The 121,896-nt window shown below is 38.9% G+C and overlaps 3 protein-coding genes and 1 non-coding gene across 9 annotated transcripts in view; 1 reads left to right on the top strand and 3 right to left on the bottom strand.

Moving 5' to 3' along the window:
* The window catches only part of LOC114104752 (zinc finger protein 383-like), a 15,150-nt gene extending 11,816 nt beyond the window's left edge, over positions 1-3,334 (top strand). For all 3 annotated transcript variants that reach the window (XM_071602543.1, XM_071602541.1, XM_071602542.1), the window contains one exon: positions 1,354-3,334. In XM_071602543.1, coding sequence (XP_071458644.1) covers positions 1,354-2,459 — 1,106 coding nt within the window. In that variant the 3' untranslated portion in view covers positions 2,460-3,334. The remainder of the gene's footprint in view (positions 1-1,353) is intronic.
* A 16,736-nt stretch (positions 3,335-20,070) lies between these two features.
* Znf484 (zinc finger protein 484) lies at positions 20,071-41,677 on the bottom strand. 3 transcript variants are annotated; one of them, XM_027950975.2, is made up of 5 exons: positions 41,593-41,677; positions 34,730-34,774; positions 27,600-27,726; positions 27,220-27,312; positions 20,071-23,514 (listed from the first exon to the last, which is right to left on the bottom strand). In XM_027950975.2, exons 2-5 carry the CDS (start codon positions 34,742-34,744, stop codon positions 21,197-21,199), a joined length of 2,553 nt encoding a protein of 850 aa, XP_027806776.2. In that variant the 5' UTR covers positions 34,745-34,774; positions 41,593-41,677; the 3' UTR covers positions 20,071-21,196. The 3 variants fall into 3 exon arrangements, with proteins under 3 accessions (XP_027806776.2, XP_071458638.1, XP_071458637.1); XM_071602537.1 differs by having other exon boundaries at positions 41,604-41,647; XM_071602536.1 differs by lacking the exon at positions 41,593-41,677 and having other exon boundaries at positions 34,730-34,841.
* A 19,631-nt stretch (positions 41,678-61,308) lies between these two features.
* Iars1 (isoleucyl-tRNA synthetase 1) lies at positions 61,309-120,991 on the bottom strand. 2 transcript variants are annotated; one of them, XM_027950971.2, is made up of 35 exons: positions 120,893-120,991; positions 118,770-118,813; positions 115,281-115,406; positions 114,433-114,589; positions 114,061-114,180; positions 111,301-111,383; positions 108,622-108,739; positions 105,707-105,854; positions 103,397-103,484; positions 103,092-103,152; positions 101,956-102,051; positions 98,949-99,071; positions 98,007-98,098; positions 96,536-96,634; positions 94,462-94,588; positions 93,147-93,220; positions 91,703-91,897; positions 90,007-90,093; positions 88,585-88,668; positions 87,500-87,644; positions 86,210-86,330; positions 84,265-84,356; positions 83,499-83,576; positions 82,487-82,608; positions 81,957-82,059; positions 81,551-81,634; positions 81,097-81,271; positions 78,798-78,910; positions 76,557-76,652; positions 75,470-75,646; positions 74,896-75,001; positions 68,113-68,238; positions 67,537-67,680; positions 66,101-66,253; positions 61,309-61,816 (listed from the first exon to the last, which is right to left on the bottom strand). In XM_027950971.2, the coding sequence occupies exons 3-35, from the start codon at positions 115,397-115,399 to the stop codon at positions 61,734-61,736; spliced, it is 3,789 nt and encodes a 1,262-aa protein (XP_027806772.2). In that variant the 5' UTR covers positions 115,400-115,406; positions 118,770-118,813; positions 120,893-120,991; the 3' UTR covers positions 61,309-61,733. The 2 variants fall into 2 exon arrangements, 1 of the variants encoding a protein (XP_027806772.2); XR_003584883.2 differs by lacking the exons at positions 61,309-61,816; positions 66,101-66,253; positions 67,537-67,680 and adding an exon at positions 74,592-74,738.
* LOC114104774 (small nucleolar RNA SNORA84) lies at positions 118,128-118,260 on the bottom strand. The gene has a single exon (XR_003584893.1). It is a non-coding gene; the product is annotated as a small nucleolar RNA SNORA84 (small nucleolar RNA).
* Positions 120,992-121,896: the final 905 nt, after the last annotated feature.

Below are 121,896 nucleotides of genomic sequence, written 5' to 3' on the forward strand. Positions count from 1 at the left end.
GGGAGTTCAGTAGAGGAAAGGGACTAGGGGGTTAGAGGGAGGGCAGGAACGGGAAAATGCCAGAAGTGATACTGGCCAAATCATATTGTTATATTGTGTGCATGTACAAATATGTAACAACAAATCCCAACATTATGTACATCTGCAATGTACCAATAAAAAATGTGGAAAACAAGACATACCACCTCCACCTATTAAACTAAGAAAAAATAATAAAAGCAAAACCTATAAATCTAAAAAAAAAAGAAATTAAGATTGGAACAAATGAAATTGTGATTGCCCAGTTTATGACTATCAGGTGATCCACAATTTTCAGTGAACTGCCACTGATGAAAGTGGTGTACCTGAGAATTTATTATTCTTCAGTAAAATCTGAAAATGTGGAAAGAAACAAACGTGTTTGGTCTATATTAATGACGTAGCATGCTCATGACACTAGGTAAATATAATATTGTCAGGGAGGACATATTCAAGCCTTAAGAGTTTCTCTACCAAGTGGCTGGCAAGGGTCAAACCTTTATTCAGGCTAGGTTAATCCTTTACTGCAGAGGATCTCAGAGTGACTCAGTGATTTGTCTCCAAATTTAAGCTTGTATTTTAGTGCTGGGATATAAAACAACCCAATTTTAATATTCTTACTATACCACATCACCCATTTTATTTTGTCCCACTTATCTGAACTTACAGATTTCTCCCACCATCTGTCACCAATGTAGCCATTGCTCCACAAATAATGTTTCATGGAATTCTTAAAGAAAAAAAAGCATTTTCAAGAAATTCACATATTTTGAAGTCCAACCATGGCAGTCTTCCCTAAGTCCATCCATTCCTGCATGACTCATTTGATGGTTTCCCTTAGGTTATAATCAGTCTGGATTTCTACCTTTTATCAGCCTAACTTCAGATCATTTCCAATATATTATTTATTAGCAAGCTTTCTGTCCTTTCACCTCAGAAATATCCTCTGGTTTTACTTATTTAATTCATGTCATAGGTATGATATTCCTCTCCTTTTTACAATACACCTGTATGGTAATATATTATAAAAATGTATAACCAAGCAAGCCTTCCTTCAATTTGGATGATCATGTAGGACAATAAATATTTGTCAATCCTCCCAAATAATTCAGTCATACAAATGTTTGAGAATCATTGACAATCTCTTATTCATTTCTTTCATCTTCCTATATGGATTTATTCATTCTTTGAAAGGCACAGCTCTAGTCAATAGTGCCTTACTATTCACTATTAGTTTATTTGAAAAGATTTTTTGTTTCTATCTTTCCAACCATAGAAGTTTTATTTCTCCCAAATTAAGAGAGGAGCAAATGTTTTATTTTTATTTCATTTCAGATCAACCATTGAAGTCTGCATCCAAGAATCAACCTTTAAAGGGAAAAATTAGTAATGTAAAATCATTCCCATTAGAGTTCATGGAAGGAATTATAAGGCCATGCTCAAGTGTCCAAGATATTTGGGAATGTAAAGACCAGTTTGAGGGACCATATTCTTATCAAGAAGCACATTTCAGCAAAGTAATAATCACCCGTGAAGATGTACCTGCTTTTGATCAGCGGGTATCTCTTACTCTATACCACAGATCTGGAAATGAGGAGAAACCATATTACTGTAAGGAATGTGGGAAGGCTTTTAGTCGTGGATCACAACTTACTCAACACCAGAGAACTCACAGTGGTGAGAAACCCTATGACTGTAGGGACTGTGGGAAGGCCTTCAGTTGTAGTTCAGCACTTTCAAGACATCAGAAAACTCACACTAGTGAGAAACCCTATGAATGTAAGGAATGTGGTCAGTCCTTTAGTTGTGGCCCATATCTTCTGCGACATCAGAGGATTCACACTGGTGAGAAACCTTATGAATGTAGACAATGTGGGAAGGCTTTTAGTTGGATGTCATATTTTTCTCAACATCAAAGAATCCATACTGGTGAAAAACCCTATGAATGTAAGCAGTGTGGAAAAGCATTTTGTTGGAAGTCCTATCTTACAAAACATCAGAGAATCCATACTGCTGAGAAATTCTATGAATGTAAGGAATGTGGGAAGGCCTTTAATAAGACCTCAAAACTTGTTCAACATCAGAGAATTCACATTGGAGAGAAGCCCTATGAATGCAAAGAATGTGGAAAAGCCTTTATTAGGAGCTCAAGCCTCATTCAGCATCAGAGAATTCACACTGGTGAAAAACCCTATGAATGCAAGGAATGTGGAAAGACCTTTAGTTGTAACTCATACCTTTCTCAACACCAGAGATTTCACACTGGTAGGAGACCCTATGAATGTAAAGAATGTGGAATGACCTTTAGTTACCACTCAAACTTCACCATACATAAGAAAATGCATACAGGTGAGAAACCCTATGAATGCAAGAACTGTGGCAAGGCCTTTACTAGGAGTTGGAACTTTATTCGACACCAGAGAATTCATAATGGTGATTAACTCTATGACTGGAAAAAAATACATACAGGATTTTTTGATGGTTCAGATTTTTTAAAACCTGAGAGTTAAAAAATAGTAGACCATCTTATAATGTAATTGTTAGGAAAAGCTACCAATGGCCTACAAAATTTACTAAGCCTCCCAAATTCCACACTTACAACCTTATTGTAAATATCAGAAAAGTTCTTATTTGAAAGTAACCATGTGAATTTATCTCCTTAAATCGACCATAGTTTATTCAGAATCAACTTTGCAACCATTTCAGATTTTACTATAAAAGTATGGATATGTCTAAATCAATAATTTAACCACAAATTCTTATTAATTTCTTTATTCCACATGTTTGCACTGCCTCCTGTTATTGACACATTATATTAATATTGACCTGTGTTTCAGGACCTTATTTGCCCTTACAGATACTCAAAGTATTTAAATATATAAATTTGATATTTTATATAACAGATTTATATCTGTTTGTTTTAAAAAGATGGACTTACTTTCCCTTTTATGAAAATATCATAAAATTTTATGTTATATAAAGAAGCACAAGGGAAAAATCTTTTATTTCTATCAAAAAATCCACTGTCAGTGGGATCCAATGATATGTGTTTATGAAATATTTACATGCCATAATAACATTTTTTACCTACCATTTCTGTGCCAAAGAAATTTTCCTGTCAGTATATAGATCTCCTATAACTGTTAATGGCTTCACTGGGTTCCCTATGATGCTGTATTTATCAAATACCTTTGATTGTTTGCCTCCAAGTTGGGAAGGTCATGAACAATGTCCTTTAAAAAATAAAAATTTTTCTAGACATATCTTTGTACATTTATCTGTTTTTTTTTCTTTTTTAGGAAAGTTTTTATTGCAAATAATACATAAACACAATTCTTGTGAAAAAAGATTTAAACATCAGAAATTCCTAAGTTCTTGTTTCATGCCTATCCTGACCCCTGTACACTTTCCAAATGTAAGCACTGTTATTAATCTTTAGGAATCAAAATCTTTTATCTATGTTTTAAAAACTGTTAATGTTTTATGATAGTATATTTATGCATTGTGAAATACAGGTGGAAATTCTACCTCATTGTGTGAGAATCAGTAAGTTTGTAAACCTAAAGTGCTTATTTGTTTTATAATAAATATTAGGCAAACGTTGGCCATCGGGATAATTATTTGTGGAATAGAATTTGTTGTATACCAGTTTACAGATTTCTTATGATGATTGTTGTACTATCGGTGTTATAAAAATTGGGGAGACTTTCACCAGCAACTTTTCTTTATTGAATAAAGTTTACCCTGAAGAATCAAAAGCACAAACTGACCCTAATATATATGAAGCATTTTACTCAGACCATAAGCTGCATAGATATTATGCAAGCCTGAAACGCTACATGGTGTAGCTGAGCACGACTTTCCAAAGAGCAGAAATAAGATGTAGAAATGTGTCTCTATAATCAGTTCTGGAAAAAAAGAATGGATGTCTAACCATGCTTTTTGACAAAATTATAACAAAAATCTTGATAATAGTATAGCATGAAACATCCAGAGATCCATTTATGGCCCATCTAAATAACCACTGGTTTGAAACAAATCAAGACTGAAATTACATAATCTTTGGAAGAAAATGAATGACAAAAGGCCTACTGTGTAGAAAATCCTGGAAGTACAGTAAATGCTACATGTCCTATTAAATATCTAAGCCTAAGTGCCACGCCCACCATCACCATCCAATCCCAGCGCTGCGCGCCAGCCCACGAGATCCACGACCACCGGCCGGCCCCGCCCATAGGACCGAGAGCCTCTGCGCAGAACGGCGCGGTAGCAGCCAATCCACAGCCGGAAGGCCCTGTCGGCGCAGAAGCGGCCTGGGCGCTAGGGCCGCCGGGAAGTGTAGTCCTGGGGTCGCAGCGCGGTCAGAGCCCGCACCCGCGGGACGGGTAAGGTAGGTGGATCCAGCTAAGTTGACTGCAGCTTGCGGGGCAGTTACGCTTCGCAGAGGTGGACGGTGTGAGTCTGGGGCCGGCGCCAGAGGCTCCGGAGGCTCTTCGGAAACCGAGCCTGGAGCGAGAAAGCGGTAGACGCGCCCCTGGCGGCGGCGGCAGCACTGGGCCGCCTGGAGGCGTCGGGTTTCCCCCAACAGAGCACGGCCTCCGCAGGGGAAGCCGTCCTCGGTCCAGCACGAGGCCCTCGCGGCGGCCTTACCCATCGAGTTGGGAAACTTCAGTCAACGAACTTTTGTTTGAGTTTCTAGAGAAATATATGCTCATTGAGAAAGTGCATTTAAAGGAAAAAAATAACAGCATCTCACTGACTTGTAGTGTTTAACTGTTAAAGGAGGCTTAACTTTGGAAATGTGTTTTATATCTTTTTTTTTTTTTTTTTTGGCTGTTGATGGACCATTTATTTTATTTATTTATATGTGAGAATCCAGCCCAGTGCCTCACACGTGCTAGACAAGCGCTCTAACATTGAGCTAGGGTCCCAGCCCCATATCATATATTTTTTAGTTTCATGCATTCGTACCCAGATATCTTAGTGTTTCCATTCCTCTCTATTATTTGCAGTGCACTGATCCTGTCACTATTTCATAGCTCTTACCTACTGTGCTCCCTTCCTTCTTCTCTCTCTCTCTCTGTCACATACACACACACACACACACACACACACACACACACACACGTTTACACTCACTTGTCTGAACCCTTGCTTGCAGTTCTCTGGCTCTGATTAAATACGGTTCTGATTAAAGTAAAATCCCTGACTACTTGCATCTGTACCCATTCAGTTTAACTGAATTTAGCTGGGAGGGGAAAAAAAAAAAAAAAACAACACTAAACACACCCACAGTTCTGACTTTAAAGTTTTAGTCTTCTTCCTGATAATATCTTTGTGTGTCACAATAACATTGGCATTTTGGATTTGACCAATAATGTTTCCTTGTGGTTAAATTTACATTATTTTTAGCAGGAATACAAAAATGATGCTGAATTCTTTTTAGTGTATCCTATCAGGAGTTAGTTACTGTGGGTTATTCCCATCTGGCTGTAGTCAGCGTTAGCCACTTGGTTAAGGTAGTACCTCTTGAGTATTCACTGTGAAATTGTTGTCCTGTCCTTTGCATTTACAAAACTGTCTTTTGGGGAGATACTTTGAGATGATATAAATACCCTGTTACTTTTCAAATTTCTATGCACAGATTTTAAATATTGGTGCTTCGAATCTGTTATGGTGCTTGTCAAATGTTGATTTTTCTAATTCCATCATTCTGGAATAATTCCATCATTCCTTTATTTGTTAATCAGAATTCTACAGAAATGAAGAGTTTTTCCTCTGCTACACCATGCTTATTAGTTAACTTCCTTATGTCTCTGTGAACTCTTGGACACTTTATTAAATATATTATAATCCTGTAATGATTTGAGAGGGGTAATATACTTATTCCAGGGGAGCCCTTCAAGTTCTTCTGTCCTTTAGCCCATTTCCCTATCATTTTTTGAGAACTTCCTCACTTTTTGACATCAAGAAGTTCTAGGCTTATTTGATATTTTCTTCATTTCAACCATATAATAAGCTGCTTCCCTGAGGAGTCTTGTGTCCATTATTGGCCTATTGTGTTCAAAAGCCATGATTTAAAGTAACTTAATGATCTTGGGAATATCATTGGTTGTTGATTGTCTTCTGGATGGAGTTAGGAAGTAGATGTACGCGTGTTCATCCATGTACATACATGTGCACATTCAGCATCTGTACCCATTCTTATATCTAGTTATCTGTGTATTAAAGCCCACATGTGTATTAAAGTTTCCATTGACACTTCCAATTTCAACCCAATATCATATGTCTTATTCTACCATTTGCTTTCCCTTTCCCATATTTACAACTTTTTCTCTGACAGATTCCTGGCTTCTATAATATATACTGTGTTATTTCATCAATCTTAGAATGCACAAAAAATAGTTTCAAAATTGCCATTCTATGCAAAGGAAGAAAGTACTGATATTGTTTAACATCATATTTATTTATTTGTTTATTTATTTATACATATTGTGGATTGAACCCAGAGACACTTTACCACTGAGCTACATCCCCAGCCCTTTTTATTTTATTCAACTCCATCCCCAGTCCTATTTATTTATTTATTGAAACAGGGTCTCACCACATTGCTCAGGGCCTTGCTAAGTTGCTGAGGCTGGTCTTGACTTGCAATCCTCCAGCCTTAGCCTCCTGAGTCATTGGGATTACAGATGTGCACCACTGTGCTCAGCTTTACATGCTTTTAATCACATTAATAAAAGTGTTTCCATGTTGACAGTTACAAGTAGAAGTACATTGATTGTAATTTTGTGCTATCATATGTCATTTAGACACACATCTCATTTTGACCCTACCGGCAAATTATGGTGGGAAAACCTGAAGCCTGTGCCCACACATCCGATTTAAAACCATTACTGAGCATTGGGATAGAACCAGACACAGTGGAATGACATTAACAAGTTGGCAGACTAGGACTCTCTGGGCCCTTGGCTCCATAGAGACATAAAAAATAAAGCAAAACATAATGGGGGACTGGCTAAAATAACTATATAGGAGCTCTGAGATACAGTTAAAAGGTTCATAGCAATCAAGTGAATGCTTTCAATCAAGAAAAAGCCACATTCAATGAATGTAATTCATCACATCAGTAGAATCCCATGATTCTCTCAATAGATGCAGAAAAAGCATTTGATAAAATACAGCATCCATTTTTGCTCAAAACACTAGAAAAACTAGGGAAAGTAGGAACATACCTCAACATTGTAAAAGCTATCTATGTCAAACCCATGGCCAACATTATATACAAGGAGAAAAACTGAAAGCATTCCCTCTAAAAAAACTGGAACAAGACAGGGATGCCCTCTTTCACCACTTCTGTTCAACATAGTCCTTGAAACTGTAGCTAGAGCAATTTTTAAAAAGGATACAAATAGGAAAAAAAGAACCCAAACTCTCCCTGTTTACCAATGACATGATTCTATATTTAGAAGTAAGAAAAAAAAAAAACCAAAAACTCCTCTAGAAAACTTTTAGAACTCATAAGTCAATTCAGAAAGTAGCAGGATATAAAATTAACACCTAAATTAATTGCATTCATATACATCAGGGATGAAACAATGGAAAGAGAAATTAGGAAAACTGTCCCATTCACACTAGCCTCAAAAAATAAAAATAAAATATTTGGGAATTGATCTAACAAGAGGTGAAAGACCTCAACAATGAAAACTACAGAACTCTAAAGAAAGAAATTGAAGAAGACCTGAGAGGACGGAACAAGCTCCCATGTTCTTGGATGGGCAGAATTAATATTGTCAAAATGGCCATACTACCAAAAGTGCTACACAGATTTAATGCAATTCCTATTAAGCTTCCAATGACATTCTTCATAGAAATAGAAAAATCAGTCATGAAATTCATTTGGAAAAATAAGAAGCTAAAGCAATCCCGAGCAAGAAAAGTGAAGCATGAGGCATCACAATACCAAACCTTAAATTACACTACAGGGTTATACTAACAAAAACAGCATGGTATTGGCATCAAAACAGAAATGTAGGCCAATGGTACAGAATAGAAGTAACAGAGAAAACCCCATATAAATATAGTTACCTCATACTAGACAAAGTTGCCATAAACGTACATTGGAGAAAAGGGGCTCTTCCACAAATGGTGGTGGGAGAACTGGAAGTCCATATGTAGCAAAGTGAAATTAGATCCCTTTCACTCTGGACAAAACAACTCAGTTGGGCTGAGGTTGTGGCTCAGTGGTAACATACTCATCTGGCATGTGTGAAGGAGTGGGTTCAATCCTCAGCACCACATAAAAATAAAAAAATAAAGGTATTGTGTTCACCTACAATTAAAAAAATATTTAAAAAAAAACTCAAAAGTGGATCAAGGACCTAAGCATTAGACCAGAGACCCTCATCCAACCAGAAGAAAAAGTAGGTCCAACTCTATCATGTTAGCTTAGGAACCAATTTCCTCAACAAGCACAAGAAGTAAAATCGAGAATCAATAAACGGGATGGTTTCAAACTAAAAAGCTTCTTCATAGCAAAGGAAACAATAAATAATTTGAAGAGAGAGCCTACAGAATAGGAGAAAATCTTTGCCTGTATCTCAGAGCATTAATTTCCAGGATATATAAAGAACTCAAAATATGTAATACCAAAAAAACCAATAACCCAATCAATAAATGGGCAAAGGAACTGAACACTTCCCAGAATATGATCAGTCAACAAATACACGAAAAAATGTTCAATATCACTAGCAAGAGAAATGCAAATTAAAACTACACTGAGATTTCATCTCACTCCAGTTAGATGCAATTATTAAGAATAAAAGTAACAATGTTGGCAAGGATGTTGGGGGAAAGGCACACTCACACATTGCTGGTGGGACTGCAAATTGGTGCAAACAATCTGGAAAGCAGTATGGAGATTCCTTAGTAAACTTGGAATGGACTCACCATTTGACCCAGCTATCCCACTCCTTGGTTTATACCCAAAGGAGTTAAAAACTTAAAATCAGCATACTACAGTGGTGGCAGCCACATCAATGTTTATAGCAGCTCAGTTCACAATAGCTAAGCTAGGTGCCCTTCAACAGATGAATGGATTAAAAAAATGTGTTACATATACACCACAGAATATTACTCGGCATAAAGAAGAATGAGATTGTAGCATTTGCGGGTAAATGGATGTAACTGGAGACAATCATGCTAAGTGAAATAAGTCAAACCCAAAAAACCAAAGGCCATATTTTCTCTTCTGAGATGCAGATACTGACTCACAATTGGCAGGGGAAGGGGATTAGGGGAGGTTCACTGGATTGAACAGGGCAGGTGGGGGGAAGGGGGAGATAGGAATAAGAAAGACAGTAGAATGAACATAACTTTGGACATCACTTTCCTATGTTCATATAGGAATACATGACTAATATAACTCCACATCATGTACAATCACAAGAATGGGAAAGCATATTCTATGTATGTATGATATGTCAAAATACATTCTACAGTCATGTATAACTAAAAAGAACAAATAATAATTCTTTTAAAAAAGACTTGAACCAATTTAAAAAAAAGAAAAAGCCACATTCAAAATGGCAGGAAGCCTTGAGGTGATTTTACTCTCCCTTAGCCCAACACCTCCCTGGTACGACGAGGTTCACGGTCTGAAGGAAGCAACAGCCTAGTGCACAATTTCCTTGATTGAAATGTAAGGAGGAGAAATTACCATATTTTGCAACGTTTGGACCTGTCTGGTCACCATTTGACCCAGCTATCCCACTCCTCGGTTTATACCCAAAGGAGTTAAAAACTTAAAATCAGCATACTACAGTGATGGCAGCCACATCAATGTTTATAGCAAAGGACTGGTTTAGGGACTGGTTTCTGTTTTGACTTGAAATTTAGATGGGGAAACGCAGTATAGCTTGCATCTCATCCTGGAGAAAACTTGGAAGCAGCAGACACCTTGTGAAAGCTGCAGGGGAACTATACACCTGCAGATGCTTTGGGTAAGAGACACAGGTGAGAGCATATACTAGAGTATCTGCAGCCTTGGAGAGGAGTTAGAACAATGCTCTTTAGGAAATTAAGATATTTCAAAGTAGACATAAATACTCAGGAATAAAGATATAGCATACAAAGGGCTAGGTAAGATGCATGCTCAGAAAAAGATCTGAAAAGATCTTAACCCTTTACCTAAAATTTCCCTAAGTTTGCAAAATGACAGATCTATAAGTCCAAGAAGCTCAAAGAACAAATTCCAAGTGGGATAAAATCAGAGAAATCTACACAGATACATTATAATCAAACTGTCAAAAGGAAAAAAGACAGTCTTAAAAGCAGGAAGAAAATGTGGCTTGTCATGGAAGGGATTTCTAGTAAGATTATCAATAGATTTCTTGGAAAAACCTTACAGGCCAGAAGGCAGTAAGATGATATAGTTAAAATGCTGAAAGGAAAAATAAGATGTCTCTGTTGAGAATCACATATGGAAAAGTTGTCATTCACAAACAAGGGAGAAATTCAGACATTCACAAGTTAAAAAAAAAAGTTGCTGGGCATGGTGGCACACGCCTGCAATCCCAGTAGCTCAGGAGGCTGAGACAGGAGGATCATGAGTTCAAAGCCAGCCCCAGCAAATGTGAGGCACTAAGCAACTCAGTGAGACTCTGTCTCAAAACAAAAAGGACTGGGGATGTGGCTCATGGTTAAACTCCCCTGGTTTCAACCCCCGTACCAAAAAATAAAATAGATTGTTATCAATTTAGGATGTTGTGCTGGGGCTGTAGCTCAGTGGTAGAGCACTTGCCCAGCATATGTGAGGCACTCAGCACCACATTAAATAAATAAAAGTCCATCAACAACTAAAAAATACATTAAAAATAAATAAATAGGGGCTGGGTTTTTGGCTCAGCAGTAGAGCACTTGCCTAGTGCATGCAAGGCCCTGGGTTTGATCCTCAGCGCCACATAAAAGTAAATAAATAGAATGAAGGTATTGTGTCCAACTACAACTAAAAAATAAATATAAAAAATAATAAATTAAAAATAAATAAATGAATGTAGGATGTTTATAATATATTTTCCATGGTGACAACAAAGAAAATATCTAGAATATTCACAAAAGGCAAAGAAAAGGGAAAGGAAGTCAACTAGATACAAAGGAAGGCAATGATGGAGGAATGTCAGACCAAAAAGCTACGACACAGAAAATGAATAAATGGCAAAAGTAAGTCTTTCCTCTTAGTAACTACTTAGATGTAAGTGAAATAAACTATCCAATCCAAAGGCACAGATTGCCAGATGGATGAAAAAACCAGGATTGTCTATTGTGTTAGTTACCTTTCATCACTGTGACCAAAATACCTAACAAGAATATTTAGAAAAGGAAAGATTTATTTTGGCTCATGGTTTCAGAAGATTTTGTCCACGATTGACTGATTGACCCACTTCATTGCTGTGGGCCTGAGTTATGCCGGAGAAAAGATTTTTTAAAAAAATTCTTTAGAACATGCTTCCTGTGAACTATTTCCCCCAACTAGGCCCCACCACCCAACGGTCCATTTAAGCATCAACAGATCAATCCATTAATCAGTGGCTAGAGGCCCCATCTCCGTACACATTAACTGTGGAGGACATTCCAGATCAAAACCATAATAGTTGTCTACAAGGAAATAACTACAGGGTGTAGCTCAGTGGTAGAGCCCTTGCCTCACACATGTCCGGCACTGGGTTCAATCCTCAGCACCACATAAAACTAAATAAATAAAATTAAGATCTTGGGTCCATCTAAAACTTAAAATATTTTTAAAAAGAAAATAACTACACACATAAATTGAAAGTAAAAAGATGAAGAAATGAAAAAAGATTCCATGCAAATAATAAAGGAGAGCAGAGGTGGCGGTACTAAAAATAGGAGAATTAGATTTTACACTGGAACTATTTTAAGAGACAAAGAGTCATTGCATATTGATAAGAAGAGTCAATACGTCAGAATATGTAACAACTATGAACATATATACCCCCAAATCAGAGCTCCAAACATATGAAGAAAACACTGACAGAACTGAAGTGTATAAACAGATCTACAGCAATAGTAGGAGGCTTCAATCATGCTTTCAATAATGGATAAAACAACCAGACAAATGATCAATAAGGAAATAATAGAATTGAACAACACTGCAGACCAATTACATGGAATATTCTGCCCAATAATAAGAGAATGTAATTTTTTTTCTTACCTATACAAATATCCTGGATAAATGTTGATACAAAGATCAACAAAATACTAGCAAAACAAATTCAAAGTGTATTTAAAGGATTATACACTATGGCCAATGAAAATTATTCTCAGAAGGTAAGGATGATACAATGTATGAAAATCAATCAGTGTAATACTCATCATTAACAGAATAAAGGGGAAAGAACATATGTTCATTTCAATTGATGTAGAAAAAGCCTTTTACAAAATCCAAAACCCTTTAATGACAAAGACACTAAATAAACTAGACACAAATGAAACTACTTCAATATAATAAAAACCACATATCAAAACAGACAAGAGCACACTCATTGGTGGAAGTGTTTCCTCTGTGATTAGAAATGAGACTTGGAAGACGTGGTGGACACACCTGTAATCCCAGCAGCCCAGGAGGCTGAGGCCAGAGGATTTCAAGTCCAAAGGCAGCTTCAGTAACCTAGCGAGGCCCTAAGCAATGTAGCAAGACCTTGTCTCCAAAAAATAAAAATGGCTGGGGATGTGGCTCAGTGGTTCAGCACCCCTGGGTTCACTCCCCAATACCAGAGGGGGGGGGGAGGAGAGAGAGAGAGAGAGAGAGAGAGAGAGAGAGAGAGAGAGAGAGAGAGAGAGAGAGAAGAAACAAGATATGGATGCAAACTTTTACCTTTCTTCTATTCAACATAGTACTGGAAGTTCAAGCCAGAGAAATCAGACATGAAGAAGAAATAAAAGCACCCAAATTGGAAAGAAGTGGGATTATCTCTGTTCATAGATTTCACAGTCTTGATTGTAGAAAACCCTAAACATCACACAAACATACATGCATGTGCATGCACACACACACACACACACACACACACACACACACTAATACATGGATTCAATAAAATTGTAGGGTACAAAACCAATCCACAAAATTCTGATGTTTCCATATATTATAAATGAACTATACCAAAATGAAATTAAGATATAAATTACATTTTGAATGTTACATTTTGAAACATACTAAAAAATGTTTAGAATTCAACCAAGAGGTAAAAGTCTTATACAATGAAAACTACATAACAGAACTGAAAGAATTTTAAAATGACACAAATAAATGGAAAAACTCCATGTTCTTGCATTGGAAAACTTAATATTGTTAAGATGACAATTCTACCTGAAGTGAACTACAGACTCATTGCAATTCCTATAAAAATCTCAATGACTTTCCCAATAGAAAAATTCATCCTGAATTTCATACAGAATCTCAAGGGTCTCCAAACAGTCAAAAAATATCTAAAAGGAGAACAAATTTGGAATCTTGTGTACCAATTTCACAATTTACTACGAGGCTGTGGTAGTCAAACAGGGCAGTATTGTCAAGAAGACAGACATACAGACTAATGGATTAGAAAGGAGACCTTGGAAATAAACTCTCATATGTACGGTCAAATGATTTTCAACAAGGACATCAAGACCATTCAGATGAGAAAGGATAGTCTTTTCAAAAATAGTGTCTGGAAAACTGGATGTCCACATGAAAAGAATGAAGTTGGACCTTCATTTTATACTAAAATGAATGCAAAATATGTTAAAAACTAAAGGTAAAGGCAAAAATTCAGAAGGAAACCTGTGGGGAAAAGTTTCCAACACTGATTTTGATAATGATTTATTGGATATGACATCAAAGAGCAGTTGCCAAAAGAAAGAAATTGAACTTCATCAACATGAAAAACATTTGTGCATCAAGGACACTATCAAAATAGTGGGATGTTAACTGACAGAATGGGAGAAAGAAAATAGAAACATGGTTGCCAAGCAGGAATGAGCACATTGTTTGACTCAAACTTTTCACCAGTGTATGCCCAGAAAAATGCCTTAAGCATTGATTTTGGGATTACAAATTTTAGTGAATTTATGAGTGTTCAAATGAGGAACTATTCTATCATTTTTAAATTTAAAAATAAAATCACGACTAATTTTTATTTTTTAAAAATATTTTTTTAGTTGTGGATGGACACAATACTTTATTTTTATGTGATGCTAAGGATCAAACCCAGTGCCTCACATGTGCTAGGCAAGTGCTCTCCCACTGAGCTACAGCCCCAGCCCTATTTTTTATTTATATACTGAAAAATTCTACTTGCTAAAATTTTATTTAGGATTTCTGCATCTGTGATCACAAGCAATGAGTCAGTAATTCCTTATTTTTGCACAGTGGTTCCTGTGACATCTTAAGAACAACGGCACGTTGTAAAGCTGCAATGAAGCAATCAGGGGAGACAACGAAACACACTCGAGAAAAAAAAAAGTCTCTCTCCTTAAATTGGAATGATGTGAAGTCAACAGTTACCTTTAAACATGATCAGTTCAGATGTGGGTCCATCTTTTCATGTTCAGTTTTTAGAATCAACTTTATTGGGATATAATTTACATTCAGTCCACTTAATGTTCAACTCATTGCATTCTGACATTTGTGTACTCACAACCACCAAAAAACACTCCACATTTGTATCATCCCAAGAAGAGTCCCTCCTTTCCTGAGTCCCAGGCAACTACCAATCTTTTTTATTATTTTGCATTTCTAAAATTTCATGTAAATGCAATCATACAATACTCTTGTGTCTGTTTTTCCTTAATCAAAATAACTGTGTAATCCATCCACATTGTTACATTTATCAGTAATCTGTTCCTTTTTATTGCCTTGTAGTATAGTTTTATATTTATGAATATACCACACTATTCCCTTGATGGACACGTAAATCATTTCCACTTTTAGTCTATCATGAATAGTTATCAACATTCATGTTCAAGTATTGGATGGACGTAAGTTTTTATTTCTATTGTGTTACATTCCAAAGTAGAATCTCTGGGTTTTGTGGTAGCTTCATATATGAAAATTTTAAGAATATGACAAACCATTTTCAAGTATTTCTGCCATTTACGACTGCCATGTTCTCAACACTTTCCAGTGTTTGGCAGTGCCAATCATTTTAATGGGTGTGGGTGTCTCACCGTTTTAATAATTTGTGTTTCTTCTATGGCTGATGTTGAAATTCCTTCTTGGCCATTTTATAACTTATTTTGTGAATTATTTCTGTTCAGGTATATTGCTATTTTTATTGGGCTGTTGTATAATGGGTTTAAGTTTTTATTATTTTCAGGAGACAAATCTCTTGTCAGATACCTATTGTAAATATTTCTTCCCATTCTATGCCTCTCCTTTTCATTTTCCTAATGGTGTTTAAAAGGGCAAGAGCTTTTATATTTGAAAAGTTCAACTTATTCTTTTATAATTCATTCCTTTTGTGTCCTAAGAAATTTCTTCCTATATACCTGGTACAGTTTAAATGGTAGTTCTGAAATATTCTGAAGTTATTTTATTGATTTTTTTTTCAGTTTTTCATTTCTTCAACTTTAATAAATTATGTCTTGCTAGAAAACTTCATTTATTCTAGGTAGTATTCTCTTCTGATCCTGTTTTTTCAAGATCTGATTCCTTTTACTCATTAAGGGTCATCAATAATTTTACAGTTTATCTTATTCAAGATTGTGTGGAGAATCTAGTTTAAATAAACAATTTTAAAAAATATTTTATAATATATAGGAGAAAATGAACTGTTTTATACATTTGATGTCTGAAAAAATTTAGGTATACTTTGAGTATAAGATAAACCTAAAATACAATGATTTATGCAAAATATATTTATTTATTTTTTAAAGAGAGAGAGGGGGAGGGAGGGAGGGGGAGAGAGAGAGAGAGAGAGAATATTTTTTAATATTTATTTTTCAGTTTTCGGTGGACACAACATCTTTTATTTTATGTGGTGCTGAGGATCGAACCCAGCACCCGGTGCATGCCAGGTGAGTGCGTTACCGCTTAAGCCACATCCCCAGCCCAAAATATATTTTTATAACATAATTAAAGTCTGGACTGGCAGTCAGTTGCTGCTAGTGTTGAACAGATAATACATGACCTAGTGTCTCTGTGATTCTTTTGGTCTTTACCAGTGGTTGAAAGAAGGTAGTCCATACAGCAGGAACCATGTAACTAACCATCAGGAAGAACAGTAGAACTGATGGCAGCAGTTATATTTGTCCCTTTTCTTGGGAAAGCAAAGGTTTTCCCAGGACACACCCACTAGTGTTTTGCTTCTCTTGGCTTGAGGCAAGTCACTCAGCTACTCCCAGCCTCAAAAGATGATAAAGAAGTCAGTAGAGATAGGAGCACTAAAATTGCATGTTGGTTTAGCAGACTGTGTCTGACACTGTGAAAGTGTCCATTCATGTCCAAGAAAACAATCATTTTTTTCAAAAGACATAAAAGGTACACAAATTATACAGACCACTTTATAATCTGACTTAAATTAGTAAACATGAATTCTATTTCTCGTGTTTTTTGCTTCTACAGGAAGACGTTGCTTCTGCAGGAACTCGTTGACTTTCCCCTGGAGGATTTCCCACTGTTGTCTATTCCCCAAGCTGCTCTCCAGCATGACTACTCTGATATGTAAGGAAGGGGGACTTGTGAATGCAACCCTATTCACAGTCAGTACAGACAGCCAGCCACTCTCCCCTATGAACTATCCGATTTATAATTAAGTGTTGGTTGGAGTGCACATCTCCTATACTTACTGAATTCACAGCATGAGGTTCCTCTCTGAAACATTAAAATGCACGTTTATTAAAAACTTTATAAATTGTAAAACTTTTAAAAATAGTTTTGCTGTCACCACAGAGGAGCTCCAATGCATGCTGGTGTGAAGAGGCCTGGTCACCACAGGACCCCCAGGGGAGGCCAGCCCTGTGTGCTTGCAGTCTGCACTCACCTCAGTTCTACTTCAGAGCCAGCTGTCCTGTCCACTCACAGGTTTCCATCATTCCCTCCACAGGGATGCAAGGAGCCCCGCAAAAGGAAGCCTTCCTTTCTCCTGGAGACTAATACTGTGTTGACAAAAGGCAAAGTAGCTTTTTTTTTTTTTGTCCTGCCCACTCCCCAAGTTGGGGGTGTAGAATTTTATGTTTTAAACTATGCCTGAGCATAAAAAAGGTTGAGAATCACAATCTCAGTAATCCTATTAAATTAATTCTTGAAATTCTTATTTTAAAATCCCAGGGCTCTAGGGCCAGTCTCCATTAACATCATTTTCAAATAATGATGCAAAGGAAAATCATAGTATTAAAGAAGACATCTGAGGGCTGAAGCAGTGGCTCAGCGGTAGAGCGCTCCCCTAGCACTTGAGAGGTGCTGGGTTCCATCCTCAGCACCACAGAAAAATAGAAACAAATAAAAATAAAGGTATTGTGTCCAACTACAACTAAAAATATTTTAAAAAGAAAACATCTGAGAAGTTTCAGTTAATCTTCTCCTACTGTTGAAGTTTGGAAGCTATCATAATAAAACTGATACCAACACAGGTAACATTCTCTTCTATGTCACAACTTTAAAAAGTCCTTAACAAGAAAAAAGGAATATTGTAAACTAGAACATTTTCATTTTTAAGCAAGTAATTTTGGTAATTTAAAAATATATTTAGCTAGGCATGATAGCTAAGAGACCCTGTCTCAAGAAATTAAAAAAAGGGTCCAGATGTAACTCAGTGGAAAGGTGCCCCTGGTTTCAATCCCTTTTAGAAAAAGGATTGATTATTTATTTATTTATTGACTCCAAACTCCTTACATAGAAGCAGCCAACTGAAATTTTCTGCCAATGGCAGAGTAAGTGGTACATATCACTGTTCCCCCCCCCCTTTTTTTTTTTGGTACCAGGGATTTAACTCAGGGGCACTTGACCACTGAGCCACATCCCCAGCACTATTTTGTATTTTATTTAGAGACAGGTCTCACTGAGTTTCTTAGTGCTCCACCATTGCTGAGGCTGGCTTTGAACTCATGATCCTCCTGCTTAACTCCTATGGGTGTGTGCCGTAGAGCCCAGCTCACTACTCCCTTTTGAGAACTAAAAATACATGGAAGAAAATACTAAACATACTTAATTTCTGAAAATTAGTAGAGCTACAAAACAGTGAGAAATTGCAAAAATAAAATTAGAGATAAGACATACTATCTGGAATTTGGGATTGTTTATTATGGAAAGGTTTTAGCCAATTCTTTTAGTAAATACTGGGCAAGAGAGGCTGGAGAGACTTTTGACAAATTCATGAAAACAAACACAAATACTTGAATTCAGATCCTTCCAAGGAAGAAGGTCCTAATAAACTTCCCACAGTTTTAAGTCCTAAAAGTATATCCTAGAAATAAGGGAGAAAAAAACCCACAAACTGTTAGAGAGACTAAGGCCAGTTTTAAATTATCTCAACACATGATTGGATGAAGGCAGGTAGTAATTGCTAATATCCCTAGCTCAGTCACCCTGCTAGAAGCAAAAGACAGATTCCTTCTGGAAGAAGATATCACCCAGACCATCTTATCTCTATAATTTTAGTATACAGAATCTGACAACTGATTTAAAAAATCCCCAGATAGCCAGGCTTGATGGCACACACATGTAATCCCAGTGACTCAGGAGGCTGAGGCAGGAGGATCACAAGTTTGAGGTCAAGGTCAGCAACTTAGTGAGGCCCTAATTAACTTAATGAGACCCTGTCTCAAAATAAAAAGGGCTGGGGATGTGGCTTAGTGGTTAAGTGCCCCTGGGAGTTCAATTCCCAGAACCTAAAAAATAAAAAAATAAAAATAAACTCACCAGATATATGAGAAGACAAGACATCACCAAAACCCAAGAAAAACAACTAACAAAAATAGGTCAATAGGGAATTTAGAAAATGGGGCTACCCCTAGAAGAAGCAAGGAAATGAAGCAGATGCATAATGTGAACAGATAACAGCTAGGAATTCCCAAAATGCACATACATATGCACGCACATACATATGCACGCACATACTCGCACGCACACATGAGCACGTGCACACACAAACCCCATTTACCCACATATTTTAAAAATCACTGCAAAAACCAAGCAGGATAAATATATAGGAGATCATATCTAGAGATAATGTACAACTGTTAAAAATAAAAGATAAAATTTAAAGGAAACAGAGAAAAAAGGACCAGGTACTTCAAAAGTAATTAAATTGACCACTTACTTTTCAATGGAAGACAGAACATAATTAAGTATTCCAAAATATGAATAGACAGCAAGTGCCAACTTAGAAGTCCATTCCCTCTAAAAGTCCTTCAGAAATAAAGGCAAGGGCGGGGCATACGGCCCAGTGCTTAGCATCCACAAGGCCCTAGGTTCAATCCTCAGCACCAAAGCAATTTTTTTAAAAAGCCAAAATAACGATATTTGCAACAAATAAAAACAGAATTTGTTATCTGCAAATTCACACTAAAAGAAACACTAAAGAGTGTTCAGAAACAAGAAAAAAACTGACTCCGGGGGAGAATAAAAGAATAAAAAGAAAAAAGTAACGAAAAGGGTAAACATTTGGGTTAACTTAAATGCATATGGTTCTGAAACAAGAATGATTGACTACGGCAACTACACGCAGACTTCAGATGCACCACATGGGGATATGTAGGTGAAGAAGGGAACACCTGGAGGTCATGTTCTAACTCCTCCCCTTGAGGAGTGGTAGCGGCACTCATTTACTCTGGCCTTTAATACAGGAGTTACTACATTGTATTAATATCTGGCATAGGACATTTTAAATCAAAAAGCATCATCAGAGATAAAAAGGGACACTACTTAATGTTAAAGTTTCAATTAACTAAGAAAACCATAACAATTCTAAATTTCAATGCATGTAAAACACTTCAAAATATAAAGTAAAAATCAGTATCTCTAAAAGAGACAAATTCATAATTATTCTGGAAGATCATGATGCACTTCTTTTATTGTCTGATAAAATAAGATTAATTTGTAGAGAATGGGAAAGAATAGGAGTACTTTTCCAAATGTTTAACTATATTTTATCTCCTAAAATAACAAACTACAATTATGTCTCATGGTAACCTAGTACATAATTAATATGTAGAGAATACACTATCAAAATCGGAGAGAAAGTATTCTAGGTTTTGAAACAGATTTTTTCCTTAATTTGTCTCTTTTTCAAACAGGAATCAGTAAGAAAGTGCAGTTTTCTATGAACAAAGTTGAGGCTCCAAAGTGCTGTTATCTAAGTCTGGGTCCCTGTGCTGCTCCAGGACCCTGGCCCCAGCTGTGAAACAGTCATAGGACTGCTGCTTGCATCACTGACTGCTTCAGAGATACAGACTGGGAGCCCGTTTTAGGCCTCCTGGAAGCTACTAACAAGGCACACGCAATAACTGCTATGAACAACAACTAGTAGTGATTTCCAAAAGGGGGGTGAGAGTTGAGTCCTTTCTTTGTATCTTTAGTATCAATTTTCACAAAAGCTTCTAATTTCTTTTCATTGCAAACCTGAATTGGTTGATTTCCATCCTGATTTTGGTGTCCTTTGGGGACTAAGACAATGAAAAATTTTCTCGCCACTCTACTCCTTATGAAATATTTTTTTGGACAATATTAAAGTTTTGCTACCCAGGGCATGAGAAATTCAACAGCTCTGAGTTTAGACAGCTGCTTATCAAAAAAAGTGAAATGAGAAAGATTGTAAGCCACCTTTTCTTTTTTTTTTTTTTTCCCCTTTGTTTTTGTGGACACAGGGTCTTGCTATGTTGCCCAGGCTGGACCCAAACTCCTGGGCTCAAGCGATCCTCCCACCTGATCCTTCTTCTTCAGCCTCCCAAGTAGCTGGGATTAGAGGCATGCACCATGCCTCTGGCTTCATCTTCACTGTGATTTGCAGGGGCCTGACAATCTGTCCAGTAACCAAGCCTGGCCACAGTACATTGTGTAAACACTTCCTCCAAAGTATCTTCCTGGACGTGTCGTGGACATCCACTATGTGAAGCAGATATCCATAATTCTGACTAGACAGAGGCGGTGGGTGGGTCTTGGTCACCTCCTGCTTCTTGGTCAAGCTGTGGCCTCTTGTTTATTCGTACCCCCACACCATGATTGCGGCACTGGGCACTCCACCTCCCCAGCGTCAGACTTCTGAGGTACACTGTGTTGACTTGTGAGCTGCACCTTCCAGTGAAAGGCCTTCCCAAAGTCACTGCGTTTGTAGGGCTTCTGTTTACTATGAATTTTCTGGTGTTTAAGAAGATTTGATCTGATGGTGAAGGCCTTTCCACATTCAGCACATACATACGGTTTTTCTCCTGTATGGGTTCGATGATGCTCATGGAGTTGTGACTTCTTAATGAAAGACTTCCCACAGTCGCTGCACCCATAGGGCTTCTCTCCTGTGTGAATTCTCCTGTGTCTATTTAAGTGTGACTTCTGGATGAAGGACTTCCCACATTCAGTACAAACATAGGGTTTCTCTCCAGTGTGAATTCTCTGGTGCATAATTAGTGTTGACTTTCTGGCAAAGGCTTTCCCACATTCACTGCACTCGTAATGTCTTTCTCCAGTGTGGGACTGCTGATGTATGTGGAGGCCTGACTTTCGAGTGAAGGCTTTTCCACAGTCACTACATTTATAGGGTTTCTCTCCGGTGTGAATTTTCTGGTGTGTGAAGAGATTGGACCTGTCAGTGAAGGCCTTTCCACATTCAGCACACCTGTAGGGCTTCTCTCCTGTGTGAATCTGCTGATGCACGTGGAGCTGTGATTTCTTGGTGAAGGATTTCCCACAATCACTGCATTCATAGGGTTTCTCTCCAGTGTGGATTCTTTCATGTGTGATAAAATGGGATTTGTGGAAGAAGGCCTTCCCACACTCGTTGCACACATAGGGCTTTTCTCCTCTGTGAATCCTCTGGTGCATACTTAGTGTGGACTTCTGAATGAAGGCTTTCCCGCACTCACGACACTGGTAATGTCTCTCGCCAGTATGGCATTTCTGATGGATTCTGAGCCGTGACTTCCAGGTGAATGATTTTCCACAGTCATTGCATTTATAAGGTTTTTCTCCAGTGTGAATTTTTTGGTGTTTAATGAGATTGGACCTGTCAGTAAAGGCTTTCCCACATTCAGTACATATGTAGGGTCTCTCCCCAGTATGAATTTTCTGGTGTATAATGAGATTTGTCTTGTGAGTGAAGACCTTGCCACATTGTGAACATATAAAAGGATTTTCTCCTGTGTGAATTCGCTGATGCACATGGAGCTGTGATTTTTTTATAAAGGATTTCCCACAGTCGCTGCATTCATAGGGCTTCTCTCCAGTATGAATTCTTTCATGTGTGATAAAATGGGATTTCCGGATAAAGGCTTTCCCACACTCAGCACATACATAGGGTTTTTCTCCTGTGTGAATTTTCTGATGCATACTTAGTGTGGATTTCCTTGTGAAGGCTTTTCCACAGTCAGTACATTCAAAGTGTTTCCCTCCAGTATGATTTTTTTTAATTATGCTGAGGTTTGAATTCTGTGAGAAGCTTTTCACACATTCACTGAATTCATAGGGTTTTTCTCCAGGATGGTCTCTCTGGCGTCTGAACTGATCAGACTTCTGGATAAAGGCTCTTCTGTATTCACTGAATTTATAGTAATTTTCCTCATTATGAGTTTTCTGGTGACTTGACTTCCCAAATTCCATACACTTATAGGGCTCCTCTCCTGCAGAAACTCTGCAAGGAGTAGCAAGTGGGGGCTTCTGGGTGAAGACTGTCTCACATTTACTACACTCATGCTGTTTTTCTCCAGCATAAATCCTCTGATGTGCAAAGAGGTGGGAATTCTCAGTGAAAACTTTTACATAGTCAGAAAACAAAGGGAGATTTTCCACAGCATGACTTTTCAGATGTGGAGTGAGAGCTTGCTTATGACCCCCACGTTCCCGACAATGCTTGCCTCCACAATCACTCCCTTCCGTATGAGAACCGGTATGAGTAACAGCATCCTCACGGCTGATAACCTCATCATGATTTTCTGTTGCATTGTTTCTATTATGATTATATAAGCTTGCAACGAGCTTCAGATTCTTTCCAAAGGCATCACCACGATGGAATCCTTTTCGTGAAGGAATCAGATGTGTGTTTATGTGCCCAATTTTCCCAGCGTCCTGGTATCCACAGCTCCTTGAATCAGCTAGTGCTGCCCTGCCCCTGAAGACAATGTGACGTAAAGGCGTGGCCTGGTTTTCTTCACATCTCCCCCTTTGCTTCCACAATTCTTCTAAAAGGGAATAGGGGTTATCTCCTGTGAAGAGATCAACTCTCTCACACTGGAAAGAAAATTCCTCAGACAGTCTCTGTTGTGAAGTCTCAAAACCAATATCCCCATCTGAAAAGAAAGAAAAGATTAAACTGACACAGAGAACAACTGATACCTTGAGTTAATTCAGGATGAACACAGAGAAATGGGACACGCGCTCTATAAACATAATAAATACACATAATATGTAAAGATATATAAATATATAGGTACAATACTCTCTATGTAATATAAATACAATAACATACAGTAATAAAATTAAGACATTACATTTACCTTAGGATAAGCAAGAGCATTTGGAGGTGCTGTTCTAAGTTCTATATAAACTTTATTTCAACCCTTTGGTTTTATTACAATACCTTTGGTATTGTTATCCCCATTTTATAGACAAGGAAAGTGAGCCACAGAAAAGCTTAATAACTGCCCAAATCAAATGATTAGTAATTGGGAAGGAAGAGATTCAAATCAAGCAAAGGGAGAACGAGGAAGGCGCCAGAAGAACAAAATGTAAACCCTGTGGCTTAAAAGAACTTTTTTGGTTTTGTTTTCTTTTTGATGCTGTGGATAAAACTAGGTCCATGTGCATGCTAAGACCATGAAGGGTACTCTGCTCTAAGAGCTAATCTCTAATCTCCCCACAACTCTGGGGAGGCTCTGTTTTCATTTAACTTAAAAATGAACAAATGAATATTCTCAGTCACTCATATTTATACTTAAATTTACTTAGATGTATACATTAACATATGCATACTGCACCAAAGCTGAAACTTTATAAGGATTCCACCCATTATCTTCTCTTTCTAATTACTATCTCTGGCCCTATGAATTGATTCTAGAAGAAAAAAATTAAAATTCTTTTGAAATAGAGCAAAACAACCTTTTCTGCCTAGAGATTAAATTCAATTTTACTAAGTATTTTCTATATAAACAAGTTTTTTAGAAGTATAGTGGTAAAAGGCTTGGTTATCATATCATTTAATGTAGCTTTTCTCTGAATTTCTATGGACTGGAGAATTAGAGGAGGGAGAAAGCAGGTAGGTATGTTGTATGAGATCTGATTCAAGGAGCAAGAGAAATCTACACAAAAAATATGAGTGTGTGCATAATTTGAAAAGGCAGAGAAATGAGAAAACAATGCAGGGGAACATTAAAGAAAATGTTAAAATGGAACAGACATGGTTTTAGAAATTACACAGAGACAAATGTGCATTACAAATTGAGGCCATGTTATTTCTTTCACTTACAAACCCATTAAGAAAAGAATGTGTCATAATTTAGATAATAATGAGTGACTTCAGTTTTGCTCCATATAACTAGGACAAGATAAACAAAATGTATAGTGATTTAAGTAATAAATCTGTCAGTCACATCTAAAGTGAAGTAGGGGGCTGGGGATGTGGCTCAAGCGGTAGCGCGCTCGCCTGGCATGCGTGCCGCCCGGGTTCGATCCTCAGCACCACTTACAAAGATGTTGTGTCCGCCGAAAACTAAAAATAAATATTAAAAATTCTCTCTCTCTCTCTCTTAAAAAAATATTTAAAAAAAAATAAAGTGAAGTAGGAAAAAAAATGAAATCAACATATTCAAATAAGATTAGAATAATCCACGCATGAGAAAACATAAGTATGGCTTTAGGTGATACCAGGAGGAAGTAAGAAGAGGGCATCTAAATGATCTTTTCTAAGGGAAAAATTAGCAGAAAAGCAGAAGGAATTGTTTGAGAAGGTAGATCAGAGGGAAAAGCAAAAACCCACGTAGAACAGGGGAAGATTTTGAGGTCAGCCACTTGCTTGTAGTCTGCTGCACCGGGACTTGTCTGCCTTTCTTCAGGCAGCCACGGAGGGACCCACCCTCTACACAAAAGGCATCTGTATTCCTGGGCCCTGCATAAATGGGGCCAAGGCCTGGCTAAGACACACAGTGGTCACAGAGTGACAGTCATTCCTGTGAGCCGAGCATCAGTCCCAGATGGAACCCGGACACACGATTCAATGTAAAACACACAAATAGTTCAAGCCAAGACACATGACCAAGGGCAAATTTAAGGAAGGGCCTAACTCTTTACACCTGTTCCTAAATAACAACTGCAACCTCCACCTCAGGTTGGTTATGTACACGGCAGAGGCAAAGTGCAGACAGTGGAGCTGTTGGGAAGAGGAGAAAGGCCCTTGGTGGTGGTCCCTGTCTGAACTGCCTGCTTACTGCCTCAGTGTTAAGGCACCTGCAGGGGAGAACTGGCCCAGCCCAGGTCTGGTTCAGATGTCAAGAGTGATGGTGGAATACAAAAGCTAAGTGGGTAGGAAAAGGCTTGTTCATGCAAAGAGGCTCTGGGGAGAGCTCCAAGCAGGTCCAAAGTGGCCTGGGGTTTTCTGCTGGTTGGAGGTAGGGCTGGCTGCCTGGCCTTGTATGTTCCCAAAGGAAGGAAAACCTGAACTTGCTTATCAGTTTGTCCAGATGTGGGGGCAGATGGGGAAGAGACAGAGGGAAGGCTTGGAAGATGTCAGTAGTCAAGCATCAAAAACAGAGTCTACGACAAGATCCAGCTGAATGTTCCACACATTCTGTTATTAAAGAAACACAAAACAATAATTAGAAGTTGAAATCCAAATTACTGGAGATGCATGTAATACTAAATATAGGCAGAGATATGGGGAAACTAATACCCTTGTGTAATGTTCAGGGGATTGTAGGAGTCAATCCAGAAAACAGTGCAATTATACTAAGTCATATTAAGTATTAGTATAGTCCATGTCAAAGCAATCCTACCACTCCTGAGAAATTCTCATTTCCAATATGAAGAGTGCTTGAAGAAATTTATTACAATACTGTTTGTAGTAGTAAAATGTGGTATATTTATCTGTACTAAGCGTGCTATGCAGCAGTTGGAAGCAATTAACCTAGAAAACATCGAAACATGCCAATTTAAAGAAAGAGAGACAGAAGGAAAGGGGGCAGAGAAAGAAACTGACCATTTCTACAAACTAAAAATACCAACAATTTAGATTTTACAAAACCCCCACAAATTCTAGGACAGATAGCACACATATTAAAGCAGTTGCCCCTGGGAAGGAACAATGAGTATGGAGAATGGGGATTAAAAGGAATAAGTAAGAGGGGCCTTGAAACACATTGATGAGGACACTGCCCACAAACTAAGGTTATAATTAACTCAATCTCCTGAACATGAGGTACAAAAGCCTCTGGTAAAATATCCAAATTAGAAAGATCGAGTCAGTGTTGTGTTGCACCAGCCAGGCAGGAAGAAAGTGACCAGGATGCCCTCGAAGTCAGCAGTGAAGAAGAGCACAGGTTATCAAATAAGCCATCCAGGTGACAATGCTGAGACACAAAGGAAAAGACACCAGGGAACAGGATTGTGACCCATGGTGACTTTTTAAAAGAAGGCAGATCTATGGGAGTTTAAATGCCTAAGAAAAGGAACTAAGCCCTGGCTGGAGGTAGAAGGAGCAGAAGTTCTCTATGGAGAGAGAACAAAGGGCAAGAGGGCATGATCCTAGATGATGCCGGGTGAGATCCCACCCAAGGCACTGCCAACCAGCACAGGCCCTCCTCAGAGGTCGTGGCACTGGTATGGGAAGAGGCCGTGAGGGGGACAGCATTTCCATTTCCAAGGGGATGACGTCAGCTCCATCAAGCAGTTCTGAAAACTCAAAAGGTAAGCAGAAAAGTCACACTAATGGCACAAAACAGAAGCTCTCCCAGCACGACTGCAGGTGGGCTGAACCATGGTCCATGCTCCTGGCTCCCACTCACCCGCACAGTGCTGACCGGAGGCCTCCTCATCCCACACGCGTGGCTCTGCTTGCTCCAGGTTGAAGATGACTTCTGGTTTGGGAACTGGACAGCCTGTCAACAGGAAATGATAGAGAATATGTTTCAGAGGCCACATGATAAAGTACGCCATGTGATTTTCAAAAATGTCTACTGGGAACAGAGGTATATTCACAGTACCCAAAAGAGATTCTTAAGAACACGGGACAAAACAAAGACAGAACCATTACATATTTCAGATGCCCTGCAGTCTTTGGGAGTTACAGAGACTTCAGAAAACCCACAGATTTCAGAAATTCCTCTAGGAAAGAAAAAGAGTACCCTGGGTGCAGCCTGCTCTGCACACGCAGGGCTGTGCTCACCCACTGAGATCAGGTTGAAATAGTTCTCCAGCATCACATCCCTGTACAGGCTTCTCTGGGCAAGGTCCAGGTGCTGCCACTCCTCCCCACTGAACTCCACGGTTACATCCTTGAAAGACACTGGTCCCTGTAAGAACCAATTCCTATTCAATGTGAAGGGTCAAGACTGCACCATGGGAACAAGATATTTAGGACCTTATTTTTAATTTGATTTATTAGGTTATAATATATAAGTTCCCACTAAACACCTATATTTTATTTTGTTGTTTTGACTAAAAAAAGAAATCTTTTTTAAAGCATCCTGCTGGTTCTTTTTCAGTAATGATAATAATAATAATCTTTTTTTTTTAGTTGTAGATAGACACAATACCTTTACCTTATTTATTTATTTTTATGTGGTGTTGAGGATTGAACCAGTGCATGCTATGCAAGCACTCTATTATTGAGCCACAACCCCAGCCCAATAATCTTTTTCAAAAACCTGTATGCTGGTTACATAGAAATAAGCTGTGAAAATTCATCAATCTTCAAACTTCTCTATGTATGCCATATTCCAATAATAGTTCACTTATTGCCACACACTTTGCATTCAACGATCCACTAAGCCAGTTTTTTCTTTAAAAAAGAAAATTAAAATAAGGCTCTTCTTTCAAAATAGCGTGGTGCTAGCATCGGGATAAACATACAGACCACTAGAATACAACTCAAAGTCCATAAGTAAACCTTTCAAATTGTTGTTAATTACTATTTGCTAAGAGTGTCAAAACAAATTGCTTTTGAGACACGGTCTTGTTTGTTGCCCAGGCTGGTCTGAAACCTATAGGCTCAAGCAAGCCTCGTGCCTCAGCCTCCCACATAGCTGGGACTAAGAAGCACACACCACCGTGCCTGGCCAAGGGTCAATTTATAAAGGAAAGAACAGACTCTTCAACAAATGGTGCTGGGACAAGTGGAGATCCATGTTATAAAGTTGAACCCTCCTTCACACCACAGTAAAATGTTACCTCAAAATGGATCGGAAGTCTAAATGTTTTTACATTTAGAAAAAAAAATTTACATTTTAGCTAAAAGGGGTAAATCTTTATGACATTGAATGTGGCAATGGTTTCTTAATATGAGACCCCCAAAGCACAAGCACCCAAAGGAAAAAACAGATAAAATTAAAACTTGTGTGTCAAGTGACACAGTCATGTGAGCAAAAGACTCATAGACCGGGGGAATTTTTTTTCAAATCATATATTTGATAGGGATTTGTATCTAAAATATACAAAGAACATTTACAACCTAATAAAAGACAACCCAATTAAAAATGGGCAAATGATCCAGTGATACATTTCTCCAATGAAGACATACAAACAGCCAATGAGCACATGAAAAAGGTCCTCGGCATCATGAGTCATCAAGGAAACAGAATCAAAATTACAAAGAGACATCCCTGTGAATTCACTAAGAAAACTGTAATGAAAATAGTTCAATATCACTAGTTATTAGAGAAGTGCAGTCACTAGGGTGTGTATAATAAAAAAGATAATGACAAGTGTTGGTAAGGAAGAGAAGCTGGATCCCTCCTACAGTGCAGGTAGGAGTAAAAACTGGTGTGGTCACTTTGTAATGCAGTCTGACAATTCTTCAAAATATTAAACACAGAGTTACAATACAACCCAGAAATTCTATTTGTAGGTACACACTCAAGAGAAATGAGAACATTTATCTATACAAAGCTTGCATATGAATGCTCATAATAGCCAAAAGTGGAAACAACACGAATGTCTTCCAAACAATAAAGAGATAACAAACACGTGGTCTATCCATATAATATAAAAACATTCAGTCATGGGCTGGGGTTGTGGCTCAGTGGCAGAGCTCTTGCCTAACGTGTGAGGCAGTGGGTTCAATTCTCAGCACCACAGATAAATAAATGAATAAAATAAAGGTTCAATCTAAAAAAAATTAAAAAAAAACATTCAGTCATAAAACATACTGAAGTATTGATACATAATGTGGATGAATCGTGAAAATATTGTGTTAAATAAAAAAAGCCAGTCACAAAAAATGATATGTTATATGATTTCATTAATATGAAATTCCAGAATAAGCAAATCTATTGAGATAGTGAATAGACTAGTGGTTGACTTCAGCTAGGGGAAATGGAGGAATATGAGGGTCTTAGCTAAAACTATGAGATTTTTAGGGTGAGTAAAGAAAATGTTCTAAAGTTGATTCTAAAGATGGTTGCACAACTCAGTATGTGCAGCCCATGTATGAAACAAATTAGAATAATCACTGAAGAAGTCATGAGCTAAACGCTCATTTCATCAGAGTCCTAGAAGGAAGGAAAAGGAATGGGAAATGCAAAAATATTTGAAGAAATAATAGTTGAAAACTTTCCAGGTTTTTTTTTAAAAAAGGTCTAAATCTACAGATTCCAGAAGCTGAGCAAGTTTCAAACAGGAAGGGATCAAATAAATCCAAGCCCAGACAGGGTGTGAGATACTGCCCAGATCTCAAGTTGGCCTCTGAACAGCACTAAAGACAGACAGACCTGATAAGAGCAAGGACTTTGAAAACTAAATTGGCATCAGAACTATAGCCCTTGGAAACAGACCAGGACATACCCTCTGAACCTAAACAGGCTGACTACCTGCTAAAACAGAAAATTTAAAGACAAAACCATGTCTCATAAATAATAATCAAAATGTCCTGAATAAATTCAAAATTATTTATATATCAAAACCAAAAAAAATCTCAGATCAAATGAGAAATGACTATCAACAGATGCTAACACTGAGATGAATGAGCTGTTGGGATTACTTGGCAAGGATTTAAAGAAGCTAACACAAAAATACTCCAACAAGCAGTTGCAAATACTCTTGAAACAAATGGAAATATAGAAACTCTCAGCAAAGAAATAGAAGATACTAAAAAGAACCATAGGCTGAGAAGTGTAGCTCAGTGCTTAGATAGCACATGTGAGGCGTGAAGCCCTGGGTTGACTGATCCTTAGCAACACACACACACACACACACACACACACACACACACACACACAGAAAGAAAAGAAAAATTTAAAACTGAAATTTAAGACTTCAATGATTTCAACAGCAGAATGAACATACAAAGGAAAGAATCAACTGTCCTGAAGACAGATCAAGAGACGTTAACTAATCTGAACAAAAGAAATAAAATATATGGAAAAATCAAACATAGCCTAAGGGACCCATACAATAATGTAGCAGATCTAACGCTCATTTCATCAGAGTCCTAGAAGGAAGGAAAAGGAATGGGATGGGGAAGTGCAAAAAATATTTGAAGAAATAATAGTTGAAAACTTTCCAGATTTAAAAAAAAAAAAAAAGGTATAAATCTACAGATTCCAGAAGCTGAGCAAGTCTCAAACAGGAAGGGATCAAATAAATCCATGCCCAGACACATTACAATGAAATGTTTGAAAATCACATTCAAGAAAAGAATCTGAAAGCAGCCAGAGGGTAATTATATGTTATCTGTAGGGAAATAGCAGTTTGAATGAAAGATGGTTTCTCATAGACTACAGAATCAAAAGGAAGTGGCACAATAGTTTCCAGTTGCTAAAGGGAAAGAATTGTTGATGTAGAACTCAATATCCAGTGAAAATAAAATAGGAACTGTTTATGTTCTGTAGAGGGAAGAACGCCACACAGAGAGAGGAAAGATGACTATGTGACAATAGAAACAGTAGGAGAATACCAAGAACACAAGGATTTCCAGCAACCACTGGAAGAAGAAGAGACAGCATACCCTACCAATACCTTGATTTTGGACTTCCAGCCTTCAGAAATGTAAAAGAATAAATCCCTATTGTTTTAAGCCACCTTGTTTATGAAGTTTGTTATGATGGCCCTAGGGCACTAATACAAATATATAACATACAAATATTAAATGAAAGCAGAAATGGCTATATCCATATTAAATAAAATAGACTTTGGAGGAAAGAAAATTATCAGGGATGTTACATAATATCTTAATTAGCTCAGGCTGCTATAACAAAATACTACAGACTGGAAGGATTAAATAATAAATATTTATCTCTCATAGTTCTGGAAGCTAGAAGTCCAAGATTAAAGCGCTCAAAGATTCTGTGACTGCGGAGAGCCCACTTCCTGGTTTGCAGATGGCCTCCTTCTTGTTGTATATTCTTATAGCAAAGGGAAAATGAGCTCTGGTCTCTTTCTCTTATTACAAGGGTACTGATTCCACATGGGGTTCTACCCTCATAACCTTATCTAAATCTAATTACCTCCCAAAGGCTGTATATATCCTGAGACTATTATATTGGGGGTTAGGGTTCCAACCTATGAGTGCTTGCAAGACACAAACATTCAGACCATAATATAGTTATAAATGGGTCAATTCAGTAAGAAGACAAAACAATCTTAAATATGTATGCACCAAACAATAAAGCTGCAAAACTCAGGGAGCAACAACAATTGGTGGTACTAAAAGGAGAAAGAGGCTAATCCGTAGTTGCAGTTGAAGACTTCACCCCTCTCTCAACATTTTTCAGAATAACTAAACAAATCTTAGTTAATGCAGTCATACAGAGTATATTCTCTGTACACAGTGAATTCAAACTAGAAATCAACAGCAGAAAGAACACAGGAAAATCTCCAAACATTTGGAAACTAAACAACACATATCTAAATAATGCATGAGTCAAAAAGGAAGTCTTAGGCAAATACAAAAATTACACTGAAGTGAATAAAAATTTAAAGTATTCAAATTTTGGGGATACAACTAAAGCAGTGGTGAGAAGAAAATCCATAGCAACAAGGCTTACACGAGAAACTTCTCAAATCAATACTGAGATGCCACCTAAAGAAACTAGAGAAAAATATCAAAACCCAAAGCAAACTGGGGTTGAGGGGTGGCAGATAATACAGATAAAAGCAGGAATCAATAAGATTGAAAAGATAAAAATATAATGAAAATCAATAAATTTTTTGAAGATTCTATGAAAAGATCATTTATTGGTATTTATAAAGGAAATATTACTGCTATGAACTGAGCTGTGTCCTCCAAAATTTCATGTTGACAGCCTAAGCTAGCATGACTTGGAGACAGGGCTTTTAAGAGGTAATTAAGATTAGATGAGGTCACACAGGTGGGGTGGGATCCTGCTCTGGGAAGACAGGTGGTATTAGGCAGAGAGCCCTGAACTCATCTACCACAGATGTCACCAGGAGAGCCCAGCAAGACTCTGCCAGGATGAAGGGCTTCCTCTTCCTCCCACTCAACTTCAGCCTCCTAGTTTTAACTCAGATATAAACTGGAGTCTTGGGACACATGACTACCATCAGACCACCCCCCAAACCCAACAAAAGTGGGGCCCCAGCTCTCAGCAACATGGATGGTGGCAGTTTCCTTTTCTTCTTGGCCAACACCCTTATCTATCTCTTCTACCCCAGCTGAGGTGACAGTGCCACTTCTAGCTCTATGCCCCCTGAAACAACTGTCACCATCACAGGATGGGCTGATGCCAGAGATCCAAGTGGTGAAAATTCTGGCAGTGGCAAAGATGAGGAGGTACTGATGTGAAGGGCAAGCTGGGCTCAGTAAGGTTATTCTTGTCTATGGAAAAAAAAAGTAGAATCCAACAACCAAACAAAAAAAGTAAAAATCAACCTGATGGCTTTAAAGAAGAGTTCTCTTTCTCCCTACAGGTGAGCATGCACTGAGGAAGGCCACGTGTGCACTGTCAGAAACCAGCCATTTTCGAATTAAGAGCACCCTCCCCAGAACTTGACCATGCTGACACCCTGAACTCCCACTTCCAACCTCCAAAACTGTGAGAAAACAAAAGTTCTGGTTTTTGATCCACCCAATCTGTGGTTTAATGTTAAGGCAGCCAGAGTAGACTAACACAACTACAAACAACTTTACACACAGAAATGTGACAACTTAAAGGAATCAATGCCTAAAAAATACAAACCTCAATAATAAACAAATAATAATGAAATTGAGTTTGCAATTTTAAAATTTCCATAAAAGAAATCTGTAGACCTAGATGATTTCTCTGGAGAATTCTACCAAATACTTAGAGGATGAACATGAATTCCACACAATGTGTTGCAGAAAACAGAAGGGAATTATTTTCTGATTAATTCTATGATGTATTACCTAATATTAAAAACTGGACACACAGTAGAGAAAAAGTAAACACAAATTATACACAATCTCTGGCAGAGTAATCAATATAAAGGAACACATTCCAATTCATTTCAGAGGCCATTATTACTCTAATATCAAAACCAAAACTGGTAGAGGGAGTGGGGGAGAGAAAGGCAGAGAGAAGTAAGAGCAATCTCTCTCATACACATGATGCAAAGATCTTTAACAAAATACTGATTAAATACAACATATAAAAAGAAATCTATATCATGACAAAATAGGATTTATTCCAAAAATGATAGGTTGGTTCAATATTACAAAACTGATCAAAGTAGTCTACCATATCAACAGTTTAAAGAAGTGAAATCATATGATCATGTCAACTGATGCAGAAAAAGCATTTGCATAATCCAACACCTATTCATGATAAAAACTTAAGTCTGCTTCAAAGGGTGGTCCTTGGAAAGGAAGCCCTGACATTCTTTGGGACTGTGAGTAATGCAAACTGTATTCCATCCCAGAACCAGAACCTGAATTAATGTGCAAGTCAAGCATGGGAAGCACTGCTCAACCAACAGGGAAAACCTGCCAGGGCACTGTGAACAAGGTCACCACTGAGACACCGCTCAGCCACCACTCACCTGAAAAATCCATCAAAAACTTTCACAAATATCAAGAGTGAGGAAACTGATATTACTGACAAATCACCTGTCAATAATACAAACCATGCATCCATTTCCATTATCTTTACGTCAGGAAGATCAGAAACAATTTTATAGTTCAAGTTCATAACTGTGTGAGAATGCATAAAGCGATATTCCAAACTTGAATTAGAACTGGTAGTCTCCTCTTCATTTTCTCTTGGCTTGGGTTCTATCTATCCATACCTGTCCATCTTCCACACAGTGTGTTAGATGACTCCTAAAATTCACTAGGAAAATTTTTTAAAAAACAAATAAATAGATGAATAGACAAGAACTCACCAGGGACTTGCTCATCTTGGGCTCTTCTAGAGAAGGGGCAGAGATCTGAGAAAACAGATAGGCAGAGGTATAGATGAGAGTAGGAAGCATGCCATTGTCACACATGGATACATGTGTCATTTAGCACTTTTGCATCTACAATCCCAAAATTTACTTTTAGGATTACATCATTAAAAAAAAAAAAAAAAACAACACCCAATATTGCACAAAGGTGGGAATTTCACAACAACATGGCCAATAACAAAGAAAAGCTACAAACCCTGACAATAACTGTAGATTAATTAAACACTTTATAGGACATAATGTTACATAAAATTGAAATACAATAGAATAGTATGTTAAAATGCTGAGTAAATATAAAAAGATGTACCAAATAGGCTGGGCGTGGTGGCACACACCTATAATCCCAGCAGCTCAGGAGGCTGAGGCAGGAGGATTGCGAGTTCAAAGCCAGCCTTAGCAAAGGTGATGTGTGAAGCAACTCAGTGAGACCCTGTCTCGAAATAAAATACAAAACAGGGCTGGGGATGTGGCTCAGTGGTCGAGTGCCAGAGTTCAATCCCCAGTACTTCCCCCCCTAAAAAAGACATACCAAATAGTATGATTCTACTTTCATTGTACTATGTTTACTCATGTGTACGTACACATTCATACATATATGCATGCGCAAATGTATTTATGTACATAGGCTATTATATGGAAACAAATATACTAACATGTTAACATATAATATCTGGGTGATGGTAAATGTATAGGTGATTTCAACAACTTTTTTATTGTCAGTAAACAACAAAATAACTGTTTTAAAGAATAAATATTTTATAGTTCAAATTCAAAACTGTGTGAAAATACATAAAGTGATATTCCAAACTTGACTTAGAACTGGTAGTCTCCTCTTCATTTTCTCTTAGCTTGGATTCTATCTATCCATACCTGTCCATCTTTCATACAGTGTGTTAGATGACTCCTAAAATTGATAATTTTACTCTGAGCTTCTGTTAATTACCCCAAGAAGTGAGAATTAATAATGAGCCATAAGACCTGAGCCAAGTCACCAACTGACTGTGGCCATTGTTCCCCAACTGTTTTTATGAGTTTTCCAACATAAAGAAAAGTTGAATGATTAGATTACAAGGATATACCCTCCACCTTGTTTCAATAATTAGCAGTTTGCCAAATTTATTTCATCTTTCCAAACATACACATATTCATATACACATATATGTGTATTTTAAATATGCGTCTGAAGGATGGCAAAGTAAGAATTCCAAAACATGCTATTTTGATATAAAGATTGTTGTGAGCTAAGAACACCTGAAAATTTGCAGATGCAAGAAGAGCACTCAAATTCGCCACTTCTCTTCTTTAAAATAGAAGATGAACGCCCCGTGTGGAAGATGCCCACACTGAAACTGAGAGGAGAAGCGCTGTTGATGGGAAGCCGTGGCCAAGGGAATTCTGTACTGACCTTGTTACAATCACTCTCTTCCTTTAGCCTCCCCACAGCATTCAGTCCCTTTCCCCCCTGCCTCTCGGTCCACCTAACATAAAAGCATGAGGTTTTGTCCCTTCATTGGTCTTCATTTCTTTACGAGGTTCCCAGGTCACATGTGACGTATATGAAATTGGTATGCTTTTCTATTAATCTGTTTAAGGTCAATTTAACTTTCAGGCCCAACCTCTACCTTCCCCCCACCAAAAAAAAAAAAAAAAAAAAAAAAAAACCCTAAGAGAGAAGAGGTAAAATTGTGCTTTATTTCTATAGTTTGCTTTTGTTGAACAATTTGAAAGTTGCAGATGTGACATTTCAGGTCTAAACACATCACATAAATCTTAAAAATCATTATCATGCCCTCAGAAAAGTAATAGTAATTCTGTAATATCAAGCTAATATGGGCTCATATTCAAAATTTCCCGTGCTGGGTTGTGGCTCAGCGGTAGTGCACTCGCCTAGCATGTGTGAGGCACTGGGTACGATCCTCAGCACCACATAAAGTAAAATAAAGACATTGTGTCCACCTGTAACTAAAAAATAAATAAATATTTTTTAAAATTTCCCAATTATCCTAACACATGCTTTTATCGATTCCTTGGGAGCAGGCTCCAAAGAGTGGGGCTGGGGATGTGGCTCAGTGGTAGACCTCTTATAGCATGTATGGGGCCCTGGGCTCTATCCCCACTATCACCAAAAAAAAAAAAAAAAAAGCCATCCATTGGCTACTGTGTCCCCTTTACCCTAGCTCCATTCTTTCAATATTTTTCCCTGACTTTGCTAATTTTTACATAAATATTAGGTATATAGCTTGATGCATTTTCTATATTTCCCACACCTGTGCATCTACCACTCAGATCAAGATTTCTGGAACCTTTGGAAAATGTTGGGTATCAAATTATTATTTTTGAAATCTATAAATAGAGGAAGAAAAAGGCATTTCTGCTGCCTTTCCTAAACAGCTTAAATTTTGGGTAACTCAACACTGATGAAGGAATTCCTCTCTCTATATTTATGCCAGCTAAGAACTAAAAGCAATGGCAGAAATGGAATCTGTCCATTTTGCACCCCTAAAGCAATAGCGGATCTAGGAAATGATCAGCAATGGCTGCTCACATCATAAAAAGTGATGAGCAGACACGTCTCACGATGGAGACACACAATACTAACTGGAAGCCACCTTGCCAAAAAGGTAACAAAAAGGGAACCTAATCCAATCAAACTTCTAAATCTACTATTAAATAAACTTAAATATGGCCTGAAGCTGCCCCCCTGAAGCTGGTCTGAAGGAAGTTAGGTCGTAGTCTCTACACAGCAGACTACGACCTAACTTAGTGTGCAAACAAACCAAAGCCTAACTTAAGAGTGTAAGAGACAGGCAGGGGGCACACCTGTAATCCCAGCGACTGGGAAGGCAGAGGCTGGAGGATCACAGGTTCAAGGCCAGCCTGGGCAACTTAACAAAACTGTCTCAAAATAAAAAATAAAAAGGACTGGGGACAGGGGCTGGGGATACACAGCACTCAGTTGGTAGAGTGCTTACCTCGCAAGCACAAGGCCCTGGGTTCTATCTCCAGCACCACAAAAAGAAAAATGGGGACTGGGAATGTAACCCAGTGGTAGAGTGCCCTGGATTCAATCCCCAGTACTGGGAGGGGAAAAAAAAAAAAAAGAGTATAACTGCCAAGTTTTAATCACAAGCAGCCGACATATCACATCATACCAAATAAGACAGACATCTAGCTGTAACCAGTCAGGTGATGGCTCAACTTTAGTTCCGTGTCCTACCAGCCAATAAAAGCTCAGATCTCCCACTACTGGGCAGAGCTTTCTGAATTCCTTCTGGTTCTGAGTGCTGCCTGATTCATGAATCATTCCTTGCCCAAATAAGCTCTGCTAAATTTAATTTGTCTATAACTTTTCTTTAACACTACCTACCAACACACATAAAATGATACTTTAAAACACACTGTGATTTTTTTTAATGTTATAACAGTACTATTTTTTAAAGCAGTTATCTTTAGATTTACACACCAAAATATGTGTAGATGAGAGGACACAATGCTGAGATTTGATTCAAAATAATCCCGCGGAGAAAGAAAAACACGAGGGAAGGGAGGGTGCAGATGACATGGTCAGGCATGAGCTGCTGATCATGGAAGCTGGTTGAAGACTACAGATGGGTTTACTCTACAACTCACTTCACTTTTGTATCTTTGAAATTCTCACGGTAAAAAGTTTAAAAAGTCACTTTTTAGATGATAATGGGAATTTGACTATGGATGATTGTGGGAGACCAACCTTACACGTGACTGGTTACACTCCCTGGCTGGGTGCTGAGGCGCTCAGTTGCAGAAATGTGGCAGAGCTCTCCCCACCCTTCTTGGGTCCGAGGCTCGGTGTCTCGTGCATGGGTGTGTCTTGCTACAGCCCCATGGGTGAAGCTATGCTCACCTGTCCCTTTTAAGAGAGCGAAAGCAGGCGCTGACCCCTTTTATTGAGGAGAAGCTATTCAGATGAGGCAAGGGATCAGGTTTCAGGGGGCTGAGTCTATCTTCATGATGTCCACTGTCAGCAGGTTGACTGACACCTGGGTTAGGCCACACCCAAGGGCACAGTAAGAGAAGGGGACACAAAAAGGCACGTCCATGGAAGATTCTATCCTAAACAGGGCAAGGGTTTATATTACAAAGGAACAGGTGAGCATAGCTCTGCCACATTTCTGCAACTGAGGGCCTCAGCACCCAGCCAGGGAGTGTACTCAGTCACGTGTAAGGTTGGTCTCCCACAGCCGCCCAATGGTGAGCCCTGCTGACTCTCATGATCCTTACCCACCAATCAGAAAGCGCCCCCTCCCTCTATAAACGTGCAATGCTGTTCCTCAATAAACGGGTACCTCTCCTATGACGAGCCTTGTCCGGTCGTTCTTTCATAAACCCTCTGAGCCACATCCCCAGCACCGACCCCTGCTTTTTTCCCTCTATTTTTCATTTTGAAACAGAGTCTTGCTAAATTGCTTAGGGCATCACTAAGTTGCTGAGGCTGGCTTTGAACTTGCAATCCTCCTACCTCAGACTCCCAAGCCGCTGTGATTACAGGGGTGCACCACCACTCCTGGCCCATTAGTCAGTCTTTCCCACACATTTACACACACACACACACACACACACACACACAGGAACCCAATGAATGAACAAATCTGGGAAAACTCCTAAATGCTAAAGATACAGCACATATGAAAGAATGGATTATTTAAACAGAAAGAATAAAGAAAATCAAAAGACTCCTAATCTTCAGTAATGAGTGCTAAATGATTTGGGAAATAGTACATAAAAAAACCACTCTTCTGTTAAGGCCAGAGAGGTACATTTTCAGAAATGAAAACATTGGCTGAATATCTCCATCTTTATCTGGAGGAAAATACTGAAGGGAATATTACAAATAAAAGTAAAACAAATCAGGAGGGAGAAATCTCAAACAGGAAAATATAATTCAGCAACAATTTTTATACAAAATATGTAATTATAAAAAAGGACAATGTAAAGATGTGATAAGGAGGCAACTAAAGAGAAAATTAATAATATCCTACAACAAACATTCCTAATTACCTGAGGAAGAAATAGAAGTTACGTGGGGTGTAAGTGGAAACAATGAATAGAAATTTCATCAATCCAACGAGATTATTAAGATGAAAAGAAAAAGCACAAAATAAGAATAGAATTAAAATAGCCAGGTGTGGTGGTGCACATCTGTAATCCCAGCAGCTTGGGAGGCTGAGACAGGAGGATCTTGAGTTCAAAGTCAGCCTCAACAACAGCAAGGAACTTAGTAACTCAGTGAGACCCTGTCTCTAAATAAAAAACAAAACAGGGCTGGGGATGTGGCTCAATGTTCGAGTGCCCTTGAGTTCAATCCCCAGTACCAAAAAAAAAAAAAGAAGTAGTAGTTAAAATAAAGAGTAACCCTGAAAAAAGAGTAACCATAAGTTGGAAGGTATAAAATCAAGTAAATCATTACTACACTAAACTGAAGAGGTAAAATTCTCTTGCCAAGACACAGAGACTAAAGGCTAGATTTTAAAAAAATAAAATCTATTATTTACAAGCAGATCACCTAAAACTAATAGGCAAATGTAAGTATAAAACAAAGCTCCAAACAAAGATATACCATCTGAATGCAATAAAAGTGAAAGCAGTGGCTACAATGTAAATATCAAAATGGAATTCAAGGTTAAGTGCTTTTCTGTTTTGAAAAAAAGAATTCTATATTCATAGCATCCAATAAATGAAAAATGATAGTTAATGCATTAACCATTAGGTTTATGTATATATGCCCCTCCCCCAGATGCAACACAAATAAAATTAGGGAAAAAGCACACAGTACTACAAAATGATCTATCAAAGTAAGACGTTTTTATTGTATTTTTATTCCCTCCTGAATATTTTGAATCAAGTAGACCAAAATCAGGAAAGATTTGAACAATTCAACAAGACAAATTTAATAAACATAAAAGAATTTTGCCCAATACACAGAAAATCTTAATAAATTTTAAGAAGTTGAAATTTGACAGTATACAGTTCCTGAAAATACAATAAAATAAAAATAAGCAATAAAAACATCTTAACAGCTTAAGGATGAAGAAACTCTCCCAAATAGCTCAGGATAAAAGCGGAATATCAAATTGAATTTATACATTTCACAGATAGAGATGTAGTTGGAGTCGGGTGCAGAGGAGCATGCCTGTAATTCCAGCGCCTTGGGAGGCTGAGGCAGGAGGATCCCAAGTTCAAAGCCAGCCTCAGCAAAAGCGAGTACCTAAGCAAATCAGTGAGACCCTGTCTCTAAATAAAATACAAAATAGGGCTGAGATGTGGCTCAGTGGTTGAGAGCCCGAGTTCAATCCCCGATACCAAAAAATTTTAAAAAATAAAAAATATGCCCTTGTGATGCCTGATTTTTGAAAAGAGAAGATGATATATAAACGTATTCACGGGAATGACAGGAAATGAAAGGGCACAAAACAAGGTAACTGCAAACTTACACGCCACCCCGTGGCAATGCAGTTTTCGAAGCCCTAGCAAAATAAAGACGATAAGATAAGGAGACGCCCAGGTAAACACGCCGGTGTCGTCAGAGATCAGTTGGGGCCGCCGTCACCGACCCCCAGACCCGCGCGCCAGCGCCCAGCTGTCCTCCCTCGGGTCCGCCCCCACAGCCCCCGCAGCCCGCTCCCCTGGTTCACACCCACCCTCCGAGACTACCCGACCCGTTATCCAATCCGCTCCCCATCCCCATCGCAGTCCGACCCCTCATCGCGGATGCCAGAGACCCTTCTTCACCCGGAGCACGGACGCTCCATCCCTGCACTCACCTGTCACTCACCCGCACTCTCTTTTGCCTTGGGCGGCGACTACAGTCGCAGGAATTAAAACGCAACCCACTCCCTTTGATTCCCCCCCGCCCTGCCCTAGCAGGACTCCAGGGGCGTGGCCTGCGTGTGCGCATACTCAGCAGAGGCTTCACGGACCGAGGTTGCCCTTAAACAACATGGCATTCTGCTAAACTAGTTCCCATTCCGGTGTGATGAAGGAGGGGCTTAACGCCAATATGGCGGCGCCCATGCTGACACTAGGGCTTGTGGGCGGCCATGTTGGCTCGATGGGCTGACCTGCCTTCCCAAAAAAATTGAGGTACACCCTCCTCTTCAGTTAGAGCACAATCAGAGCCTATCGCAAGTCACTCAATGTATGCAAAAAGACAAGAAAGAAGTATCTGAAGAAGCAAAATTTAAAAGCATCAGAACCTGACTCAGATATGGCAGAAATGTTAGATTTCTCAGATCAACAATAAATAACAATAAACATTATGCTTAGGATTCTAGTGGAAAAACTGTATAACATGCGAGAACAAATGGATGAAGTAAGCAGAGGGATGGAAATTCTAAGAATCAAAATGAAATACTAGAAATAAACACAGTAATAGAAATAAAAAATCTCTATCAGGGCTTTATCAATAGACTGGACTCAACTGAGGAAAAAAAACAGTGACTTTAAAAATATACCACCAGAAAGTTCTGAAAACTAAAATCAAAGATTTAAAACAATCAGAATTTCCAAGAACTGTGAAACAATTACAAAACATGTAAAGGAGCATAATGGGAATACCAGAAGAAGAAGAGAGAGAGAAGGGAGCAGAAGAAATATTATCTAATGAATCACCCTCCCAAATATTTTTTTAATCTCATAAAATAGAAAAAGCATTACTGAAGGGATAAATGAAGATGAAATAAAATATTTTGCTTTTTCTTATGCTTACTTAATGTAACATAAAACTTTTCTTTTAAGATCAGGAGTCACATGGGATGCTCACTCTTAACCACTTCTATTCAGCATTGTACTGGGAAGTCCTACCAAGTCAGACAGACAAGAAAAAGAAATACAAAGCATCCAAGTGCAAAAGAAGAAGAAGTGAAATTTTCACTACTTCCTGACAATATGATCGTATTTATACAAAAACCTAAACACTGAGACTGGCGCTGTAGCTCAATGGTAAAGTGCTTGCCTCACATATGTGAGGCACTGGGTTCCATCCTCAGAACCACATAAAAATAAATAAATATACTGTGTGTTCATCTACAACTAAATAAGTATTAAAAAAAAAAAAAACACTTTCCCAAAAGTCCAAGATAAGATATTGTCAACTTTGGTTTCTTTTAAAGTCTCTTTCCTTGGCTTGCAGATAGCTGTCTTCTTGCTTTGTCCTTCTGTGGTTTTCCTTTTGTGTGTGAAAATCCCTGGTGTCTCACTTGTGTCTAAATTTCTTCTCATAAGGGCACCAGATTGGATTTTTAACTTGTTCATTTTTTGGAGGGCCCTGTCTCCAAATACAATCACATTCTGAAGCACTGGATTTGGGATTTCAACTTGTGAAATTTGGAAGAATGTAACTGAGTTCATAACACTCTGTCCTCTGGACCCCAATATTTGTGTTCTTCTTACGCACGTTCACCCACATCTCAACAAGCCAAAAATCTTAACCCATTGTAGCATCGCCTCTAAGTTTAATATCTAATTTAAATATCATCTAAATGAAATGTGAATAAAACTTGAGGTATGATTCATCCTGAGACAAAATTCTTCTCCGGCTGCTAAACCATGAAACCAGGAAAATTATCTAGTTCCCAAATACAGTGGTGGAAAAAGCACACAATAGACATTCTTATTGCAAAAAAAGAAAAAAGGTATCCCAAGAAAGACTGAAAGCTAGCAGGACAAATTTCATTAGATTTTCAGGCACTAGAATAATCCTCTTTGGTTCAACAATCTCCTGGAGACCCAAGAGACGTCAGGTGGGCATCCTGACTTTCAGGGACTAATGGGGCAGCAGTATTACCCTCACTGCCCTAGAAAGGAGTCCCACCTCCTTAGCTCTGAGTAGCAGAGTCCCCTCTGCAGCCTTGGGCAGTAGCCCTGCCCCTGTGGCACTGAATGGCAACCTGTTGTGCTGAAGCCTGGAAGATAAACCTACCCCATAAAACCATTAAGGTGAAAGCCTCATCTTTGGGATCTTTATTCTCCTTTCTCCAAGGATTACACATGTTCACAGTTTGACCATTCTATTGGCCCATCCTGTGGAAGCCTAGAGGTCCAAAAGCTTTCATTCATTTTAACCCATCTCTGTTCCATTTTCCATTCAGGTATAATCCCCTCTCTATTCCCATCTTCTCCTGAGATGGCATCATAGATGGATAAGTCACACCCATAATCTCTTTGTGGAGTCATTATCCACCCATTGGTATTTCCTCCAAAGTTATTCTTGCCAGGCATTTTGGTCACAGCGACAAAAAGCTGACTAACGCAAAGATAGACATAAATTCTCAGCACAGTATTAGTAAACCATAAACCGTATTTGGCAATATATAAATAGAATTGTATACCACCATCAAGGAATGCCATATTGATTTCACCTCCAGATCAACTAATATAATGCACTATATCAATAGAATTAAAAACAATCACATGATCATCTCTTAATGAATTAAAAGCATTTGAGAAAATCCAATACCCTTAAATGATGAAAACATCAAGTTAGGAATAGAAAGGAAAATCTTTTTTAAAAATTTTTATTTGTTTTAATTAGTTATACATGACAGTAGAATGCACGTATATACTTTGATATATCATACATAGATGGGATATAATTTCTCATTTTTCTGATTATATATATTGTAGAATCACATTAGTCATATATTCAAATTCATACATAAAGTAATAATGTCTGTTTCATTCTATTATCTTAGAAAGGAAATTCTTCAACCTGAGAAAGGGTGTCCTTGGAAGAGTTCACAGTTAATATCATACTTAAAGGTGAAAGACTGATGCTTTCAACGTAAGATAAGGAATACGATGAGAGGGTCCACACCCTCCAGCTCTAATCTGCCTCACACTGGAAGTTCTAGCTAGGAAAGTTGGTCAAGGACAAGAAGTAAGAGGCATCCAAATTAGAGAAAGAAGCAAAACTATTTCTATTTGTAGATGAATGAATGATCTATGTAAAATCAATGTTAAGAAATCTGCTAACCCTAACCCTGTACACTTGGAAAAATGAGAAATTATACCCCATTTGATTCAAATGTATGATATGTCAAGATCATTGTATTGTCATGAGCAACTAATAAAAAAAAAAAGAAAAAGAAATCTGCTAAATGGGCTGAGGTTGTAGCTCAGTGGTAAAGTGCTCGCCTAGCACATGTGAGGCCCTGGGTTCAATCCTCAGTACCACATATAAATAAATAAATAAATGTAAAAAAAAAAAAGAAATCTGCTAAAAACTTACAAAATAAAGGAGTTTAAAAAAGTCACAGTATACAAGATCAATAGTCTAAAAATCAAATATGTTGCTGTTTTCTTACATTTTACTCTATTTTGGCCAGTATGTGGGGAAATAGCTAGCATAAGTTCACAGGCCTGTCATAATATTTACACAATATAATTTAGACTATAAAACTGCAGACTTTCTGACTCAGCATCTCCAGCTCTTGGATTTTTTTCCTAAGGAAATAATTAAAATACTACGTAAATATATAGACACAAGGATAGTCATCAAACTTTTTTTTCAATGAACTATAAACATGTGTCACAGGATGCAAGAAAAACACCTTCAAAACAACCCCAGATTTCAGGCAGAAGGGGCCATGGAGAGAACCTGAGACCTGGACCTGCTGCCAGGAGGACTAGGCAAGTTATCTATAAAAGGAAAACAAGAGTCTCACTGGAGTTGGAGAGGCCTTGGCCTCTAGTACAGGTATGCCCTGATGGCAACTCCCGTGGGCCTCTGGCAGCCTCTGCCGAACCTTGGCAGCGTCTCTCTGTAAAGGTGTCCCTATTACAGGTGAGCTGGCAGGGGCTTCACAGTCAGGCCTCTAGATGGGAGACATTTGGAGGTTTGCTCTGCACTGCCTGCCAGAGGCTGTGTGTCCTGAACCGACTTTGTCTCAATTCTGAGCTGGGAAAAGGAAGAACAGATTGGTGGCCAGTGAGGCCCAGACTCAGCACTAGGGGGATCATGGATGCCCCACTGCCAAGATCAGCAGGTCCTCCTGTCTTAAATCTGAGCCCATTCTTGCTTAGGACTCTTTTATGCTTCAGAATTTATTCTATTATACATATACATATCCTCCTTTGGTCTGAATGTTTGTGTCCCCCACATTTATATGTTGATCATCAATATGATGGTGTTGGGCGGTGATTAGGTTATGAAGGCAGAGCCCTCATCAGTGGATTCTCTCCTTAGAAATGAGGCCCCAGATTTCCTCACCCCTTCTACCATGTGGGGACATAGCAAGGAGGCATCATCGATGAACAAATGATACAGACCCTCACTAGACACCCAAGTCTGTTAGCACCTTGATCTTGGACTTCAGCATCCAGAACTGTGAGAAATAAGTTTTCATTGTTTATAAGTTACCTAGTTTAAGGCATTCTTTTTATAGCATCCGAAATAGCGTGTGTGTCTCTCTCTCTCTCATGTGTGCCTGTGTGTGTGTGTGTGCGCGCACACACACACACACACACATTTTAACTAAAATTTAAACACATTTAATTCCGTAAGCAGATAGAAATGGGGTGGAAGGCAGTGCCATACCATGTTTTGGGTTCCACACTGCGTTCAAAAGAACGTGGCGTTTCCATGTCTAGGAAGATAGAGTAGATGCCTATTATTCTCTGTGTCTCCCACCAAGCACTGGACATTAATCTGTAAAACAAACACAAAGATTTAAAGGTGAAGAGAAGAAGGCAGGACATCAAAGGACCTTGCAGTCCAAGGAGTGACATGGCAGTGTTTTTCTTGGGATTTCCCCTACCCCATATAATTCTAGACTTGGAGCTAGAGAAACCAGCATCTCAGGAATGTCAACTAGCTCAGACAAAAACAAACACCTTCTTAAAGAGGCTGCTCTTGCCAAAGGCCCCCTGGGAGACGGACAGTTTAGCAAGATAGAGAGCTATTGGACAATGACTCATCTGTTCTAGCCAAATACCACAGAAGAAGAAACCAACTCCACTCCACCCCTCAGCAAGGCAGGTGAGGAGCTGAGACTTCTGACCTCACATGATGGTGCCCAAACACCCCTCCCCAACCACCAGTCTACTGTTAGAGCAGAAAGCTGGGACCTTAATCCAGCTGGCCTCCCATTGGATGACCATGTGGGAGACCATGTGGGGAGCCTGGACCCCACCTGGCACAATCTGTGGTGTAGCTCCTTCTCCTGCTGGAGCAGTGTTGGGTAAAACCAGCTAAAATAAAATTTTAAAATAAGATCCAAGTGTCATAATGTTACAGAGCCAGGGCCTTCCTGAAGCTGAGGCAGTATGAAGACCCCTACCTACTTCAAACCTGGACTCTTGAGATCAAGTCAGGAAGATTTTGGACATGTCACTCAGAGTTTATTGAAGGGATAGGAAAAGAGAGAGTGGGTCCTCTTAGTGTTGAGGGCCATGGCTTAGTGAAACATACAAGAGCATAGTTTGGGGGAAAGGATGAGAGGGTGACAGTTGATACATCTTTGATTCCTGGGTAGCTCCCAGGTTTCCTTTGGAGGGAAGCAGGGACTGTGTTACAACTAGTTAATACAGGTAAAAGTAACCAATGGAATTTAGAAACAATCAAACCAATTCCTGAAGAGATGGCTTATTAGTTACATAGTGAAATGTAAAATAACAAGAAACTTCTAAATGTACAATCTCTTGTTTATTGTCTGAAATAGCTAAAATGAAATAAAAGAGTATATCAGAGAAAATCCTGAGGTCTGTCAAGCTCAGGTTTCAGCCCATCTGATGTATAGCCATTAGCATCAGGGCCAAAGCCAAAGGGAAAAAAAACATAAGGCTGAAATAACAGAAAATTAGAATGTCTCATAAGAGCTGGGAAAAAACAAAGAATTCAGAAATTCATCCCATGGTTGATAAGAAATGATATGAATAAAGCTCATATTGATTGGAGACAAAACAAAGATCTGAATGCAGCACTGTGGAGGGTGGGAAGAGTGACAGTGGTCCAGCGAACCAATCAGGATAACGATTAATGAAAGGATGAGGTTCCTTGGCCCAACCACCACGTGGGAACCCAAGGCCACTAGCAGGTGCATGAGAAAATGGCCAGGGAACAAAGAAACTGAGCACTTCTTGACATGGGACCTTGTGGTGATGACCTAACAAGGGTTAGATTGACAGGATACAGGGATTCCATGGGTGATTGGATTAGGATAAAAGTTATTTAAGAAGTGGAAGGTTAGAACAGGCTTTGTGCAGAGTGGCTGTCTCATTTACTTCAATGTATTAATGGTGTGATACTGTGATATGATGAGAGTTTGGTTTTCAACCCTGGTTCCTGACACAGAGCTCCTAAATCTCATGGAATTTCCTGGGTGGTAGAGGAACATCTTTTGGTTCTAATGAGGTCACCCTTGATAGGTTTCTGTACAGCTTCAGGATGGGGGCTGGTCATCAGAAAGACCAAGTCATGATTAAAATCTTGGGACTTTGACCCCCACCTCTCATCCTCCAGGAAGGGGAATGGGGCAGGAAATGGAGGTAGTGATTGACATGCCTACATCTTGATGCCTCCATAAAAATCCCTGAAAGACGGGAGTTCAGCTGCCAGGACCGGGGGCACACTTCAACTTCACTAGAACAGAAACTTCTGTACTCAGGACCCTTTCAGACTTTGAACTGCATTCCTCTTTATCTGGCTGTTCATTTGTATTCTTTATATTAAATAAACCAGCAAACATAAGTGCTCCTGAGTTCTGTGAACTGCCATAGCAAATGACTGAACCTGTAGAGGGAGTTCTGTGAGGCTCCAATTAGCCAAGAACAGAAGTGTGAGTACCCAGGTGACCCAGGAGGGGGCACAGTCTGGTGGCTCTGAGCCCTTACTTTACCTAGGTAGTAATGCACTTCCACCTACAGGTAGTTAGTGTCATAAATGAACTGTAGGACACCTGGTAGGATTACAGTGACAATATTTCTAATACTAGTGATAAGGACAACCCAAATGCTGGCACCAACAAATTCTTTTGTATAACAGCACTGTGTGACCCACAAAAGACAGATGGCTCTTAGAGCACTTCCAGAGACTAGGGTATATGGAGAAAGCTCATGTGTGCCACCTAGTGGCCACTTCTGGGATTTTTGAAACAGAAAAATTCTCCAGAAGCTTTGGTAGAATACATGACCCTTGGGACATCATTAATAGCTTGCTGTTTAGTATTAATTAAGATGGCCCCTAAAACTGAAGGACATAAAATATTCTTGAAATCTGAAATAGTCATGATGTTTTGAAGAAAAACAGTTACCAGAGAAAAACTCTAGTAAGGAAAACAGTGCTCAGAAGTTCCATAGTAAAGTGGAAATGTTCATATAGGAACATTATACTGGGGGAAGGCAAGGAGTTGCCATTATTTCACCTCTTGTCCTCTCAGGCCAGCTTGGAAACAACTACTTGGTAGTCCAAAACCAGGACATCGGACTGACTCTCCACTTGTGTGAGCCCAGATGCATGAATAGTGTAGGCAAGACGAACAGACTCTATCTCTAATACATTAGAATGTGGGGCACTTCCTGAAATACAGGAGAAGTAAGTCAATACTTCACAGCCCAATAAAGGAGGAAAGATTTGGGTAATAGATTCTCTCAATACGTTATCCAGGAAATTGCATTTATTTAGGGAGTTAATTGAGCATTTGGGGGCTAACAGTAGGTCATTTTTGGGCTGGATAATCTGTCCCTCCTCTCCCTTCCTCCTCTTCCTGTTCTCTTTCTCCTTTTCTCCCTCCTTCTTCCACGGGAGCTATGATTCCAAGGTGGCTGTCTAACCCAATTTGCATCTTTTTGTTTCTGCCATGTATTGACACCCTCACCTCTTGTCTACACTACAAATTTGAGAATGATAAAATTTCTCTACTTCCAATTTCACTCCTGTCACCTTCTACTATGTGTTTTCCATAGTCCTCCAAAAACTACTTGATGCATACCCTTGGTAATGTGGAGAAGTTATTAGCAACCACATTTGGGATTTGAAGATGAGTATTTGAAATGAAACCCTGAGTTCTACCAGCAGATTGGCATTTTGCCGTCCAGATATTTCTTCCTTCAGAATTTTCTTTATGCCATGTCAGCAACTGGAAATTGCTGCTGATGCCTGCTACCTGGACTTAGGATGTTTAATGTTTATCATTTCTCTACTTGGCAGCTAATTTTAATGGCATATTCTTTTTATTCTCTTAGGTCCTGCCACTTGGCAGATTGGTAGACCTATTTAAACATAGCTCACTGGTGAAATGCTTGCATTGCATACAGGAGGTCCTGGGTTTAATCCTCAGCACCAAAAGCCAAAAACAAAAAACATTCTGTTTTTTTTTTTTTTTTGGTACCAGGGGCACTCAACTGCTGAGCCACATCCCAGCCCTATTTTTGTATTTTATTTAGAGACAGGGTCTCATTGAGTTGCTTAAAGTGCCTCACTTTTGCTGAGACTGGTTTTGAACTCCCAATCCTCCTGCCTCAGCCTCTGGAGCCACTGGGATTATAGATGAGCCTGGAACATTCTTCCTGTTTGAAAACTGGGCAGTTGGCATGTGTAAATTGCCTAACATGAGTATACTCTTCTTGGTACTCTTTCTTTTTGAGCTTACAGAATTCCATTTCCAGGTTCTTGTCATGCATTTTCTTTGAAGCAATTACAAATAGCATTCAGATTTAGTGTTGATTTCCATGTGTATGCTGTTAGTATATAGAAATGAAATTGACTTTTTCTGTGGTGATCTTGTATTCAAAGAACATGTTGTGCTTGGTTATTAGTTCTAGGATTTTTTTATTAATTTTTTTTTAGTTGTAGATGGACACAATATCTTTCTTTTATTTATTTTTATTTTTTTTTAAGGTGGTGCTTCACACATGTGAGGCAAGTGCTCAGCCACTGAACTACAACCCCAGCCCAGTTCTAGGTATTTTGGTAGATTCCTCAGAACTTAGAAATATGCAGTCATATCATCTGGAAATAGGGATAATTTTCTTTCTTTATTTTTATATTTCTTTCTTATGTATATGCTTTTTATTCCCTTTTCTTCTTATTTCACTGGCTTGAATTTCCAGTTATACATTGAATATTGATGTAAAATAGACATCATTTTGTATTTTTAGTTCTATAATTTAAATTTGGCTCCTTTTTCATAACTTTTATTTCTTTGCTTATTTTTTTGGTCTCATTTTCTCAAGATAAGCAAAGTCACATGTTTCTTAAGCAAAGTTACATGTTTCTTAAGCACTACTGATTTTTGGAGAATTCATTGTGCCCAGAAATTCTAAAAAGTTAATGTTTTCAAAACTATTCAAATTTTAAATTCATTGAACATCTGAAAACTCATACTAGTAGTGAACATTGAACAGATTTTTTCCCAAAATGTATGCCTTATATAACAACAAAATATTTACAATAAACACCTTGACAAATGTGAAAAAAAATTGAATTATTTGTTGAAGCAACTTTTCAATAGCAGCCTTAGAATTTTTACCAGATAATTCCGACACCTTAGTCAATTCGGTGTCGGTTGATTTACTTTTCTCATGTAAGTTGTGCTTTTCTTGGCTTGAACAGTGATTTTCCATCGTTAGGCGACTCTGGGTCTGTTCAGGCCTTTCAGCAGACAAGCGCCCTGTTCGCTTAGCCTGCGGGTCCTGGCCTACCTTTGTGGCCAGCAGTTCACTAACAATTCTATTTTCAGAGCCTTTGTGGTTTCATCTTGGTCTGTTTAATTGGTGTCACTGGGGCTTCCATTGGTTCCTGAAAAGACAAAATGACTCTTCCCACGGAAGGACACTGGGGAAAGGGTTTTCTTGGTCTTTGAGGACAAAGGCTTTGTGTCCCTGCTTGTGCTAGGATCCCTTCTATCTGTGGAGACAGAGATCAGCACAATTGTTTGTTATGGTGAAACCCACCCCCTGCCACCCAGCCACCCCTGGTGAGAGGAGGGGTGTCTCAGGCAATAAAGACAAAAAGGCTGCCCTAGACTGCCCTGACTGGGTGCCCCTGAGAGGATGAGCCTATCAGTGAGTGACCTTGTAATGCCAGGTCAGGAGAGGGGACTCTCAGGCCCAGTGGGAAAGGAACACTTCCCCTTGCTGCCTGCAGTTGGCTGGGCTCCCTTGCCTGGCTATGGCTGGTGTGTCAGAGGAACTCCTGATTGTTCTGTGGGGGGCATGAGCCTACATGTGTTAGATGGGGTCAGGCAATTTGGGGTCTAAGCCATCTTCTGTTGGATGGGGAGATTAAGGACACCTTACTACTATGCTGTTGTTCTAGTCTTGGCTCCTGAACCAGTTCATCTTGCTTTGACTGCCTCCCAGAGTCCTCCTCTGGTTGCCTTTGGTTATTTTCATGGTTTATAATTGTTGCTTTTATTGTCATTTCTCCTTCTAATTTGGTCCTGATGTCTCTCTCTGGAGAGTGGCTATAAGCTCTAGTCCTGCTCTGAAGTGACTCGAGGGGAGGTGCTCATGGATGTAGACGGTGCGCCCTTCAAGGGACACTTTTTATCTTTATAGTTTTGCCAGAAACTTCTATATATGGCAGACACCATTGTGGCTCTTGTTTGGCCTGTGCCCAATTTATTTCACCAAGATAGCCCCTCTCGAGGAGGAGAGTTAGGGTTGAGTGTTAGGCAGAGGAGACACAGAGAGGCAGCACAACATGACACTGGAACAACAGAAGAGTCTAATGATTCAGATCTATGAGAGAGGAGAGCAGGGGGCTTTGTAGGGTCTACAGGAAGCAGGGAGCCATCTGAAAACACACCTTCCACCAGTGGGTGGGGAGCGAGAGAGAAGGAGGCCTTTGAGCCAAAGCCTTTACTGGGGTCCAGATCGAGACCCAAGCTGGTTTCCCATGGAGAGTTCTAATTGCTGAGTTTAAGGCAAGCAGGAATGAAATCATGCTGCGATTGAGATGTGGTCACTGGGACAGATCTGGGCAGTCGATGTGCAGTGAGGGGGTCAGTGGGGCCAGTCAAGTAGGTGGAAGCTAGCTGTCCCATAGGAAGGGGTCACCAGGAGGGGATATGAGGCTGGTATCTGGATTGACCACGGTGAAGAACTGGGCAAAGATGGAGGACTGAAAGCTGCCCTATGAGTTAACTAAGCTCTGTTTCTGCTATAAGAGCTAAACTTATATATATTCAAAATGGATGCTGAACCACTTACAGCCAGAGGAGTTGGAAGTTATGCTCCATTTGTGTACAATGTGTCAAATTGCATTCTCCTGTCATATATAACTAGTTAAAACAAATAAAAAATATTGGCAAGTATAAAAAAAAATGGATGCTGAGGCAACATAATATTACTGCAAGAAAACAAGGTCTAGGCCATCTTGTCTTGACTAGAAGCCTGTATTTACCTGTTGAAGAAACTGCCAAGCTGTTTTTCAAATGAATGGGACCATTTCACATTCCCAACAGCACTGAGAGGCCCATTTGTTCTCATGTTCTTACCAAAACATGATATGGTCAGACATGAACTTTTTAACCATTTTAGTGGCTGTGTAATCTCACTGTAACCTTATTTAATTTCCGTTCCTTAGTGACTCATGATGCTGATCACTGTTCACATGCTTATTACTTGTATCTTTGGTAAAATGTTCAAATAATTAGCACAATTAAAAAATTGGGGTGTTCTTAGCACTGAGTTGTAAGAGCTCTATATATTCTTTCTCAGATTCATTATTGGTATATAAGAAAGCTATTGATTTCTGTATTTGATTTTGTAAACTGCTACTTTGCAAAATTTGATTATTAGTTCTAGCAGTCTTTTGTTAGAGCTTTTTGGATCTTCTAGGTAAAGGATCATAGCATCTGCAAAACAGTGATATAATTTGACTTCTTCTTTTCCCCTTCTCTTGCCTAACTACTCTGGCTAGAATTTTTTTTTTAATATTTTAAAAATTATACTTGGGCACAATGTCTTTATTTTATTTATTTTTATGTGGTGCTGAGGATCGAACCCAGGGTCTCACACGTGCAAGGCAGGTGCTCTACTGCTGAGCCATAACCCCAGCCCTCTGGCTAGAATTTTTAGCATTATATTAAATAGGAGTGTAAGAGTGGACATTCTTGTCTTGTCTCAGATATTAAAGGAAATGCTTTCAACTTCCCCCCATTTACCATGAGGTTGGTTTTGGGGTTTCCATATATAGTTTTTATGATGTTGAAGTAGGTTCCTTATATGCTTAGTTCCTTCAGTGTTCTTATAAAGAATGGGTACTAAATTTTGCCAAAGACCTTTTCTGCATCTATCGAGTTAACTAAGTGATTTCTGTCTGTAATTCTACTTATGTTACCTGTTTTTTCCCCATATTTGTTGTACTCCTGCATTGGGTTTTATGTATCTCTTGGGAGGGAAATTTCTTGGGCTCTTATGTGTGGGCCTTTCTGGGTACAGTCTTACATTTTCAAAAATTGAACAGAGAATGCAGAAGAGATGTAGCAGGTGCTGGTTCCAGAAAGGAAGACACAGGAGAAACAAAGTAATGGGAGAGAGGAAGACAGAGCAATCAAATTTGGCTGTTAGTATAAGAAATGAGAAAAAGAGAAACAAAATGAAAACACTACAAAACAAACCCCAAACATACAAATAAAAAAATGCAAATCCTCAAAAGACAAGGCAAGGAAAATTAACTACATTAAAAATGCTGAAAGTGGGCTGGAGATGTGGCTCAAGCAGTAGCACGCTCGTCTGGCATGTGTGCGGCCCGGGTTCGATCCTCAGCACCACATACAAACAAAGATGTTGTGTCCGCCGAAAACTAAAAAATAAAAAAAAAATGCTGAAAGGACTGGGGTTGTGGCTCAGTGGTAGAGTGCTCGCCTCCCATGTGTGAGGCCCTGGGTTCAATCCTCAGCACCACATAAAAATAAATAAAGGTATTGTGTCCATCTACAACTAAAAAAATATTTTAAAAAAGGAAAAAAATACTGAAAATGAAGGAAAAAAGAAACGAATATGCACATGCATATATGCCCTGAACCAATCAGCACAGCAAGTACAGCAGCTGCTATGACAAACAGCATAGTTGTTCCTCAAAACACTAAAAATGGAATCACCTTATGATCCAGATAGCTCAGTTTGGGTATATATCCAAAAGATGAGAAGCAGGATCTTGAAGGTATGTTTGCACATCCATGCTCACTGCAACGTTACTCACAATAGCCCCAGAGGGGTAAGCACCCAAATATCCATTATCAAGTGGATGAAGAAAATGTGGTATATACCATGGTATATAATTCAGCCTTTATTAAAAAGGAAGGAAATCCAGTCGTGTGCTACATCATGGATGAACCATGAGGACATTATGCTAATAAGCCAGTCAAGAGAAGACAAATACTGTATGATTCCACTTATATGAAATATCTATAGTATTCAACTCATGGAAACAGAAAGTAGAATGGTACCTATTAAGGACTGCAAGGAGAGGAAACAGGTAGTTGTTGTTCAGTGAAAAGAGATTCATTTTGAAATATTTCTATAGATGTGGTACCACAATGATTACCATAGCTTTGTAAGGTGTATTGCAATCAGAAAGTGTGAGTCCTCCAGCTTTATTATTATTTTTTTTCATGACTGTTATGACTAGGCAGAGATCCTTGAAATTCCATAAGAATTTTAGGATTATTTTATTCTGTAAAAAATTTTTGATAGGGATTGCATTTAATCTGTAAATCTCATGGCAAAGTATGGATATTTTAAAAATACTGTCTTTCTATCCACAAACATGAGGTGTCTTTTCATTTATTTTTCTAATTTACGAACTTTCAGCAATTCTTTGTAGTTTTTACTGTAGAAAGTCTTCTGTTTTCTTGATTGTTATTCCTAAGTACTTTATTCTTTTCAATGCTATTGCAAATAGAATTATATTCTTTTTAAAAAAAATTCTTTAAAAAATATATCTTTATTTTGTTTATTTATTTTTATGTGGTACTGAGGATCGAACCCAGGGCCTCACATGTGCTAGGCGAGCGCTCTTCCGCTGAGCTACAACCTCAGTTCCTAGATTTATGTTCTTAATTTATTTTTGGGGTTTTTCATTGTATAGAAATGCAAATAATTTTTTAATGTTGATTTTGAATCCTTCAACTTTTCTGAATTTATTAGTTTTAACAGGTTTTTTTGAGGAGGGGCATTGTTTTTTTGGGGATTTCTACGTACAAGATTACATCATACACAGCTGCAAGTGGACATGCTGGTGTACACCTGTAATTCCAGGTACTCAGGAGACTGAGGCAAGAGGATCACAAGTTCAAGGACAGTCTGGGCAACTCAGTGAGACACTGTCTCAAAATAAAAATAAAAAGGGATGGGGATGCAGTTCAGTGGCAGAAGAGTTGCCTCGCCATGTGTGAGGCCCTGGGTTCTACCCCCACTAAAAAATAAAAATACAAAGATAACTTTATTTCTTCTTTTCCTATCTGGATATCTTTTGTTTCTTCTTGTATAATTGCTCTGGCTAGAACTTCTAGAACTATGTTGAATAGAAACTGTGAAGCGGGAGGATCCTAAGTTTGAGGCTGATTCCCCTGTCTTAAAATAAAAAGGGCTGGGGATGTAGCTCAGTTGTAGAATGCCCCAGGGGCCAATATTTTCCTTTTGTGAATGGGGAAAAGTGAACAAAGTTTGCTTTTTGTTGTTCCTATTTTAGAGGAAAAAATTTCAATTTTCACTGTTGATTTCAGCTGTGGGCTTTTTATATGTGGCCTTTATCATGTCCAGGGATTTTTCTTGTATTCCCAATTTATTGTTTGCATCATGAAAGGCTGGATTTTGTGAAATGTTTTCTGCAGCTATTGAGATGGTTATGTGGTTCCCACTTCCTGTTCAGGTAGTGTGGTATATCATAGGATTGATTTTCATGTGCTGAAACATTTTTGTTTTCCAGAAATAAATCCCACTTAGTCATGGTATATACCATGGGTGCTAGTCTGTTTTCTATATTGTCTTGGGTATCAGGTTAAAGTTACTTAAGCTTTGTCCCCTTTACTACCCCTCCTTCACTCCTCTCGTTCAATAATTTCAAATGACATGTCTTCAGTTTACTGTGTCTTCTCCTTGACCAAGTGTATTGCTGAACTCTTGTTGCTTTTCAATTCTGTTACCGTATTCTTCATTTCTAAAACGTCTGGTTCCTTTTTATAGTTTCTATTTGCTGATATATTCATTTTGTTCATGCATGCACTGTTTGCAAATTTCATTTATTTGGGTACTTTAGCTCATTAAGCATCTTTAACATGGTTATTTTGAATTCCTTGTCAGATAATACACAGATCTCCATTTCTTTAGGGTTGGCTTCTGGAGATTTATTTTGCTCCTTGGTTGAGCCATGTTTTTCTATTTCATGTATGCCTTGTGCTCTTTTGCTGAGATCTGGGCTTGTGAAAAAAACTGCCACCACTTAATAAATGCTGTTATGAATCGGAAAAAAAAAACCAAAAAACAAAAAAAAAAAAAACCCAACCCTGCCACTTCTCCCAGTCTTTACAGATTAGGGTGATATCTTCACAGCTAGTCCAGCTAGATTTTTAGGGCCTCTCAAACGTTTTCTAGAACTGTATGTGTAAGAGTTCTGTGGGAATATATAGGATAGAGTTTCTCTGGTAAGCAAACTCCTGGAGAATAGACATCTTGTTTCCCACAGCTGGAACATTTTGCAGTGTTCCCCAGGAACTCTTAAGATAACCAATGCATGCTTGGCAGGAGCACATATCATAAGCAAAACATCTTACATTATGACCTAATGTAACCTAATGGTATAAATAAAGCTGACAGTTAAGATGAGCAGCCATTTTTGCCTCTGCACCTTGCTTCTGTCTCCTTTTGATTTCTTTACCGTACCCTCTAGACTTGAGTGTGTAAATTTCCAGATTTGCCATTTTAAGTCATATCTTGTCCCCCTGGTGTCTGTCTGTGGTCCTGCAGTCTCTCTGGTGCTGCAACATGACTGCAGCGGATACCCCAGGCAACCAAAATGGCACACTGTTCCTGTCAGAGCTGCCAAGCCACACTGTCCCAAGTCAGTCCTTTGGGCAGACTCACAATAAAATTTGTTCATACATGCTACTTTACCCTTTCCCTCCTGAAAGGGAAAACCTCTTGACCAGTTTCTAGAATTCTCAAAGGCAATTTGGTCCGTCTATCTTGAAGTCAGTATCTCCATGGGAGAATCAGTCTGGGGCTTCCTATTCTGCTCTCTTGCTGATGTCACTCTCTACACACATTGATTTTTGAGTATTCTTATTTCTGCACTATAAGATGCCCCAGGCTCATCTTGTATATATCCCAACTCCAGCTTCAGGATCAACCAAGCACTCTGTTTCCTTTAATTGGAGAATGGTATTAGCAATAGCTCTCTGAAAGTACATGGGAGATAATAACCTATGAGATCTAACCCATGTCTGAAAGGCATTATTCTACCTTTATACTCATTTGCTATTGTGGTGAGGTAGACATTTATCTAACAAACTTTCCCTAAGAATTTGACGGTTCTCTTCTTTCTTTCTATGTTGCTGTTAAGAATACCAAATCGTTACTGAGTATTCTTTTAAATATATCCTGTTTTTTTCCTTATGTTCCAAGATTTCAGTTGTAAGCCTTGGAATATATTTTTATGCACAGTGTGCTAGGCACTTGAAGATATCACTCGGTTGCCTTTTACATCTAGTGAAATTTACATTTACGAGTTCCTATCTTTTCTTTGTTCTTTCTGGAGTTCCTGTCATTTGGATCTTGGACCTCCTAGACTGAATAATTTGTTTCTCTTCTCTCCCACCTTCCATCTTTAATCATTCCAGCATTTAGAAAATTTTCTTAATATCACTTTCCAATGATTCCGCTAGTTTTTAAATTTCTGCTATTATGTTTTAAGTCAACAGGAGTGTTTTCTCCTCTGAGATTTCCATGTTTTGTATTGTTCTTTTTTAAAATTTTATAGATGTGAACTCTTACCTTTCATATCTAAAAGTTGGCAGGCGGTAGTTCTCATTGCTTTCCATTTGACCTTTCTTCCATGTTAGAGGCTTTCATTATAAAATCTGGTAATTTTGGAGGGAGTCTCATAAATAAATAAGAATTAGGGCTTCTATAGTTTGGACCTTAATGGCATCCAAAGAGCCATGTGATAAAGGCTTAGCTCCCAGCTTGGCACTACTGGGAGGTGGTGGAATGTTAAGAGGTGAGGCCTGGTGGGCAGTCTTCTTGTCATTGGGGGTGGGCCCTTGAAGGGGGACTGTGGGACCCCCAACCTCTTCCTTTTTTGTCTTCCAGGCATGAGGTGACAAAAAAAGGAAAATGATTTGCTCCACCATGTATTTCCTGCCGTGATGTGCTGCTTTGCCACAGGCCCAAAAGCAACTGGGCCAACCAAGAAGGGATGGAAACTGACAAAGTTGTGAGCCAAAATGAGCCTTTTCTCCTTATAAGTTGATTACTCAAGTATGTGTTATAATAACAGAAAGCTAACACAGCATCTACAACACTGAAGTAAGACAGTAACTATCAATTTTAAACTTAATTATAGGTTGGTCAGTGAGCCATTGGCTAATCCCTGGTATTAGAATTTTTACAATTTTCTTCTTTTAGTGGGCAGTATATATAAAGCCACATAAATCTTGTTTCCATTGCAGTAGTGTATAAAAAGCAAAGTGGCATTATCTTATGCTAGGAAGGCATGTCTTTGCCCAGGGATTTGGGTCATAATGGATAGTCCTGGGTTAGGGAACAGGGCAGGGGTATAATCACATCAGAAAACTATCAAGGCAGAGGCAGTATCAACTGACCTAGACACTGAGACTAATAGTAAGGATAGTCAATCATGTGTAGTTGATAAAAAAGCCCACAACAACTCTGGATTCTAAAGCTTGGGTGAACTTATTTGGTTGACATTCCCCTGTGCAGAGTCACACACTGATGCCATTCTGGCCCTGGGGATAGAACATACTTGGTTCTTTTCCTAAATTCTGCCCTGAGCATCTCTTTGGTTAATTTTAACTTGGCTCTTCTGCAAGATGTTTCTGTGTTAGAGCCAGTTGACATGGTCCCAAAAGCTCTGAAACAGTGAGCCAAAATAAATTCTCCCCCTTCAGTTATTTGTCAGGTAATTGTTACAACCACGAATATAACTGCTTTCAGTAAGGTCTGAATCCTTCTAGGGAATTATCTAATCTAGGACTGGTTTGGGGAATCTTCCAAACTTGTAAATGCCCTTGTTTTCAACTCACTAATTTCCACCACCCAGGTTCACTTTATGTTAGAGTTTGGCTCTGGAATGTCTCCTAAGGTCTCAAGTGTTGCAAACTTAGACACCAGTGCAGCAATGTTCAGAGGGGGCTTTTGAGAAGTGACTGAACCATGAGGGCTCTTCTGATCTGTCAGTGGATTAATCCATTGATAGGTGAATGGATTATATGGGGGCACTGTTGGAGGAATTAGGTCCCTGGGGGCATGTCTGGAAGGGTACTTCTTATCTCTGGCCCTTCCTCTCTTTCTCCTTTCCAGCTGCTATGAGCGGAGTAGCTTTCCTCCGCTCTGGCACACCCTTCTGTCATGTTTCTGCCACACTGAAACCTCTGAAAATGAGCCATAATAAACTTTTCCTCCTTAAGGTTATGTCAGGTATTTTGGTCAAAGTGATGAAGAGCTGACTAATATACTCTATTACCCTCTCATGCCAACTGTGGGGGTGTACAGAGTTGTCTAGCCACTCTTCCCTATTTTCATGCCTTGCCTTTATCCTTAGTCCTAGAGGAAATTGGTACTGAGGATTCTGAGCTGTAAATACATTTCTTAGTCACTCTGTGGCCTATTTAAAACTGGGTTTTGTTGGGTCTACAAGTTAGTTAATGCCCGTGTATCTGCTTTCCAGTTCCCCAAATTCTGGTAGTTGTTTACTTTCATTTCTCCAACTTTGTGGGTGTGTTTGAGTGCAATTGTTGTAGCAGTCATCAGGATGTGTCATTCAGACTGTCCTTCAAAAAAATCTGATGTGGAAGTGAACTGGCTGGCAGCTTCTGGCTGCTGTACTTTGAGATCCATCAAGGCATTTGTGCCAAGGCAATGATCCCTGTGGGCTACTCCTAGATACTAACTCAGCAAGGCATGGGGCACAAAGGCAGGCCATTTCCACCAAACTCCAAACTCTGATGACAGGAATACTTGCCTGGAGACTCTCCACTGGCCTGACTACATTGTCTCAGAGCTGCACTGCTTTTTTTGTACTCGTCCTCCCTTTTCTCTTTTTACAAGAATCAGACCTATGCTGTAGAACAAAGTACCCATGCTTGTTCTCGTTTCCTGTCATCCTTCATTTATGTTTCTTCTAATACACGTTTGTGCATCTAATTTTGTCTTGGTATCTGCTTCTTTAAGGACTCAAACTGCCAACCAAGGTTTTGGGAAGAGGTGATATTAGGTTTATAATTCACTGTCTTAATACAGAAATCAAGTCCAGTTTCATTAAATCATAGGAGAATGAATCACTTCTAACAAACATATCTGAGAGAGATTTTGATTTACTGAAACTTAAAGTAATATATAACATGTTCATTTCTTTAAGAGGTCTCAAATTAGTTTTAAAAGGCCAAAATGATGTACATATAAGTATATATACTGTGCCATTTAAATCACTTCTACTTTCTGTAACTGAAGAACTCAAGTAGAGAAATAAACTATAAACTTTGTGGTGCTGAGGTAATATCATAATCTTTCCCCAACGTGACTGCATAGGTGTTTAAGGTTAAGTGTGAATATTATGTGAGGTCTCAAGTTAATTAATTAATCCCATTTGAATTTTAGGCCCAAAGCGGCCTATCAGACATGCACCTGAAGGAAGTATCTTCAACAGGTCCATGTGTACACAGGTGTAGGTGATGGGTGTAAGTCAGGGAAAGGCTTACTGAACCACACTGATAATTCAACATTAGAAGTCTGCAGTTGTTGGCAACACAGAAACATACACAGTCTTCATATTCAAAGTCTTCATTGGGATGTCTTCTGTGATTTCTAGAATGGAAAGAAAAAATTTAAAAAACCAATATTCTATCTAGTGTGAGTAAGTAACATATTTTAAAAAATGTTAACTGGCTATGAAATCTGGCCTCATCCTAAGTAAGATCTGACCATTGTCCCTGCTTCTAAAGTGATCTTCTAAATCCTTGGAATTTACTAGTAGGAATGTCTTTGTCACTCATGGTGGCACGTGACCACACACAATAGTTGATGCTAATGAGATGACTCATGGTAGAGTTGGCACACCAGAAAGACTTACTGTAAGATTCAGGGTGGGGACTGAGCCACACAGTATTAGTTGATATAGAAACCAGTCAGCCGTGGGAGCAATGAATCAAATCATGCCTACATAATGAAACCTCAATAAAAACTTTCTGACACCAAGGCTCTTGTGAGCTACCCTGGTTGGTAATACTCTGTACTGTCACATTTGAAGGAGGTAACATTGATGCCATTCTGGCCCTGGGGATAGGACAATGGAAATACTTGGTTCTTTTCCTAAATTCTGCCCTGAGCATCTCTTTGGTTAATTTTAACTTGGCTCTTCTGCAAGATGTTTCTGTGTTAGAGCCAGTTGACATGATCCCAAAAGCTCTCCTCTGCATTAGGAGAAGAGGACCTGGAGCCTCTCATTTGAACCCATGTAAGATTCTACCCATTAATCTCTTTCTTTAGCTGGTTCTAATTTGTATCCTTCAACTATAATAGACAGTCCATGGGTGTAATACCTTTCTCTGAGTCCTTTTGGCAAATTATTGAACCTGAGGGTGATTTGGGATGCCCCCTGCCCCTGGAAGTTGTAGTTGGTGTCAGAAGTGATGGTGGTCTTATGTAGATTCTTTGAGTTCACAGTTGAACCTTATCTCCTTGCAGTTGGAATGAGAAGTTTTGGGCAGACTACTGGAAACATGTAAAGGACCATTTCCTCACTTTACAGTGTGACTTACTCTGGGTACTGCCCAAGATGCTTTTTCCCCTCATAAGCATATATTTTACCAATAGAAAAAGTCTAGAAGGAGTGTCAACCCACTAGTCCAGACATGCTTTCTAAAATAAAACTCTCTATAACTGGAAGAATATCTATTCCAGGTATGGGTGAGCAGGGGTACACGACAGGCCTAAGACATGTTGCTACTATAAAGAAAGAAGTCACCAAAGGCTGAAGCGCTCATGTCAAAGAACACACAGGATTCAGTATGGCCAATGATGAAACCTTTGCACATCTAAAAGTATAATAAAGATGCAGTGTATTAAAACATACTAACTATAGAGGGAAAAGAAAGGAAAAAGAAATTTATAAGTTATTTGCCCACTGTGGGACATTTTGTCTCTGAGACAAAATGAGATCTGAATTTAAAAAGGAAAAGAACCAGCTTTCTCAAAAATAGCTGATGGCCTAGCAGACAATTCTGGATGTGAAAAACCCCTCTAAGCTGTCTCCTTAATGGTAATGACAGGATCTGGAGATGTTTAGAGTTTAGGGTTAAACACAAGAAGATGCTGAAGAGTTTCTAAATTATAAGCATTTTGTGGTCTAATTTACTAGGTTATTAATACTTTATGAAAAAAATTTTAAAAGGCAAATTATAATGAAAATGAGACGGCAGATACTGGACTGAAAAAGGTACTGCACTGTAAGAAGTCCCAGCTTTGTGATAAGCTTGGGTAAGCCACCCTTATGCTCTTAGCTACTAAACTTTTGCCTAGCTAACCTCAGAGAAAAGGAATGGAGTAAGACAGTATAGGTAAGATTGCTGGTTGTATGAATCACAGTAGTATTATAAATATTTAATTCACAGAGACATGATTCTATCCTTAACCAATTCCAATCATTTAGATTACTTCTACTTTCTATACTTAAGAACTCAAGTACAGAAATAAACTTTGTGGGGATGAGAAGCATGTGGTGATCAATGGATTCAAGGGCTAAGGAAAAGGAGGTAAGAATGTGCTTATCATGATAGGAAGTTACATGTCCTACAGATGATTCTTACCACCACACCACAGTGAAAGAACCATGTGTGTAGGAGGGAAAGTAAAACCAGTCTCCTGATAGGGGGAAAGACTCAAAGACATAACTGGAAAGTCAGACAAGGCCCAGAACATGAAGGATCTTGTGTGCCAAGCTGAAATTCTTGAAGTATTAAGCAATGGGGACCTTGGGGACTCTGAGTGGGGAACAGCATCATGGCAGGAATGTTCATGAAGACAATTTTGACGGAAGAATAGACTGTAGACAGGTGATTTCAATGGATGATAACACCCTAAACAAGGTGAGAGGATAAAAAACAAGGGAAAGTCACTGAAAGTAAATCTAAGGTAGAGTTGGCTGCTTTTCATTAAAGGGAGGGAGAGAGGAACTCAAGAGAAAATAAGGATTTGTACTTTATTAAGATTTTTTGGTGGTTTCTAATGGCTTAATGCTTTTTGTTCTAAAGTCTGTGAAAGAGAAATCAGAAAAATCTCTTGGTCTACACAAACTAGGAAGTCTAAAACAGCCCTCCTCAAAAAACTGGGACTTCAAAAAGGAACAGATAGCAAAGGGATAAATATGAATAAGATCTTTCACCAAAGGTGGGAGGGGAGAATGCACTGTTTAATAATAGCCTCCCCAACTACTTATCCATATTCTAACTTCCCATAAACTGTGAATGTAACCTTATTTGTAAAAAGAGGAAATAGAAGGGAAGGAAGCAACGTGACCAGGGAGTGATGGGGCTGCAAGGAAAGGATTCTTTCCTCAGCCTTAGGAGAGTGTAGCTTCACTGATATCTTGATTTCAGGCTTCAGAACCGTGAAAGAATAAATTTCTGTTGTCTTAAGCCACCCAGTGAGTGGCAGTTCACTGTGATGGCCCCAGGAAACCAGAACAGAAAGCAGGAGTCATTCAGCCCTACAGGGACATATAGACTCTCTCCAGGAATTTCTGGCCTTGGGCATGATGGACTCAACTTTCTAAATACTCTCTGTGGCCCAAACAACTGAGCTGAAAGACAGTGTGGGTGAACAGTGTCTCCAAGGAACTAGAGAAGTGTTCCTTAATTTTAAGTGATCCTTAAAATTGGGCTTCAATAGAAACAGTATAGAATAAGCAAAACAAATCAGTGACATAGACAGAAAGATGGAAATTAATAAAGAATGTTTAAAAAGGAGATGCTAGAAATCAAATCAGCACTATAATAGAAACAATGACTTCTATCAAAAATCTAAACACTTAGGCATATCTTAGTAGAACTGCAGAAAATCAAAGACAATGGTAAAAATCTTGAAAGAATCCACAAGAAAAAACACCTTATTACGGAGAAGCAAGAATAAATCAGCCAAAATAAACTGGACTACGGCATACAAGGATGAAGAGAGGGAAAATACAAACACATAGGAGAGAGGCAGGGTGGTGTGTCTTGAAAATGTCTCATCAAAGTTCAAGGAAGAGATGATTACTAGAGAACGGATAAGAGATTACTTTGGAACACACAATGCCTGGCAACTTTGCACAAGTGCTAAAAGACATAAACCCTGATTGAAAAGCCCCTCAGTCCTGCCTTATGCTTTGTAAGCAAAAGGATGGAAGGGCAGGAGATTTTGAGTTGGGATTGTGAGAAGGATGGCCATGAACAGATCCCAGGAAGGGAAGTTATTTGGGAAATGACTCCAGAGGCACCAAAAGTGAAGTGCTGGGTGAATAAGCAGGATTACACGACAAAACTCCAGGGAAGGCTATGATATCAACAGAGAAGTTGACAAAAGTGCCACCAAAACTGAAATCACAAAAGAGGTGATATGAAGGGGGAAAACGAGGGGAGAAAACATGTTGCTGCTAGACATCAGCTTGTGGAAGTCGCTGTCCTGATTTTGTTTTCTGAATTAATGGATGTCACCAACTGACCTAGCTCTTCATGTTATATGGCCCAGTAACAAAATGGGAGTAAGCTTCATAAGTTGAAAAGGGAGGTAACCGATGGTAATGTCAGTTATAAGTTTCCTTTAGGCTAGTATCTTACAATGTGATAATTTTGATTCTTGAGGAAAAGAATAAATTTTAGGTCAGCAAATATGCTCATTTACCTAGAAGCCCTATATTTGTAAATTATTTTCAAAGCAAAAAGTAATTACCCTTTCAATTATTATTTCTAAAAAATTATACTATAGTTAGTTTCTAAAGAAATAGTGCAAAAAAAAAAAAAGTACCATCTCTTATACCCATAATCTATAAATGGTTCATGGCATTAATAGCAACTTTCAATGAAGAAAAAAATTCATGGTCCATAATCCCCTTACCTTGTGTTTGAGTCTCATTCAGAAACAATTTTAGCTTCCTGCTTCGCAAGCCAAACACCTTGGCTGCCTCATACAGGAGACCTTGGTGGGTGAGTCCATTCTGCCCAAGTGGGTTTTCAAGCAGGAGGGTGCCCACTGTTCCCATTAAACACTCTGCAGAAGGAAAACAACCTGGATTAATGCCTGAGAGCTCACCTTCTAAGACAGGCAGTGACTATGGACAGCTCTAATGGGTGGCACTGTTGGCTCCGAGGGCATCTAATAGCTAGACATACGGTCTGTAGAAACAGTCCTAGACAGTCTCCAAAGGTGAAGGAGACAAGGGAAAGAAAAATGGACTTATATAAAAGCCAACAGCTTGGGGAAGGACAGTCAGTAATACATAGTCAAGTGAAAAACCAAAAGACTTCCACAAAAATGCATATAATGACTGGGGCCAGGGCTGTGGCTCAGTGGTAGAGTATTTGCTTAGCACAAGTCAGACACTGGGTTTGATCCCTGGCATCACATTAAAAAAAAGAAAGAAAGAAAAAGGTATTGTGTCCACCTACAACTAAAACAACAACAACAAAAAATGCATACAACGAGGATCCTAGCATACCAGTACTGTGGGCCAGACTCCACGTGTCTTGGCCAAACAAACTCCATTTTACACCAAGGCTCCATTTTCTATAAGAAGAGCCCCCCCCACCAAAGCCCACACCCATGTCTCCCATATTCTTCTTCTCATGCTTAGTACATCCTGTTTGGCAGCATATAATGTAAAAGAAAAAGGAAAAAATGTTTCTCAAGATATTATCTTTCATTCCTATGCAATGTACCCTGACTTAGGTTATTCTGACCTACTCTGCTTGGGTTTGGGGCTATAAATGACATGTGTGAATCCTGGTGGGGGGGTCAAAGTGTGCAGAAGCAAATTAATCACCACCATTTGGTCGCCAGCAAATGAAGTTCCTCGTCCTGTTTCAGGACTAACCTGGTGATTTATTTCAAATGTGCCACGACACTAAGCTAAAATAGGTATCAATCTATAGATTCTTGATTAAGGCATGGAGGCATACAAGTTTTCAGAACATTTACCAAGGGAAAAAAGGGTAAAATAAAAATAAACAACAACAATGACAACGAAAATGATAAAAGAAAAAATTTTAAAAATTATAAAATGAAACATTCTGGGATTTAAACAATTGTTTCATTATTTGTCATTTTTACCTAATCTATTTATGTAGTTTCCTGACCACACCAGATAGATAAAGGCTTTCTCCATAAACACACTTTGAAAAGAAAAAAAACCTGTGGTGCTCTCCAAATAGCTGGGGAGTCTACACTTTAAAATCACTGTTATGTGTTGACAAATACACGAGTCATAGATTTGAGCCTTAAGGGAATCTTAACACCCAACACCCCACAGCCTGCCTGCCCCAGGAGACACATACCTTGTGGCTCTGCGTTCAGGAGCTGCAGGTTGATATATTCACAGAGAAGAGTACTAGGGCTGTTGACAGGAGAGGGAACTGATCCCGCAGTCACACAAAGTGTTTTTCCACTAAGACTCATCAAGTCAGTTTGGTTTTGTATTTCTAAAAATATAAAAACTCTGAAGTCATTCACCTTTTCCTACTTCACTATTAAATTATCATGCTGTCTTTTTACAGTGGTGCTTTCCATTGACATCCAAAGAGTAGAAAATCTTTTTTTTTTTTGTACTGGAAATTGAACTGAGGCAAGCATTCTACTACCGAGCTACATCCCAGCCCCCAAAACAGTAGAAATACTTAATATTGAAAAATAAATGTAATAATAATATAATTTAAAACAAAAAGCAATTTTTCACTGTTATAATGTGGCTCCTCTTAATTTCCAACTTCACCATGAAAAGCTTACATTTGAAAAATGATAATTATAATCAGCAAAAAAGCTGTAATTTTTAAAAACTGTATCATAGCACGTAGACTCAAGAAAAGCACCAGGGTTTGGTAGAGTCAAAGCACAGACATTCTCTTTCCACATACCTGTTTCACCATGGAAGATAGACAGCTCTGTATTTTTAACACCAAAAATGCTAGTAACAACATTCTTCAGCTTTAAAAGGTCCAACCTATTGTCCCCTTTTGGATTTTCTAGAAGCAAAACTCCACCTAAAAATCCACAAAAATAAGATCTTTAAAAAAGTAAGACTTAAAAACAAATGTTTTACTTAGAGGAAAAGACAAGGTATACAAGGGGGTTTAAAGCCCTAATATCTTATTTTTTCTTTTTCTGAAGTATATACTACTTCTATCTACTTAGTACAAGTTTTGGCAATTCTCAAGTAGATATGATTAAGGATGAGACTTTATAGTTCTCATCTTTTTCTAGATTCAAATCTTTGTATTTATAACCCCCATTTTTCATTTGTTGCCATTTGTAAACGCACAAGGTACAGAGTGGTTAAAAATACGATCTGATCATTATCTAAAAAATACCCTTCAGTGGCCCTGATGTTGATGTATCCTAGACCTAGATTCAATTACAGATATTGTTAAACATTATAAGGTAATTATAGTCACATGAAGTTATAGGAAATAATAGAGATACCACGGGTCCTAGTTCCCCTCAAAGGTAACATCTTTACCAAAATAATACAATATCACAACCAGGGTATCGACAATGATGTACACGGCTAATCCTATTCAGATTTCCTCAGTTTTACTTTTACTTATTGGGGTGTGTGTTTAGTTCTCTTCAGTTTTAATACTGGTGTAGATCCTGCATCCATCATCACCATTAAGATACAGAACAGTTCTGTCATCACAAGAATCCTGTTTCCTTCTGATAAGCACCCTAATGCCTCCACAACTCCTAGCAAATAATAGTCTTTATTCCTGTGGTATCATTTCAAGAGTGCAATCACACGGGTGGAATTTTGGGGACTTTTTTCCAGCCAGCATCATCTCTAAAGGATTAAAATAAGTGGCAGTGCTAATCAATGGTTGTTCCTTCTTATTGCTAAGCAGTGTTCTGTGGTATGAATGTATCACACTTTGCCATTTTACCTGCTGAAGAGCATCCTGGTTTTGGCTACTATGTGTTTGGTTATATCCACAAACAGGTGACCTGGTGAACATGTTTTCAGTTCACTGGGATAAATACCTAGCAGTGCAACTGTTGAATCATCATGGAAAGCACAGGCTTAGTTTCTATAAGACACTGACAAACCCTTTCCCAGAGTAGCTGTGCCATTTTACATTTCCCCAGCGTTGTATGAGATCTAGCTCCTCTGCATCCTCACCAGCATTTATTTGAGTCACTCTGATAGGTGTGCAGCAAAACCTCACTGTGGTTTTAATTTGTATTTCCCTAATGGATAACGATGTTAATATTTTCATCATTAGCATATTCTCTTACAAGAATGTTTATACTTTTTTTCTAATTGGATTGTATTTTTACTGTTGAGTGCTGATAGATCTCTACATTTTAGATGTTTTTTGTTGGATATGTTGTTTATAAAAGCCTCCCAGTCTGCCGCTTGATTTTCATTCATTTTATGTATCTTTTACAAGGAAAATCATTTTAATGTTGATAAAGTTCAATTTACCAATTTTCCCTTTTATGGACAGTGTTCTTGGTGTCCAGTCTTTAAAACTTTGTGCCTAAATGAAAAATCCTGTTTTTTCCACAAATGTAAGTGGAAAACTTGGGCCATATGAATTATTTATTCCATGCTTATATGCAGCCATATGAAGAGAGGTGAAAAAAACCCTAATATCTCACATGAAAGTATAAAATGCTTACCACATTTTTGAAACAGAATTCAGCTATATAAAAAAATAATTATGCACCACAACCAAGTAGGGTCTATTCCAGGAATGTAAGGCTTATTCAATATTCAAAATTCAATCAGTGTAACCCTAGCCAGAGCAATTAGATAGAAGAAAAAAATTAAAGACATACAAATAGGGAAAAAAGAACTCAAACTATCCCTATGTGGTGACAACATAATTCCCTATTAAGAAGACCCCAAAAAACTTCTAGAACTCATAAATGAATTCAGCAAAGTAGCAGGATATAAAATCAACACCCATAAATCAATTATGTTCTTATGTATCAGTAATGAATCAACTGAAAGAGAAATTAGGAAAACTACCCCATTCATGAGCCGGGGTTGTGGCTCAGTGGTAGAGCACTTGACTAGCATGTGTGAGACACTAGGTTTAATTCTCAGCACCATATTTAAGTAAATAAATAAAATATCACGTCCAACTACAACTAAATATATATACACATTATATGTATATAAAAACCCACCCCATTCATAATAGCCTCAAAAACAAAACAAAAACAAACAAAACAAAAAACCCAAATGGGAATCAATCTAACAAAAGAGGTGAAAGACCTCTATGACAAAACTACAGAACTCTAAAGAAATTGAAGACCTTAGAAGATGGGAAGATCTCCCATGTTATTAGGTAGGCAGAATTAATATCGTCAAAATGGCCATACTACCAAAAGTGCTACAGAGATTTAATTTAATTCTTATTAAGGTTCTGATGACATTCTTCATAGAAATAGAAAAAGCAGTCATGAAATTCATTTTGAAAAATAAGAGATTCAGAATAGCCAAAGCAATCCTCAGTGAGAAAAGTGAGGCATCACAATACCAAAACTTAAATTATACTACAGAGCTATAGTGACAAAAATGGCATGGTATTGGCACCCAAATAGACACACCCATATAAGTACAGTTATCTCATACTAGAAAAAGGTGCCAAAAACATACATTGGAGAAAAGATAGCCTCTTCAACAAACGGTGTTGGGAAAACTGGAAATCCATATGCAGCAAAATGAATTTAACCTCCTATCTCTCACCATGCACAAAACTCAGTAGATCAAGGACCTACTCATTAGATCAGAGATCCTATGCCAAATAGAAGAAAAAGTTGGCCCAAATCTATATCATGTCAGCTTAGGAACTAACTTCCTCAACAAGACTCCTACAGTGCAAGAAATAAAATCAAGAATCAATAAATGGAATTTTTTTTTCTTTAAAAAAATTAAAAAAAATTTTTGTTCTAATTAATTATACATAAAGTAGAATGCACTTTGATATATCATATCAAACTAAAAAGCTTCTTCACAGCAAAGGATGTGAAAAGAGAGCCTAAAGAATGGGATAAAATCTTTACCACCTACTGTGGGAGATCAACCTTGCACATGACTGAGTCATACTCCCCGGCTGGGTGCTGAGGTGCTCCGTCACAGCAATTTGGCAGAGCTTTCCCCACCTTTCTTGGGTTCCAGGGACGGTGTCTCCTGCATGGGTGTATCTTGCTATAGCCCCATGGGTGGAGCTACGCTCATCTGTTCCTTTGTAATATAACCCCTTGCCCTGTTTAGGATAGAATCTTCCATGGAAGTGCCTTGTATGTGTCCCCTTCTCTTACAGTGCCCTTGAGTGTGGACTACCCAGGTGTCAGTCAACCTGTTGACAGTGGACATCAGGAAGATAGACTCAGCCCCCTGAAACCTGACCCCTTGCCTCATTTGAATAGCTTCTCTTCAATAAAAGGGGTCAGCGTGTGCTCTCTCTCTCTTCCTGAGGACCCTTAAGGTCAGAGGAGCCATCACAGCGATCCCAAAGAAAAAGGTACTTGTGTCTCTTGTGTGGTTATTTTGCGCAGACCAGTTAGCCCAGTTTACCTGGAGTGATTCCTGAGCCTTTTAGTCGCGAGAACAGAAACCCAGCAACCTACACTTCAGATGACCCAGCTATCCCACTCCTAGGTTTATACCCGAAGGACTTAAATCAGCATACTATAGTGACACTGCCACATCAATGTTTATAGCAGCTCAATTCACAATAGCTAAGTTATGGAACCAACCAATAAATGGGGTGGGTTCAAACTAAAAAGATTCTTCTCAGCAAAAGAAACAATCAGTGGAATGAATAGAGAGCCTACAGAATGGGAACAAATTTTTACCACATGCACATCGGATAGAGCACTAATCTCTAAGATACATAAAGAACTCAAAAATCTTAACACCAAAAAACCCCCAAATAACCCAATGAATAAATGGGCCAAGAAACTGAACAGAAGATGATACACAATCAATCAACAAATATATGAAAAAATGTTCAACTTCTCTAGCAATTTGAGCAATGCAAATCAAAATTTCATCCCTCTCCAGTCAGAATGGCAGCTATTAAGAATACAAAGAGGGTCTGTGGCTGTGGCTCAGCCATACAGTTCTTGCCTAGCACGTGTGAGGCACTGGGTTCAATCCTCAGCACCACATAAAAATAATAATAATAATAATAAGTAAATAAAACCAAATGCTGAATGTTTTCTCTAATATAAAGAGGCTGATTCATAATAGGGATGGATGAGCAGCATGTGAGAAATAGATGGACTTTCGATAGGGCAAAGGGAAGAAAAGGGATATGGGGGTAGTAAAGACGGTAAAATGTGATGGACATCACTGCCCTAAGTACGTGTATGAAAACATGAAAAATTGTGCTCTATTTGTGTAATATGAATTGAATTGCATTCTGCTGTCATATATAACAAATTAGAATAAAATAAAATTAAAAAATTAAAAAAATATATATTAAAAAAAATAAAGAAAGAAAGAAAAACAACTCCAGTAGCACAGGGCACAGTGGTGAATGCCTATAATCCCAGGAATTTGGGAGGCTAAGGCAGGAGGATTGCAAGTTCAAAGTCAGCCTCAGCAATTCAGGGAGGTCCTAAGCAACTTAGCAAGACCCTCCCTCAAAATAAAAAATAAAAGGGCTGGGGATGTGACTCGTGGCTCAATGGTTAAGTGTCTCTTGATTCAATCCCTGGTATATCCCCTGTCCCCTCAAAAAACATACTCAATCAGCTATTCTTGTAGGAATGATCTGCTGGCAACATATTTGTTTAGTTTTCTCTCATTTTCCCATCATCCTGTAGGCTGCCTGATATAGCATTCTAGACAGGTAATATATATCTTTCAAGAGCTGAAAGATGTCTTTTACTTTCTGGCCTGTTTTCTGATCAGAAAACAATGTAAGTAAGGTATTTTATCTCTCTCACTACTTTCAACACATTTTGTCAACTTTTCAGAAGTTGGATTATGATGTGTATTGATATGTACTCTTTGGGGTTTATCCTGTTTGTGTTTCACTCAGTGTGTTAGTCTGTTCAGACTCTGTAAGAAAATGCCACAGGCTAGGTAGCTTATAAAACTAGATAAATTCATTTCTCATATTTCTGAAGACTCAGTGGTTCAAGATCAAGACACCCACAGATTTGGTGTCTAGTAAGGGACCATGTCCAAGTACACAGATGGCACTTTTTTGCTGTGTCCTAACACAGTAGAAGGAGTGACTAGCTCTCTGGGGTCCCATTTATACATTTTGGCAACTTTAGGAGGTTTTTAGCTATTATTTCTGAGTACTCTTTTAGTCTCTCTCTTCTGACTCCAGTAACAAGAATGTTAATCTTTTGATATTCATTTTTTTCCAACTCTGTTGTTCAGAAATGGATAATTTTTTTTCCATCTTCTAGTTCACTGATTCTTTCCTTTCTCTTCTATTTTTGCTGAGTCTATCCACTGAGGTTTTTGGTTTTTTTTAAAGCTATATTTTTCCTCCTCTTTTAGTACTGGAGGTTGAACTCAGGATCTCGTGTCTGCATGGTATGTAAGTGTTCAACCACTAAGCCACATGCCCAGCCCATTTAAATTTTTTTTTTGTTTTGAGAAAGGGTTTTGCTAAGTTGCCCAGGCTGCCTTAAACTTTCAATCCTCCTGCTCAGCCTCCCAAGTAGCTGGGATTATAGACATGTACTACCACATGAAGGTTAGTTGTATTTTTCAGTTCTAAAATTTCAATTGGATTCTCCTTTATACCTTCTATTTCTTTGCTGAGGCCTTGTATTTTTCATTTGTTTCTATTATATTTGTTATTAATCCCTGAAACATTATTATGGTTGCTTTAAATTCTGAGACAATTTTAACATTTCAGTCATGTCAGTAAGTATTTGCATCTTTTCTCATTCAGTTTGAGATCTTCTTGGTTCTTGGTATGATCAGTGATTTTCCAATGAAACCTGGACATTTGAGTAAGATCTCTATTTTAGTTGATTTTGATGCCACACTGGCAGGTAAAAGGGACACTGCCTAGTTACTTCAAGGTGGGAGAAGGAGTCCAGGTTCACTATCAGGCTCTACTTTAACCAAGCTTGTTGTTACTGTGGGGTGGCAGGGGAGAGAGATCTCATTCTCCTCTAGAGCCCCAGTTAAATGGTGGTGCCTCTTTACTGCTCCTCCACACTTATCTAGCTTATGTAAGGCCCTGGGTTCAATCCCCAGAACCTCAAACAAAATCCTACCCCTTTGTTTAGAGAAAGCAAGGTTGTGTTGTTTTTTTTTTGGTCTGTACTTGTTGGCATTTCTAGGTTGCCAACTTCTTAAGCCCTACGTTTGAGATATATGAGGCAAAAAAAGAAAATCCAGGGAACTCACCACTATAATGTTGCTTGGTTTCAACATTCCTAGCTGGTCTGCTTTCTTCCCTCTACCTTTGACAGTCTTATGTTTGCTTTGGTATATAATGGACTGGGTATTTTGATGTATTTAATGGGAGGAATTGGGAAAAACACGTCCATCTTCCTGTAAGTGCAAGTCCATCATTTACTTTAATGGATTCACTTTGATGTCAATTAAAAACAAAAAGTTATCTGATTTTTACCAATTCCCTTCTGATAGCCTAAAGATTCCCAAAGGTTTAAATAATGCCATACAAGCCATGGAATGAATTTCCTCCTACCTTGTTCACTGCCGTTTGCACAAATGTTAAGGTTGACATATGCACAAGCAGGACCAGGCAGGGATGCTCCTTTAGTTAGTGTGATCTCCAATTCAGACCCCTTTAACTGAGCAAATGAGAACATATGATTAACTGCAGCCTTTAGACTGCAGTATGTCACACCATCACTGAATTCTTAACAAGAACAATAAATCTTAAAAAAAAAAAAAAAAAAAAGATTCCCATTCTTTTATTCTGTTCTTTAAAAAATAAGTCAATTGTCACTTACTTCTAACGATTATCACCAGCATCTATAATATCAACTTTTCTAGTGTTAGACAAAACAGATCCACATAGCCATTTCATTTCCTGGCAGATCTCACACACCCTCCTGGCTACCTCCTCCAAGAGAACTTGTACGAGAACAGTTCTGCTTCCCTCCCCTTCATTTCTTATGGATTCCTCTCTGAACCTACTCACTACCATTCAGAGTAATACTTCTATTGGGCGCCAGAATATCCAGATGTAACTAAATAAACTTAAAGTAAAACCAAATCTGCAATCTTTCAATAGTTCAAAAGAATTCTGAACTCACCTGTGTTTTTTCCTGAATAAGGATTTTATCTGATGTAGGAACTGGGTATGGTTTCAAGGGAGCTTTTATGGTGGCAAATATGAATTCTGTGTGGCTTTCAATAACGTTATTCAGGTACCTTTCTTCAGACGTTGCATTATAATAGACTGTTATTTCATCAGTTGGAACCAGATTACACTGAAAGTATATACAGAAAAATTTAAAAAAGAAGCACATTTTGCTAATCAAAACTCAGGTACTATCAAACCAGTACTGACAACACCGCATTGGATCACCAAGCAAGGGCTGCCTCCTTGGAAAGAGCTACACTGTAAGAACATGATTGGCTTTGTGGTCCTCTTCTTATTCTTTGGGAAGACAGGATGGGTGTCTTCCTAATACAATCAGCCCCTCATGAACACTGAAACAAAGGAACAACTGAGAACTCACTCAAAAAGCTCTGAACTGGCAGAGTGTGCACAAACACTCCTGTGATCTGCTGGATGACTCCTCTGAGACCCACAGATCCCAGACATCTGGCCTGGGGAGGAAGATATATAGGAGAACTCCTAAATGTCGACACCTCCTTGAGGTAAGAGTTTTCCCATTCTCTCACTAGGTTTGGTGGCCCCTCTGCTCTGCAGGCAATGGGCTCTGTGCCTTCCTCAGTTCCCAAAGGAGGAAAAACCATCCCACTCTGTCCAGGCCCCAAATCTCTCCCCTGTGCAAGAAGCCCTCCACACTGACTGCAGGTCTGCCTTCCTCAGAGACACTGTCATCTCAAGTTACTTTCCGCACCAGCCAGAGAGCTATCGTTCCAGGTGATTTTGTGGAAGCACGATGAAATTGAAGAAGAATGGTAAGAGGCATAGGTTAGCTAAAAACTCTTGGTCAAAGAAATAAAAAGAACCATATCCAGCTTGAGAGTGTGTAAGCAGGTAGAAAAAGAGGCCTAATTTCCCTGAAGAGTACAACCTTAACAGACAACGGATTAATGAATCATTACCATTAATCCATCAGCTTAATTTACATTACATGCCTTGCTGGTCCTTGTCAACAACCAACATAAAACAAACACAGGCAGCTTCTCCTTGATCTGCAAACTGACCTTCTTTCGAAGTTTCTGGATGCGATTGATGACTTCCCGAGCCATTCCCTCATCCACCATTGATTGGTCAGGGGTGACATCCAAGAGCACCAAAGCCTGCAGAAGGAGCAACGCACAACGTGACAATCAAGAAGAACCTGTCTTTCAAACTCAGCAAAATGTTACTTAAAACTAATTCTTGGTTATAGTTGAGAGGTAGAGTGCTTGCCTATATGAATAAGGACCTGGGTTTGATCCCCAGCAACATCGAAAAAAATACATGTAAAAACTGAATTCTCAGGAGTCTATGATGCAATACCATTTATTCATTTTACTAAACAAAGGAAATAAAACTAATCCAGTACCTTCACCATTCAGGTACTTCTTTGTAAACAGCTATCCTTCACCATGGGAGAAAGATGTAGCATTTACTTCTTTGTAGGGTGCTGCTCACAGGAGATGACATAAGACCCTCCTTCACAAGTCCCTCATGAAACTCTGTATTTTGGTCATCTAATAACGAGCATCAAGTCTACTAATAATTAAGATAAACAAACATGACACTCCCCAGAAAAGTAAACTTTGTATACCACAAATGAGTGGACTGAGGCCTCAAAGCAGCCAACTCCAGGCAATTTTCTTGATCTGTGACTACTGATGATCCTTTAGTTTGTCAGTATGATTCAAAACGTGAATTCTAGAATGGACTTCAATACTTTTTATATGACTTGATTTAAGCTGCCATCTTATTCCTAACCTTAGTTCCTATCACATCTGTTCTGAAGGTTTTGGTTATATGCAGTAATAATGACACTACTACTTTGATTACATAACACATTATAGGGTGAAATATACTCTACAAAAGTCCTTGTAAATCGGGAATCATCCATTTCCCATGGAGTAAACTCAATCAGAGAAGTTCACAAACCGCCTTAATACACAAAAAGACAGGTGGAAGTGGATATAGCCCACTACAATATGTGAGCCACATCAAGAAATTAAGAGGCATCACAGATGACACTTCTTTAAATAGGAAAAACTTTCCAGGCCCCTGATGTACTCTTACCAGGAAGGGCTGCCTATTCTCACTGCTTAGAAACTGCTTCTCTGCCTTCCTTCTGGCCATGTCATCTCTGACTCCTTGCCACTGTCACGTGGAGACTGGCAGATGTGAAATCACATCTCTGTGTAAAGGCTTGAGGAGGCTGGTCTTCTTTTTATGGAAATGCCACCTCCCCCTGTACCTGGCAGTAGGCATAGCTGGACTCCAGCAATACCCACTGCCCCCACCCCCACGGGAGATATTCCTGCTTGGAGAAGTGGAGTCAAGACTGGGGAGAGAGACTCTGTTCAATCTTAACAAAAGGACTGACCCTGAATCCGAAACAGCCTATACATTTTCTTCACGGAGAGGTTCCTGAAGACCTCCAACCTAACCACTATAGGGCCTCTCCGAACTTATTTCCACCTGAGAACTTCTCCAGGCAGATATCAAGACTTGGCTTGAGAGCACTGTTAAACAAAATAAACCAGACTCAGAAAGCCAAGGGTCATATATTTTCTCTCATACTGGAAACTAGAGACGATTAAAAAAAAAAAGAAAGAAAGTGGGGAGGGAGCTCAAGAAAACTGAAGGGAGGGCTGGGGATGTGGCTCAAGCGGTAGCACGCTCGCCTGGCACGCGTGTGGCCCGGGTTCAATCCTCAGCACCACATACAAACAAAGACGTTGTGTCTGCCGAAAAACTAAAAAATAAATATTAAAATTCCTTCTCTCTCTCTCTCAAAAAACAAACAAACAAACAAAAAAACTGAAGGGAGACCAGTAGAATAGGGGGAGGGAGTGAGGAGAGGAAGGCGGGACGGGGAATGAAAATGACCAAATTATGTTATATGTATGTACAAATGCCACAATGAATCCTACTCTTATGTGTATCACGATAATCTGTTTTAAAAACAAAAAGATTTGGCTTCCTTTCTTGTGTCATGACTGACTTGTTTCTCACGGAGTTTATTTTTCTGCAATCCAACATTTAAAAGACTTTCTCACAAGTAATAACTACAAAACACTGATTCATGCATTCATTAAACAAACATATATGTCAAGGGTCTACCATAGAGAAGTTTAATACAGCAAATCAAAAGTAAATATCTGGTTTATTTTACCTTGAGATAAACTGTCAACATAGTCAGGAAAGGAATAAGTAAAATTTCTCATGTTCTTATCTCTTTGTAAAGAACCTTGTAGGAAACAGAAAAATACCTGAGCATCTGAGTGAGCTTCAAACTGTGCAGTCCCACCTGTGGCCTGGTCAAAGGTGTACATGAGACGGATGTCCTCTTCATGCAATTCATGGCCTTCCACGACAATGCTCCCTGAGGGAGAAGACGACTCCATCAGTTCCTCCTCTTTAAGCTGCCTGGTTACTAGTGCACTGTGCCCATTTTGATGAAAATTTCACAGCAGCAGGGCTGCAGATGTGAGAAGATGTTACTACCCCGGATTCCTACCATTGCTGCAGCCAAGAATGTGACATCTGTAGAATACTCTATGTTGCCCTGAGGACAGTTAAGTCAGCACCAATGTCCATTTTAATAAGCTTCCAGGTCACAAGCTAAAGAGGTGCACCATGAGACGACAGGTTCCCATCTAAACAAGGAGCAGATGGTGAATGAGTCTTTTAGAGTCCACTCACGAGTGGCTGGAAGGGTTGGTGTGGGTGAAATGAGATGGACGGTGTGAAGAACTGTGTAGCAGGTCTGTCCAGGGCCAGCAGAAAGTGTGGGCAGATGCTGATGGTGGTCCCACCTTCAAGAAAGCCCCCTGTGCTCTCTCGTCATGTTCCTGGGCTTCAAGTTCTAGGCTGCCAGTTCTACTTTAGGTCCCTGCGTTCTGAAAACTCTTCTGCTTTCCATCAGTACAGAACACTTCATCCAGAAACTACAGTTTAGAAATGATAGGCTTTCAGTTTCAAGTAAGGTTTACTTTAGGAATTTCTGATGTGCTGGTTACTTGGTCAAATGACTTAGACTGGGGACTTAGAAGGCTGATGAAACGGCATCTTCCAATTAAATATTCTGAGCTGGATTAGGAACGAGTGACTCAAGTTTTAGCTGCTAACCTCTAAAAATTTGAGGAATCTTAGAGACATGTCCCAGAATTTCCATACCTACTCATCTTATTCCCGAGTCCTTAAATCTCTACTCCAAATACCTTTAGGCTTATGATTTTCAATTTTAGGTAGACCTAATAACAAATAACTTGTGTCCTAGGGCAGCTGAAGGATGTCAAACAGCCATATTCAGACTGAGTACGATTATCATAGCAAGGTTTCAAATTCCTGGGCACCTTGAGACACTATTTAGTGGGGTGGGGAGAGTGGGTTGAGGTTCCTTCCCTAGCCCCATAAGTTGACTGGGCCTCCTGGCTACATATTCTCACATTACCCCATATTCTTTCTTCACAGCACTTTATATTCAGCTCTACTGGGCTTTAAAATATATTTGTTGAATGAACAAATCCAACTTTGACAAATAAGAGATCAATATGTAGATATCTTAGCAGAAGCGTGGGTAGAACAGTGGTGAGCTCTATCCATTTCTCCTTAACAAGAAGCTCCAAACCTCACTGCTAATTCCCTTTCCTCTGAAACCACTGCAATCTCTTCTTTTGACTCTTTTCCAGTCTTTGTTCGGACACGTCCAAAAATTGTCCTTTTTCTCTCCACAAGCAACTTCCAGATGCTCCTGGGGAACACCATTCCCCAGTCATGAAGCCCCAGTAAGCTGTTTTCTCTCACAAGGAAGGATGGTTTTCGAGGCCACAGAGGGATTTGTAGAGCTCCCTGGTAACCTAATCCATTTGATCCAGTAACTTCAATCTAGTTATCTCACCTAAAGACATCAATTCTATAAAATAAATACATGTAAAAGTATTCACTGGAACAATATTCATACTATGAATAGACTAAAATGTGATGGTGAGTGGCCTAAAGCACCCAAACCAAAGAATGGTAACATGAATTATGCACATGAAGGAAAATTATACAGCTACTAAAATAGCATTTCCATATACAAATACATAATATTTTGATAATATAAATTGAAAACACAAAGTTAAGAATGTAGGAAAGAACTGCCAAAGTACATAAAGTACTGAAATACATAAAAGTGAAAGATGAGAAATTTAAAAGTTTAGTGCGATCTCCATTAAGACTGATTCTGTGACTATATGTAACTGGTGGAAAGAAGTCAAAATTTTAGCAATGCACAAGCACTTATGAGGCTACATATTAAATTACAGCGAGTAGTTACCTGTCTATTAGTTACAGGGATGAGTGGTGGGCTAGGGGTCATTTTTATTGTCTTTCCAAATCTTTGGAATTATTTATGTAATTATAAAATGATTTACATAATTTATAATAATTTTTCTTATGAACTTGAAAAAACTTTTTATTTAAGAAGAGGATGAGAAGGTCAAAGTCCGATAGTAGCCTGAATATGAAATATGCCCTGGCCTGAAGACATGAAGGAAACACAGCCCCACCTGAGCGGACACCCACCACTCTTCTGGAACTGCTCCAGCTCCTCACTGTTCAGCTGCTTGATGGCCATCATCACGGTTTTAAAGGCTCCCTTCAGACGCTTCCCCAGGACCATGTGATCCGGTTCTGCCCTTAGCCGAACGCCATACTTGTTTTTATCTGTAGACAGTGTAACTTTTCGAACATTCAGTTCCTATATTTAGTACCCAGGAAAAAAAAAATATATATGAGAAATGAAAACAAGTTCACATGAAATAGGATATGTAAACAAAAGTCCATAGCAAGATGATTCTATGCAAACTGTAAAATTTCATAAATCTTTATATTTGTTATGATTTACAAAAAAAACAAAACAAAACAACAACAACAACAACAAAAAACCCATGGAAGAATATTCATCAAAATTATCTTCTTAAAAAAACAAAAACCAAAAAACTATTTGGATCCCAAACAGATGATTCATCTATCTTACCTCAAGGATATACTTTTCTAAAGACTTGATATCATTAAGAGCTTCTGGATCCTGATGAATAACCACAATTTCTTTCAAAGGATACTAAGAGGAAACAGGAGAAAAATGTTTGTTAAGTAGCCAGTCCTCTAAATGGAAGAAACTGGAATGTTAAATGTTTATCTGAATTGTAAGCTCCAGACCAGTTAGGTTGAACTACGTCCATTCACATTCCCAAAAGCAGAAAAGGGGGGAAAATTCTGCCATTGCTAAATGCTGTCTATATTAAGAACCCAGTGCGTGAGGCACTGGGCACCACATAAAAACAAAATAAAGATACTGTGTCCACCTAGAACTAAAAAAATAAATATTAAAAAAAAAAGGAAGCAATTCCCACATAAAATGTAAAAAAAAAAAAAATCCAAACCTTTATTGGAATAGTTTTGCGGTCTCGGATCACTCGTCCAAGTTCAATCACAGACTGCATTCTAGACACTGCACTCTCAGTTTTCTTGTCAATTAATTCCTCACTGTTTGACAGAGCAGAAAAAAGAAAGAAATTAAAAAGGACAAATCCAAAATAGGCATACTTAAGTGAGGAAGAGGGTCAGGCTAGAGAAGGGATAGTCTCTTTTGGCAAGGCACCTGGAACTGCATTAGGGGGTACACAATGAGCTCCCCAGGTGTCCTTAGGAGTGTATCCACATACCACCTGCCACAGTTCTACAGAGGGGTTCTACATACAGCATCCCTCTCCTACTGCTTATGGAAATGGGCCCCATTCTGCAGCTTGAGGAGCAACTTACATTAGCTTGGGTGGGAAGAGAGGCACAGAGGGGCTGGGGTAGGGAACTGCCTACTCTTTTCCATTCCTTCCCTGGGAGCTTGGGCTGCCACATGCTCTGGCAACTCCCCTTCCTATGGCCCAGGAAAGGTTCATCTGCATTTGGTTCCTACCGAACACGGGGCAACATGAGGTAGTGAATGCTGAGGGTGTCCTTGTCCTGGACAGAAGCTGGGTCAATCAGCACCTTTAGATTCTGGTACATCAATTCAGTGAGAAATGGTGTGTATGGGGCCTGTATGAGGACACAGAACATCATGTCATTCATATACATAACAACAGCTGATCTCACAGTGAGAAACAGTAATTAAACATTTTAGAGAATGACAAGGTACTATGCAGACTTGGGCATAAGGTTATTAAACACACTCTGTGAAACAGAAAGGACCTTGTATCTGTGAAGCCCAGCAGTAGGGCAACAGTCAGCAGAACTTAAAATATCCCTAAATTTCTGCAATATGTCAAACAAACAAACAAAAATCAAATCAGGAGCCTGTGACAAAGAATCAGTCAAGTCAATATGCACAGAGGACTGAAACCTCATCCATAATTGGGGAAACACCACATGCTGTGCAGTATTCTGGTGAATAAAGTCAGACATGGAAAGCACTAGGCATGCAGGACTTTGCACAAAGTAGATCCTCCTACAGTGAATGTTACACAATGAATGGGGAGATTGTAATATTATTCTGGAGTAGGAGAACGGGATATAGGCAATTAAAACCAAAGGCTTCTTACTGTATAATATTCAATTAATATTTGAACTGGAAGGAACACACATTCCAGTTACCTGCACATTTTTCTCTCAATGGTTAAGTTAAAAATGTTGTTTGTGATGTATTTGTTCAGGTAGATGAATTCAGGAACCTCCTGGTTATAATTATGGCAATCCATATTAAGTCATGATCTTCAATTATAGATCTTGGTCTAGATGCAAGATTTCTGACCTGTACTACACTGCCAATGACTATAAGAATCTAGTATTTCTTAGCACTTATTTAAAATATATGAACAAGGAACTAGAGATAAGCTCTTTCAAGACTTTTATACCAAACATATACAAGCTAAAGAAGGGCACCACATGCAACCTACAGGCCAGTTATAGGAACTGGCCAAATATCTCACCATTAGTCTGCACAGAGAAAGCAGAACACTAAACAAGGTCTCCAGGGCCATGACACAATCCTCCATCCCATTTTCACCCTAGTGAATAAAAAAGAAACAGGAAACTGCTTAAAAAAAAGTTTATCAATAAACCATTTATTAAAAGAGGCAACCTGAAGACAGCAAAGAGCAAATAGCAGAGAGGACACAAGGTAGAACAAGGAGAAATGGTGACAACCACCGGCCACAGAGGGTCATCCATCATGGTGGTCTAATTCATTGTAGGAAAAAATTAAGATAATAATAAAAGAGCCAGGTAGGACGGCAACTCAGGAGGCTGAAGCAGGAGGATCACAAGTTTGAGGCCAGCCACAGCAACTTAGCGAGACCCTGTCTCCAAATAAAAAATTAAAAGGGCTGTGGATATAGCTCAGTGGTAAAGCTCCTAAGCTCCTCTGGGTTCAATCCCCATATGAAAAGAAAAAAGATGAAAGAAAATCCAACTATATTTTAGTTTCTCAGACATAACTACTATAAACACTTTAGTATATATCCTTATAGATTATGACATGTCCACACCTATATTGTGAAAACATGTACAATGACTTTTAGAACTTATAGGTCCCTGTTACCAAACAGCAATCAATACAATTAGTATGCAAGGTAAAAGGAAAAGAAAGTTTCAAAAACAGAGGCTTTGGGACAACGTTCATTTTCCCTTTGACTGTTCTCATTTTTCCAACGCTCAAACTTTCACACACTTTTTGCTTTTCCCACCAGCACCTACCTTTAATCTTCTGCGGTTCATTCTGACATACCAATTGGTTAGAACGTCTACAAACTTGACCAGGCGAGGCACCACAGTGTAAAGCCTATAAGCTAAAAGTAAGAGAATCAGCCAGGTGGCCTTTAACAGCCTCATGAGATGAGGCCTGTACACAATAAAGCACAAGCAGCCCCTCTACCTAGGGACTCCATTCACTATAGAGACAGTAAGAATCAGACCAAAGCAACTACAAGTGGCTCATTTATTGAGAATAAATAAGAGTCAAAGTGTTCAGGAATGCACCATGAGCCACATGCAAACCCACACTGGTCAGTAGGAAACACAGAACTCCAGTCTGTGTGTGTGGCACAGTCCGAGGCACACACAATTCTGGGAAGCATGGTGTGCATGGAGTTGGACAATGTAACAGCACCAATGAAGTCCAGCTTCTTTCCAGTGTGCAACTTCACACCTCAATTAAAAACCCGATAAGCAGAAAGCTCTAAAGGTCTATGCCTCTTACCTCCAGAGGACATTTCGCAATGCCTAGAAGACACTTTGGTTGTCTTAATTTGTGGGGTAGGGGTACTACTGGCATCTAGAGGGGGGATCTAGAGATGCTGCCAAAATGATATAGAGGACAGCATGGCCCACACCAAAACAAAGAATCTAGCCCATACTATTGACAGTGCCACTGCTGAGAAATTCTGACAAAGGCTATGATTAAAAACAGAACAGGCTTTCTAGAGATTCAGATAGTCAATGAAGAAAGCCAAAGGTGTAGTGGAAAAAGAGACCTCTTGGGCACAGAGGAGGCAGGCCAGCAAAGTTGGGATCTCAACTGAACAGTCTGGGTCATGAGTTGGTCTCTATGTGGATACCTGGATTCCCACAAAAGACCTAGTTGCTAGGCAGAGTGAGCTCTGGCCAGGGTATAAGCTCTCCAGACCAACTTCATGGGAAGTCCTGGCAGCTGGTGCTAAAAGGTGGCGCAGGCCTCACTCACAATCCCCACATTGTCCACCCACTTGTTGACAGCTGTGTGTGAGCAAGCTCTCAGCACTGCCCTTTCCTGGCAGGAGTCAGACTCTCACTCATTTCCAACTCCATTCATGTCAATTTGCCCAGCAGCTACACAGACCTTTTGTGCCAAATTTAACAGTACTGACTAAACCAGGGAAAGCCCAGTGCAGATGACCAGGCTAATGCTGACCCTGGTCTACTCTGTCCAGCTGTACCTGCCCAACAGGGTGCAGAGAAGGCAGGTCAACCTCTCTGGTCTCTCTTGACCCCACTGTGACCTGGGGCATCTACCTGCCCACTTTCCAGACTGAGATGCACCAGTTAACAGTTTCTAGAATTTTTCACTGGATCTATGATTTTACCATTCTCAAACCCTGAGGAAGTCAATATAACCCACTTTCCCAACCTCTCTCTAAAACTAAACTCACTGGTGTTTATTTAGGAAAACAGACCTAAAATTTAAAAAAAAATGCATTATAACAAGTATTACTTATCGAATACCTAGTTCTGCCTGTCAACTTATGTGAATCATCTCTATTTAAGCCTTATTATAATTCTACCAGGCATTTTGCAGATAAGGAAATCTAGGCTGAGAGACCTGAGGCAAGCCCCTGGAGAGGTAGCAAGTGGTAGACCTGGGGTCTGAACCCATAGCTATCCAAATCCAAAGCCTATTACACTGTGAAGGAGTGAGGCCACCTGGACACCCCTCAGACAGAATTCTTAAGGGCTTGGAAACAAATACCTTTCTATAATCAACAAGCCGTAACAAAATTATATTTGGGGATTAGAAGAAATACTTATTTGCTGTCTGTTCATTCTGTTATCTCTCAAAATTTCTTCTATTTTTTTTTTAAAGAAAAGCGATTAAATAATGAAATGACACACATAAACACACATAAACAGTCCTTAATCATAAGAGGACAGACCAGGAGAGACTCACCTGCCATTTCGGTCTCAAAGAAGCCCACAAGTGACTGCATGAAGGACAGAATCCACCGGTCTGTGATATTGGGGCTTTCTCTAACAGTGCTCTCATTGTAGAGGAATTCTATTTCTTCTTCCTGAGGACAATTAATGAGACATTCACATTAACAGAAGGGAAGTAACTTACTAGAGAAAAATAAACTCAAAAATCACTAAAACAGAAAGAGCAGCAAAAAACCAAAACAACTCAAATTATTAACAGGCAATCTAACTTTCTGACATTCAGCAATATTATCCAGATACACACTAACTTGGGACATTAAGTCTTTAATTCCTTCATACTATTATTTTTTGGTACTGGGTACTGACCTTAGAGGTGACTGATCACTGAGAAACAACCTCATCCCTTTTAATATTTTGAGATAGGGCCTTGATAAATTGCTGGGATTATGGGTGTGTGTGATGGTGCCTGGCAATAATTGTTTTCTGAGTGAAGTGAAGAGAATTCAGGGAAAAAACTACTGCTCTGCACTGAAGAGTGATTCTGAATTGAGAGATATTTGCAAATCTTATATATGGTTTAAATACTTTAAAATCCAAGGAAAGAGCTGGGTGGGGTGGTGCATGCCTATAATCTCAGCACATTAGGAGGTTGAGGCAGGAGGATCACAAGTTCAAAGCCAGCCTCAGCAACTTAGTGAGATCCTAAGAAACTCAGTGAGACCTTATCTCTAAAAAAAATATAAAAAAAGGCTGGGTGAACTCGAGTTCAAGTCTCAGTACCATAAATATCTATCTATCAATCAATCAATGGAAGGAAAAAAGGACAATAAAACTTTCTGGGACAGAATACAGGATTGTCTACAAACGGAAACCTAGTACTGGGAACTATTTGCATTCTTAGGCTGATGACCTTACCCAGAATACTCTATTCCTCTCTGCTTTTTGCTTTGTCCAAATCTTCCTTGATTCTAAAAGCCCATTTCACCTGTCCCTGCTCCACAAACTGAATTCCCTGCCCACTTTGGTTCAGGCAGCAGCAGCACCAGAGTAACAAGAGCAGAGATAATGTGACCTCACTACACATGATGTCCCTGGCACTGAGAATCTGCTGATAAAACAAACATACCCTACCCCTCTACAGGTGAGGCCCATGACCCACAGAAGACCCTGGACAACTATTGCACCTTCATGCATGGCCTCCTCATGGCTCTTGGCTGTCCCCAACATCAGAGAGTACAACAAAGTGGCCACACAGAGCCCCACCTTGTGGCTTAGCACATGTGCGGCCTACTGTGGCCTGTACCTTCTGGAGCCTCAAGATGTTCTGGATGAAGAAGCGGTAAGCGTTGTACCATGGGAGCAGCACATCCTTAAGGACGTCCCGCACGCCCTCCTCCTTAAAGCGGAGATTTTCTGCTCTCACCACAGGGGAATTAATCAGATATAATCTGGAAAAGGCAGAAAATTCACATGGGAAAGTTACATATGATCAATTTAAAAGTCAAAAAGTCTTTGTTTTGTGTACAAGACACAGCAAATTACAAAGGGGTTACCCGTTTGTGACCCCATACCAAAATATGGCACTGCATTCAGAATAAGAGGAAGGTTGCCTGATCCTCATCAAGAGACACTTCTTGTCTCCCATGGACACTGCCCACATCTCCAATGCATGTGGACACAGGAGTTCAGAGAGAGTAGCCTTTACAAAGTGCAGAGTGTGGCATTTGAGTGGAAGATATTAGGAATATCAATCACCCTACAGGATAGCCCACACTATAGGTACTTAGCCTAAATAGTGGATGCACCAAGGGCAAGTCTGACAGATAAATGAGTTGAAGGATAGCCCTTCTCACTGCTCTAGGGCTTGGGTCTTCTCTATGACATGGGGATGCTGAATGAGACCTTCAGGTCCCTTTCAACTTGAATACCATGTGATTTCATGATTATGAACATTTCAAACAGTGGCTCAAATTTCTCTAAAACTTCTTCAATATTAATTTATTTGCTCTTACTCATATGGTTTTATAAGTGTGAAATTAAAATAAATGGTAAAAAAAAAAAAATCCTAATACACAAGACACAGAAACTAGAAAGAATGTGAGTCATAGGCAACCTGCAACTAGTCTCGGGGAGGCCCTGGATAGCTCATAAAATCCAAAGCAGGTCCTTTTCCTCAAAAAAAATCTCTAGGTTTGAAAATGATTTTATTATATAGAAAACTGTTTTTAGGCCTTAAAATCAACAACCACACCAATGTAACTTTCCATATAACAAATCCATGTTAAAAAGCATAATTACAAACTAAGAACTTAAGAACTGTAATTAATAGGATGAGAGATGCCAACATAAAAATGACACACACACTGAAGATGAAGGACTGCTTTGTACCTGAGCGCATCAGCACCATACTTCTCGATAATTGAAACAGGATCAGGATAATTCTTTTTTCTTTTGCTCATTTTCTGGCCATCACTTATAAAGCAAAAAGTAGATGCCAATTAAACAAGTAAACAACACAGCTGACTTTTACACATGTATATAGATTATCTGCAACTAGGAATACACAAATGCAAATGGAAGGAGTAAATAATTTAGATGCAAGCCAGCATTAAGACATACCTACGGTTGTAAATAATTTCTGAATACCATGGGGAGCCATCAGGCTGACTAGAGAAGGAAGATATCTTTGCATTTATCCCAGAGAAATAAAGAATTATAGTTACATAAAAAATTACTACAAGAATGTTCACAACAGCAAACAGTGAAACACCCAGATGTCTTTCAAGGGGTGGAAGGTTAAATAAACTATGGTACACCCATACTATGGAACACTATTCATCAATGGAAATGAATGAACTTTTGATATATACCTCTATCACAATCATATACTATCTAGACTAGTGGTTGCCAGGGATTGGGAATGAGGGTGGAAGGTTGGAGAGTGAGTGTAATTATAAAGGGCAATAGGAGAAAACCTTGTGGTGTTGAAATCATTCATTATTATGACTGTGTTTGTGGACAGAGAAACCTACACATGTGAGAAAGTTGTATTCTAGTAAATACACATAAGCAAATGAGTATATCTAAAACAGGAGAAATGAGAATAATATCAGTGGACTACGTACGTCAGCCTCCTGGTTGTGATATTTATTATTAGACTATGATTTCCAAATGTAACCACTGGAGGGAAACTATGCAAAGTATGCAAGAGAGCATACTTTTTGACATCTTTATGCATGCAAACTTATAATAACGTCAATAACATTTTCAGTGAGGGAGGAAAGAAAAGGTCTGAGGGTGCAGCTCAAAAGAACACATGCTTAATACGTGAAGCCCTGAGTTCAGGATTCAAGACATGAATTTAGCACTCATTTGCTAAGCCCTTCAGCAAGTTACTTTTCTGTGCTGTAAATTTCTTCATCATTGAAAGGAGATAATTACAGGAGCCATGTGAAATAGTTCTGAAAATTGACAGCATGAGGACATGTTTATGTACACAGGGTAAGGACACAGACAGACTAGATGTTAGATCTTCCTCCTCACAGCCATGCCTCTATATTATTTTATTTGTTTATTCTCAACGAGTAGAGGTAATGGAAGCAAAGGAAAAATAAGAGTGTCCTATAATAGTCAAAAATTGGAAATAATACTCAATGGGAGGCAGAGTGGAGCCTGGTGTGGCTCTCACTAGCTTGGGTCTTAGAACTTGGGTTCTAGAGCCCCAGAGAGCTTCCTTGTAAGTTAAACAGAGGTTAACAAAACCCCACATTTTAGGACTGAACTAGTCACTACATAGAAGAGTGCACCTGCCTTGCCAGGACAAGACCGTTCACAATCACGTTCTTGAAAGGTGGTTGTCCAAAGAGGGCTGTGGCCAGCACCAGTAGGGTGTAAAACCTGAAGAAAAAAAACAGCAAACCCCCAACAATTCGGTAAGAACAGAGAAGGAATCCAAGCACAGGAAAAAATACATTAACTCACTGGACTGAATTTCTATTTTTGATACAGTATACTTCTTGATAATCATACAAACCAAAGGTTCTTAATTCTAGTTACACATCATAACCATGAAGGAAGGGTTGAAAAATAAACAGATGCATGGAACCCACCAGAGATCTATCAAATTAGAGCCTCTGGCTTGCAAAGAAATAAAAGCCTCCATCAATGTCCTGGTCCTCCCTCTGCTACCCCAACTCCCCAATAGGGAGCCAGTATAACCAGCTATAAAGGCAGCACAGGGTTCCCTCAGCACCACCTGAAACACCTGGTGAAACAAGAAAAGATCATACAGGACAAATAATGTGATGACAAAAAGAAAAAAAAGCACTCATACAAAGGTCAAAAGGCAGACTCCAGAATCTAGAAAATGCTTCTATTTTGTCAGCTGTTATGCATCCCATTAATGCATAGCTCCCTAGCCTGTTCCTTGTGAGAACTCTCACATTCCTGCCACTGCCCTGGGTGATGCTTACATGCCACCCTGACATGTACCTACTATCCCAGGGGTGATGTTCTCCTATCACCTGACCTAACCCTGTACTCTAGGAACATCAGGGAACATAACTAATGAGGAGAGAAGACCCCCATTCTAGTATAAATACCAAGCCAGACAGCCCTTTCAGTTCAAAAAAAAAAGGCTAGGAGGACTGCTGGTACCCAGGAGGCAGCCATGATCTGTGGAAAGGGAGAGTGGGCACATGGGGTCCACACAAAGACTTAAAACAGCTGCCAGACTTCACTATTTTTAAGAGAAACAAGCTCACTGGGAAGTCATCTGGCCCTCCCCACAATAGGAATTTGCTTCTGATAGCTGTTCCTATAGATAAATTGATTAGAACATTAAAATGACACATTGAATACACTAAGCTATGGATTCAATGATTAACACAAACTGAAAGAGCAGAAAATAACACCAAATATTCCTTAAATACATCCCTTTAGAAACATTATTAATGAAACTATAATTAGCACATGGGCCAGCAAATCCTATCCAAAAAAGAAGGCAACTCACTTATTAAGGGGATGAGCATATTGCTTAATAGGGCACAAGACAAAACCCAATTCCCAAATCCTCCTCCCTTGTGTATTTTAAAATTTGGATTTTCTTTAAAATGTTAATTGATAAGGCTAGAATTTTTACCCATGCACATGACTACCTCCCCAATATTAAGCACCCAACCTATAATCTTGTAAGTACTCATTAGGCATTTGAGTAAATAATAAGAAAAAGTTAAGAACACATATTGTTTTGTATGACTTAAACTTCCAACTTAACATATAGATAAATGCAAAAATGTTAGTGAAATAATTCAAATTATAATACCATAGTTCTATTTCAGTGAAAGAATATCCTAGTTGAAAAGCATTTTAGTATTCATAGTGGGTAGAAAGGTCAGAAAGCAGGAACACAGGCTGTCTTGTTTGCCACAGCCCTAGTCAGCACAAAAGGACACACGGTAGGTACTCAATAAAATCAAGAAAACACTTAAAGCAAGAAAGGGCATACCATCCTCTGGTTTGGTCTATGCCTTCGGCAATGAAGTCTGCAGGAAAAGCATCTTCAAACTCCCTCTTGTTTTCAAATGGATAATGAACCTGAGCATAGGGCATGCTGCCACTTTCGAACCAGCAGTCAAATACCTCAGACACGCGCCTCAGTGATCCTTTCCCACAGCGTGATGGAATGGTCAGGTGGTCAATGCTAGTACACAGAAAAGCAGTACTTCTCATTTTATGCACAACAGAACTTGCAGTTTAACTGCCAGTAAGAAACACAGAGCCCCAATACGATATTATTCAAAGGTTGTACAACAAGGCATGTACAATAGTGGTCCCATGCAACTGTAAGGGAGCAGAAGAATTCCTCTCACTTAGTGACATATAATGGTCCTGACGCTGAGTAAATGGATTATTCATGTGTTTATGGTGATAGTGGTGTGAACAAACCAGTGTGCTACCAGATGTATAAAAATAATAAAAATATAGCACATATAATTAAGTACAGCACAGAACATGATAACAAATGATGTAACTGGTTTATGCATTTACTTATTTTTTTGTGTGTGGTAATGGGGATTGAGTCCAGGAGCACTCTGCCACTGAGCTGCATCTCCAGCCAGTTTTCGTTTTGAGACAGGGTCTTGCTAAATTGCCCAGACTGGCCTTGAATTTCTGATCTTCTTGACTCAGCCTCTCAAGTCACTAGGATTTCAGGTGGGCCACCACCTTGCTTGGCCTTCTCATTGTTACTTTAGAGTGTACTTCTATTCATGAAAAAAAAAAGTTAATGAAGCCTGTAATCCCAGCTACTTGGGAGGCTGAGGCAGAATGACCAAAATTAAAAATTTCAAAGTCAGTCTGGACAACTTAGTGAGACCCTGTCACAAAAATGAAACTTGAAAAAAGAGCTGGTGATATACCTCAGTGGTAGGGGTAGTTACTTAGCACATGTGAAGCCCTGGGCTTAATTCCCAGTATGACAGGAAAAAAACCAAAACGAAACTGTCAAAACTGTATGGCTATTATACTAACAGTACCCACCTACATCTTGTGTTTACCATGTTTCTTGGTTGCATAAAAAGGCCATGTCAAGCGAGTCATCTATGCCATCTGGGTTTGTGCAAGGACACTCCAAAATGGGTGTTCATACTAAAAAAGAATCGTCTAAGGATGCATTTCTCAGGACATATCCCATAGTTAAGTGAAGCATAAATGAAAATGCATTTGTAAACAGAAATGTCAGCCATTCTCAAAGGCTTTTGAGAGTACCACACATTATTGTCACCTGGTGTTTCAACTGGGGAGGGAGGACATATTACCTTAATCCTATGCAAGTCATCAATAGTGATTCACAAACTAGCGCTTGCCATGTGCAGCTATGTAATTTGTTAGGTATCATGTCTCAGTAGGAGGTGACAGGACTGAAGTGAATTAATCATTGAGAAACTGACCTCTCTCTGTGGAGATCCGAGATTTTTGCTCCTGACAGTTCTTCAAGTTCTGCCACTGACCCAATGCAAACTACCTATTAAAAATAAAGTTAAAAGAAAGAGTTCCTTAGAGCCAGAGAGATCAAACTGAATTAATTTACGTGATATTCCTGTTTGAGAAACCTCTGATTTTTCCTTAAAAGCTCATTAAAATACCAATCTGGGCTGAAGGACACTATCTTCAACATGGTTGACTGTTCAACAACACCACACACTGGTCTCTGACAAGGCAAGCACTAACTTGTCCACTTTGTTATCTACCCTATGTCAGAGGGCTCTTACGTGGGGATTTTAAACACTGACAGCCATCATCTTAATGGGTAATTATGGAGGGTTTACTATGTGCAAATCTCTGCCAAAATCATGGTGAAATGCATAAGAGAAATGCCTTGGACTATTGATCTAAGGCATCTGTGTTTCTTCCTGGCACCTAGAACTTTAATCTGGAATCTTCCCAAGACAAAGCTAGAACTAAGTTAGTGTTCTTGGATCAGATCAAAAGACTCAGCCTAACTCACTAGATGTTAGGATTTATCTAAGTAAGGAAGTGAGAGATGGAGCTTGCTGGTACACTCAGAATTAGGGGAATCCTTTGACCGGGGCTGTGCCAGCGGGAGCTGCTGTGGTTCTCACCTAGCAAGGGGGTTTCGGCTACACTACAGGCACCCACAGTCTCTTTCTCCGTCTTTCCTGTCCAGTTCCCCAAAATCTTCTGATTCAGTTACTTCACAGCTGCCTCTTAGGTCCCTAAAGGAAAGTGACAAGTCCCCAAGGTGCCATTGCTTATCTTTGCTGTAAAGCTCTCAGTAATGGCAGAAGACCCTCTCATGGAAATATGTCTGTGTATCTGCGCATGTACACACATGGACACACACACACACAGATTTTTGTAAGTTTACTAATGCAATTTTAGAAGTTTACTAAAGTCATCAACACAATGTTAAATTTTTCAAGTTCTGCTTTTTCATTATTAACCTTAAGTTAATGCTATAACTTAATGCACAGAGGAAGAGATCTGTGTAACACAAGAATAAAGCACTTAATATGTGGATTTCCCTGAGAAAAACGCAGAATGTATTTTTTACTTTTTATAGAAGAAGAAAATTTAGAAATTCAAATACTAAAAATAATTATTTTATGTCATGATTCTAGAAAAGAATAGAGAAAAAAAAGAGATGAAATAAGAAAGGGGCAAAGAGAGAAAAACATGACTTTCCACCACATTCACACTGCATGAGCAAAGTGCCCCAGCACAGTCCACATGGCCCCACCTCACCTCCTCAAAGTCTTCACTGACCCACAGTGGGATGGGGGTGCCCCAGTATCTGTTTCTGGAAATTGCCCAGTCACGTGCATCTTTCAGCCAATTTCCAAACCGCTTTTCTCGCACGAACTCTGGGACCCTGCCGTAGTACATTAGACAATCATTTAAGAACAAAATTCCATTGAAATAAAAATTGTAAATTATATTCATATAAGCTTTTGTGAATCAAATGATATAAAATACTGAGCTCACTGCTAGGAACATGTTTTCTTTTTATTTTTTCCCCCCAGTACTGGGGATTGGACACAGGAGTGCTCTACCTCTGTGCTACATCCCTAACCCTTCTTATTTTTTGAGACAGGGTCTCCAGAATTGCTAAGGCTGGCCTTGAACTTGAGATACAAGAAGCATATTTTATAATGGATAGCACCAGCATACGTGATAGCCTTTGCTTCCACTGACTTGACCCAAAGCATATACATTCCCCACATCCTCCTTGTCAACTGGGGACCACCACAGACCTCTCTTGACTAGCCACCCTGACTCTAGCAGCTTCATTCCAATCAATTCTAGTCTTCATGTCATCTGATGACACCAGCTTTACTAAAAAGTATTAGCATAAGCTCCTAATGAGCTGGGTAATTGGAAGTTTCTCTGTGGCCCTCTCTGGTCTCCTCCCTGGTCATCCCTGACCTTGCATTTTAGCCTTCAGCAATGAGGTTAAGTTCCTCGGCATGTGACTCCCCATCTTTCTCTGCCATTTAGTCTTCCTTCCCTCTGCCATCCCTACTACTCCCAGAACTTCTACTATTTTGACTGGAAAAGAGCTCCTTGTTCCTTAAGGTTCAGCTTTGCAGGAATTCCTCTAAGCACAAGGCTGAGTCAGGGTATTGCCAGGCTTCTAAATACGTCTTCTTCTTTTGGGCACTGCATTTTTATCCTGCTTTCTACAGATCAGTTTATATGTCTATTCTCCTTTGAGGCTACCTTATTCCACACTACTACCTTATACATTAGGGGAACTAATGAGCTTGCTAGCTTTAGATGAAAAAGCTGCTTTTTTTTGGGCTGGGGATGTGGCTCAAGCGGTAGCGCGCTCGACTTGGCATGCGTGCAGCCCAGGTTCGATCCTCAGCACCACATACAAACAAAGATGTTGTGTCCGCCGAAAACTAAAAAATAAATATTAAAAAAAAATCCTCTCTTAAAAAAAAAAAAAAAAAAAAAGCTGCTTTTTGAGAAGTCACACTTTGCTATAATGTATTAGAAAGCCATAGTTTAAAACCATTTTTCTTTATTGTCCTGAGATCTCATTTTCCCCAAATCAAATACAATTCTTTGGTTGGGTTAAGTCCCTGTGGGAAGTAAGAATTGAAATCCAAAAAAAAAACCAAACAAACAAACAAAAAAAGAATTGAAATCCAAACTCTCAGCAAAAAACATTCTTTTGAAATGCAGATTTGAACTTTGTTTCATTTTGCAAATTCAAACTTTGCTTCACTTTACAAACACAGGTGGAGATGACATTGTCATCTATTTGCCAAACTTCAGCTGCAGAGAGAAAAGTTTCTGAGCTTGGAGCTTATCTATACCAGGAACTCAACAAGCACCAAAAATGGTTAAGTACAAATGGTGTTTTGCGGATACACCACAAAATGTTTATCCTGAAAATTTTTATTTGATGTTAGCAGAGGGAGTAACGCCAGAATTTTTCCTCCAAAGTCATTTTACTATGTAAAACGTATAAGGGGCCATTTCTCATTTCCATTGGGTTTTAAAGAAAAAAAAGGCTTCTTTACATGTTGTATCATAAGGATATTACTCTTGCATATTAAATTATTTTATGTTCCTTTACATACAGAATAGAGACAGCTATAACAATGAACAATAAAAGATGGTTATAGGGGCTGGTAGAGTGCTTGCAGTACCACAAAAAACACATAAATAAAATAAAGGTATTATGTCCAACTTAAAAAAAAAGATGACTATAAAAACTACGGTCATAATAAAAATTGTGACTTGGGAGAGTGTAAACCATACTAACTAAAGCAAAGGACAGTATGAAGAAACACATCTCACTGCTCACCAGTAACACAGGTCATTGTTCTTCAGTAGCTGATCCACCATGTGCTCCACTCGCACAAACCAGCTGGGCACTGCTTTGTAAATGAGCGGAGTGTCTGATCTGGGGAGGCAAACACAGATGGAGCCAGTCAGGAGAGATGTAAACACCCAAGGAAAACTGACTTTCAGTCATTTATTAATACACCACTATCTACCTGGACTTCGGCTTAGACGAACACATACATACACGTTATACTGTACTGTATTTTTAAATTTTAATTATTTCATTTTATTCTATTCTATTTTATTTTTTAGTACTGGGGATTTAATTCAGGGAATGCTTTATCACTGAACTACATGCTCAGAACTTTTTATTTTTTAATTTTGAGACAGGCTATCTGTAAGTTGCTGAATGAAGCTGGCCTCAAACATGGGATCTTCCAGTCTCAGCCTCCAAAGCTACTGGGATTACAGGGTGTGCCACTGAGCCTGGTTAAAATTCATTTTTATTATAGATGCAAATGTCTTAAGTCTTAAAAATTGGTCATCTCACTGGGGGCAGTGGAATATGCCTGTAATCCCAGCAGCTTGGGAGCTAAGGCAGGAGGATCAGAGTTCAAAGCCAGCCTCAGCAATGGCGAGACACTAAGCAACTCAGTGAAACCCTATCTCTAAATAAAATATAAAAGAGGACTGGGAATGTGGCTCAGTGGTCGAGTGCCCCTGAGTTCAATGTCTGGTAACAAACAAACAAACGAACAAACAAAAAAACTCAACATCATCTCCACAATACTACGAAGGGCAAAACCCAATAAAAGAATGAGACCAGAGGTGGATGCAGTGCTGCACACCCTTGGAAGGCTGCAGCAGGATTGTAAATCTGAGGACAGTCTTACTGAGAGACCCCAAGGCAACTTAGTGAAAGATCTTGTCTTAAAATAAAAAACAAAAAAAGATTAGGTACACAGCTCAATGGTAAAGCACACCTGTGTTCACTACCCAGTACAAAATAAGTAAATAAATAAATAAATACCAACACTACAAAGAAAAACAAGAGTTCTACTGATGACAGTTTTCTAAGATGTGATGTGACTGTTAGCAAAGAGACAAAATATGGGGACTGAATTTTAGGCCACTGAACACTAGATTTTGGTCCACAAATTTGTAGCATGATCCTGTATTAAGACTTGATATCATAACATTATATTTCTCAATAAATTCCATTATAAAATTTCAAAGATGTTTGGCATCCTTAAAAAAGAAAAAAAAAAAAAAAATGTGGCCACAACATAAAATAGTGTGTATCCCCCAACGCCGCAACTCCCAAGGAAAGAGACAACTTTTTTGCATTCTCCTAAAAATAAGAGGGCAGTTTCCAAACACTAACTACAGGGTACCCCTGAGATGGATCCTATGAATGTGAAGGTACAGGCACACAAACGGCGTAACCAGAGTGTGGAGCTCCAGCTACGATAGTCTTGGCCTCCTCTTACCTCCAGCAGAAAGGGTAACTGTGTGTGAAGGTGCTGGCAACAAGAAGTCTGCCCTGTTCCTTCAAGGTCCTGATGATGTTTTTGTCAGCATCCTGTTAAAAAATAAAAATTCAGTCACTAAAACATCCTATCAGGGCTGGGGATGTGGCTCAGCAGTAGAGCGCTTGCTTACCACGTGCGAGGCCCTGGGTTCAATCCTCAGAACCACATAAAAATAAATAAAATAAAGATATTGTGTTCAACTACAACTAAAAAATAAATATATATAAAAAACCCTATCATATTTAGCAGCAACATAATTATATTAGTAAAATCGAACATTGTGTTGTGATTTAAAGGCATCAAAAAAATGTGTCATTAAAAAAACAGTGTTCATTTTTAGTCACATAAATACATTCCATGACGTTTTTTTAAAAGGGGGGGGGGGTGACACTGGGGATTAAACCCAGGGACACTTGACTACTGAGCTACAGTCTCAGCCCTTTTTATTTTTTAGAGACAAAGTCTGGCTACACTGCCCAGACTGGCCCCAAACACGTTACTCTCCACCTCACCCTCCCATGTTGCTGGGATCACAGGGCAAACCATCACGCCTGGCTCCATAACATTTAAGGAAGTTTTCAATTGGAAACCATTACCCCAAGGTCACAAAACTGCTTCATGAATCACAGAGTTCTGTTTTTGACTCCTGCTCCTGAAACTAGAGCATGCTTCCTTTAAAGACATCATACCCGTCTAGTACAGCTGGTACTATCTGCCTGTTTGATTTGATGCTGAAACAACAAAAAACCCCACCAAGTTCCTAGATGAATTACAACATAAGCTATAAATGAGAGTGATAAGTTGCATTGATTTCCTTACTTGAGGAGGAAAAAGGGGGGACTGATTGATGAAATATATATATATAAGAGTAACATCCTTCTGGTCTTATGGACTACAAACCTTCACATACTGTCCCACAAAATGTGTTACTTCTTCTGTGAAGCAGCCTGAAGCATCCACAGGACAAATAGGGAGTGAGTCTTTCTGAATAATGTTGAAGTCCATGCAGACCCGATAGTCATCCTGGGAAAAGGGAACGGAGGAGCAAGAGGGAAGAATAAAATAGTTGAATGTGCGAGGAAGGAGGAAAGCATGAAATGGTAGGTTTACAAACTTTTGAGTATTCTGATATATACACATAATCAGCTCCATCCTTTTAACTAAAGGTGATTCAAGGACCATTTAGGCTGATTAGATCATCCAGCTTAGTCTTTCCAACAATTATTTCACAGACCTGCCATACATAGCAGGGTATTCACTGAGATGACAGAGGACATACATGAATGTTTAAAAAAACAGTCAAATTTGAATAATAACAGGGCTGGGGATGTGGCTCAAGTGGTAGCGTGCTCGCCCTAGCATGCATGAGGCACTGGGTTCAATTCTCAGCACCACATAAAAATAAAATAACGATACTGTGTCCACCTAAAACTAAAAAATAAATATTTAAAAAAAAAAATTGATTTATAACAGCAGCATATATATAAATCTAAAAAACAAAGGCATATACAGGTATAAAGCATAATCTACCGCACCACAAGATGCTTGATATACATCTGGGCATGCATCCTATCAAAGGATGCCAATAATAATCTAAAACCAAGGTATTCACTTTATAAATATATCACGGGGGCTGGGGAGGTGGCTCAAACAGGTAACGTGCTTGCCCGGCATGCGCGGGGCGCTGGGTTCCATCCTCAGCACCACATAAAAATAAAGATGTTGTGTCCACCGAAAACAAACAAACAAATAAATAAATAAATCACGGTGCCTCAGGAATAGCCTTGAAGAGTGTTAACCATTAGACCTGCATGTCGGCAATGCCGAGCACTTCATCACACTAGCTCATTTAGCCCTCATGATGATGCTGCAAGGAAGGCAGAAGGTGTACTAGGGTTTCACAAGTGCTTTCTTTGCACACAACAGTGATGACCCCCATGTTACACATAAGGGGGCTGACACACAAAGAAGTCAGCTGCAGGGGCTAGGGTTGTGGCTCAGTGGTAAAGTGTTTGTCTAGCATGAGTGAGGCACTGGGTTTGATTCTCAGCACCACATAAAAAACAAATAAATATTAAAGGTCCGTCAATAACTAATAAAAATAAATAAAAAAACCCCCACAAAAACCCCAAACAAGAAGTCAGCTGCAAAGTGGCAATAGTAAGAGTCAAATCCAAACAGCCCACTTCAGAGTCTACAGTGTCCACTAACATGCTATGCTGCTTAAATATGAAGTTACAGAGGCCGTTAGACTGAAACTACTCTGGTTTGACTATAAGACAAGCTAGAAAGCTAACATGCTTCTCCCTGGAACTGTGTTCACTTCTCACTGCGCTGTATTGCTTGGGTGGTGGGATGTGTGGGCAGACAGGAAATGCCCACGACACAAAAACTAGAAATATTAAGTGCAGTGCAAACAGCCCTCAGCCACTGCGATAAGGAAAAAGCAGCCCCCTGAATGGAGGTGGAACAGGTGATGTTCAATACAGTGATGTACTGTACTGCCAGGCAAAGACAAGGTAAGTTGAGGCCTCTTAGAAAATGTTTTCCAAGTGGGCTTAAAAAGTATAGTTTGCAGAACTGCATGGTATAATTATAGTAGATATGTGAAGTATAACTATAGTTAGTAACAACTATTCACATTTGACAAGGACAATCTGAACTATGATTCAAAAACATGAAACTATCTTTATTTTTTGGTGCTGTGACTCAGCTACAGAAGTTGTATTTTTATTATGTACTATCAGTGGAGTAATCATTACCAGCAGACACAAAAAATTTTTTGACCTCATGTGACCAGTTCCTACAACACTAATTGGTATCATTAAGACTACTCACATCAAATATGAATAATTATTAGGACTATTAAGGAAATGTTGATTTTATTGTATATAAATAACAATGGCATGGTGACTACATTAAAAAGAAATGTCCTTATCAGTCACAGATGCACCTGGAATTATTTAAAGAAAGACATGAGGCTGAGGATTTGCTTCAAAATCCTCTAGCCAAAATAAAAGAGGTATAAGGGAAAGAAGGGAGAACAAAATAAATTATTATAACAAAGTCCCAGAGTCTATAGGTGCCCTGTGGGCACTACTCTTGCAGTAGTGACCACAGGGACTCTCACTCTTACAGTATTAGGCACTGTGCTAAACTCCAGGGACATGATGACATTTAATCCTTCAGTTACCCCAATAGGCAACTACCATCCCTCATCTTACAGAGGAGAAAAGGAAATTCAGACAGGCTACAACACTTGCCCAGGATCTTCCCATCAACAGCAGGTCCACGATTCAAGGTTTACTCTAAAGCAACGTGCCTTTACAAATCTCTGTTATTTGTTTATATCTTTATATATAAATTACATTAAAGGGAATGTGTTGTTAGAAAAATTTTTATTCTAGGAAAAACATAAAAGGGAGCACCCTTCTATAGGGTTTAGGAAGATAAGGACAGATTCTTCCTCCTGATCCTATAGTATTTGGTTAAGAACAAGTAGAGGAAATGGAAGAGATCTTTATTTTGATGGTCCAAGTGTCTGCACATCTCTAAGTGCTGTTAAAACTTACAGAGCTTGTCAACTGCACACACACAAGACAGACATTTACTACATGTAAACCATGAAAGAATGAATAAAGACACAACAGGAATGGTGGCCTTTTGGAGCTTAAATGTCTGGCCACAGACCAGGATTTTACCCATCATTTCCAGAAACCAGTTCACAATGAGTGAAAACTGCAGATGCAAGTTTAACATGCCATCTTGGGAGGAGTGAGCCAAAGAAGAGGCTGACTCCATAGTCCACACGAGAAGAGCCTAATGACACATAAGACTCAGCATCCCATGACAAGCAGCTATTGACATTTACTTCTCATAAGTAAGTTTGCAAGATTCTGCTACTCACAGCACCAAAGTAAGGGGCCTGATGTACAACCCCTGTGCCTTCTTCCTCCTTCACATAGTGGTCAACAAGCACAGTGAAAGCGCCATTCTCTTTATACTGCAAAAAAAAGAAAGGTTGGCAGGCATCAGGGATGGAGAGAAAAACACTTCTGCATCAACAATGCTAAGAGCCTAAAAAACCCTTTAGCATGTGAAGTTATTTTCAGAAATAGAAAAAATAGGATTATTCAGGTTGGGAAGAAACCTGACGATTAAAGACATCATTTCTCTGGATAGTGGCTCACCATTTATTAATGACGGAATTATTTGGAGACTTACAGATAAAAATTTCTAATTTTTGTGGCCACATAACTGGGCTTCTTCATTATTTTCCCTTGCCTGAGCATGAACTAGCATATGGTCTCACTTCTGGTTTATTTCCATTCATTGCATGTGCTTTGCTTTCCTCTTCCTTTCAACCCAGCTCAAGCAATTCAGTCACAGAAAGAAATTTCAAAGAATATGGATAGGGGAATCAAGAGGCATAAGTTCCCTAGTACAGTATAAACAATACATAGATACATATACAAATCTAACAATGCATAAGGTGACTCCTTCTATAATATGAGAGCATTATTTAAAAATTCCCACATAAGCTGGGCATGGTGGCACAAACCTGTAATCCCAGGATATTGAGGCAGGAAGATCAGAAGCTTGAGGCCAGCCTTAGCAACTTAGTGAGGCCCTAAGCAACTTAGTGAGACCCTGTCTCAAAATAAAACGAGCTGGGAATGGATGTGGCTCAGTGGTGGTAGAGTGGTAAAGTGTCCCTGTGTTCAATAGCCAGTACCAAAAAACAAAACACCCTAAAAAACCCCAACCCCTGCCCCCGCTTTTTGTGGTTCTGAGGATTAAATCCAGGGCCTGTGCATGCCAAGTGACTAAAATTGAGCTATACATCCCAGACATTCCCACACGAATTTAATGATTTAAACCAGAAGGCAACAATTTAATTTTGTTAATGCTAATTCAGATTGTGGGTTCAGGCACACTCACATGGACAATCCAACAATAAGAACTGAATCCACTCATCACTTCACCGCAGTAATCAAAGAAATGGATGTGGGGAGTCCCTGCCATGGTGTTCCCTATATTTACCTTCACAAAATAGTCGAACAGAGGCTTGTACTTCTTGCCTTTGAGAGAGACACCAGGAAATCTGGAAAAAGGAGAAATGCAAATTCACTATTAAGTTAAAGAAATGAGGCTGCAAGTCACACCAAGTCACCACTTTCACTGGTTTCCTGACCGTTAGTCATGAGAACAGAACATGTGCCCTGGACTTACTAGTACTTAGGACTCAACTTGAAAAGTACAGTGGTGGGTAATAAAGTTCGTCTCTTTAAAACTAAAGTCAGACACACATATATATATACCTACATATCAACTATCTGAATAATTACCTTTCAAGGACCTCATAGTCACTCTCCATTTTATAGAGGGCTGACAATCTTGCTTCCATTAAAATGAGTAATTTTCCTCTGGCAACATCTATGAGAATGAGAAAAGGTAGATCTCAGTGAGATTCAGACAGACTGGCTCTGGAGACATGCATCAGGCCTATTTCTTTGCTGAAGAGCTCCTGTGCCACCAGCACCAGAGTGCTCAGGACTTGGCGGGGAGCACTGCACAGAACACTGCAGCACCCTGCTTTCCAGACCTGTGTCAGACAGACCCTAAAGGCATGTAGGCAGCTGGCTGTTATTTTACTTCTCACCCATATCCATTTGAAGAAAGTTGGTCTTATTTTCTCCTTCTATAGGTTAATACATGTGAATGTTTAAAAAATCAGAACATTAACAAAAATCAAATGGCTCACAAAGTAAAAGTCCCATACAATCTCACTCCCTCTCAGATATCCTCATTCAGGTGTCTCTCCATCCAGATTTTTTAATGCACATTCTACCTAAGAAATGTATGTGTAAATGTAATATATATATATATATATATATATTTTAGTTGTCGTTGAACATGATATCTTTATTCTATTTATTTATTTTTATGTGGTGCTGAGGATCAAACCCAGGGCCTTGCACATGCTAGGCGAGCGCTCTACCGCTAAGCCACAACCTCAGCCCCTCTTTTTACTTTTTCAAATATTATGAGGCAATACTCTAAACGGTTTTAAAACTTGTTTTCACATAATATTTTGTGAACATTTCTCCATATATTACCATACATACATCTTTCTAATTCTTTTTTTGCAGTGTTGGGATCAAACACAGGGCCTGTGTGCAGGAAGCCATCCATGAAATACATGAGGACCTTCTCTCAGCATGGAAGCCAGGAAGGGATAGGCATGGCATTGGGAACTTCCTGTGGTTATCCTGCGGTGACAGACTGCCCAATGCATGTTACCCTCTGCTCTGCTAGAAATGTTCCTCAAAGTAGCATCTGAGATGGGTGTAACCCATTAGGAACTCAACAGACCACATTTCAAGAATGAGTAGTACTCTATTGTATGTAAATAACTGTATTTTGTTACTCAATTCATCTGTTGATAAGACACTTGGGATACCTCCAACTTTTGGCTACTGTGAATATTCCTATGTGAAAATGGGCACATCAATATTTGTTCAAGTCCCGTTTCTCAATTCTTTGAGGTAAATACAAAAAAGAGAAAATTTTGAGCCAAGCATGGTGATGCATGCCTATAATCCCATTGACCCGTAAGAGACTAAGACAAGTGAATCACAAGTTTTAGGCCAGACTCAGCAGCTTAGTGAGGCCCAAAGCAACTTAGCAAGACTCCATGTTTCAAAAGAAAAAGGGCTAAGGATGTAGGTCAGTGGTAGAGCATCCCTGGGTTCAATCCCTACTATCAGTACCCCAGCAAAGGTTTTCTTTTCTTTCTTTCTTTTTTTTTTTTCTGTTTTAGGGATAGGACCCAATGGTGTTCTATCACAGAGCTACATCCTAGCCACCTACTCCCTTTTTATACTGAGAAAGAGTCTTTCACTAAGTTGCTGAGGCTAGCATTGAACTTGCAATTCTCCTGCCTCACCCTCCCAAGTAGCTGTGATTATTGGTGTGTATCACTGCATCTGGCTGGCAGTGGGTTTTTCTCTTCTTTGTTTCATTTCCCTTCTGTAAGCTATACAAATATGAAGGTACACTTACTAAGTACATTCTTTTTTCATTTAAGTCTCTATGGAAGGACCTAGTTGAGCCTGTGATAACTCTCTACCAGGGAATATTTGAAAGGCACAAAATTCTCAAGTTCTAGTACTGATTTCTAAAAGTGAATGTGATGTCATGTTTTTGAATCTTAAGAGTCTTAATCTGCGTTAAGGGCATGAAGAATAAAAGCAGCTTACAAACTGAAAATTATGACAAGATTTTACTTTCTACTTTTTAATATTTCAGAATAATTTAATCTTTTAGTGTTACTTTTCAATCAGAAATGAAAGAATCTTAAAGTCTACCTACCTTCCTGATTAAATAAAATTCTTTGATTGCTTTGGTACTAGGGATTGAACCCTGGGATGCTTTACCACTGAGCTAAGTGCCAGCCCTTTTCCTTTTTTTTCTCCCTCCCATGAATTTTGAGATAGGATCTTACTAAGTTCTTAGGGCCTTGCTAAATTGCTGAAGATGGCTCTGAACTTGCAATCCCAAATTGCTGGAACTACAGCAATGGTGTGTACCACCACGCCTGGGTAAATAAAATTATATTATCTATATTTGTCACAACTAACCAGGCACCCACTTACCTTTAATCTTCACATATTGCATATCTGGATTAACACAGAGGGCAAGATTACTAGGTAGAGTCCAAGGAGTAGTTGTCCAAGCAACTAAGGAGATACTTTCGTCTTCCTCCAAAGGGAAAGTTACAAATATTGAGGGATCTTGAACATCCTGAAACAAATTGAGGTAAAGTACTATTTTACAAACCCCTCAATAATAGTCATAAAATAAAAGGAAATAAATCCTAAATAGGACTAAAATAAATGAATTTTCAGAATAAAATGAGCTCTCAAAAAAAAAAAACAAAAACAAAAAACAAAAAACAAAACAAAACAAAAAAACCCTGAGTTCAATTCCTGGAACACACCCCACAAAAAAACAAAAACAAAAACAAAACAACAAAAACCTGTTTACTGAGTGGTGTGCTGGTACATGCCTATAATCCCAGTGACTTGAGAGGCAGAGGCAGGAGGACTGAAAGTTTGAGGCCAGCCTAGCAATTTGCCCAGGACTTAAGTAACTTAGTGAGATCCTGTCCCAAAACTTAAAAATGGGCTGGGGATTTTGCTCAGAGGTAAACTATCTGTGGTTTAAGTTCCCAGCACTAAACAAAACAAAGCAACCATGCACCACATTTATAAAAAGAAAGTTCAAAGCCAAGAAATTTCACATAAAATTTTTAATACTTAGCTGGGCATGGTGGTATATGCCTATAATCCCAGTGGCTCAGGAGGCTGAGACAGGATGATCATAAATTCAAGACCAGCCTCAGCAATTTAGCAAGACCCTAATCAACTTAGTGAGACTATCTCAAAATAAAAACTAAAAAACAGACAGGCATGGTGGCGTACACCTGCAATCCCAGTGGCTTGGGAGACTGAAGCAGGAGAATAGATGGCAAGTTCAAAGCCAGCCTCGGCAACAGTAAGGTGCTAAGCAATTCAGTAAGACCCTGTCTCTATGAAAAGGAATAAAAGAATGGAGGCTTCAATGTTAGAATGATCTATTTTATAATAAGCCTATGAAGAGTTAAGTCAACAAAACAACTGTTTTAGAAAATAGTTATCTTGGGGCAGGGGTTGTGGCCCCGAGGTAGAGCACTTGACTAGCACATGTGAGGCACTGGGTTTGATCCTCAACACCACATAAGAATAAGTAAATAAAATAAAGGTATTTTGTTCACTACAATTAAAAAAAAATTTTAAAAAGCATGCCTGCAAACCCAGCAAGATCTAAATAGAAAATAATCCTGGAACCATTATGAAATAATTAGAAATGTGAACACTAGCTGGGCGCAGTGGGGCACACCTGTAATCCCAGCTACTTGGAGGCAGGAGGATTGTGAGTTCAAAGCCAGCCTCAGCAACAGTAAGGCGCTAAGCAACTTAGAGAGACCCTGTCTCTAAATAAAATACAAAATAGGGCTGGGGATGTGGTTCAGTGATTGAGTGTTCCCGAGTTCAATCCCTAGTATCCCCCCCAAAAAGAAATGTGAAAACTAAGTTATACATACACACATAAGAATATATAGGAAATATATGCTATGTATATCAGCAAATAATACACTTGAAAAGAGAATGCTAAAGATGATTGTTAAATGACTATATTTAGGTGTGATAATGAATGTAATACGTATATATATGGATAGTGCAGGACTAGCCACATTCAATGGTTGTTAGGATGCCAGAAGGGCACATGGGAGTTAATCACTATTTATATCCCATTTCTATTTACTTTTTCATGTGCATGAAATTCTCCATGTTAATGTGCACTTTTATTTGTTTTTTTTTTGCAGTGCTAGCGAGGGAACCTAGAGCCTCACATGTACATGTTAGGCAAGTGCTCTAACAGGTATATTCCCAGGCCCAAGTGTTTTTATTTATGTATTTGCTTGGTATTGGTGATTGAATTCTGGGTCACTCACCTGAATAACATGACCAGTCCCTTACATTTTTCATTCTGAGACAGAGTCTTGCTAAATTGCTGAGGCTGGGCTTGAACTTGCAATCCTCCTGCCTCAAACTCTGAGTTGCTCGGATTATAGGTGTGTGTGTGTGTGACAACACCCAGCCCATCTTTAAAAAGCAAAATATATTAAGATCTGGCAAAGCTCAGGCTTAGTATTCAGGTAGTATATTTTTCTCTATACTTTTATGTGCTTGAAATATTTTATTAAACAAACACAACACAACATGAGCACAATCACAAGAAGACAAAAAGGAATCATCACATTCATCTCATAAGGATTTGCAAAGATCAAATGGAATATGTGAAAGCATCCTCTAAGAGGATAAGGCCTTATAAAATTTGAATTTTATTAATATAATTTCCAAACCTGGCTCCTGAAACAAGACTTCCAAACAAGTTAATATCCATTAAAAACAGAGGATTAGATAAACTTGCAAAAATGAAAAAACTGCCTATGTTTCAGAAGATTCCCTGCCATTTACCATCTGTCTAGATGAGGTAAAGAAAATCAGAATGTCTCAACACCTCTGTCACACTAATGACAGGTAGAGACTCCATTTCATCAAAGAACAGGTCATAATACAATTCACCATCCCAAATTTTCTTCCCAACATCTAATGATGTACCAGGTCCCAGATACAGCACAAAGTCACCCAAAATGGTAACCATTAATTTTGAGTGGTGGGAAGTATGTCAGAGCTGGAATTATAAATGAAGAGAAGCATAAAAATATGCTCAAAGCAAGCAAAATCTATAAGACACCTCATAAATTCAATGTAAACAAAACCAAAAGCTCATTTTAATCGTAAAAGAGGCTTCATTCAGCGACTGGTAACATCATCAGTACTCAGTAGTGACCAATGCCAAGACTGCCATTCCATGTTGGGGCTACCTGGGAGTACTTAATGATGTTTACAACCATTCCAGGTACATTACTTGGCACTGAAAGATATCTCACCATTTCACATACCTTATAATTCTGGTGGGATTCGAAGTTGGAAAGTGGAGTGTTACATGCAGTGGAGAAGGGCATGACTTTCACCCCTCTGTATACAAGGCCTTTGTCATAGAGTTGTTTAAAGACCCACCTGGCAAGTAAAGAGTTGGGAGTTTCATAATTACATATACAAATATCTATTTCCTCAAACGCAAATATTTATGAACACTTTCAGTTTCTCTCTGCCAAAGAAGTGAAAAAATGTCTCATTTGTGGACTAAGTAGTAAATTACATCAGATCTTATAAATAATTACAAGACATTAAATAAACACTAAATATGCTACTCTCTATTGACATTTTTATGTTCATGACATAATGTGAAGACCATTCAGCACAATGAAGGGCCAATGATATAAATCTGTACCTATCAGCATACATACTAACATTTTTAGAAAAAAAAAAAAACAACAAGACAATAATCATGGTTGGCACTTCAGAGCTGATCCTTGAGTTTTCTGGTCTACTATTTAAATCTCATAATAGTTTAACAAATGCAATTAAAAAATATATATATAAACTACTGGGATTAGGATTAGCTATTTCTTGTACATTTAAAAAAAATTTTTTAAATTATTTTTTAGTTGTAATTGGACACAATATCTTTATTTTTATGTGGTGCTGAGGATAAAACCAAGGGCCTTGCACGTGCTAGCCAAGTGCTCTACCGCTGAGCCACAACCCCAACCCCTTCTTGTACATTTTTAAAATATTTTTTTAAGTTGCTGATAGACCTTTATTTTTTAAATTTATTTATTTAGATGTGGTGCTGAAAATCGAACCCAGTGTCTCACACGTGTGAGGCAAATGCACTGCCACTGAGCCACAGCCCCAACCCCATATTTCTTGTACATTTAATCAAAACTTTTACTGAGCTTTTAAATGTGCTGTGTTAACCTAAGTACACCAGGCACTAATTGTAATGGTCACCCCAAGAGTTCTTCTCCCAGCTGGATAATAAAGGCACTGTTGGAAATCCATGCTTAATTATGCCTTTAAAAAAAAAATTATATTCTAGTGGCTATGAACCTGGCACAGTAAATGAATTAAACTCATTTGTTAAAATAACATTTTAATGAAGAAAAGGTTTTTTAAAAAATGTTATTCCTGAGCTTTTAAAGCTTAAAAAAAGGTAAACTTTTAAAAAGTTTAGATTTGATTAAGTAACCATAATATTAGCTGTGCAAGCTCATGCAAATCACAATTACTTGCCTCTACCTCAAATAGGGGTCCTGAGTCTATCCATGGAACTCTCTGGGTCATATGGGAAAATTCATGGGGAATTACTTTATATAGTCAAAAGCAACAATTGAATCTAACTTACTACCACTATTAATGTTATTATCAAAGTTATCTCCTATCATTTCTAAATTCACCATTAGCTTACATGCCTTATTTATATACAAACAAATTCCTTAGGAGTATTTTTAAAATAATTTGTTTAGTATTTATGTTTTAGTTGTAGTTGAACACAATATCTTTATTTTATTTATTTATTTTTTATGTGGTGCTGAGGATAGAACCCAGGGCCTCGCACGTGCTAGGCGAGCATTTTACCACTCAGTAGCCCCTCCTTAGGAGTATTAACATTCTAAAATTTAAAATCTATTTTCCTCTTGTTCCAACCATTTATGTAAATTAAGAAGTAAGAAGAAAAGGAGTGGGTTTTAGAGCTATACTAATTAATATGAGTGCTATCTACATGTTGTTTTTAATTTAAATTAAAAAAATTTAAACATTTCAATTTGGCAAACTTAAAAATTCAGTTTCATGGCACTTCTTTTTGAGATGCTTGACCAACAACTGGTTGTCAGTTGCTCTAGGGAAATCCAGCTGCTCAATGACAGGAAGGTTCCTGTTCAAAGTCTAGCATTCCAGAGAATCTAAATGGCTTCCTTCTCTTGGGTATGTAAGTCTAGAGATATGTCCACAGGTGCATGTCAGAGTCAAAGGGATTGAAGAACTGTGGTAAAGCGCCTAGCTCCTCAAAGGCAAAGTACGTATGCCAAGCATGTACAACAGATACAGACTAAGAGAAATGTGAGTGGATAAGAAGGCAATTAAAGCTACAAGCAGCTACAAAGCAATTCAAAGAAACTGCGGTCTACAAAACAGCTCTGCAACTCACCTGTACTTTCATGTACAATTTAATGAAAGTAGGACTTCCTCAAGGCTGGATTATGTACCTTGGACATTTATAACCATGCTAAGGGTACCTGTTTGCCTTGTAATGATCTCATATTATCGTAGGAAGCCCAAGGCAAACCACCAATCAAGATTGGCATGGCTAATGATGGTCAAAAAAATTTCACTTGGAACCACCATGGAACAGTAACTTCACTACATAGTTTCTTTCAGCACTAAATTCAGGTACACATTCTCTTAGACTTAAAAAAAACAAAACAAAACAAAAAAAACCCAAAAATTAAAAAAAAAAAACACTTTTGAAATGTTATTTTTCCTATATTTGGTATAAACTAATTTGAAAAAAAATGTAAAATATAAATGTGAGGCCATTTACATTCTTTACTTAATGATGCAGAATTACTAATATATACAGAATTATGGATCTGAAGACAAACTAATTCACACTAGCATATCTTCCCACTGACTAAGAGAATATTCATTGTATTTACAATTTTAAATAAACCTACCAGACAGATTCCATGAACTGTGGATACAGAGTTTTGTAGTCATTGTCAAAGTCAATCCATCGGCCAAGTCTGGTAACAGTAGACTAAAACGTATGGATATTAGAGCAGTATTAGACAATGATATTTGATATTGTACACCAATGTGTTGTTTACTTTTATTGTATCCATATATGATAATTTTTGGAAATCCAAACAATAAATGGTTCAAATAAATCTATATTTCAAACAACATACTATGTGAAGTTAAGAATTATACTATATACAGATGCTAAAATATCCATTTATAAAAGTCGACCGAAACTGCCATTTGGCAATAACCAGAAATATAATTGTTGCTAGTAAATAATCAATACGTGCTCAAATTAATAAGTGAAAGTATCCCAAGAAAAAGAATATTTGGCTGGGCGCCGTGGTCCATGCCTGTAATCCCGATGGTTCTGGACAGTGAGTTCAAAGCCAGCCGGCAACTTAGTGAGGCCCTAAGTAACTCAGCAAGATCCTATCTCCAAATAAAATACAAAAAAACAGCTGGGGATAGTTAAGCGCCCCTGAGTTCGATGCTGGGGGCGCGTGCGCACACACACACACCAAAAAAAAAGAATATTTGAAAAGATCCTCCCAGCAAAAGAAAACCTGAAACTTTACAAAGGAGACAACCAACAGATGACATCTTAAATGAACAAAGTTATCATTAATGAGACATAGCAACAACACAGGCTTCCTGCCATGACATGCTGAGGAGGACATGACACCACCTCTGAAGCATTCCTGTCCAAAACCTGTAACCTAAATTAAATTTGTGAGGATAAAAGTAATATGGACTGGGTGTGGTGGTGCACACCTGTAATCCCAATTTATTAGGAGACAGAGGCAGGAGGACTGAAAGTTTGGAATCAGCCTCAGGAACTTAGTGAGACTGTCATAAAATACAAAATAAGTAAGTGCTGGGGACGTAGCACAGTGGTAAACCATCTCTGGGTTCAATCCCTACTAATACCTCCCATACCCCAGAAGCACCAATGTCACGAAAGACAAAGATTGAATGACTGTTTGACATTGAAAGAGCCTGAGCTGGTAGTGGTGGTGTATGCCTGTAATCTCAGCAGCTTAGGAGGGTGAGATAGGAGGATAGCAAGTTCAAAGCCAGCCCTAGCAAAATGGAGGCACTAAGCAACTCAGTGAGACCCGATCTCTAAATAAAATTCAAAATAGGGCTGGGGATGTGGTCCAATGGTGGAATGCCCCCGAGTTTAATCGCCTGTAACCACCCCCAAACAAAAGTGGGACTGACAAGACACAACAACCAAATGCAATTTGTGATTCTGGATTGGATATTAGTTCAGAAGTAAAAATTGGTAGGACAACTGGTGAAATTCAAACAAGATCCATAGTATTTTGAGCTGGGGTTATGGCTCAGTGGTAGAGCACTTGCCTGGCATGTGTGAGGCACTGGGTTTGATTCTCAGCACCACATATAAATAAATGAATAAAATGAAGTCCAATCAACAACTAAAATATATACATATATACATAAATTTAAAATATATATAAATTATAAATATAAATTATCTCATTAATGTTGACAACTTTGTTCATTTAAAATGTTATCTGTTGGTTGATAGTATTTTATCAATGTTAGTTTACTGATTTTGAAATTACATTATAGTTATAGAAGACAGGAGCAATTGGGAAAGTGGATGAAGGGTTTAGAGGAATGCTTCAAACATTTTTTAGCATGTCTGAAATGACATCAGGGGCTGAGAAGGAAGGTAGAGGGCATGTTTAGAATGTGAGAGGTGAGAGGACCTGGGTGGATCCCCAGCACAACAAAAAACAAAAAACAACTTTCAGAATGAAAAGTCTAAAAATTAAGAAATGCCTATATCTATATTAGGATTTGGCACTTGATGTGATCATGGCTGGAAGAGTCATACCACTAGCCAAATAGGGAATTCTGAAGAACAGCAAGTTTGAGAGGTTGAAGTGAAGATGGAGAATAAGGAAAAAACAAAGCCAGACATGCTTTTAAGTTATATAAACATACTAAGCCAATCTGAGAGGCAGGGAGGAAGGGGGAATCTATGTTCTGATGTTCAGAAGAAGAGGAGGGCAGGAGCTCTGCAGCTTGGAGATTGATTACTAAAAAGAAGAGTGCAACATGGGAGTCAAATTAACATAACAAGCATGAGCCCAAACTTGATTTTTTTTTTTTTTTTTGCTCCAGAGACTGAACCCAGGGGTGCTAAACCACATTCCCAATCCTTCTTTGTATTTTATTTAGAATCTGAGTTGCTTAGCGCCTCACTAAGTTATTGAGGCTGGCTTTGAACTCATAATCCTCCTGCCTTAGCCATCCAAGCTGCTGGGATTGTAGGCATGTGCCACTGTGCCAGGCCCAAACTTGAATTTTTAAAAATATATGAATTATTACAATGAAGCATTCAAGTAAGCCTGTTACAGCATGATTCTAGTCATATACTGCGGGGTAGGCAGGAGACTAAATATAGAAGACCAACCAAGCTCAAAGAAATCAGAAAAGAGAGGCTTCAGTTTAAGTTAACAGGATTGGGGTGGAAGCTAAAGACCCTTTCTTAGTTATACACATGCAAAGAAGAGGATCAACCCCTTTTGTGTCACATCTTCATATGTACCACCATACTTTTGAGAACATCTCATAAAAAGAACAAAGACAATAGGCCATTTCAACTTTCATTTAAAACTAAACTTTCTGTTCATTCTACTGAAAATAACCTAACATACCTTCCACTCAGCAGAATATCTCATCACAATTGTGCGGCACTGATTGTTATACTCTGCAATCCCCATTTTGGCCACATCCTCTGGCCCTCTGATTCCCAGAGTCTTATCAATTTCATATTCCTGAAAATTTGTGGGAAGACTGTTAACATCCTTGACTTAAGAAACAAATACAAGTAAGCAACTCAAGAAAATAAAACAGCTTGAAAAATAACCAATAGTTCTCAATCTACAGAGAAAATGAACTATAAATAATTTTATGGAAATGAAGAACAAAAAGTCAGACATATAGTTAAAATTTACTATATTTCAATGACATGATGAAATGTAATGCTTAAAAAAATCAGATTTATAAGGCTGGAGACTCAAACATACCACAGGTAAGCCATGACAATCCCATCCAAATCTTCTGTCAACGTGAAACCCGCTCTGGTGAGCATATCTTGTAACTATATCTTTAATTGTCCCTGCAAGTATGTGTCCATAATGAGGCAGTCCAGTTGCAAAAGGAGGCCCATCATAGAAGGTAAATCTAACAGAGGTAATAAAAACACATTAGTCATTTTAGAACTGACAGCAAGAATTTAAGACATTTTTTTTTTTTTTTTTAAATACCCAACTCCTACTGGAGTGTTTAGGAACAAAAAAAAGTAGTAAGATCAGGAATTTCAGACATAATTGATTAGATATTTACTAGAGGCCTAGGCTTCAGAAAGGCTACTGGTTATGAGAGTTGGGGAGACTGCCATTTGATTATCCGTTCTTTATTTATTGGTCTAATAACTTAAGACAAGTTAATAGCTCTGATCCTGAGTTAACTCATCAGTAAAACAGGGCACAGACACTGATCTCAAAGCTTTTGAGCACAGAAGGCACACAATGGAATCAGTGAATAAAGGACTGGTCTTTTAGGTAAATGGAGACCAGAGGCAGGAAGTACTGTAAAAGCCTTCTATATAGGACTTAGGTATAAGTGCTAAGAGAGGGTGGGGATGATGAAAAAAGTGGAATGGTAGCAAGTGGTATATTCATTCTATTTAGATGGTTTCTTTAAGAAATTTAATCTACCTTAACCAAGAACTCATCCATTTAACAAATACCTACTACTGAGTATGCAGCATGTAAAAAGCGAGTACAATGTGGAGATACAAAGATGAATAAAGGGTTTCTGCCAGTGGAACTCATTCTCAAGGACTTCACCTTTACCAAATAAATTCACATACTTTGGCCTATGTTTTGACTGCTTTAAGCATTCCTGAAAACAACTGAATTTGGACCAGAATTGCAAAATTTTTTCTTCTTCAGCAGGAAAATTGATGTTTTCTGGAACTTGTTGAACCATTCTGTTGCTGCAAAAGAAATCAAATTTATTACTGTCAAAAGAGAAATCTAGGAATAGCAGGGTAATATATTATTAAATGAGTGAACATATCAGTACATAACTAAGTGATAAAATTATAGCTTTATTGAGGTACCTTCACGTAACATAAAGTCCAATCTTTTAAAATGGACAATAAGTAGGTTTCAGTATATTCAAAAGGTTATGTATCATTATCACTATTTCATTTCAACACTTCTCAACCCCTATAATAAATTAGCAGTCACATTCACTTCTTTGGTCCCTGAAAAGCTTTAATCAGCTTTCTTAAGTTGCCTATTTTGACATTTTATAAATAGAAGCATTTCTATGAGTCATCTATATGTGTCTGGGTTTCATTTCATTAGCACATTTTCAAGATTCATTTGTGCTGTAACATGTATTCACACTGCATTACTTTTTATGGCTGAGTATGTTCTTCTACATTAATACATGATACTGTGTTTTTCCATTCATTAGTGCACAGGCTCTTGGATTGTTTCCACTTTGGGCTATTGTGAATAAGGTAGATATGAATGTTCAGGTACAAGTTTGCATGTGGATATACATTTTTATTTTTCTTTAGGAGTAGAATTTCTGGGTCATATGTTAACTCCATATTTTAGCTTTATGACAAACTACCAAAATACTTAACAAAGTGACTGCAATGGGCTGGGGTGTAGCTCAATGGTAGAGTGCTAGTCTAGATGCAAGAACCCTGGGTTCAATACACTATACCAACATCAAAACAACACACACAAAACCAAAGTGACTGCACCACTTTACATTCCCCCGCAGAGAATGAGGATGCCAATTTCTCCAAATCTTCCCCAACACTCCTTATTGTCTACCTTTGGATTACAGCTATCTGAGAGGGTATGAAGTGGTATCTGATTGTGGTTTTGAATCACATTTCCGTAATGACTAATGATGTTGAGTATCATTCCAGGTATTTATTGGTCTTTTGTGTCCTCTGTGGGTAAGCATTCATGCTATGCCCATTCTTTAGTTGGGTTTTCTTTTCATGGTTGAGTTTTAAGAATTCTTTATATATTCTGGATACAAGACCTTCATCAGATATATGATTTGAAAAATTTTCTCCTGTGGGTTGTCTTTATTTTATTTTATATATTTTTTGGGGTACTAGGAATTGAAATCAGGGGCACTCTGAGTCACATCCCCAACCCTATTTTTTTTTGTATTTTATTTAGAGACAAGGTCTCATACAGTTGCTTAACACCTTGCTTTTGCTGAGGGTGGCTTTGAAAGCTTGTGATCCTCCTGCCTCAGCCTCCAGAGCTACTGGAATTATAGTGCGCCACCACACCTGGCTTTGTCTTTAATTTTCTTGATGGTATTATCTGAAGTAAAACAAAACAAAACATTTTTGTGTTTTTTGCTTGGTTGTTTGAATTCTGGTGTTATAAACAATAAACCATTACCTAATTAGTTCCTAGTAAGAAATGTCTTATTAAAGTACCCTGTGAAAGTTTTGCTAATAACCTCAGACACTTGATCCACCTGTGACTTCACTATCTAGTGAGCATCATCAAGCCCCTTCCCTCTCAAAGGCTATTTACTTAAAATTCTTTTTTCAAATATTTATTTTTTAGTTGTATTTGGACACAATACCTTTATTTTATTTATTTATTTTTATGAGTTACTGAGGATAGAACCCAGCACCTTGCATGTGCTAGGCAAGTGCTCTACTGCTGAGCCTCAACCCCAACCCCTTTACTTAAAATTCTAATAAAGTTAGTAACCAGATTTCTAAGCCAAGGTCAGATTCTAAGCCAAGGTCAGATTGCTAATAATGAGAGAACAATAGAGAAGATGGAAAGCCTTAAGTACTCAAGAATCACATCAGTTAGAAGTAATTGACTCTAGAAGAAAAGACCTATATATTCCTCAACCACTTCTGAAAGCACTGAAAGCTCTGTGGTCTAAGTATTTAGCAATCAACTCAGGCCAACAGAAAAGTATTTGGCAAATAGTCTTTCCTTTTTTGTTCTCGTTCATTTTCACATGCAAGAGTGTCTGTGTTCTATATAGGAAAAAAAATCAGACAAAAACAGGTGGGCTGTTTAAACTATCTGAAATAGCCATTTCCAATCAGGTGCACCGTTAAACAATATTAAATAGAAGCTGTAAGGTACTTTAGATTTTCAACTCTTACTACAACCTCCAACCTTTCAAGGCCGTAAAGAAGTACTGGTTTCTGCACACTGATGAAGCATCCTAGTGGTTCAGTGGCTACTTAATCAGAGGCCAAATGAATCTTATGGGAGGACTTTCTAAAGGCTCCAAAAAGAGGGGTTGGAGCAGTGGCTTCAATGCCTAGCACTAAAACACCTTTATTTCTGTCACTTAGAGTCTGTTCCTACCGTAGCCTTGTCCAGGGGAGCGTATTAGAAATGTGGACTCATCAGTCCCAGTCAGAAGAGGAGTTGTTAGAACATGCATTTTAATAAGCTCCCTAAGGAATCAGCATGTACATCAAAGTTTAACCATCACCACTCTCCCACTGTTCTAATAAAATTATTCAGGATTATCTGTTTGAGACTTTTCTTTTTTGAGAAAAGAAGATTTAAGTTTTCTGAGAAGAAGGCTTACAGCTTGTACTGAATTTTTAAGGATGCCTCTGCTGACCCAAAAGATTTAGAATCATAGTATTATTATGCCAAACACCAAGACCCAGAGTAAGAGAACTGAACCATGTACCAATGACCGGGCTATGGAAGCTGCTGAGGACAAACAGCTCCCATGCATAAATCACAGGATTGCTCTGGCCCACTGTATCCACTAGAGAACTGTACCAGCACAACAGCCTCCAGCAACCACAGGGCGGTGGGTGTGGGGTGAAGAGCAGGTTAACCTTGCCAGGTTGCAACCAGGGATGCCATCTCCTCTTCTTCCTCTTCCTGTAATTAGGCCCTTTATTCTTCCCTATTCCACAATTCCCTGCTTCAGATACCTTAGCTTCAACCTTTTGTTCAGCAAATTCTAAACATTTTGTATAAAATCTCAGATTTTACTTGCCCAAACTGATTTCTTTTAAAACTGTCTTTGTGGTTTCACTATTCTTTACCTTTCATAAGGATGGCATTTCTGAATTACCTGTAATAGTACCAAAAGGACTACCACATCCAACTAATCACCAAGACATGTGGATTCTACCTGGAAGTCTATTTCTGAGGCTCACTCTTTTTCATTCCTAGGACTTCCTACTCTGTTACATTAAGTCAAATACAACCCACAGTGGGTTATCTCAAGTTTTTTCTCAATTTAGTTATATCCTGCTAACATACATCCCACAGACTACTTGTGAAAAAAATCTGTATACAAAGATACTTACATGTGAATGTTGATGATAACAAGATGAGATCCTTCTTGTCAGACCTAGGAAGTTAGGAAGAGGGAAGGTTAATGCTTGTCTAAGAAATTTGTCAAGGACTTTCTAAAGGCTCCCAAAGAGGGGTTGGAGCCCTGGCTTCAATGCCTAGCACTCAGCTAAATAAAGGCTCAGAAAATATTTCTTCTCATTCTACATGTATCCCATTTTTGTAAGCCTGGCACATATCTTTAATGCCCTTTAAGACTGCAATAATTCAGACAAGATGCTCTCGAGAGAACATCTGCTCAGGACCGGGTATCTCCACCAATGAGCTAATGCAAATTTCTGCCTAAGGTCTCCAAGACCAGTGAACTCTGTATCCAAGTAACTTTCTCCTTTTTTGATTTAAAAATATTTCTCTTGCTAGGACTTCCTGGAATATGCCCATAGTTTACTATGGCATGCATATTCCCATTGTGATGCTCTGCTACTCCCAAATAAATACCACTGTTCTTTGAACACTCTCCCTCTTGTTGATATTTAGGTTGAAACATGGAAGCATTATTTCTATTTGAAAACAATTTAAATATTTAAGATGAATAAAGTAAACTATGGTATATCAATAAAAAGAATACCACCAGCCATTAAAAATAATGAACTGGCATATATAAAATTCAGTTGTGGGGTGGGGGTGGCTGGGGGCACAGCTCAATGGTAGAGCACTTGCTTAGCATATGCAAGGCCCTTGAAGGAATTCCTACCATAAGAAGAACAAAATAAAACAAAATAGTTGTCTCTTAGTATCCCTGGGAATCTGGTTCCAGAACCCTCTGGGATGCCAAAATCCAGATACTCAAATCCTGTTTATAAAATGGCATACTATTTTCATATAACTTATATACATTCTCCCATACAATTTAAATCATCTCTAGGTTACTTAAATACCTAATATGATTTAAATGATACATAATTAGTTGCTATACAGTATTGTTTAATGAATAATGACCACCAAAAACAGCCTGTATTTGCTCAATGCAGATGCAACTATCACAGGCCTATCTACCTATCACAAGATCAGAGGTTGGTTGAATGCAAATACAGAATCCATGGATATGGAAGGCCAACTGTATATATATTATTTATACATATTGAGAAAGAAAAGACCAAGTGTCAGTCAGATATACAAACTTATACTATGTTATATATCATTTTCAAAATACACGTACTCATTTCACTACCTCATTAAAAATAGCAACCACGCATTCACAAGGCTGGAAACTGAGTGCCACCTCCCACCTATTCCTCACACACACATTCTAAGCTGCAGTGACAACAGTGCCTCCCCATCTTCTGAATGAATATGATTGGTACTTTCAAATCCTACACTACTCTAGGTATGATCCTCTGCCCATTTTCAAGGCCCATGCCCTATAGCAGCCCTTGAGAGGCGACCTCCTTCTCTCAATTCCAAATCGCAGTGAAAAGATATCTACCTTCTCTGTGCTCCCAATAAGGCGTCCACTTGGCTACTGCATTATTACTGAGGGCAGGGACATCGCGCATGCCCGCGTTGGGACCCAGGTCCCCAATGCTAAATGCACATCAACGGAAAACAGGGACAAGAAGCTGCCCTCTGGGACTCGAAATAACGCCTTGATTTGTCCTTATAATTATCTAGACTGGCAATAAACTCACTCGCCTTAACTCCCGCATGCCCCGTCACCCTGAATTCTCAAACCAGTGTTCAAGGACCACTGTGGCCAAAGGGGGCAGCTGCAGAACTTCCGCGGATCCTAAATCAGGGTCCAAGAAGTCGGACCCGGATTTGTGCGGGGCTCTAAGTCCCGCGGTGCTCCTTTAGAACGAATCCCATCTTCCTCCTTGGAAACAGATACACAGGCAACCAACTCGCAGCAGACCCTGAAGAAAACGCCCCTTAGAAGAAATTTATATACGCGCGTGTGTGTGTGTTTGTGTGTGTGAGTGTGTGTGTGTAGCCAGAGACACACACACAGTCCTAGTCTCGGGGGTTTACCGTACACGTGACTCTCCTTCTGAGGGCAGGATGCCGCGTCCCCGAGGGGCGCCACGAGCAGCAGCGGACGGACGTGAGGGACCCTGCATACCAGAAGGGCCTGGCTTACCTGGGGAGCCCCGGGGGCCCGCAAGCCTAGGAGGCAGCCGACACCCACGCGGCGGCGGCCCGAGGTGATGCAACACCCTGATAGCACGCGGGGCAAGGAAGAGGCTGCCCCGGGTCCAGCCAATCAGAACGCGCTAACACCCTCCAACAACCCGAGAGGTGATTGGCCGCAAGGGGCACGATTCCGGCCACGCCCACGGGCCGAAATTTGTACCGCAGTGCGCTCAGTGAACGCAGCTCTGAGAGGGGAGGAGCCCGGCGCTCGGAGGCTGAGGCCTGGGCGGGGCTGGCCGGAAGCCTTACGTGCTAGGCTCAGGTTGCACCCCACCGTCCCAAGCTGGGGCAGGGACCATGGGCCTCTGTCTTGCGTGTCAGCGTTCATCTAACCAGACATTTAAGGTCTGCATCTCACTTCATGTAAATTACTGTTAAAATTTACATCCTAAAAACACTGAGACTTCGGAGCGATGGCTTGCTAACTACTGTAGGGCCTGTGCTGTAATCCAGAGGCCGCTTTCCCTGTGGTAAATGGCAAGGGAACAGATGAAAAGGCTTCATGACCATCTTTATATGATTTACTGCACTTTAAAAAAAAATGTTTCCTGTAATAAAAATAATCATTGGCTTATTTATCATTGCTCTGCGCCTGCCTAGCACCTCCTAGTTCTACTGGTAATGGGGATACAGCTTAGTGGTATAGGTGCTTGTCTAGCATGCAAGGAGGCCAGGATTTCCATCCCCAGTAGACAAAAAACAACAAAAACAAAAGGGATTCTGGAGGTTGGCACCACAGCCTATGAAGGAACTTTTGGTCTTGACAAATTGAGAGTAGTTGTGTAGCTAATTGCTTATTTTACCTACTTCATTAATAGGTAGAAAGCACTGAGAACATTTTGATAAGTCTGTTGAGCATTTACTCAACAGTTACCATGGTCTAGGTCCTATTAGCCATCACAGATTAGAGTAAAAGGCTTAATTTCCTCCCAAAGGAGTTACTTGAATCAC

The sequence above is a fragment of the Marmota flaviventris genome, chromosome 16, assembly GCF_047511675.1.
Source record: "Marmota flaviventris isolate mMarFla1 chromosome 16, mMarFla1.hap1, whole genome shotgun sequence".
Taxonomy (NCBI): domain Eukaryota; kingdom Metazoa; phylum Chordata; class Mammalia; order Rodentia; family Sciuridae; genus Marmota; species Marmota flaviventris.

Excerpts from the sequence above, each read along its gene's own strand:
- Iars1 (XM_027950971.2), bottom strand. The coding sequence starts at position 115,399 with ATGGTTCAACAAGTTCCAGAAAACATCAATTTTCCTGCTGAAGAAGAA. Across the intron at positions 105,855-108,621 it reads AATCCCACCAGAATTATAAG|GATGTTCAAGATCCCTCAAT; the intron begins GTATGTGAAATG and ends AATTTGTTTCAG. Across the intron at positions 86,331-87,499 it reads ACATCTTGAGGCTCCAGAAG|GAAGAAGAAATAGAATTCCT; the intron begins GTACAGGCCACA and ends AATTGTCCTCAG.
- Znf484 (XM_071602536.1), bottom strand. The coding sequence starts at position 34,834 with ATGTGTGACAATGGCATGCTTCCTACTCTCATCTATACCTCTGCCTAT. Across the intron at positions 27,727-34,729 it reads CCAAGATGAGCAAGTCCCTG|GGACCAGTGTCTTTCAAGGA; the intron begins GTGAGTTCTTGT and ends TGGTTCTTACAG. Across the intron at positions 27,313-27,599 it reads TTTCAACCTGATCTCAGTGG|GCTGTCCAGTTCCCAAACCA; the intron begins GTGAGCACAGCC and ends TCCTGTTGACAG.